Genomic DNA, 143,064 nt, shown 5'->3' with positions numbered 1-143,064 from the left:
TACACTTCTGCCATTTCACTGTGCTCAACAGATGAGTATTTCCTCCTTGAGTAAGAAGTGAAGGGGGTTAGACCCACCTCTCTGCTAAGTGGCTAACTCCCAGCCTCAGAGGCAAATCACCAGTATCTCTCTGGCCACACACCCTTCGAACCCAACCTTGGGCCCCTCCTGCGACACACACACACACAGAAGAGTCTGAGGGCAGCCTTCTGGGTCTCCGGAATGGGAATCAACAGCCATTTTGGGATAAGGACCCAACCTTTCCAAAGATTGCATGTACACAGGTGCACAATAAACGTTTCTTGTGCACCTGTGGATATAGAAGAAGAAAGCTTCAGGACCCTGTCCTTAAAACCTGGTAATGTGACAGTGATCAAAGTTAACTCAACAAAACCAAGATGGGGGAAATGGTTCAAATGGGGGGGGGGGTGCCAATCCAAGTGAGCCTTCCAGCTCACTCCTGGAAGGACCGTGATGTCACAGTGTAGACTTCCTGCGACTTTGCTCCTCGTGTTCTGCAGAGCAGAGTTCAAGCACTTGTCTCTAAAGATGGAGAAAAAACCAACAGCTGTGCAGAAACGAACACATTATGTCCTGATAGGATAACGTGTTTAATTAAGTGCCTGCCATGTGCCAGGTACCCTTCTAATCCCTTTACACGCCTATGTGATCATCATGGCCACAGTGACTTAGAACAGACTGTGTACTGGGCATGCTTTCAATTGCTTTACAAATACAAATTCATTTAATCCTCTAAGCACTCATTTAACAGATGAGTAAACTGAGGCACAGAAAGGCTAAGTAATTTGCCCAGGGACACACAGAAGGAAAGATTGGATTCCAGTGATTGGAATTGAGGTGGTCTCACCATCCTCTGAACCATGGGGAAGCATGTCTGCTTTGGTGGGTACCTGTCTCCAATTGCCTGTGGGGACAGGTGAACTGCAAGTAGTGGAAAAAGGGAAAGTAAGTTTAGGGGCACCTCAGTTGGTTAAGCATCCGACTTTGGCTCAGGTCATGATCTCATGGTTTGTGGGTTCAAGCCCCTCATCAGGCTCCATGCTGACAGCTCAGAGCCTGGAGGCTGCTTCGGATTCTGTGTCTCCCTCTCTCTCTGTCCCTCTCTTGCTTATACTCTGTCTATCTCTCAAAAATAAGTAAACATTAATTTTTTTTTAAAGGAAAAGTGAGTTTATACCGGATGCATGTGAAGTCTCAACTTCACAACTGACCAGCTGCTCTGAGCCTCAGTTTTCCTCATCTGCAAAATAAACATAACAATGTCTGCCTCCTAGGGGTGTTGTGGGCATTCAGCGATGCACAAAAACTGTCCACACAGTGTCTAGATGTAGTTGGTGAGCAGGAGTTGCTCATCACTTCTCCTGGCCTGGGTCCCTCCTTCAGGAATGAGGGTTCCCTGTGGGTCAGGACTAAAGTGATCCTGGTGAGTGGGCGGAGCCTGCGGAGACACTGCTTTGGGTTCTGGTGAAGACACAAGCACCCAGGCCATCCAGACAACAGCAATGTGCCCAGTGATGCCGGAGGTCCCTTCCAGTCAAAACCGTTCTGTTCCAGGCATTAAGATTATCCTCCTTGCTTGCTGATGAAAGTACATTTGTACTGGGAACTTAAAAGTATCTTTGGGCAAACTTATTTGGCCTCACAGAGAATATAATAGCTAGAAACTCACATATGGTGTGTCCTGTGTATGTGTTTAAGTACAAATCAATTATTCCTCAATTCTAATGCGTTCTGAAATAACAAGTCTGGGAAAAAGTTACAGGGATACCGGAGGAAAAAGGAAACTCCTCTCTGTTTAGTTGAAATCTTCATAAATTTAAAGTGAAAATCAGATACATTTTCTGATTGTCCGAATGGAGTATGTTTTCCTTTTGAAACAGCAAATTGGAGAATGACTCTCCATGAGTTGCTCATGTCCACGTTGTGACAAATGGCATCAACTGATAGTAACAAGCATCTACTTATCATTAGATGCATACTGCTTTGATAGTCGATATAGAGGATTACATAAGTGAGATGTTTGGGAGGGGGGGATAAAGAATGAGAAGGGAAAGGGGATATATTTTTCTAATCTGATTTTACAATGGCTCAATTACTCTCTTTTACACTTCATTTACTCTGTGCTTCTAAATGTATATGTCTCATGAATGGGTTCCCCACCCCCTGGAAGGTTGTCTATCAGGCTCTGTATCTTAAAATCCGCCATCTCTGGCAGAGTTCCCTAATCCTCTTTAATGATTGGGCTGATTGATCTCATTAATTGGCAAAAGCTATTTATTTCTCCTCTAATAAATACTTCTTAATTCAATTAATCTCCTTCCTAGAGCATATGCTAAATTTAGAGATAGCGCTTCAAGTGCAGAGGTACCATGATGCAGGAAGATTGCTATAATAGCAAATTCATTCTTTCCAGAACATTAGCCCAGAATTTTTAATAACCTCACAGGAGCAATCAGGTTTGCACAGCAGCACAATGGCTAAGTCTCTGGCCCAATTTATTCTCTTACTCAGATACCCAGTCTAATTCGCGAGCTTGAAATGTATCAGTTTTAAATTGGGAATTTAGAGGTCTTCTTGATAGAAAGCACTAAAGTAGTACGCTCCAATTCCAGGCATGTCTAATGGAAATCTTATTCCTAACTGTTATTAAATTACTTGGATATTGTATTCTTGGTTGCTGTGGCCCATTACATACAGTAGCATCTTTATTTAAATGGCATCTTGGGCCATCTTTTCAACAACCTATTTAAAAAATAACCAAGTTATCTCTAATAAAGGAACGCATTTATTAACAGTGGTAAATTGAATAAGCTCTTCATCTTTCAGAATCAACAAATATTCCCGAAGCAGCATGGAGGCAGGAGGAATGTTGTATGCCCAGGATGGACTTGGCCATTGAAAAAAGAACTTTACACCTCTTATGCCTTTTCCGTGTCATTTCTTTACACAGCCAGATCCTTGTTCTTGTGTTTTCTAAGTATCCCTAATACTCATCTTGCAAATGCAATTCCTGGAGATTGCAGGGAAAAAGAAAACATACCAAATTTGCAGATAAGGGACTTCCACGTAGAAGAATCATGCATTTGGTTAGCAGAGGGGGTCGAAGAAGTTTCGGTAAAGTGAAGACTCCAGTCCACGGCTATGGAGAAAAAGGCGGACAGAGTTCTTTGTAATCGGTCAAGATCACAGAACATGACTCAGCTTTGCAGCCAGGATCACCCCTACCTCATTCAGTGACTCACTCCTTTCCCCTCGCCCCCGCCCCTTGCCTTCTCTCTTCCTTCTTCTCCAGTCTCCTGGCCACCAAATCTTTTACTTTGGAGGAGTTCAAAATCATGGGTGTGTTTGTTTTTTAAACAAAGACAGTTCCTTTCCTTAAAAAAAAAAAAAGTAACCATTAAGATCCTCTTTAGATTTCGTCACATGTGAAAAACCAAAAATTAAAAAACCAAATGCTTAAATTTACATCTGTAGGGAAATTAGTAAGTTGAAATCATTTATCCATAGTATAGAATATTATGTCTTTCTAAAAAGAATGAAATAGAATATGCTGGACCCTTTGGCACTGAAAAATCGTTCACAACATTTTCAGTTCTTCTTAACAGTGTTGAGTAGATACGATAGTATAAATATACATGAAGTATAAGAAATAACCATCCACAGCCATGACCTCACTTAGCATTTTAGGAAAACCAATAATTACCATTATTTTGAGATCTTCTTCCTAAACTTGCCTCCTGTCCCTGCTCAGAATAAATCACTATCTGGGATTTTTAGTTTTATTTCCATACATTCTTTAGAAATTTATTCTCATTTTCCATCATCCATCAATAATATATTATTTGTTTTTTATCTCTTTGGACTCCACAGGTATAGAAATATACTTTTTTAAAAGTAAACTCTACACCCAACGTGAGGCTCGAACTCATGACCCCAAGATCAAGAGTTGCATGGTTTTCTGACTGACTGAGCTGGCTGGGCGCCCCCAGGAGTCTACTTTTTATAATTTTTCTGATTTGCTTTTTCCACTCAAAAATCAGCTCTTGACATCTGTCCATATTCACTTGTAATGTATAGTTGGGTCATTTTAAGTGCTGTGCAGTATGCCATTACAACCATATGTCACAGTTTCTAAAAATATTCACTTACCCGTGGACCTTCTGGTTTCTTACAATCTTTCTTATTACAAAAAGTGCCACTGTTCTTTACATTTTTGATTATTTTAATTTCCCCCAATCTGGTGACATGATAATATGGTTTCAGTTTGCATCTACCTGATTACTTCAGAAGCTGAACATCTTTTCACATGTTCATAAGTCATTCTGTTCAGAAGCTGAACATCTTTTCACATGTTCATAAGTCATTATGTTCTCTTTTGTAAGTGCCAACTCCAGCCTCCCGCTGTTTCCCTGTTGTTTTATTAAGGACTTAAAAAGTCTGACTTGTAGGAATTCTTTATAAATTCTACAAATGACTGTAATATGTATTCGTGAAAGAATCTCTCAGTTTGGAGCTTACCTTTACACTTTCTTTACAGAAATTTCTAATATTTTTCTATTTTCTATTTTTATTATGTTTAAGTCTTTACTTTTTTAGATGGGTTTTAGCTTTACTACAAAATGATGAAGGAGGTACAGATATTTTCCATATACCATCTGCCCCCACATGTGCATATCTTTCCCCATCATCGTATCATTCTCCAGAAATGTCTTTTTTTTTTTTTTTTTTTTAATCAAAGATGAACCTACAGTGACACATCATAACCACCCTCAAAATCCACACTTTACCTCTGGGTTCACTCCTGGTGATATATACTCTATGGGTTTGGGCAAATGTATAATGAAATACATTATTATAGCATACAGACTATTTTCACTGCCCTAAAAATCCTCTGTGCCCCCACTGAATCTTTTTTTTTTTAAATATGCTTTTTGTGTCAAAATTTTTCTGACCTTGAGATCATGAAGAGAGTTTTCTGCATTTTCTTCAAAAGCAAAAGTTTACTCCTTCACAATCTGGTTTTCAATGATTTGATTTTAGAGGAATGGTTTGCAGAAAGGGGTAGTTTTTATTTGTTTTTCTTTTTTGGATAACAAATTATTCTTCAACTACAGCTTACTAAAAAACCTCTCCTTTTCCATTATTTGCAGTTTTACCTTTATTATAGATTAAGTACATGTATGTATGAATCTGAATCCAGGCTCTCTATTCTGGTCCCTTGATCAACCTATCAAATTCTCCACCAACACTAGACTGTCTAGTCCCTATGTTATTCATAATTCTTGCTAGCTGATGAAGCATATGGTCCAATATTTTGGCTCAGGATTTTCTTAGCTATTCTAAAATTTTGAATCTCTTTTCACATAATTGTCAGGATCATATTTTTGAGTTATTTTAAAAAATATAGAGTTTGATTAGAATTGAATTCCTCAATCAATCTGGACAATTGACATCTCTAAACTATTGTGTTATTCAATCCATGAACATGGTATATCTCCCTATTTAGTTAAGATTATGAAGATAGATTTATTTATTTTCCCTGTTAATATTGCATGTGCATTCCTTTTATGTTATGAGGCTATTTATTAGTTTACAAGTTTAACATTATTAACTTTTTCTGACACTGGTGTGGTAGTCCTCTTGTTCTTTCATAATCGCCTTATGTTAGAGTCTCTTTTGTTTGGTAGGAATATAGTTGCACCTGTTTGTTTGTTTTCATGTATATTTGGCCACTATAGCCTTTCCCACAGTTCTGTTTTCAATCCTTCTGAAACCTGTGCTACATGTCCCTTATAAAAAGCATATCATTTGGGTTATTTTTAAAATCTACTCTAAAGATCCAGCTCAATCCCAACTAGAGAATTTAGTCTATTAAAATTTATTTTAGGTAATGATGTATTCTGATTTATTTCTATCATTTTGCATTTTGTTTGTTCTGCTTTTAATTTTTTTACTATCTTCTTTTCTCCTTTTGAATTCAGTATTCAGAATTTACTGAATACTGAATTCAGTAAATTCTCCTTTTAAGTAGTATTTTGAAAATTAATATGCACACTTTAATGCATAACATTAAATATTTTTTTTTATCTTGATCCAGATCACATTAGGATCTGAGAACACCTCAAGCCCAGGCCTCGTCCTTCTGACTTCCATGCTTTTGCTGTAGCTGCAGCCCACCAAAGAGTGCGGCCGATGCCTTAGAGTTCATCTGGGCAGTATTCTTCCTGAAGCTGAAGTTCGTTTCCAATATTTTCCTCAGTCCCACTGCTGTTCTTTTAGGACCTCTGTGACCAGCTTTGAATGGAATCCAAGAGTTAATCCATAGGCTTTTGTGAAACCAGGGAAAGTGATAGGAGGAAACTGCTTCACCTGGATGCATCAAATCCAGGATGAACATGACCAGAGAATATTCTCCTCGCACCTCACTTGCCCCTGGCTAAATCAAATCCACAGGAACTCAGAGTGTAGCAATCAGAAGTTGTGTCTTACTGGCATCTTCTGGGTTTGGGGGCTCTATCTGGTTGTAAGAATATTCTAAAGTCCTGTTCAGAGAAGAGAACTCTGAGGCTGTAAGAGAGGAAGTGACTGAGGTCACCAGGGAGTCAGTTGGCAGAACCAGAAATAGACTTCATATCTCACTCTCAGTTCAGACAAGGCAGCATGTTCTGCTTCGAGAGACAGAGACAGAGACACAGAGAGTTCCATCGGCATATTCTTCTCTCCTTCCACCCAAGCCTGCCCAAAAATCCTCTGCTAAATGCCTTTAGGATAAGAATATTCCAGCCAGAAGAAACCCTGAATGGCAAGAACTGCAGCCACTCTTCCCCCAGCTGCAGACCACGTCTTGTGATTTCCGCAGTGCTCAGACTGTGCCTCTTGGTTTCTCCTTGCCCTGTGTGCTGAGTGTGGGAAAATTCTGCCTTGGGGAGTTCTTTCTTCAACACTTTGGGAGTTTGCCACAGCAGACATTTTCCTCCTGAAGATACCAGCATGTGTCTACATCTGCAGGAGGAACTGCTCTAAAATTGTGTCAAGTTTTGGAAACCACAGTGAGAAGGCATACTGTTGACTTGCCTCTCACCTAACTCTGATATCCCAAGATTAGGGCCTCAAAGAACAGAGAAATTGTGGAGCAGTCTACTCCATGAGCCTTTCTGGAGAAGAGATTCATCTTTCCTTGGTTTCTTCAGTTTGCAAATCTTGTTTTCCCAGTGGGGCAGCTTGGGGCCCTGCACACAGTGCCTCTAAATGAGATCAATCTTACTCAGTGTGATAGGAGAGAAATGAGTACAAGTTGAAGCAGTCCCTCCTGATTGTCTCTCTTTCCCAGAAATAAGAGGTTACAGAGAAAACACAAATGGAATCTAAATCTGGTAAGATTTGCAGAACCTCCAGGTTTCGCTGGGTCAGGAACAGTGTAAAAATAGACTCTCAGGATGAATCCTGGCCAGGAAAAGAGAGACAAGTCAAGGGCAGGAAAATGCATTGTAAAATTTCACTTTTTCCAACTTCCTATTTGGTTTCACTGGTTTTCTCTGAATCATTCGCTTCTTCTGCCATCTTTAAGGCATCACCAACAAGCCTAATGGAAACCCAGAATCCAGGGGATTGAAGAGCAGGGAATTTTCAAAGGTCTGCTTATAAAATCTGTGGCAAAAATCGTGAAAACGGACCACATGCCCACAGAGCCACTCAGACAAGTTCCCGTAGTGCAGGACCCCGTCCCCCAACACAAAGCACGGCCATGGGACCCAGAGCACAGACTCGAGGGGCTCAAAGAGGAGGGACAACCCAAGGTGGCTTTGTCATCTGAACGCTTCCAGCTATCCCAGACTAGCAACTGGCTATCTTATTTCTGAAAATCTCCAGGATGGGGACATTCCTGCTTCCCCTGGCAGTTAGTTCCTCTCTTTGAGAACACTTATGCTTATTTCCCTCGGGGCGACCCAGCCTGTTTTCATTCAGTTCCTCATTCTCTCCAGATGCTCCCATTATAGTCTAGGGTCACAGAACCAAGCAAATGGACACCAAGATTCTATTTATCTGCCATTAGGGTCAGAATAATATCTTTTTTTTTTAAAAGGACTGTCACAAAACAATTCAACTGTCTAAGGTCAGCTATGGTGAGAGTAACTCACACTGGTAAAAAATTCTCTTAGGACAATTAGTCAAGTTCCTCGGGTTGCAAGTAACAGACTCTTACTCAAGCTGCCTCAAGTGAAAATTTGTTTTCATTTTCTCTTCTTTCTTTGTTTCTTTCCTAATAAGGAATACAGGATGCCTTGTGGCACCCAAGGGCAGAGAGGTAGCCCAGGGCTTGTCAGAAATTGGAACAAGAAACAGGAAAGTCCAAGCTGAACCCAGCCAGGGACCTAGGTTCCTCTCTCATCTCCACCAGGTCTTACAGGGTCTTATCTCTTCCTCCTTGGCTGTCTCTCATTCCTGTAACACTGCAAAATGCATTTCCCTGTTGAGACACACAGATTACAAAATAGAACTACCCTAACTTCGGCCTCACTGCCTTTCTTAGATATCAACCAGCATGTTAGGTAACAACTCCAAATTCCTGGGGGTGAAAATCAAACTGGCCCAATTTGGGTTGGGAGACAAAACTTAGTCCGATGCACTGTACTCAGAAGAAGAGGTTTGAAGTAGGGTTGAAATAACAATGGATACCCACCTTGTGTGGGTGAGATCTATGTGGGCTCCCAAGACTTATCTACTATAGAGACAAGTGACTAGCTAATGACCTTCACAGACTTAGAGTAATTAATAAGCCTTGTCCATGCCTCTATGTATACGGAAAAGGTAGCTCTGGAACCTTGGGGGAGAGAGATGCGCCTGCATTCTTCCTTGGCATTCTTTACTTTAGTTAGTATTACACCTCAGTGGGTAAGAAAATATTGACTGTGCCTGAGTCCTCTCTGGACTCAGTGGTAGTCCATATCTATCAGCTGGGCAGATTGGTGTGGTAGGAGATCATGAGTTAGGTCACTGATAAGTCAGTCAGTGAGTAGCATGGTACTTTGGCACAAGCATACTACCAGTACTACACCCATACCCAAAGTGTGCTGGTGATCACAAGAATGTGTATGCAAGGCAGTGAGGACAGCCAACCCCTATCTGCCACTTGGAAGAAAACCGAAAAGCTCAAATGCTCTGTATCATCTTTGGTTGAAATTAAAAACTACACTATTACATGGATGATGGCAGACATGGAGAATAACAAGCCATAATGATGTCCAGATTTCAATGATGTCTGAATTTATTGCATGCATTGTCTTAGTCCCTTCAGGCTTCCAAAACAAAATATCATAGACCTGGTAGCTGCTAAATAACAGAAATCCATTTCTCCCAGTACTGGGGGCTGGAAGTCTGAGATCAGGAGCCAGCATGGTTGAATGAGGGCCTCCCTCCCAGCTATAGACTTCTCACTGCCCTCACGTGGTAGGAGGAGCTAGGACTCTCCCTGGAGCCTCATTAATAAGGCACTAATCCCAAACATGAGCACTCTACCCTCCTGGCTTAATTACCTCCCAAAGGCCTCACTTCCTATACCATCACATTGGGCATTAAGATTTCATACATGAGGGTGCCTGCTTGGCTCAGCCGGTGAGCATCTAACTCTTGATTTTGTCTCAGGTCATGATCTCACAGTCATGGGATCAAGCCTCGCATCAGGCTCCACTGAGCATGGAGCCTGTTTAAGATTCTTTCTCTCCCCCTTCTAGACCTCCCCCCACCTCTGTTTCCTCGCTTTCTCTCTTTCTCAAGAATTTTAAAAAATGTCTTCATATATGAAAATTTTAGAGAACACAAACATTCAGACCATAGCACACATTCATGCAGAAGCCTCTGATATCCTCAGGGCTTTCCCTATATTCATCTCCTCCTCTACATAGTATCTATCATCCTAAATGGCATTGGCTTTTATGTTTGTCTTCCTCACTAAACACCGGAGTTCTTGAGCGTGGATGTCATATCTCAGCATGTTGTAGCCTTAAGGCCATTTCCTGCCATATAGCAATGAACAGTTGAAAATAGATGAATGAAGAGTGATAAACGGAGAAACAATTTAAGAATTGGAGGTTGGAAAGAAAGGATGGGACTAAAAGGAAATTCAAGGAGGAGGCAACACCCATAGCAAACATAACCCTAGAGTAAGTACTGGTGGCACAGTTCCTGTGGTTCAGCTCTGCGAGTAGGTGTGTGCAACCCCCTAGACCAGGCAAGACATCAACACACAGGTGCTATTTGGCTTCACCCAAGAAGCTCATGAGCTTGACCCAAGGCTAAAAGTTCCAAGTGCCATGTTGGTTTGGGGACTACTCTGCACCCCTCCTCCGCTCAGGCATAACACCTCCAATGGCATTGCCTCCAAGTCAGACCAGGAAGACATTGCTGGTGGTTTTCTGCTTTTGTGAGGGACTACACTTTAGTGTGACTGCGTTTCATCAGCTTAAGCCAGTGGTTTTTGACCTTCTGGGGAGGAACAGTTGGCTGGATACATCCCAGGCCTGCCCTGGCATCCTGAAGAAAGCTCAGTAAAAGACACAAATTCAGACATTGCTGGAGGCAGTTTCTGGGCTCATAGCCCTGAGATCTCTGATCAAAGGCTACTGGACTCTCTTATTTTGTTCAGTAATTTTTTTAAATTTTAAACTTCTGCTCTCTGGGTTCCTGGAGGGCTCAGTTGGTTACGCATCTGACTTCGGCTCAGGTCATGATCTCAGGGTTTGTGAGTTCAAGCCCCACTTTGGGCTCTGCGCTGACAGCTCAGAGCCTGGAGCCTGCTTCAGATTCTGTGTCTCCCTCACTCCCTGCCCCTCCCCTGCTCATGCTCTGTCTCTGTCTCTCTCCCTTTCAAAAATAAATAAACATTAAAAATTTTTTAAATACAATAAATTTCTGCCCTCTAACTGGAGAAGTACCCTACTTAAAGGATTATCAATAACTTAGAGAATAATCAGTAGCTAGGTAAGGAGAAAGATACCTCTTTGTTCAGAAGCAGATCACAAATGGAAAGGAAGCCTTGTTAGTCCTCTGGGTAATTGGGAGAAGATAAGGTAGCAAGGTGATGTAGGTGCACTTCTCCAATCATCTTGGTTCCCACTGATCCTACACACACACACACACACACACACGCACACGCACACCGGCCATTGATGGAAGTGCCAAAACTTTATTGCTCTGGGGAGCAGCCCTCCATCAATGATTGATGTGAGTCAATGGCTTAACTTCCTAGCCTCCTTCCGGTGGAACATAAGTGTGTTGTATACTATATCATCCCCAACCCCCACCTCAGATCCCCCTGGGGTTCAACTTCAGTTGCCCACAGGGGATACCTGCTCATGAACACACCACTGTTGGCTTCCCTCCCTTCCCTGACCCACCTCCCAATTCCACCACCAGGGCTTCTTGGGGTCATCTCCAGAGAAACCACCTGCACATAAATCCTTGTTTCAAGGTCACCTTGGGGGCGAACCCAACCTAACACAGGTGATGATCAGAACTCTGAATGATCAAGTAAAATACCAAAAGGACTTTATAAAGATGTCCAACAGAGGTGATATCTCACCACTGTGTTCAGTATCTGGCCTCTGGGAAGGATGGTCAGAAGAAACGTTGGGATGTGGTTATGCCTGCAATGTTAGGAGGAGCTGTGGATTTGAGAGGCCACCTCAGTGCCCATGCTGCTATGGCCCTGATAGAAAATGAGACGCATCTTTGCTCAGGCTGTCTTAACAGAATGCCACAGACTGGAGGGCTTAAACAACAGCCATTTATTTCTCACAGTTCTGGAGGCTGGAAGTTTAAAGTCAAGGTGTTAGCAGATTTAATTCTTGGTGAGGACTGGCTTCCTGACTTCGTAAACAGCTGCCTTCTCTCTCTCTCTCTTTTTTTTTTTTTAATTTACTTCTAGGAAAGAGAGAGAGACAGCATGAGCAGGGGAGGGTCAGAGAGAGAGGGAGACACAGACTCTGAAATAGGCTCCAGGCTCTGAGCTGGCAGTCAGCACAGAGCCCGACGCGGGGCTCGAACCCACGAACCGCGAAATCGTGACCTAAGCGAAAGTCGGACGCTTAACCGACTAAGCCACCCAGGCGCCCCAGCTGCCTTCTCATTGTGTCCTCACACAGAGGTAAGAGAGCTGCTCTTCCCCTTCCCTTAAGGGTGCCAATCTTGTCATGAGGGCCACACCCATGTCCTCATGGAAACCTTCCCACTTCCCAAAGGCTCCACCTCCAAATATCACCACAGCAGGGAGGTTAGGGCTTCAACATATGAATGGGAGTGGAGGAGCCCATGAACATTCAGACCATAACAAGGTGCATAGTTGGAAAATTTTACATTCTTTCACTGGGCCCTTAACCGTGGGTTTCAGAAGGTGCTGCTATCTGGTTTGTTGTTGTTGTTGGAAGTAGTCGTACTCTCTGGATATGTAATCTGGTGAGTTCATTTTCCAGGAGGGCTTGACTACTCTACTCATGTGTGTTGAGGAAAGGCAGGTCCCAGTCTGCATTGGTCCCAAGAGTTTAAAGGGAGGAGGGAGAGCCCAGAGCAACAGCACTAAATCTCCATTTTCAGATACTCCAGGAGACCTTTCCAGTTAAGGTTTTGTCTGTGTACCCATGGCAGGTGGTTCTCCAAGGACATCAGTGTCAGCAGCACCTGGGAACTTGTTAGACATGCAAATACTGCCCTAGACCTCCGGTAGCAGAAATTCTAGAGTTGGCACCAACAGTCTGAGGTGTAACAAACCTTCTGGGTATGGTGGATACATGCTCAAATCTGAGGACCCCTCCCAAAGACTGTAGACTGGCAGCCTTGTGGGAATAATGTTCTAGTTTTGGGGGTTCAGAATCAGAGGAGTAGAAAGTTGAGTACCTAAGAGTAACTGGTCATCCCAGAAATCCATCTGTTTCCTTCCACATCTCACGCCAGTCAGCCTTTTCTCTGTCCTGATCTCACTGAACAGATACTGGCAACAGTGGTCTGGACCCTTATGCAGTAAAGAAAAGAAGCAGAAAGCAGAAACTACCTTGTGGGCAGAAGGCAAAAGGAAAAGTCAAAAATCCATCTGCCAATCTCTCATCCTGCTGCAATTCCTGGTCCTCCTCTTCACCAAGTCTCAGCCACTCATTTTCCCTTACACACAAGTTTAGGAAAGCCCATAGTCTCCTGAAGGGATTCTCATGTTTTTGTTAGATTCCTGTAGTTTCATCAGGTTTAATTTGAGGGTGGGGACCCAAAACACCATTTTGTCACCTACTCTGGGAATTCCAGTTCAACCTAGTTTTCCAGAATAACCCTCCTGTGGAATTCTACAGACCTACCACTTGTATGCCTCTTTATAGATTTTATTTTTTGAGGGCACTTTTCGGTTAGCAGAGAAATCAGTTAGCAGGTACAGGGATTTTTCTTAAACTCCATACATGCACAATCTCCTCCACTATTAACTTCCCCCACCAAAGTGGGACATGCTTTACAATCCACGAACTTACATTGATACGTTGTCATCACCCAAAGTCCTTAGTCTAAGGTTCACTCTTGGTATTGTATGTTCTATGGATTTTGACAAATGTATAATAACATGTATCCACCATTATCATACAGAGTATGATAGAGAGTATGACGCAGAGTAGTTTCACTGCCCTAAAATTCCCTAAATTCTGCCTATTCATTCTTCTGCCCTCAACATTTCACAAGCTGCTTGGTTTACTGTCTCCATATTCTTGCCTTTTCCAGAAGGTCATGTTGTTGGAAGCATTCAGTATATTAGTCTTTTCAAACTGGCTTCTTTCCCTCAGGAGTATGATTTTGGTTTCTTCCATGTCTTTTCATAGCTCTTTGTTTTTAGTGCTATGTGATATTCCATTGTCTGTGTGGGCCACAGCTTATTTAAACACTCACCTATTGAAAGACATTTTGGTTGCTTCCCAGTTTTGGAAAGTATGAATAAAGCTTCTACACATACCCACGTACAGGTGTTTGTGGGCACCTAAGTTTTCAACTTATTTGGATAAATTTCAAGGATCGTGATTGTTGAATTGTATGGTAAGTATGTTTAGTTTTGCAGGAAATTTCCCAACTGTCTTCAAGAGCAGCTGCACCATTTTGCGTTCCCACCAGTGGTGAGTGAGAGTCCCTGTTGCCCCACATCTTCACCAGCACTGAGTGTTGTCAGTGTTTGGGATTTTGGTCATTCAAATGGGTGTGTAAGGGTATCTCATTGTTATTTTAATTTACAATTCCTTAATAACATGGGGTGTTGAGTATCTTTTCACATCTTTTCATATTATTTCCATCCTTTTTATCCTACTTCTAAAGAGGTTTCTGATATTTATTTTTATTTATTATTTATTAATAATAACATTATTAGATAATTATTGCACTGCTCCTTTGTCAGTTTTTATTTGGGGTCAACTTTCTCCAAAAGTAAAATTGCATCCCCATTTTATAAAACTTAAAACAAAATGAACTCAAGTGTTTGACTTCTTATTAGTAATACAGCTCGTTACTATTCTTCTAGCTCAAGAATTGATATTATTAAGCACATTATCATTTTTAGAATCATCCTGAATCATGGGGTGCCTGGGAGGCTCAGACAGTTAAGCATCTGACTCTTGGTTTCAGCTCAGGTCATGATCTCACAATTTGTGAGTTCAAGCCCCACATTGGTCTCTGCACTAACAGCATGGAGCCTGCTTGTGATTCTCTCTCTCCCTCACTCTCTCTGCCCCTCCTCTGCTCTCATTGTCTCTCAAAATAAATAAACTTTAAAAAAATCATCCTGAATCCATTTTAAAAATTGGAGACTATGTTTTTATTTCTTTTCCTCAATGAAAAAGTAATGATTCAGCATGTAAGCTCTTCTAATTCCTTGAATATCAGAGAGTAGAAACCATTGGATCTAACTGCACTCAATAAAATCATCTTCCACTTTCAAAAGTACTTTTTAATGCTTTCTTTCCAATTCTAGCCTACGTTTCATCTTCCCAACATAGAAAACTTTTTTTAAGAAAACAAATAAAACCTATGAAAATGTCCCAACTTCTTAATTTTACACTAAATTTTTGTTTTCACCAAATGGATAAAGAGCATGCATTTTAAAACTTTTTAATGTTTATTTATTTTTGAGAGACAGAGAGAGTCAAAGCACAAACAGGGAAAGGGCAGAGAGAGAAGGAGACACAGAATCCGAAGCAGGCTCCAGGCTCTGAGCTGTCAACACAGAGCCTGACATGGGGCTCAAACCTACGAACTGTGAGGGACGCCTGGGTGGCTTAGTCAGTTAAGCGTCCGACTTTTGCTTAGGTCATGATCTCGTGGTTTGTGGGTTCGAGCCCCGCGTCGGGCTCTGTGCTGACTGCCAGCTCAGAGCCTGGAGCCTGTTTCAGTCTGTGACTCCCTCTCTCTCTGACCCTCCCCTGCTCACGTTGTCTCTCTCTCTCTCTCTCTCCTAGAAATAAATAAAACATTAAAAAAAATTAAAAAAAAAAAAAAACCTACGAACTGTGAGATCATGACCTGAACTGAAGTTGGATGCTCAACTGACTGAGCCACCCAGGAACCCTGAGCATGGATTTTTAAAAACAATATTTTAATATGAGATTGTTTGGGGGAAATAAAATATATTGGATAGTTAATTATGGATTATAAAGTATTCCTTTTTTGGATAAATTTGGATATCTCAAAATGCCATGAAGATGACATTAAGATACAACACCAAAAGCACAACCAGCAAAGGAAGAAATAGGTAAGTCTTATTTCATCAAAATTAAAATCTTTGTGCATCAAGAATACTACCCAGAGAGTGAAAAGACAACCATGGAATGTGCCAAAATATTTGCAAACCACGCATCTGATATAACTCTGGAATACTGGATCCTGGAATACATTAAGTCTAGTGTATAACCAAAATATAGAAAGTATCCAGAATATATAAAGAACATTTACCACTCAACAACAAAAAGACACATAGCCCAATTGAAAAATAAGTAAATGACTTGAATTGACCTTACTCCAAAGAAGACATCCAAATGACCAAAAATCATACGAAAAGATGTTCAACATCATTTGTCATCAGGGAAATGCAAATTAAAAACACAATGAGATGTCACCTTACAACCCCTAGCCTAGCTAACTATAAGCCAAAAAATGGCAGATAATGAGTATCGATGAGGATGTGGAGCCATTGGAACTTTCCCACATTGCTGGTGGGAGTTTAAAATGGCGTAGATGCTATGGAAAATGTTTCCCAGTTAGACAAAAAAATTACCATATAACACAGCAATTCCACACCTAGAATTTACCCAAAAGAATTCAAAACAGGTTTTCAAGTGAAAGCTTGTACACAAACATAGAGTTACACATACTATCTCTATTCACATTAGCCAAAAGTAGACGCAACCCAAATATTCATCAACAGATGAATGGGTAAACAAAACATCCGTATGGTAGAATGTTGTTTATTTAAAAAAGCCATGAAAACTGATACATACTATAACATGAATGACTATTATATGCTCAAAAATATTGTGCTAAGTGAAAGAAACCAGGCACAAAATGTCTGATTCCCTTTATAGGAAACATCTATAAAGCGAGCTGAGAGAGGGGTAAATGGGAGCCTCTGCTGAATGGGTGTGAAGTAGCCATTGGGATGATGACAAAGGTCTGGAAATAGTGGTGATGGTTACACAACATTGTGAATGCACTTAATGCCACTAATTTGTACGTTTTGAACTGGTTACATTGTCAATGTCACATGTCCTTTGCAACAATAAAAAAGACAAATGCTTTGAAAGCGTAATTTAAATTTGTTTCACTGGTCAATTATAATTCAGACACTAGCACTTCCGTTGTTTGAAAATAGAACTGCTCTGTGTTTTAAGCTTCTTTATGGGAGCAGGGGGTTGTGATATTTCTCAACTTCATCTCACGTTCTAGAAAAATATTTTGCTAGAGTGGTTGGAAAATACATCTACTTGGTTCTTCAGTTAGTTTGGCCTCCATATGTGTGTGTTAAATCCTGGGGCTCAAGATGTGTGATAGATTGATAGATTCTTCATAAAAGCTTTTGGAGACATATTCACATGCCTTGCTAAACTCTGTAGCTCTGGGTTTTATTTTTTTATTTTTGGGTAAGAAATTTGCATTTATTTGAACAATTTTTTATTCGTATCACCAATATGTAATATCAGAATGTTTCTGGGGCGTCTGGGTGGCTCAGTCAGTTAAGTGTCCAACTTCAGCTCAGGTCATGATCTCACGGTTTGTGGGATCGAGCCCCACGTCTGGCTCTGTGCTGACTGCCAGCTCAGAGCTGGGAGCCTGTTTCAGATTTTATGTCTCCCTCTCTCTCTGACCCTCCCCTGCTCACGCTGTCTCTCTCTCTCAGAAATAAATAAAACATTAAAAAAAATAGAATATTTCTGGCATGTGACTGTGGATTTTATTTATTTACCAGTGTGCAATAAATCTAGTCTTTCCCAATAAAGTTAATAAGTAGGCTATTTACCAGTGTGCAATAAATCTAGTCTTACTTTCCCAATAAAGTTAATAATTAGGCTATCAAAATAGCTGCTTTGAACACTCTTGGATTCATTTCTCTGTTACATTTAAATAAATTTCCAAAACAGTCTTTGCTTATGATATATTTTCTTTCCCCCTTCATAGATACCTGTTAAGTGTTTAAAACTATCCTGCAACTTGAATTTTCACTCAACTGTGCATGGCTGATACCTTTTCATCTCAGAAAATAGACATTCATCATTGATTTGTAGAACCCTCAAATACTTCTATGAACACGCCTAATATTGTTTTATCTTGTGATGAACATTTAGTTTGATTTTTTATTTTTTAATTAATTTATTTATTTTGAGATAGAGAGAGCATGGGGGAGGGAGAGAGTGAAAAGAGAGGGAGGGGGAGAGAGAGAGAGAGAGATAGAGAGAGAGAGAGAGAGAGAGAGAATCCCAAGTAGGCTCCTTGGTGTCAGTGCAGAGCCCAGTGCAGGATTTGAAATCATGAACTGCAAGACTGTGACATGAGCCGAAATCAAGAGTTGGATGCTCAACGGACTGAGCCACCCAGGTGCCCCCACATTTAATTTGATTTTAATTTTTGTTTCTGAAGACCTTATTCTAATGAACAACATTCATACACACACATACACATATGGACATGTGCACATGCACCTATTTCTTGAGCATGCATTCCTTGAAATCACATGGGAGAAGTTGCACGTTGATTTATATGGCTATATAATGCTTAACCAGCCTCCGAACTGCCCTGTGAATGCCACCAGCAAGCCTCAATTTCTCCACCCTCCTCGTGACAATCTCTGAGGTGGAATAAATAGAAAGTCCTATCTCACAATTTATTTTAATTTTCGGTTTGGGAACCATTACTGAAGTTAAATACTTTTCTCGCATTCAATGGCCTCTTGTATTTCTTTTGTAGATTGTATAATGGAGTCCTTTGCTCATTGCCAGTTACTGAGTTATTTCTTTGTATTTTTAAATAAATTTGTAAAGCTCTTTGTATGTGAGCAAATGTAGCTCTTCCTTCATAGCCACTGCAAATATTACCTCAAAATATCATTGATATTTAAATCACAGTCTTCATTTTCTTTCTGTCTTAAAAAATACAATCACAGATATTTTCAAATATATATGAAAGCAGAGATAACCATATTTTGAATCCCCATAGAGCTGCCACCCAGCGTCGATAATTATCTAGGATATTGTTAACCTGCTTCCATTTTTCAACTGGTCTTTTTATTTATATTATTGTTTTTGTTGTTTGGCTGGAGTATTTTATAGTTTTTTTTTTATTATTTTTTTTTATTTCTAGGAGAGAGAGAGACAGCGTGAACAGGGGAGGGTCAGAGAGAGAGGGAGTCACAGACTCTGAAACAGACTCCAGGCTCCGAGCTGGCAGTCAGCACAGAGCCCGATGCGGGGCCCGAACCCACGAACCGCGAGATCATGACCTAAGCAAAAGTCGGACGCTTAACCGACTAAGCCACCCAGGCGCCCCATTGGCTGGAGTATTTTAAAGCCAAGTTCATTTTACCCATAAATACATCTGGGTGCATTTTTATTACGAAGGGCATTTTGATACAGAGCTACATGCTATTTTCCTATATTAGCCACATTTAATACTAAGAAAATGTCACCTTCCATGTAAAATCCTTTTAAAGAATATGTATCCATTTCAAAATATACCCCTCCCAGGTCATTTTCCTTAGACCTTTGTCCCTATTTAACCATAAGTAATTTCATCATTTACTTTGCATAGCTTCTTGACCACAATCCTACAATTCTTTTTTTTATGTTAAATAAACAAATTATAAATATATTATATAAATTTGTTAAATAAACAAATAAATAATTATTTCTGAGCAAGTAAGCTCCAGCAAGTATGCACATGAGGGAAGGACGGCGGGGGGGGGGGGGGGGGGGGGGGGGGGGGGGGGAGAGGGAACAGAGGATCCGAAGTGGATTCTGAGCTGTCAGCACAGAGCCCAATGAAGGGCTCAGACTCACAAACCATGAGATCATGACCTGAGCCAAAATCAAGAGTCAGACGCTTAACCAACTGAGCCACCGAGGTGCCCCACATTTGTATAATTCTTATCAGATTCTCTTTTCGTACAGATTTTTGCTTCACTCAGCTGTTCCTTATGCATTTTTCATGTTCTCTTTTCTAAGCGTCAGATGGTTGTGGGCCTTTGACCTCATGGAGCCTATGATTCTAATTTTCATTGCCTGCCCTCAGTAGCAACTCCATATTTCCAGTGTAAGTGACAGTATGAGCTGAGATCTTGAGGTCTTCCTGCTAATTTTCCATGCTGTAGGTATTTACATAGGTATTTGGAGAAGTCATGGGTTTTCCCCCAAAGCAGTTCCCACTTACCACAACCATCTAACTCACAGTGGAGTTCAGGATTTCCCCCATATCAATACACTTATTTTAGTCTATATGAACTCATCTTCCTTAATTCTCCTTTGCTCGGGAAGCTATGAGCCTTTCCCAAGAGTCCTGCTCTTCACCAGGCATCCCTGTTCTTTTGTTCAGGAGGCCTCTTCCAGGACATTCCAGCCACTGGCAACAAACAGGAAATTTCTCTGGGAAGGCATCACACAGACCAGTCAGGCAGGTCTTTGTCTCCAGCGTGCATCTGTTGTAGTTTTGCTCCAGGTTAGGCAAATCCCTAACTTCTTTACTCCTGTTCACATAGTCCTGAAGTCAAACCATTCAGGTTTGGCCGAAGGGGGTAAGTCACTATGGGTTAGTAGGTGATGGACTTAGTGGTTGTGTTTGTGGCTGTTTGAGGCCATAATAGCTTGTGACCACCTTCAACAGAGCTAGCCTTCAGTGCTCGGGACCTTCTGGGAGGGCATGGCACTGAAACACAGAGGTAGGGTCTACTTAGAGACAATGGGTCAGTAGCCAACAAAGCCTTTCCCCAAGGCTGTTCCTGGTTCCCTGCCAGCCCACAGAGACACACTGCCAAAGCCAAAGTCAAGTCATGGGATATCAGTTAGGAGAGATCATAGAGATCATCTCATCAACAATTCTCATCTCATGAATAAAGATGCCAAAACTTAGGAAGGTGGACTGATGGACTTGTCCAAGCCTGGGGAGAGATGCAGGACTCAATCCAGGTCTCATGACTCATACTACTGACACCTTTCATCTACCCAACCAAACCAAGCCAAACCGTCTCTGGGTAGTGATGCTCTGCATCTACCCAATCTCCACCACAGCTCAGAAGGCCAGTGATGCCTCTCTGAAGCACTTTGTGCCACGGCAGAGCCAAAAATCACTTTGGTAGGGTTGACTGCCAAGATCAAACTACTTCCAAGGGACTTGGACTATAACTTGCTCAGTCTGAGGTCTCATCAATTGCCATTCTAGAATTTCTCATCATGAACACCAGGAAGATGGAATTAGATGTGGCCCCGTTGGGTGAGCTACAGTCTATGGAAACAAAAGAGAATAGTACGCATATAATGAAGATGAAAAACCTACTTCAAGAAACAAAAGATTGCCAAAGCTGGTGTCCTCAGGAGGCCCCAATCCAAAGCCTCAATCCCGTCCAACTCTTGACCCACCTTGGTCCTTAAAGGACTTGGTCTTTTGTCTGTGAAAAGACAACAGGATTGGGTCTTTAAGAGAAGAAATAAATAGTAAGTAGTTCTCCAGGTTTTCTGCAGCTATGTCTCATATTTGACAACCTTACACTCACCAATTTGACAGTCTGCTTTCACTAATCCATATGCATATAAGGTGTATATTACCCCCACGTCTACGAGATTCTCACTTAGCCAACGACATCTGTCTTTGAACTGTCATGAAATGCTGGAATGATTCTTTTTCTTTTGTGGTGTCAATTCCTCTCTCTGTCATTATTAACCTTGTTAAATACCCTCTTCCCTCCCCTTCTTAAAGGCATGAACTGAGTGCTAAGTTTGAAACATACCCCCTTAACACATCCAGATGGGGTGGGGGAAAAAGCATAGCTAACTATCTACTTAATCAAACACTACTTTTACTCCATCAACGGGGAGTAGACCCTTTTGTACATTTAACAAATTCAGGCAATTTAGCAAGTGGGTAAAAGTCTATGTAAAGGTACTTCAACAACATGGGAAATACAGACACTGGTCTTCTGTCTCAGAATTGGTTAATGGAAGACGTGAAATCTCAAAACGCGCACAACAGTGGGTTCTTACAAAGCTTCTAATGCACTGCTGGGAAAACCTTGAAAGATTTTCCATCACGGTGGGGGAGGGGGGCAGGTGGGTTGACAGTTTTTGCCTTTGCTGTCAGTGCCACTGTGGGAGGCTCCTAAATTTATTATACCTAGGAAATGATTCTAGTGCAAACCCATCCTGGAAGAAGCCAGGAAGTGAGGCATGCTCACACTCATCAGCCTGCGCTGTGGGGTATGACTACGAGGCTACTGAAGCCAAGTCTTGGCCACCCCATTGGGCAGTGACTGTGGGCATATCTCTGACTTGATCAAGAGGGCGTCTGAGCAAGAACCTGGTCCTGTTCGCCTTTCTATGTCAATCAGCTGAACAAGCATTTCTTGTAAGAAAAAAAAATTATTCCGAGTGTAGAATAGAATCCTCACAGTGATGTGGCAGTGTTTTCCACTGGTGTGAGTGTCTCCATAAAAGGACGTTTTTGTTGAGTCATTGAAAATGCCGAATGGCAACCGGTAGAAGGCCAGATGTCAAGTATCACTTTGGGATCATCAGCAAGTAACTTTATTTCTTTTTTTCCCCCAATCTCCTCACTTTGGGAAGCTCTTTTACCTCAGTTTTCCTTGCCCACAAAAGAAGAACAATAACGTGGTCCAACTTCCTAGAGAGGAGAAGATTGATGAGCACTTTTTGCTGATTAGCTCAAAAGCCACGCAAATATAAATCAGTGAGTACTCCGTGGGTCACTGCCCTGCTGCCCTGGGCGCCTAGAGCTCTCACTGAATTCAACAGAAGCTCCAGGAAGGTACAAGAAATATGTGCTGGGAGAGATAGGTCCGGGGTATCTTGGTGATGATTACTTAAGCACTGTTGTAGTGGAGTGGCAACTTCTAAGTGTATGATTATTGATTGCTGCATTTGGATCTGCTCTGAGAAACTCTGCTACATCAGGTAGTCCGGCTCAAACGGCATCAATCATGTGGTGTAACACTGTCTTATGGGCTTAATGGCATCGGAATCCAAAGGGCCAGAAGCTGCCCTTGAAGGCCAACAGGGGCTCTTCAAGGCTGGAGGAGTAAGAGCAGACGAAACTGATGTTTGCTTCGCCAATTAAAATCTAATACTGAGGTAATTAAACTAGCTTACAGGTTCTTCTGTGACATTGATCTGCAACGTTGATCTATAAGAACATATCTGCACCCTACCGCTTAGCCGGTGAAGTTGTCCCTTGGTTCTGTGCCCCAGGGTAGTTCCTTGTTATCCTTTGATGGCCATAGTAGGTGTCCCCAACTGTAGTCACCTGCCTCAAAAACAGACACCAACCCACTGTCTCGACTTGTACCAAAGGATGGGGTCTTCATTCTGCATGTCCTCTTTCTGACAGTAGGTTTGGCTATCATCTATACATTAGGACAACAAGATCCCTTCTCCCAAAATGCAGGATCATTGGCTCCAACATATCAGGAACATGCCGCTTGGCAGAAAATGTTTATGAGATATCATCATAGAAAATGAAGGGATATTATAATGAAAAGGCAACCCTTTGGTTTAATTGCAGCTGTTTAAGCTAAAGGAAATTGTGTATTTGAGCTCTGAAGTGGAAACAAAGTTGCCAGTTCCTGAGACCCATATTACAGAAAAATGAGTTCTTTTTCTCCATTAGAAAAACATATCTGCAAGTAATAAGAATATTATGAGTAAATATTAAAAGAATACATAGCCATTAGGCTGTGAGTAGTTACAGAATACATTATATCTTTAAAGAATTTCCAAATCATCCACTTAGGGGGAAAAAAATAAAACGATTCCTGGCCTGACTAAATTACAATCTGAGTTCCTATCCTACAGAAGTAAAGTATCAACTCTCTCTGGAGAACTGCCCCACACGACCGGAACAGGATGAAGGAAACTTCATTATGAATCTGAAGTGTTATAGATTTAAATTATTACTTGCTTCCTTCTGAGAAATAACTGGAAAGTCCACAGTAGAGTGTGTGCATGAGGATGGAGTGAACTCCATCCAAGGAAGACCAAGGAAGGAATGAGATGCAGGACATTCGGTGCTGAATCGTCACTGCTAAGGGAACGTTCTGTAGGTAACGAAAAAGATAGAATGACAGAACGGGAAGGTACCTCTTTCCAGCTGTACGACTAGGAAAACAGTTCCTATGCAGATCGGAAAAACAATGGAACAACTCCATGTTGTATAATTTTTTAAAATGTATTTATTTACTTTGAGAGAGATCGAGAACATGTGGGGGAGGGGCAGAGAGAGGGAGAGAGAGAATCCCAAGCAAGCTCAGCGCTGTCAGCATGGAGCCCCATGCAGGGCTCGAACTCACAAACTGTGAGATCATGCCCTGAGCCGAAATCTAGAGTGAGACATTTGATTGGCTGAGCCACGCAGGCTTTCCTGTCATATAATGTAAACAAAATTGTTTTGCCTAATTTAGAAAACAGATGAACCCTTCAAACGTAGTACTAATAAGTGGGAATATCCATTGAATGTTCTGGCTCTGGGCACTGAGGAAACAAAACACACCAAAAAACAAAAACAAAAAAACCCTCTGTCTTCACAGAGAGTAACCAAATAAATGTTAACTTCACAGCATGTTGAAAGATAAGCGCTGTGTAAAAATTGTAAAGAAGGGGCACTTGGGTGGCTCAGTCTGTCAAGCTTCCAACTTCGGCTCAGGTCATGATCTCAGTTTGTGGGCTCGAGCCCCACATCTGTTATCTTTGTGCTGTTAACACAGAGTCCGGAACTGCTTCAGATTCTGTGTCTTCCTCTCTCTCTGCCCCTCCCTTGCTCTTGCTCTGTCTCTCTCTCTCCCTCAAAAATAAACAAAAAAATTTTTTTTCTAATGTAAAGAAGAGGGAAGATTAGAGGATGCTTGGGTGAGGGTATGGCTGTTACACTTTTATGGAGGGTAGGCGGTGACTGTCCCAGAGCTGAGATGACATTTGAGCAAAGACCTGAAGCAGGGAAGAGGGTAGGTGGGCAGGTATCCAGAGAACGGCAAGTCAGTGAGCCATGCTCAGTGCTAGAGGAATAGCAAAGCCAAGCCAAGCGGATGGAGACCAGTGAGCAAAGGACACAGTAAATGGTTGGACCTGAGTTCAGCAAAGAAGCACACAATCTGATGAGCTTTTCATCAGGCCCTCCCAGCGTGCTCCAAGGGGCAAGGACAGGAATAGAGAGTCTATTCAGAGTCTGCAGGTGAAAGGTGACAGAATTTGGACCTGCATGGCTACAGTGGAGGTGGGAGGAGGTTGGGTTAAGGACATCTTTTGGAGGCAGAGTCAGTAGGGGGTCCTGATCAAGGGATTGGAGGAGGAAGGGAGCCTCCAAAGTCCTGACTCAGCAATTTCCTGTCGCTATCTGATCCGACGCAGTGATACAGATTTGAGGGGAAAGATTAGGGATTCGGGGTGGGGGCATGGTAAATATAAGATGCTAACTATAAATGTCCAGGTACAGGTATCAAGGAGGCTGTAAGATGCACGAGTCTTGATTTCAGGGGAAGGACAGAACCGTAGATGTCAGTCCAGAGATCACATCAAAGATGATATCCAGGGAGCTCCTGTGTTTTCGGAGTCCCCACAGTTTTAGGAAGGAGGCTGAGAGGCCAATGACGCAGGGCAAACCCAGACAAACGCGGCCCACTGAATACCCACCTCATCGATAATCACCAAGATCAAATGAAATGTTTGCGGAAGTTTCTGGAAACTTGAAAGCGGTAGACAGACACTCGCTTAGGCTCCTGGAGCCAGTCAGGCTTGGCACCAAACACTCTGAGCAGATAAACAATCTATTTGCAACCAGGTCAAGTTCTGTCCCAGCTGTGAATGTGGGACCGTCCCTCAGGTGATGCGCCTTTGTGTCACCTGCTTTCTGCTGGGTGTCGCTCTAAGAACCTTCATGGAAATGCAGGCGGGGGACTTGAACGCTGACTACCAGGTCCTACGACAAAAGAGCTACATCCATGCCCTTGTGTCAACCTCATGTCGGCTCCTTGCGGCGGGATTTATTTTCCCTGAACGCGCTGCTCAGAGAACTGGGGTGACTCAGCTAAGTTCCTACAGTGACCCTGTGTGCCAGAGGGAGAGTCACCGAGTGTTTTAGGACACTTCCCACCCCGGGGTCCTCCATCTCAACCCCCTCTCCAAAACTACCCCACTTCCTTTCAAGACTGGACAGGGAAGATTTGTGATTTATTAACACCCAAAAAAGAAAGCTGCTAGATCAATAGAGAAATAACTAGACTCCGTGTCTGTGAACTTTACAGATTGGGAAGCCAGTACATCGACCTTAGTCTTTCCCTGGAAGTGCTGGTCTGGTCCCTTTATCAAGATGGATGCTGTCAGTACAGGTGATCCAGCCTTATGGGAAATAAAAAATTGAAAGGGGACAAGAAGGAAACACTTTCCTCCAATTGGAAAAGGGTGTCTGAAAGGAATCAGTCCTTGGAGGGATAGGGCACAGGGTGTAGCTAAAAATTCTGACCAAGATTTCTATCCCAGGCTAACCACTTAGAAATTAAGTACATTGGGGGCCCCTGGGTGGCTCAGTCAGTTGAGCGTCTGATTCTCTATTTTCACTCAGGACATGATCTCACAGTTTGTGGGTTCGAGCCCTGAGTTGGGCTCTGCACTGACAGCGTGGAGCCTGCTTGGGATTCTCTCTCTCTCTCTCTCTCTCTCTCTCTCTCTCTCTCTGTCCCTACCCTGGCTTGCACTCTCTCAAAAATAAATAAATAAATGTTAAAAAGAAAAAAATAAAAGAAACTGGGTACATCAAAATATCAACTACTTGTCTGGTGCTTACACTGTATCAGGGACCCATCTAAGGATGCTTACTGCACACAGACTCCTTCAGACCATGAACTTTTCTGAGGAAGGTATATTTTTTATGTTTATAAAAGGAAAATGAGGTACAGGGAGGCCTAGTGACTTCACAAGCTACCAAACTCAAATGGTTTGTCTACAGTGTGTCACTTAACCTTGACCACCATCGCTGACTTTTGTGTCCTTATGGGGGACTGGGGTGACAATGCTGGCCCTGCTGTATTGTCAGGTTGGAAATAGTGTCTAGAAATGTCCTTCACAGAGCTGGCTCTGTGCTTATTAGAGCACAGAGTGCTCTAAGTAGGGGTGCTTCTTAGAATATTAGCCCTGGACGTTGGTTAATTCCCTTTCGAGAAGAATCTTTTAAGTGACCCACCATGTGGGGGAGACCAGCATTGCCTCACACCTCCTCTATGTTTTCCCCCTCTTCCCTCCATGATGCATCCACAAAGCCCTTCCCAAATCTAGCAACAAATGGGGCGCCTGGGAGGCTCAGTCAGTTAAACATCCAACTCTTGGTTTGGGCTCGGGTCATGATCTCACGATTTGTGGGTTCAAGCCCTGCATCAAGCTCTGGGCTGACAGCATGGAGCCTGCTTGGGATTCTCTCTCCCCACCTCTCTCTGCCCCTTCCCTGCTTGCTCTCTATTTCTCTCTCTCTCAAAATAAATAAACAAACATTAAAAAAAGATCTAGCAACCCCTTAGTGCCCTCGCCCTTTTGTGTGTGCACGGGCTTCGTGCTAGAATTGACCATGATGCATTTTGGATGGAAACTCAATGGTTTCTGCTTTACTGGGCTGCAGCCCCTTCAGGATAAGATCACGCATTGTGCCTTTATTGGGACTTTCTGCCTCTCAAGTACCACCTGCAATGGTAAGGCTGTCAGGGAATACATGCTCATTGAATAAGTGAATGAAGACATGCCAGCAGAAGCTTCGAAACTCCGCAATCCTGTTCTAATCTTGCTCCTATAATACAGTGTCTTTATTTGTCTTTATTCCGATCTGTTCAGGCCAGATCAAGATCTGCTTTTCCTTTACTCCGCCAAATCATTTTCAAAAACTTTTCACCAGAAAGCTTTCTGGGTATATCTGTCTTCTCCAAGTCATTGTATCTGACCTGGTTTGCTTTATAATCTCTTCCAACCAAATGGTATTGACAAAAAAAAAAAAAAAAAAAAAGTCACCCGTTTTGAGAATCTAAGTGTAGTCTGACAAATTCCGCGGGGAATGAAGCAAAAAGAATTGTCATCAAGTGGGAAGAATTCGGTTGTCAGCGGAGGCACATCCCCGATTCAGATCTCTAAAGGCGGAAGTGTGAATGATGAGAGCTGTTGGATTTCTGTGGGTTTCAAAATCAGGAGCAATGGAGTCTCCAGAGAGGGCCTTGTAAATGTCGCCTCTCTCACCCGGCCCGCTAGCGGGGCAGTCCTGCTCTGTGGGAGCCCCTGCGCCCCTCCCCTGTGTCAGAAGGAATGGGAGCCACCAGCCTGTGCTTAGAAAAAGCCGAACCCAAGACAGTGAGCCTCAGGAAAAAAGGTCAAGAACCTTGCCCCAGCAACTGTCAGCAAAAACAGAAGCTGGGAGGTGGTCATGAAAATTAGGGACAAGAAACCAAAGCAGAGTCCTTGTTACGAAAATTTCATCCACGTCTTGGTCTTTTCCCTCATGTTCCCGTTCCTTTTCAGATGAGACTGCGTGAGTTCTGTATTGTAGAAAGACAATGGAATTTCTTTTCTTTACAAAAAACTTTTCCTGTGACTTTAAGATTATGCCTGATGTTTCCCAGCTGCTGGAGGAAAAAGAGATGCTCCTCCTTGGCCGTTTAACAGATATTTTAAAGTGGAAGAAAAATACGATTATGATCACAGTAAACTGCATACACCATCAGCTCATTTAATTGCACCTAATTCTATCGACACCGTTGTGAAGTTGGTATGCTCTGCAGGTGACAGACGTGAAGCTCAGAGAGGTTAGGTGACTTGCCATGGCTCACACAGTTACTAAGAAATGAAACTTTGAATCTTATCCTATCCCCTCAACCACCCTTTTTCTCTATAAGCTCATTCTCCTTGAAAATCTTCTAGAACGAAAGTGCAGGTAGCTGATTCCTTTATTACAGTAAGCTCTGCGTAAGTAGTCTGTGATTCATTCTGTAGGGGCTCTTTGTCATTTCGATAATATCTCAAAAGAAGAAAAATTGCTAATTTGACAGTTATTATCTGAATAAACTAGCTGCCCTTCATTAACCACTGCAACATTATTATGTATCTATTCTAAAGAAACAAAATGACTTTAGAGCTATACTTTTTTGAAAAGTATCACCTGTTTCCATTTCCCCTGCTCGATTTTCCCCTCCAGTGTGCTTTTATTGTTGATTTAAGCAGCCTCTCCAAGGCCTTGGGGTCTGCCCACAGAGCCCAGGTTATGCATGACCCCTCAGCTCCACCTGTTCCGGAGTGATGGGCGAGGGGACCGTGAAGCCTGGTTCTTCTCAGCTGGCTCTCCAACTCAATAGGACACTGGTAGTTAGCAGGGTTCATGACGAATCCTAGCTACCACTCACAGAGTCCTCCTCTCTGCTATGGGCAGAAGGCACGAGCTTTCATATGTGAACTACACAATCCACAAACAATCCTGTGAGGTGGTTTACATTATTACCACCAATCTGTACATGGGGAAATTGAGGCTCAGAAAAGCTCAGGAACTGGGTCAAGACCATATAGAATCAAGTATCTGGGTCCTTCACCTCATAGTGTTCTTCCCTAGGAGGAAATGCCTTGGGCTGAGTACTTGATTCCCACTCCTGGGGACCATGACAGACATTTAAAGAGACACATCTGGGGGCTAAAGGTGTTGTATGCATCTAAGAACCCCTCCATCACATTTTGACCTCCTTGGGCCTTGAAACTTATGTTTATTGCCTCATTTAATCCTGACAAAGACTCCCAGTGAAGGGTGGCATTGACTTCCTTTCCAGATAAGGACAATGAGGCTCAGAGAGGTTCAGTGACTTGCCTAAGGTCATATAGGTAAGGCGTGGGCTAGGGATTAAGTAGTGAATCTTTTACCAGTCCCACCTCCTCGGGGCTCCAAGCAGGGGGAGTTAACTGGCTCAAGGCTCAGAATCTCGGAGTTTCTCTCAGCACTAATTGAGGGGTAGGTGTTGCCGAAATGGTCCGGGAAGAATTTGTCCCGATGCTGTCTGGGGTTCATGGAGGGTGGAGGACACTTCTCCCAGGGCTGGCACGGGGCAAAGCCAGTCCACGACTCCCTGGGCCCCGCCACCAGCAGCCTCCTCACCCAGGCCACAGCCTTCCCCAGGGGTCGCCATTCCCTGCCACATTCAACTGCCCAAAGCGACACTTTCCACCTGTCACCTTAGCGCTGTTCGCTCCACCCGGAAAGCTGCACATCCCAGGCCCCTCGGGGCCAAGGGCGCTTTTCCTCACTCTCCCGCAGAAAGTCTTTCTTCTGCCCTCTCCGGGATCTGCACCTGAATTCCTCTCTCCCGGGCAGGGGTACCTTTCCGGATGCGCCCCTGCAAATCCTGAAGGGCAGGGCCAACGGCTCGCTCATCTCTGTCCCTCCCTTAACGCCCAAGAGGGATGGGGACAAATCGGCTGAATTCACGATTCTCCCGCTTCTGCTCAAATGGCACACTCTCGCCTGGCTCGGCTCGGGTGGGGCCCGGCTAATGAGAATGATGGGCGTCAAGAGGTGCGCGGTTAGAGCCCGCATTCCTCTCCCAACCGAGACACACGCAGCGCCTTCCGCGCGCGCTTCGGGTCTCGGAGAAGGGGTTTGTGAGGTGCAAAGAGCCGTGGAGCGGGGCTGCCGGACTGCCTTCGGCGTCACCTCCTCCCGCGGCCGCCCTGCCTGCCACACCTGGGTGTGCACGCAGACCAAGATGGAAGGCGCGATCCTAACTTCTGCCTGAGCAGGTGGGAGGGAAGAGAGACGAGAGGTATTCCATTGGTTGTCTGGGAAAATGAATCGCACCTTCCCTCACTCGAGGAGCATCAACTTTTCCCACCCCCTCGGGTGGGCACTCATCGCCCGGGGTCGCAGCCAGAAGCCGGGAGCCCAGTGGCCCCAGTTCCAGGGAAGCGGAGCCAGGCGGGCAGTGGACGCCCCACCCCCAGACACTCGGGGAAAGTGCCTCACGACGATGTCCCGGGTCCCCAGAGTCCCCGCGGCGGGGCGAGCGGACCGGCCCTGCCCTCCCGCCCCCGGCCGCCCCGCGCGCGTCGCCCGCGCCGGGCCCCCAAGGGTTAAGCGCGGGTCCCGCGGCGCCGCGGCCGAAGCAGCCACCGGGTCCGGGGCGCGGAGAACCGGCCGCCACCTGCCGCGCGGGGCCGCGGCGCGATGCGGCGCTGGAATGAGGAAGCGCGGCGGCGAGGGGAGGGCCCGGGCGCGCTGCGCGCGGGGGTGGCGGCGGCGCGCCGAGCGGGCCCGGCGCGGGCGAGCGGGCTGCAGCCGGCGGCGGCGCCAGCAGGTACGGCCCGCGCCCGCCGCCGCCCCGGGCGGCCCCGAGGGCAGGGGTGGGAGGTGGGGGGTGGCGAGGGGGCCGGGACCCAGCCTCGCGCCCCGGCAAAGTTTGAGCGCGCGGTCGCGGAGTTGCGGTCGGACGGCACCGCGGGAGCCGGCGACCCGGCGGCGGGGGCGGCGCGCCCCGCTGCGCGCCCGCATTCGCGTCCAGCGGCGCACCCGCCTCTGCGTCCCGCTCCTATGCCCCCCCAGCTCCCGCCCGTGCGCCCCGCGCGCCGCGCTCGGGTCCCGCTCCGCGTGCCGGGGCAGCCGCCGGGGCGAGGGCAGGGCCGAGCGCGCGGGGCGGGGCGGCTGCGGGGCGGCGGGGCCGTGGGCCGGAGGTGCGCGCCGCCCCGAAGTTTGCGGAGCGCCGATCCGGGCGGCCGCAGGTGGCGGGGCGCAGGGGCGCGGGGCGCGGAGTGGCCCAGGTACGCGGCCCGTGGGCGGCGCTGTGCGCGCTGGGCGGCCGGCCGGGCCGCGAGCGCCGAAGCCGGGTCGGAGCCGGCGGGGGGCGGGAGGGGGTGGGGTGGGGAGGGTGGCGGAGAAATGGGGAACCAGGCGAGTGAGCAACTTCAGGAAGTCATTGTGAAAGAAAGCTGGGAAGAGCTCGGCGGCCAAGTTAGCAGGGCGCTCTAACAAGTGCATGCGCGGCCCGCGCCTGGGGCGGCGACTGCGGCGACGGTGCCTGGGTCCCCGCGCAGCGCCGACCTGCCCGGGCGGGACCTCGGAGGTGGCGAGGCGGCCGGCCCCGGGCGAGCCCGGCAGGGCACGGGGAGCCCCGACCCCGAGGTTGCTCTTCGCGCCGAAGGATCGGTCTCGGCCCCCAAAGTGCGACGCGCAAGTCCACGTGAGTGTTTTCCAATTGAATTTCAGTAGGAAAACTCAGAGTAGCTCGTGGCTTCAAAAAGAGAGAATGAAAAGACAAGGTGGTGAGAGCTGTGACCCCCTCTTTCGCTCAGGTCCGCCTCTCCTTTCTGGGGACAGTGAGAGCGCTGACTTTTGTCAAAGCCTCCGCCGCCAACTTGTGCGGCGACCGCAGGCGCAGGGCCAGGCGGGCAGTGAGCCGCCCGCTGTCACCGTGGGGAGGAGGTCCAGCTCCAGTTGTATTTAAATTGACATGTACCTATAGGAAGCCAGGCTTTAGAAAGTCACCAAGGGAGAGCTTTCTCTGATCTTGGAGGGGAGAGCGTTTCGCCTCTCCTGAAAAACCATTAGATCGCGTCTGAACTTGCTTTCTGCAAAATGAAGAATGATGCCGGTTTGAAAAGTTAGTGGTACCTTTGCTCACTGTCATTTTGGCGGTCCGGTTTCGAAACTCGCTGGCAAGGAGGCATTAGGTTGCTTGCGAGTGCATTTGAAAATGTACTTAAAAAAAAAAAGCCCAGGATCCTTGGTGATTCCTGGGGAACCTCGTGAGCGTGAGATTGGTTTTTCTTCCAGTTGTAGAAAGCGCATAGCGTTTGGACGGGCACAGCTTGCTAGCCCAGTTTTCCTTCTGCGCCCTGGGCTGTAGCCGGCCCAGAGCGAATTCAAGGCAGCTGCTTTGCTCAGCCAGCACGTTGCTTATGCCCACACCCCCTGCCCTCCGAACCGTGTATCTCCTCCCAGACACCTTGTTTCTGAACTTGGAGACTCAAACTTCTCCTCAAGAAAATACCTACTTGCTACCCAAACCCACTTCTGTTAAAGGAGAAGAAAAATTATGGAAGTAGAAAATAGGTGATATGGACAATGTTTAAACTTTCATGGAAATGGAAATGGTTACAAGGATGGGTTCACTTGGTTTGGGGTTGAGAGGAGAGAGAAACGAGCAGGAAACGGGTTGGAGCCTCTTGCATTTTTTTTCTTTCTTTTGTTTGAAAATGTCTGATCGGGTTCCTGGGACTCATCTTTTAGATGGAATTTTAAAGGTACTGATTTCAGGATGTTTTGGTATTCAGTGCGTCAGAACTGTTTCAGGGACAAATCAGATTATTTGGTAACGTGGCTAAAATGGTGAATGGTGACAAATGTCCGTGACAGGAAGATCACCTGCTTACATCATAGAAGATGCAGAACGTGTTAAAACAGAACTCGTATGCACAGATGTAAATAATGATGCCACCGGTTAAAATCCTATACAATTCTGGTTTGATATAATGTTTCTGATCTCAAAACTTTCCAGGAACGTATGTGTTTATACCTTTTTTACGTGGCCAGAAATGTGCTTGTGCTTCCCGGTCTTAAAGCCCACCCTTGCTGATGTGAAAACATGTTATTGAGTTAAATGGCCATGTTTTCTTCTCCTTTTGTTTCATGGTGGTAGTTGAAGGCAGGGGCTCTGAAAACTCTCGCATGCTAGTTTGTTTAATTCACCAGCGTCTTTAGTGAAATGCTGCACCTTGAGGAATTAATTATACAGTCTCGGAATTCAGAAGCGCGGTAGCAATAATAGCCCACCAACAGCGCGGCCTCGCGGGACGAGTTTGCGGGTCTGGAAGTAAAAGTGTGCGTGTGTGAGGGTTGGCTCTTTGGAGAAGTTGGTCCGCAGCCTCGTGAGGGAAGGTAAACCGTGGCTGTCCTGGGTCCCAGTTCCTTTGCTGGGACATTAAGAGCTTAGTGAATTTCCTGGCCCAGAGGTCTGAAGCCCCGCCGAGACTTGGCCAGAGACTTAAGCGTTCGAGGGTGATGGTTATTTTGGGGGAATTTTTCCCCCTTGATTTGGATTTGCGTGTTTCGTGTTTAGACAACGCAGCTGCATGTTGTCAGCATACATGTCAAACTTTGGAATTTTGAGGGAACATGGTGGAGCCCATGTGATGAAATGCCCCTACCCCCACACGAACATGGGTCCCGTGTGTACTTCAGAATTAGGTGTGTGTGAACAGATTCAGGAAATAAAGAGATCTGAGTCTCTGCACACACACACACACACACACACAGAGCTGGCGTGCAGAGGGAGGCATGGGGGCAGGTCATCTTCACATCACACAGACCTGACGTGGGTAATGAAGCCCCTCCTTTTCGGTTCTGTTTGTTGGGTTGGCTTTTGCCTTTTACTAAAGCGAGATGGATTTTCCTCCTTATTCTGTTGAGTTAAGAGGTAAACGATGTGAGTGCTTTGGGTGTCTGCCCAAGACTGTGTGTGCAGGCGATGGACTTGCCGTGAACCCAGAATCATCAAGGATTTCACTGTTCCATGGCGCGTGTGCATTTTCCCTTTCCTGTAAGCTTTGTGATTCTGAAATCATTTCGCTACGAAATAAGGTTTGGTTTTCGTTGCCTAATTCTAATGGAGATTCCCTTGGTGGCTCTGGTTCACAAAGAGCAAAGCAAGCCCCTTGCTGGTTCTCTGGCAACACTTGTGATGTGTGAGGGTCACAGGCCTTCCCAGGGATTGTGACTCGGGCTTCTGGCCATGAGCTGCTGTTTCTCTCCGGCCCTGGCCCTTAAGGTTACTCCCTGTCCAGCGTCAGTCCATTGGTATTTTTAAAAAAAATTTTAAGCTTTATTTGTGAGAGACAGAGTGTGAGCAGGGGAGGAACAGAGAGACAGGGAGACAGAATCGCAAGCAGGCTCTAGGCTCCGGGCTGTCAGCACAGAGCCCCACATGGGGCTCGAACCCACGAACCGTGAGATGGTGACCTGAGCTGCAGTCGGACGCTTAACAAACTAGCCACCCAGGCGCCTCCCGGTCTGTTGGTATTTTTGGAGCCCTCGGGCAGGTGTGTGTTGCGTGTGTGTGATCGTGCCATTTCCGTTTTACGGGAGAAAACACGAGATGTAGAAACGATCAGTGAGCCACCCTCTCCGGCTTCAGGAGGAAACCTACTGGTATTGTCTACACCGTGAGGCAGATCATTGTGTCTGCTCACAACAGGCACATGTGAGTGTGTGATCTAGATGCAGGGAGGCTGAGTTTCGGAGTATCGGTGTTGCATGCACATGTGCACACACACACACACACGCAAGACAGGTTTAAAGGTCAGATAGGGTGGGTCATAGCAGTGGGGCCCGTCGGGCACTGGCGACCCCAGACCCAGCTCCAGCCACTGCGACACGGCTGTTCCCCGTGGAGACCAGAGCTGGGGGTGGTGTCCTGTGCAGTGTGAGAAACACCCCTGCCCCCGTCATCTCTCTGCGGCTCCTGCGACACCCTCCCTCCTGAGCCGCCCTTGGCATAGCCCTCCTCCGACTCGGTTTCTCAACGTTGCGCACTGCTCTGACAAATGTCTTTAAGATGTGACGACACGTGAGGCATGAGGCGCCGCTTGGGGACAAGGACCAGTGAAAAGGCCGCCAAACCAGGCAGAAGTTCCTACGGGGGGGGGGCGGGGGGGCAGGGCCACCCGGCTTCTGTGCCTGTGTCTCTGGCCGGTCTCCCCTGAGAAGGGCCTTCGCCTACAGGCCGCAGCCTACAGGCTTCCGTTGGCTTTTTGTCCCTGTCTGATTGTACGGTGATAAACGGGCCGCGGCTGCCGCAGGCGCCCCCGGTGACCCGCCCTGCAATGTGCTGTTAGACGTGGCGAAAGCACAGAGGGCCAGGCCTAGGGGCCTCTGTGTTGCCCGGCTCGGGTCCGGCCCTGTTTCCCTTCTCCCGCGTGGCCCTGATGGCCTTGGGGGAGCCCGCGGTGCCTGTTGACTGAGGAAGAGAGCTCCCGCTGTCTCCCCCCACAACTGGGCCGTCCTCATAATCTCTGAACCCACTTTGGTCAGGACAGGAAGCGCAGGCTCCCTTCCTGCCCGTGTTTTCCTGAGAGAAAACTATCTTCCCTCCTTTTTTGCATATTTGGCGAATGGTTCCACCTTTCTCTCCGCCCCAGTGGAGTGTGAAGGCGGTGGTGGAGGACACAGGCCCGCCACCCCGGGGACAGCAGGGTCCCTCCCAGGCGGCGGAGCTAAGGGGCCTCCACGCGGCCCAGGGTCCGAAGACCCCAGTCCTCGGAAGGCAGCGCCCCAGGTCTCCCTGAGGCCCAGGCTCACTGGTGAGTGCCCCGCGCTTTCTCTGCACAGATGGGGCGGGGAGAGCCCAGCCCGCGCCCAGCCCCTTGCCCTGCACCCCTCTGCCGCCTGTCCAGGGTGATGGAGAGCATCATTATGCACCATTTGCACGCACCCCTTTCGGGTTTTCCTGTGCTCCACCTCTTGACGGCTCATGGTACAGGGGCCACCGCTTAACGGATTGCCCTGAATGGGCCCTAATTAGTGGAAAAGCGCCTTCTTCATATTTTCTCACTCAAGTGTGCAATGATTCATTTTTTTTCTCCAGCAATCAGCTCCCTGCTAAAGGAAACCTGACTCTCTTCCTGCCGTTTTCGCGCCAAAAGTGCGCAGTAATGGACGTGGTGCCGAGCTGTGGGGCCCCGAGGGGCTTGGGGGGCCGTGGGATGTGAGGGGCGTACCCAGGATCCTTCCCTGCCCTCCTCCCTCCCTCTCTCTCCTTCTTTCTTCTTTCTGGGTGGGGGGGAGCTGGTTTGCAGAGTCTATACAAACAACTGAGAAAGAGCTGCGTATTTTTTTAAATGTTTTATTTATTTTTGAGAGAGAGAGAGAGAGAGAGAGAGAGAGGAAGACAGCATGAACAGGGGAGGGGCAGAGAGAGAGGGAGACACAGAATTCCAAGCAGGCTCCAGGCTCCGAGCTATCAGCACAGAGCCCGACGCGGGGCTCAAACGCACAAACTGTGAGATCATGACCTGAGCTGAAGCCGGACGCTCAACCGGCTGAGCCACCCAGGTGCCCCTGCGTAAAGTGTTTTTAAGTGCTCTTTTCCATACTGAGATGGGGGCTTTAAGCTCCACTTTGGAGATCATACCGATATCACCACTCCAAGGTGTTTTCTGTTAGCTTGAAAGGACTTGAAATTGAGCCAGGTTGGTCTGAGTCCTTTCTAAAGCTAAGAGTTCCGCCATGGACATCGATTCGTCAGTTTTGGGGTGCGTTTTTGTCCTTGAGTCGGATTTTCACTGGCCAAGCAGGAACAGGTGAAATAGCGCATAAGATACCACCTCCTTAGCCCTAAGGTTGGGAGTGTTGGGGGGGGGGGGATGTTTACTTTAGAATCTTCAGGAGAAATGAAAATGAGCCATTGATCTTTTGTAAGCTTGCTTCTCAGACACTCTGAAATGTCCTCCAGGGCTTTTAATGGAAAGGAGAGAGAGGCAGCGACCCCCTGGTGTGAGCCCCACTTTTAGCCTGAAAAAGTGACCTTTTCCTCCTCCTTCGAGCCTGAGTTTTTGTGTAGGGCGGAAAATTAAAGTGATAGGCAAAGAGATCCACGGCGAAACCGTATTGATAAATTGTGTATCCCACTTCATTAAACTGAAATCAGACCGCTAATTATGGGAGGTTGTTAGCGATAAGGCAATTAATTCCCTATTAAAACTGGGTTGGAAATTTCGAGGGCTTTTTACACGCGTCTTCCTGCTGCTGCCTGGGATTGTCTGTTGTTTCCCCTGGATTTCGAGAACCTCCAGCTTCAGTGAGAGCAGGGGAGGCTTTTTGTGAAAGAAAGGAAACAAGATACTTAAAAACGAAGCATTGACAGTAATTTACACTTACCTAAGGGCGGCGGAAAAATCCGCGTGTACTGTTCAAACTGAGCCCTCATGTATTTCGCCGCCTGATGGACAGGAGCATTTTCTGCCAAATTATAAATAAAGGCATGCCGGTTTTTGTGACCCTGCAAATGCGGAAGTTGTAAGCTTCTGTGAGGTTCTACGGGTAACACCCACACCCGGGTTTGCATGAGGACCTTGGAGGCTAACGGTTGTGCACTGCGGAACGGGGTCCAAGCGGTGCTCGTTGGGCCCTATACCCACCAGGAGTGTGTGTTCGTATGGCCCTTGTCATTTGTGCTGGGGTGTTGGGCACACAGCGCACGTCTGGGTTACGGCCCCGCTGGGACCGAGCTCTCTGTCTCTCCCAGCCTGAAATGGACATCTAGACCTTTCCTTGCGAAGCTGATCCAACGGAACAGGCCACCGACAGCATCCCGCGGTCTTCTTCTCTGTAATTATTCGGTTTACTGCTATACGAGTCGTTCTCCCAAAGTAACGGATACACTGATTCCGCCTTCTGCTCGTCTCAGAAACAGCCTGACTTGACCTCACCGGGTGGGCCGCGTGAGGTTGGGGGAGCAAGGTGAATTCCAGAGGCCTGCAGGCACCTTTCTGTGTGGTGGGAACACAGTGGGAAAACGTGCACCTGGGTGACTTTTAATGGTCCTCGCCAAGTGACCTCGTTTTAAGTGATTTTACTCGGTGATTTGTGGCTGTTGCCAGAAAGAACGGAGGAGCTCAGAATCGTGTGTCTTCCTGCAGAGAGCGTTTCCCTTTGGCCCGGAAGCTCTGTGGCTTTAGGGGAGGGAGTCAGTCAGCAAGGCCGCTCCGTTCTCCTCCCTGGAGCCAGGAGGAAACTGCCCCTCTTTCTCCACCAAGCAGCCTTCTTCCATTGCCAAGAACAAGGGGTGAATGGGAGTCTGGGTGACGTGTTTGCTCCAGGACACACTTTCTCCCCGTGGTTCTCTCTCGGTGTGTGGATCTTGACTCACTCCCAACCAGACAGCCAGAGACTAACCGGAAGTGAGGAGACCGACGAGAATGTTCTCAGCGGGCAAATCAGCAGTGGGTCTCAGTTATTGGAAACAAGCATATTTGGAGGGATTTGTACACAACCGGCCACGCCTGTGGGGATTTGGAGACATTTCCTTCTTTGGATCTCAGTTAAATGTATCTTTTGTCAAGGCCACTCACACAACCCCTTCATTAAAAAAAAAAAAAAAAAAAAAGGCCAGCGGCCCTGTAGTACTACCATTTGGGGGAATGTTTTGGGTGTACAAGTGGATTTGCATGTTCAGTTTTAATTTTAAGTTTCCACGTGTGCCCCTGAAATGATCTACTAACACCTTAAACAAAGCCACTGCTAAGCCATCCAGAAAAGATACTGTTTTCTCTGTGAGGACAGCGCGTTTCCTTGCTGAGTTAAAACACTGAGCGAGCACTCTAACTTTGTATCGATCCTTTCTTTTTTAAGTGAAAAAAACACCTTGGGGGGGAGAGAAAAAATAGGAACACAAAATTGTCCCTGGGCTCCTCTGTCTCATCACTTTGTAATAAGAAATGACAAAACATCAGCACTCTTGGGAATGTCGGTGCACATCATTATTTGGGGGCAGTTTTTATGTTTTTTTTAAAGGTGTAAATCTCATTTTTGCTGCACAGTCGCTGGCCATGCATGAAGGTCTTCTGAAATCGGGAAGAGGGTAGAAGAGAATGATTCTAAACTTAGATTTCTTTTTTTCTTTTTACTTAAGTGATGAAGTGAAGTGTAAAAAGCCATTTATATTTGAGGAAGCTGCTTAGGAAGTAGCCGCTGGTGACAGAATCAGGAAAAGTCCTATAAAAGCGTATGTAAATTGGAGGATGAAGGTCCCCACTCTGGTGGCTGTAGAAGCAGTAGTTACTGGGAGTAGTTTGAGAGCCTGTGGACTAGCGCCGGGACTTTCTTCACTTGTCTTTTTCCTAGAGCCTCTACATAAGTCTCTTCTCTGCATAGGGGAGTCCCATGATGCCAGAACCTTCTGGGGGCCCCTGTAAATCCTGCTCTGGACCTGCTTTTGAGAGCAAATGTGTGAGCACGGGGAGCCAACTCTGCCTTCTCTAGTTAAAAAAACAACCCAAAATTCGAATGCCATATCTCTCATCTTTTTTTTTTTTTTTTAACCTCACTTGGAGACAGGTGGTTGTGTGATGGCATTTAACAGCATCCTTGTGTTCTTCTCCTTCTGCATTCGGTATCTCTTTGCCGAGAATGTTTCCAAACAGCACGCTTTTTAGCTGTATTCTGAAAAGGCTTCTTCGGTCCCCCTCCCCTCCACCTTCCTCTTTTGCATATCAGTTCCTGCCCCAAAAGGGGGAAAAAATGTGAGGACAGAATTGCACATCTGAGCGAATTTGCCCTCCAAAAGCAAGTTCAAGGCAGAACCACTGGAAGGGTTTTCTGTGGCTCCGTTACATAAGGGGGAGGGGAGGCCCCCGCGAAAGCCAAATTGGATTTCCTGCTGTCCTGTTGAAACCTTGTTTTTCATTGTTATTTGCGCCAGCCATCCTCCGTGGAGTAATCATGAAAATGTGTAGATTGGCAGCTAATTTTTGAAAAATGAAAAGAATCAGAAATGAAATAAGAGTGCCCAGAAGTTTTTATGTTCTCCCGGCCTGTTTTGTCAAGTTGTTAGGAAAACCTATAAGGTCCCCCTGACCAGACACAAAGACCTCGCAGATTGCTTTAGCTTTCTCTTGGAACATTCCTTTTTTTAAGGTACAGTGTAATTCACGGTGATATGATAGATTTGCAAAAATAAAATCTACCAATCTGAAAATGAAAGGGCTGTCTCTGGGCAGGAATAATGGGTTTTATTAAAGAGGTCTGTGACCCAAGGCATTTTAAATAGACTATAGGCTTGGCCCGTTTCCCCCACTACCTGCCCCTTTCAAAACAAGCCTCATTGATAAGGAAATAACCCCCAAATGTAAGTGTAATGCAATCCCACTCTTCCGGAGGAAAAAAAAGAATCAGTAGCATCCATTTCATCCAATAAGCAGAATTTAACTTCACTGTAGAAGTTTCCTGATGAAGTCTGCCTTTATCTGCAGAGTATTACCAAGGACACCCTTCTTTTCTGTTAGGATTCAGGGACCATCCACTATTTGTCCATTGTCCATTGGAAATTTGGGACCACAAGCCTGGGCTACGGGGTTCGGATGGGCAGGAGTGAGAATCGCGTCTCCCTTGAGCGTTTGTGGGTTCAGGTCAGCTCCGTGGATGTGTAAACGGGTGTCCTTGTGCAGGCTGCTGCATCGTCAGCCTCAGTCTTCTCATCTGTAGAATGGAAATAATATGCAGATCGTGCATGATAATTACAGTTGTGTCATCTAATTGTGAAGGTTAGAGACACAGGTTTAGCAAATAAGCATGATATACTAGCTCAGTGTTAGACACCGTGCCAGGCACTCACATAAAACGATGGACAAGGTGGACCAGGTGCCCAGGCTCGTTTGCCCGTTAAATGCCATAGTCAGTTGCTTAAATAAAGCCAGCAGATACCAGTATCCATTCCTTCACTCCCTTTTCCTGGCACATATGAAGTACTTGCGAAATGTCGTGAAAGAGCCCTGGACAGGAAACCACCTCTGTGTATCAGGAGAGGGGAAAGGCATGGTTTTTATGCATTGATGTATTTTTAATTGAGGCCTAATTGAGACGTGGCATCACATCAGCTTCAGACGGACAACATCATGATTCAATATTTGTGTACATCGCAAAGTGATCACCACGATAAGCAGAGTTAACATCCGTTGCCACACCAATTTCCAAAAAAATCCGTTTTGCACCACGAGGGCTTTTAAGATTTGCTCCGTTGGCAACTCGCAGACACGCAGGGCAGTCTTATTAACAGCCTCGTGCTGCGCAAACATGGCATTTTCTTTCGTTTGTGTCCACTGGTTAAACCACAGAGAACTGAGGTTTTTTTTTTGTTTTTTTGTTTTTTTTTTTTTAAAGCTTGCAGAGGAGCTGTGTGCTCCCAGGGAATGGGTTCGTGCTGAGTGACCACCAGGGTTCATCGTGGACACTTGGGCACGCTGTGCACTTAGCCGTGCTAGGGCAGCCATGGCTCTGGGCCGCTCGAAAAGGGATCAAGTTGTGGTTCTTGACGGGCAGCTGGCTTTTCATTTTGACTTCATTAATTCAGATTCGCCGTTTCAGAATTACCGGCGAGCGTGGAGATTTCAGAGCAAGTGATGTGAAGAGAGGGGTTCATCTTTGGGAAGGGAAGGGACAGATGGTCCAGAGGCTGAGGAGGGCCTGGGGACCGCAGCCAGCCCTGCGCACGTGCCAGTGGCCCTTGAGGCTCCCTGTGGCTCTGGGGACTGTTCTTGGGGCTGCCTGCTCGCTCTCAGGTGGAAGTGAGGACATACTGGAGACTTGCCCAGCTCCTGGCTCAGGAGTCACGACTGCCCAGGGCGGTTGGATGCGTCTTTCCAGGGGATAGCCAGGTCCCCAGTCTGTCGTGGGTGTGGAAGAAGGAAAGAAGGACAGGGACAGGTGGCGGAGGGGTGTTTCCAAAGTCTCCCCATCCCCAAGGCTCCTCCACGGGGTGGGCACCAGCAGGAAGTACATGTCTCCCCAGGCCTGGCTGCGGGGGAGGGAGAAGTGTGCTGGGCCACCGTGCTGGGCCGCCATTGCTCCCGTCTCTCAGTTCTTTTGCTTGATCTCTGCACCTGCTGTGTCCCAGAGTCGCTGATAGGCCAACTCCATCAAACTGAAACCAGCAAAGTCCTATGTGAGCAGAAGGACCGGGGAGAGACAGAGACACAGACACAGAGAAGGAGGGAGGAAGGATGGAGAGACAGCAAGAGATGTTAGGCTCGGTGACTACCAGCCAGATGACGGTGGGCAGTGGCTTCTGACCGCGGGCTCTGCTCCCCTGGAGGGATGGCCGGCCCCCGACAGCCGCTGTCACGCCGGCTTCCACTTATCTCTGCATCTGTTTCTCCTTGTGCAAGTTTCAGAACCGCGGGCTCCAAGGAAACAATAAAAGCATTCAGGGCCGTAGGAACTGCCCAGGCGACGGGTGTCTGTCGCTGCCGTCGGTCGGTTCAGGTGCTCAGGTGTCTGGGTGTCCCAGGTGGAGTGGAAAATCACAGTTGACTTCTGTGAAGTCACCCTTCCCCCTGGCATTTCGCTCTATAGACCTGTGATCCTGGCTTGCGTTTAGGTGCCGGTTTCTGAAAACAAGTTGCTAATCCACTTTTGTGATGAACCCCTCTTTCTGATCGTGAGCTCCTTCATGGGCAGAGACCCCGTCCCGGCCAAGCTCTCTGCTTTCCCGTTGACGCCGGACACAGACCGCTTCCACGTGGGAGAGGAGGGCTCAGGAGGCTGTCTGAAAATGAGCACAGAGCCTGGGGTGTGCATGTGGCAGTGGGGATGGGGTGGAGCCCTGCCCCCCCTTCCACGACCCCCCGCAAAGCTGCCCCTCTGTCATCTCGGGTCTTGGACGGGATGGAATTTCCTCACCCTCATATCAGTTTCCCATTGCCAAATCATCTGTCTGATCTTTGCTTCAAAGCAGTCACTTTTACAAAAAAACTCAACGATGGTTCCATCCCAAGACATGCAAATTTGGACTTGGGGGAAGTTTGAGGGACCTAGTCAAGTCCCCCCCTTCGCCCCCCTTGCCATGTGATGGCAAGCAAGCCTAGTTACAGAACTCATGGTGCGTGTGGCCCCTGTCCCCGAATTATCAAGAAGGTCAAAGCCGTGGTAACAAGCAGGCAATAGCCCCGAGCAAGGGGGCTGGCTGAGCACGGCCACACGCCCACGTGGAGTAGGGTTCCTTCAGAGTGTGTCTGAAAACCTAAGTGGTGCTGATTACCCAGCGGAGTCCCACGTGGTGGGGGTGGGGTGTGGGTGTGGACACTTAGTGAGAATAGAAACAGGTGTGTTGACACAAATTCACCGTCCTCTGTTCAATCCCTGGCCCCCAGCACACCGCCCTGAGTGTATAGACGGCTGCTGAGACAGGGCCGCTTCCTGGAGGGGACACACAGGGCGCACAGGCGAGGTGACTCCCCAGGGCAGACCTTTCCCACCCAGCAGAGCCTGATCTGGGTCTCAGACCCTCTGTTTTCTGCTTTGTGTCACCTGTCACATCTCCCGCCTGAACCACCATGACAGGGTACCTGATGTGAATGGATTCTGCCCCTTGCCTCAAACCCGGAGGGTCCCCCCTCTCTGCCACCACCATGAGGGAGGACACCTCCCTGAGAGCCAAGGTGGGCAGCCATCTGTGAGGCTTTAGGAGACAGTCTGTGCTTGGAAATAGCTGGAATCTACAATGGGATGCTGGATAGATCTCTCCCTGCACTGAGCTGTGCGTAGCCATTAAAATGAGGACGTCGATGTAGATTGGCAAAATACAAAAACAGGTGCAGAATGGAATGAAAAAACATTTCACCACAGTATATTTGGAATGGATTTAGCATGCTCTTTTTGTCCAAAGCTCTGTGTGTGTACACAAACACGCATACACAGACACACAAAATTGAGTGGTCTTAAGTGGTAGGAGTTATGGGCATTTTCTTGCCTTGAAAAAAAAAAGTTGAAAAAATGTATCACTTGCATAGCAAGAAGATTCTAGGTCAACATTCTACAAATTTTGTGTTAGACTAGTTTTTGCTGTAACAAGATTTGTTTAGACTAGTATTTTATTTAGACCAGTGTTCATTTATTTATTTTAATGTTTACTTCTGACGGGAGGAGAGTGAGGGAGGCACAGAGAGAGAGGGAGACACAGAATCCGAAGCAGGCTCCAGGCTCCGAGCTGTCAGCACAGAGCCCGACACGGGGCTCGAACCCATGAAATGTGAGATCATGACCTGAGCTGAAGTTGGACAGTTAATCGACTGAGCCACCCAGGCGCCCCATACTTTTATTCTTTTAATCAGGAACCTGTCTCCCAGCCCCTAGACTAGTGTTTATTTAGAAGAGTTTTTGTAACAACAAGTTGTCTCCCACTCAACCCAGGGACATTTCAAGATGGGTCTGTGCGATTCCGCGGTAAAACACTGTACTCACCTTCCGAAAACCAGACCTTGCGTTAACACTGCACGGAGATTCCAGAGTTTCCTCATCCGGCTGTGTCATTGTTTTGGCGGTTTCCAAAGAATCGTAGAGTTTTACCTGTTTTACATAGAAGGACTGGTGCCTTGGACGCTCAGACACATGCCAGTGTCGGGTTTGCTTCTGGGGCTGGTGTGTTTGGCTCCCGCCTGTCACGGACCCTCTGTCCCAGGGCTGAAATACATGTGGGCTCTGAGCCCCTTTCCGTCCTGTGGTCAGCGGCCGTCACCTTGCACCACACACTCCGGCCTGGAAAATTCCTGCCCCAATTCAGACCCATGCAGCGGCTTTAGAAAGAGTTGAAAACCCCTCCCCGTCCAGAAAAACAGTGATAGTCATCTGTGTCTCCTCTGTGACTGGTCCCATACGACAGATATGGAAGATACGGATTCTGCGCACCGTGTAGGCATGTGTCATTAGACATATGCATAAATTTGCTCCTGCCTGTGTAGTCTCAGCCGAATGGGAGAGGGAAAGGGCCCCTGAATTCTCCACCAGTGTCAGAGTGGGGTGAAAACTGGCCTCGCGGGGCTCAGATCCACCCACCTAAACCCAAGAGACAGAGATGGGGTCCCCCCCAGACCCACAGGTGGCCTGATTTAGGCTGGTCATATAGACCCAGTTTGCTGCTTTAGAGGAGGCTCTGTCCCGAGGTTGTCCAGCAGAGCATGAATGAGCAGATTTTGTTGAGGTCCCGGACCTTCTGCCGGCCAGAGCTTTCTGACCCACAGGACTTCCAGATGTCATTTCCTAGGGCTCCCCCAACCTCCGAGGTCAGGCCAGGGCCAATGAGCACTGACCTCTGCCTGGTATGTGGGGCAGAGTTCTCGCTGTCACCCTCCAGGGCTGTCCTTCCCACTTGGTTTTCTGTCCCTGCACTAGCGTGAGGGGCCAGCCATGTGTCAGCAAACAGGAAGGTTTGGGCGCTGCCCCGGCCCTGTTCTCCGGCCGTCGTGAGCTTCACTTCCTGTGTGAGCGCGCTGGCGACGTCTGAGGCAGGGTCCCTGAAAGAGCGGGGACAAAGACGGAAGCGGCCGCGGTGCCCATCTGCCAGGCTGGAGGTGTATTCATTATTGATGGAGAGAGTGCGAGAGCTGCTCAGATATGCAGCCCTGCCTGGGTAAATGAGACATTCTTCAGCAAATTGCTTCGTTTTTTGATTGCTGAGTGTATGCGTGTCACCAAGCTGACTCAAGGTTCATCGATGCATGCTCAGTAAATTAGAAAGAACATAACTATGGACCAGCCAAGAGAATGAATTCTGTGCCTACAATGACCCAGGGCCATTTAATTTTCTGCTTAATTTTGTTGCAGTCAGTTTGCATTTTGGGTTATTATGCAGTAGGAAATTAACAATAAATAACAAATTTGGTCCTCCTGTGTGCGTAATGATATTTTTATAAATCTTTGTAATGCTGTCTTTAAAAGGATCAGGGTCTGTGCCAGGCTGATACTCCAGCAAGTATGTGAGGAGGAAAATGCATTATTCTTGGTAGATAACCTTGTTGTTAAATGCATAGAGCTTCGCTCTCTCTTTCTTGCTCTCTTCATATCTTATTAGTCATTTTCTTGAAACTAAAATCCCTTCCTCTTTTTTTCTCAGATAACCTGAGGACAATGGACGCTGATGAGGGTCAAGACATGTCCCGAGTTTCAGGTGAGACTCTCACGGGGGACCTCTATGGGGGGCCCGTGAGGAAGCCTCCGCCGGGTGCCAGGGGCCTGGGTGCTCGCTGAGTTCCCGAGGGAGGAAGACAGGTTTTCCTGCCAGAGGAAAGACCAACGTGGAATTGGTGTCCATGTTTTCTGTCAACTCTTTGAGTTCATCTCAGTTTGAGAACCTGAACAGAAACATTTCCCAGATGAAATTAGCTTTCCTGTGAGATCCAAGGGCAGCCTGGAAAGGGTTCAATATAGGCTGATACTTGGGGGTGGGGGGGAGGAGAGGTGAGGAAATAACTGATCGATCTGCTCTGGACCCCAGACACATACCAACGGTGGTGTTTCAGAGGGAGAAAGAAACCCGAAAAACACAATTTAAAGTATCTGTTAGACATTGCTCCCCTTTGCCGAACATTTTTTCAAGCCATATTGGACGTGGCTCTTCTCATCATGGGGGACCCTGGACATGGAGGTGATGGGGGGGTGAGGCCCAAGTGTCCCCCTTGCTGGTGCTGGGCAGGAGGACCCACCAGCCCATCCCGCAAAGCCTGCATGGTTCCCGGGTTCCTAGGCATGGGAAGCCCACCCTCTGTCGGGTCCTGCGTCTGGGCTTGGAGCTTTCAGTATTTTACCTTTTAGAGCCTCCCAGGCTCATGGCCAGTCCCAGGTTGGCCTCTTTGGGAGAATGGCCTGTCATGATCGGCCTGACCGACCTGTTCCCACTCATTGCCAAGTTCTCATTGAATTCTGTGTCTTGGTCTAAGTCTGTCCTCATGGCGGAGATGGAGATCTTAGGTGTGGCTGCTGCCCCACTTGGTGGGTGTTTGCTCACTGGAGAATGTGCAGGAGAGAAGGTTCAAGTTCATGCCACAATCCCAAACGTCTCCCGCCTCCGCTGGCCCAGCTCGTCTCATCACTCAGCAAGTATGGACTTAAACTCCCAGGCTACAGAGAACGAGGCCAAGGCTAGCCTGTTGGCCCAGCCATGTCAGTGAGTCACGTACCTCGGCGGAAGTGAAAACTGGCTGGCAGTTTGGCGTTCCCCTGCATGACCTTTGCTGTATTAAAGGAGTTCCTTCTAGATTTGCACCCACAAGTGCACAGGGCATTGAGGCAGACGCTCCCAGCGGCATTGACGCTAATGTCTGAGAACTTGGGCACATCGACCCATGATTCAGACCGCTCTTACGAACAAGGATGGTGTGAAAACCTTCATCCTGCAACAGGTCCAAGGCAGATGCCGAAGTGAAAGCGGCGTTCAGGATGGTATGCAAGGCGTGATCCATTCTGTGAAAGGGAAATAAATCATACATGTGCACGCACATGCATGCACACAAACTCAGTCTACATGCTTGCTTGTTGAAGAAGATTCTGCAAGGGTAGGTAGCGATCTAGACTTCCCCTCAGGAGCTTGGTGATGAGAACGAGGTCAGGCTGTGGAGGAAGAAAAGGGGAGGCTTTATGTCCTTACAGGATTTATGTCTTTAAGTTTTATTTGCATTTATTTCTCTCAGACACATTCTTTGATTCTGAAACAGGAGTATAACGACAGCAACAACAAAATACTATTTCAGTGGGACAGTGGAGGGATAGATTGGCTCTTGGAAGCCTCCTGTTGACCTGGGCTGGGGGGCTGGCGGCTGCCAGTGGACATGCATGCCTGGAGGAGGTGTGTGCCCTCCCTGGGGAAGCGGGTCCCACCCCAGGATTGCCAGAAGCCTCATGGAGAGGGGTTTAGCATGTCAAAAAATGGGGGATGTTAAAATCTTCCAAAGGCAAAGAGACCGTTTCGTTGTTTCTGCTCTCTCTCAGGTAGCTTCTTTTTTTTTTTTTTTTTTTTTTTTTTTTTTTTTTTTTTTTTTTTTTTTTTTTTCTGAGAGAAAGAGAGACAGCATGAGCAGAGGAGGGTCAGAGAGAAAGGGAGATTCAGAATCTGAAACAGCCTCCAGGCTCTGAGCTGTCAGCACAGAGCCCGACGCGGGGCTTGAACCCATGAACCGTGAGATCATGACCTGAGCCGAAGTCGGAGGCTTAACGACTGAGCCACCCAGGCGCCCCTTGGGTAGCTTCTAAGGTGACATTTGAATGAAACCTCTGTCCTCTGAGGTCCCAAAGCCAGAGCTGACAGCCCTGACCTGAGCGGACATCTCCAGACTGTTTGGTCTCATATCTCATTAACAACAATAACAAAGGCCTCATTTTCCTCTCATTTTCCTGCCCTTTACCATTATGCAAAATGCTCCATTTATTCTAGATGTTGGCTTTTGAAAGTGGGGGACAGGTGTAAGAATGCATGGAGTCCCACGGCCCAGGACTTCCTGAAAAAGGAAACGCCTCTGTGGTCAAGAAGATTCTAGATCTGGTCTGAAATGCAGTTTGTTGACACTCAGCAAAGGAAATGCTCCTTCCAGAACGTGAACGGCACTTCTGGTCGATGTAACCTAGCATTGAGCAGAGCATCTGAAGGGCTGTGCCATGTTCCCGAAAGAGGGAAGGATACTTCTGCTTCTTGCTGATTCTCCAATTCACATCCAGACACATCGCTGCTTCTCTTCCATTTCTGAAATCGAGGGCAGTGACAGTTCGTTGTGGAATAAGGGTGTTCATTTAGTCAAACAGGAGTTGACATTCTCAATATGCTGAGAAATGTGTCACGGAATCACCCTCTTTTCCCATAAAATTCTTCAGTGTCAGGTTCTGTCCCCAGGGAAGAAAAAACACAGACTTTCCGAGTTGAACCCCGTGAACTCTGTGCCAGTTTGCTGGGTTCAAAAATGCTCCATCGTTGGCAATGCCATGGCCAGTCAGCCTTGTACCTGTGACACAGTCACTTGGAAAACAAAGAAAGAGTCAATATCTGAGTTTTTCAAGCCACTGGTTCTTTCTTCCTGGGGGTTTATCCTAAATGTGGACTGAGCCCTGGTCAGTTGGGTCTTGAGGGTAGATACCCAGCAAGTGTTTACTGACTCATACCCACGACTTGAGACCAGCTTACTGAACAGATTTGGTGGACGGTCGGCACAGAGCAGGCTCTTCCTCACTTATTTAAAAAAAATTTTTTTTTGTAGTTTATTTTATTTTTGAGACAGAGAGAGACAGAGCATGAGTGGGAGAAGGGCAGAGACAGAGGGAGACTCAAAATCCAGCAGGCTCCAGGCTCCCAGCTATCAGCACAGAGCCCGACGCAGAGCTCAAACCCACGAACCGCGAGATGATGACCTGAGCTGAAGTTGGATGCTTAAGGCTGAGCCACCCAGGCACTCCCAGCCTCTCCCTAACTTTGGGGCACAAGTCACTCATTCTTTGGGTAAAGTTTGTTAGTTTTCATTTTGTTTTTGTTTTTGTTTGGCAACCTTTCCAGAATATTTTCATGGCTATGCATTATTTTTTGTTTTCGTTTCCAAAGGAAGAGACAGCCTGTATGAGAATAGGGATGGTGAGGCCCATATCCATATCTCATCTCTGTCCCCAGCTAGGGGACCTGAGGTGGGTCTCCTGCCTCTTGGACCACCGTAGCGTCCTCTGCAAAATGAGGGATGTGAACCAGTTGACACTGAATGGTCCTCGGGCTCCTATGACCCTAAAGCTACGTTGGAGGTCTTCTTAATAGTCTTTATGATGTTTGTTGGTTCGTGGAAAGGAGAGGTATGCTCCGTAGGTAACAGAGACTGCTCAGGGAAACAAGGCTTATCTGTACTGAAGGGTGAGTGGACCCAGCTCCCAGGTACCATTTTCAATTTGCAGAGTGAGATTCGAGAATTTCGGTGAGTGACCAGAAGTCCCACAGGGAACCAGACAGGGCACTGGGTTGCAAGCTTTCCCACTATTCCAGAGTTGGGAATCTATACTCTGAGTTTTATTTACTCCCAGAAATTATGTTCTCCTGGGTCATCGTATATAAAAACCACTCTTGGGGCACCTGGGTGGCTCAGTTGGTTAAGCGTCTGACTTGCGCTCAAGTCATGATCTCATGGTTCATGGGTTCAAGCCCACATTGGGCTCTGTGCGGATAGCTCAGAGCCTGGAGCCTGCTTCCAATTCTGTGTCTCCCTCTCTCCCTCTCTCTCCCCCTCCGCTACTCACACTCTGTCTCTCGCTCTCTCAAAAATAAATAAACATTTAAATAAAATTGAAAAAAACCCCACTCTTGCATTTGTGAGATGGGGAATCACAGACCTTTGTTGCATGAATTATAACCTACTTGGAAAATTAACTGAACTTGCTTCTGATAAGCAAATTATACAATTTTCTCATCTAATTTGCCCAAAATACTTCTCACAGATTACCTGTGCTTTATTTGAAGCCGAGGCGGTAGGAAGATTAAATACAAATTGGTAGGAAGTTTCTCTAATTTTTCTAGCTAAGTGAAATCATACTTCACCTCCTAAATTATTCCATGAAAATAATGACCGTCCGCTGGACAGTGTGATGTGATGTGTTTCATACAGGCACCTGGTGTGACACAGACCTTGTGTTTCTGTGGCTCGCTGCCGTTAACAGAACAGTTCCGTAAGCTCCTTCCACAGATTAGCATTTGCAAATTATTGTGAGTTATTGCTCCAAACAGGACTGTGAGATTGGCCAAAATCGTGCTTGTTAGCCTCATTCTACTGTCTTAATAGTTGACTTATTCCATGTTTCTGTTTGACCGATATCCTGGGTCAGGTGACTTCCAGTCGCACTGTCTTCGTGTTCAGGATGTGTTGACCTAATGACCCTCCATGTGTATCTTTTATAGTGCTTCCCGTGGTTTTGCATTTTTTAAAGGGTTAACCGAGCACATCTGTTTAAGAGTGACACACACACATTTTCACCTAACAAGAAGGTTTTCACCAAGGGGTAAGTGTTCATCATAGAAATCTCCCACAGGGAGAGCCTCCATGGACCACGGGGCATGAGGGCTCGTGTGAGTGATTCATGTCTTAGTGGCCGCCCAAACTTTGGGGGACTTTTAGGCAAATTGGACCACCTCTTTAAAACTCTCAGTAACTGGAAGTGAGGTCAGGCTGTGTGACAGCAGAGCCCTCGGAGGGAAGGTGAATATATATCCCTCTGCTCTCTACCAGGTCTGATTTTCTATTAACACCACTGTATGCATCAGGGATGAGTGTTTACTGTCCCTTCTCCCCGGGGTGTGTGCCCCGCTCCTGTTGACCAGTCTGACCCATGGTATCTTGGGATCATCATCGCTACCGCCCTCTTGGTGGCATTTTCTCCCCCATGCTGGAAGCAGTGGGAGGGCTGAGACACAGGATGACGGGCCCTGGAGAGCTGGCATTTCACGCAGTGCTGGAGCCTGACCAGACCCACAGGACTCTTAGGATGCCCATCTCTTACATGAGCATCGTCCATAATGTGTGGTTGATCTTGTTGCCTAATAAACAGAGCAGTTAAACGGCCAGAAGAGGAATCAAGAGGTACTTGCACGTACTTTAGCATTGGAGACCATGTTCCTTCATTGGAGAAGTCCCGATTCTTCTTCTGAGAGCATCATGGAATATCTCAAAGGGAAGCAAGCATCACAGAGAAGATAAATAGGCTCGTAAAGCTTAGCTCCTCGGCCTCCCACGCCCACCCCATGATAATGACAGTTGGTTCATCATAAAAACACACGTGTGCACCACCTAACTCACTCTATACACATTTAACCTTTGGTTCAGCTGGTTCAGCCAGGGGTCTCCACCATCTGTTCTGGGGGGTTTGTCAGAAGGTCTTTGAGAAGGCAGATGGCCTTCAGCCTCCCCACCATGCCGTGTCCCTACTTTACACAGAAGACTGGTTTTCTGTATTGAACTTCTGTGTAAGATCCATCTTACCGAAAGAAGGAGGAGAAGGTAAAGGAAGAGGCGGAAGAGGAGGAGGCGAAGAATCATCTTCTGACCACGCCCTGATGTTCTCTTGGCCATTGCTCTCGACAGTCATAAGGAAAAACCAGTTATCAGATGGTCCATTTTCCTCCCACATTCTCCTGCCCAGGTTTTCCCCATTTACAAGACAGAGAAAGGATAACACTGCAACATTTAGCTTCTGTTTGTCCTCGCCATAGAGCACCTGAAATGTGACTGACGCTGTGCACGTTTAGAAAGGCTCTCACATCACTCACTTGCCCTCAGTTACTCTTTGGCTTTCCTTATTTTCTTGAGAAACCCTTACAATCCTGCCCCATCGTTAACGATCCGTCTTGTACTGGCTACCTGGGTATCCCCAATAATGCTCTGTCTGAAAACATGCCAATTGTAGTGATCACAGCCCAGCTAGAGTGTTTTCTAGCTGTGTTTTCTGGGTCCTGATGGTTTGTGCACTCTCCCAAATGTCTGCGCTCATCTGTGCGTGGATGTCCTTTGCCTGTGAAGCCAGGTAGCCAGCCCAGCTGGTAAACATTTAACTCCACCTTCCACTTTTCTGTTAACCTCCTGGAGGGTCTTTGTCTCCCCTGGTCTGCCGTGGCCCTGATGGGTTATTTGGGTCAGCTTTGGGCCTCACCAAGTGTTTCTTGCATGTGGTTTGTGTTGCCTAACCCAATTTTAAGTTATGTCTAGAAGGTTAGAAGATACAGGTGTTTCAATTTCAAGGGAAAAGAAGAGTTTTCTACCAGTAATAGCTTCCCAGCGTTGGATTTCTGGGAGTCGGAGGGGAGAGTGGGCTCCTCATTGGGGGAGCCTCCAGTTAAACGTGATTCTAACACAGTCAGAAAAGATCTAGCAATCCTGTAAGACCCTATTGCATTTGCTAAATCTCGCTTTGCAAAGGAAAAGTGACTTTTTAATTGTGTGGATCCTTTCATTGTATTTCAAAGTGAGAATTTCACAGAGAGAATCGTGGTCTCAGGAGGCATTGGATTCCCTGTTCCTTCTCTTTCCGAGCTTGCTCTCCCTGCCAGGTGGAATTGAATCAGGCCACTGGCAGAATATTCCCTAGCTCTCGAAAAGGTGATGAGCAGCCCCAGCATGTGTAGCTCTGAGCAAATGATCAGTCAGCTGACCTTAAACACAAATGAATAGGAAGGTGGGAAGAAGCCTGATTGCAGGAGGGTAGGTTGGAACCACCTTATAGGAAAGAACGTGGGATACTGTGTGGCTAGTCTCAAAAATGTAGATGCCTGAGCACCTGGGTGGCTCAGGCGGTTGAGCTTCCAACTCATGGCATGATCCCAGGGTTGTGGGATTGAGTCCCACATCGGGCTCTGCACCGAGCATAGAACCTGTTTGGGATTCTCTCTCTCTCTCTCTCTCTCTCTCTCTCTCTCTCTCTCCCTCTCCCTCTCTCTCTCTCTCTCTCAATTCTGTAACTCCCCCCATAATAAAAGTAAATACAGAAATAAATAAAATTTGAAAAAAGTAGGTGCCTTTTGACCTCTGCACAAACCCTCTGGGGGTTTAGACTGTGAGGATTATTAACAGCATGTGCAAACATTGGCTACTGGGATATTCATGGTGTCGTTTAAGAGGAAGAAAGATGGAAAGCAATATAAATTCAAAAAGAGAGAGGCATCTGGGGGGGCTCAGTTGGTTAAGTGCCCGACTGTGGCTCAGGTCATGAACTCACAATTCATGGGTTCAAGCCTCGTGTCAGGCTGTGCTGACAGCTCAAAGCCTGGAGCCTGCTTCGGATTCTGTGTTTCCCTCTCTCTCTGCTCCTTCCCTGTTTGTGCTCTCTCTCTCTCTCTCTCTCTCAAAAATAAATAAACATTAAAAAATTTTAAAAGATAAATAAGTTCAAAAAGAGAAAAAGGACTTAAATAAATGCTAGTGTGGCCACGGGAGGGGGTGTCACACAGACATCATAAATGAGGCTGTGGAAGTTGGGTCACTGGCACCCAACAACGATGGTGAGAATGTCTGAAAAGTACCATTGGTTTTGATGAGCTAGGCCACCTCATATTCTCCATCATACGGAAATCCGTATAAATCACTGCCCTCGGCAGCGACCGCGGCCCCGGAAACTCAAGCTGCTACTTGTCTCCCCAGGGAAGGAAAGCCCCCCCGTGAGTGACACTCCGGATGATGGGGATGAACCCATGCCCGTCCCCGAAGACCTTTCCACCACGTCTGGGGGACAGCAGAGCTCCAAGTCCGAGAGAGGAGTGGGTGAGTTGGCCGACTAGGCGTCCTGTTGGCGGGCTGGGGCACACTCTGTTCTCCTAGCACCTGGGTCCCTTCGTCTCCTTTCACAGTCATCGGTCAAGCAGTGGGATCATCTTACCTGCCATTCCCCCCTAAACCACTGTGTTAGGAAGGTGCGGGGTGAAGGTCACCAGGATGGGGCCCTCGTGTGTGCCGGAGGACGGACAGGTCACCATGGCTGTGACACCCACATGCACGGGCCAGACAGCACAGTGGCAGAGCACCCCGAGTTGGGGCACGTCCCTAGCGCTTCCTCCTGTCCTCAGGGTGCCACAGGAATACCCAATTTGAGGGACTCTAGGTAGTGAAAATTATACATTTTATGCGTTAATGCAATAGGGTGAGTTAGCCTGAGCTCCAGGTTAGAAGAAACCGAGTCTGCCCATTTTATGTCGACCCTCTCTGCTGCATGTCTTAAATGCCAAACTTAACTCAAAATAGGAAATGTTAAATGTTAAAAAAAAAAAAAAAGCCTTTTTTCACATACCTTTTCCATAAAGAGGTATGGAAGTTTCCACAGTCCCTGCCGTGGTTAACTTACACGGTACAGTTCATGTTTGGAAAGCCTGGTCTCCCCTCTTTATTATATAGAACGGAGTTCCCAAGAAGTTCAGTGAAATAACTGAGGTCAGATACAGAGTCAGAATTAGACTCAATTTCTAACTCAAAGACTAGTTTTCACACTTTGTACCATGTTCTCATGAGATAATGAGTCAACGGTTCCTTAGAATACCTATTTTCTCTTTCTTTTTCTGAAGTAAAAAAAAAAAACAAAAAACTGTGATATTGAGAGCCACGCATTTGCGCAAAAGAATATCAAGACGGGCACGCAGGTGGAGACGATGTGGCATGGGTCCCCTGTGGAGCGGCTGTTTAAGTCCCACCACCAAGGAGGGTGGTGTGTGTGATGGTGTCAGGGTCCTGGAAGCCAGCACAGCTATCTTTCTATAGGACATCTTGATGTAGTAACGAAGAAATGCATTTTGTATTATTTCCATGTGTCTTAGAAACCAAGAGCATTCTGGGGATAAGTGCTCTTTTACAAAAAAAAAAAAAAAAAAAAGCTACACAATTCATTGTACACACAGACGAGGATAGTGGCTAAAGCCATTTGTTGTAGTTGAACCAGGGAAACAAGTACACTTATGACTTACATGTCCTATTAGACGGTGGCTGCTAGGCGTGGGTGCGGGGAGGGGAAGAGAAACATTTCTGGATTTTCCACATCATTTCTGGGGTTCCCAAAGTTGGGACACAGAAGAGCATGCCGCTTTGTCATTGATCCATTTATTTTTAAGATCATCTTCCTGTTTGTGGCAAGCCAGAATGGTGTATCATATACGAGCTGCAGTAGTTCCTTTGAAAACACATTGATGTAGATCAGAAAGCCAAATTTCAAACCAGCGAGAGCACACGTGTATGATGAAGATTTGCAAAGATGGCGCCCAAATAGCTAATGTTGGGGAGACGACGCAGGGCCGTTTTGAAGCAGCCAGTAAGGGGGGTATTGTTTCTTGCACTTTGGACCATGGCTAGCGCATGCTCTTGACCTACATGGGACACAGAGGAAAATGGGTGGCTATGTCACCACTCACGTTCCAGTGAACCAGAGCCCAGACATCAGTGTCAGGACTCTGGGGTCATTGTGGGGTAACCAGCGAGCGCCCCCTGGTTTCCCTGCCGCTACCCCCATAGTCAGCTGATTCCCAGAGAGCAGAGGACAGCACACAGTGCACTTGGCGTAGGTCAATACATGCTCCTTACAGGTGCTTTCACAATATTCTAGATACACCGCCCCTTGTCAGCATCCATTTGCTGGGGACCTTTCCCTAGTATGAGGCCATCAGGCTGCCAGCACTTCTGACTGCTTCCCAGGCTGGTTCTCTTGGCCGAGGCTTGAGCTCTAAATGCCAGTTTGCCCTGGGAAGGTGGGGCGTGGAGCTGGGCCCAGTCCGTGGTTCCCCGTGGTTTCCCACCAGTGTTCCTTTGCCACATGTGACAGGATTTTTATCCTGCTTCCCCTAGTGGGATGAAGTTTGTGACAGATCAATTCCAGAATTGTAAAATTTAAGACAGCTGAAAAACCTCTCTGGCTTGTAAAGAGGGGTTGCTGTAGCTGTAATAGGGCCAGACAGGGAGAGCCATTTGAAGGGGGTGCTGAGACACTGTTTCCGAGAGCCGGGGCTCCCCTGGGGGCGGCTAGAGGCCAAAGAGAGGGATGGATCACTGCCAGGAAGCCAAGAAATGCAAAAGCATGGAAGACACTCAAGTGCGCAAGAGGGGAGGGGCTTGAGGAGCGGTTAGTGAGAGCCAGAGTCCCGGAAGACCCAGTCCAGGGAGGCATCAAGGCAATTGGTTACTCTCCGTGGCATCTAAGCGTTAGAAACCATGCTTTAGGATTTTTGTTGGAAACGCAGCTGGTATTAGTAGGTGCTACTATGTTGTGTCTGGAAGCAACTCGTTATATGTGGCGTTAAACAAATTAAGTATGCAAATTGCAATAGGAGATGATGGAAAAAGGCGCAGGGGGAGGGGGGTGTAAATGGGAGGATGGGGGAGGTGCGTTTGAAGCCCTGTGTCATTAGCTCCACGGGAAGAAGCCAGAAGAGCAGAGGGGTGTCTGAGGGCAGACAACAGGAAGTGAGAAGCGGCCCCTCCCTGCACAGAAGGAGGGAAGTTTCTTTGTTGAGCGCTGGTCCTATAGAAGGAGTGGCAGGGGGTGGCGAGGGGTGGCGAGGGCTGGTGGTGCAGAGGGGGAGCCTGCAGAGTCAGAGAAGATGCATCTCACATCCAAGTCCAAGCCCTTCTCATGGCTGGCCGTTGTACCTCTGGCCAGACCTTTAGCACCGTGGAGCCTATTTCCCCATTTTCAAGAGGCAACGGCAGTGAAACTCTGAAAATCTCATTTCCAGGGCTTCCAGGGTTACATGAGAAAATAGAAACCTACTTTGCTGAAGACGGAATAGCAAAGGCATAACGTAAGAAGGGTCGTAAAAAAGCATAAAAAGGAAGCAATTTGTGCACAAGCAGGTCTTTTGAAGATTGATAAGACAGGAAGGCCACCTGTGGCTGGTCTGCTGGAGGGAAGGGAAAGAGAAAACAGGTAACGTTTGGGGCACTGAGGACGGAAGCACAGTTTATTAATAATAAAAAATTTATTAATAAAAAAAATTGATCCGACGAATAGGCAGACTGAAAACAGAACCCGAAGAGAGGAATTAGAAGAGGGAGCTGGGGGCGCTGGCCACTGCCTGACCTAAGTGGACAGACAAATGGCCAGATGCCCCAAAACTGCAAACTTGGGGCAATAATGGCCCCGACGTGTCTGCTTTACAGAGAGACCAGGTGTGCTTTCCCAAAGCCGTCACTACCAGTAATGTTGCCCTTCTGGTGTAGACATGTGGAATCTCAACCCTAGTCGTGGACAAATTGGTGGGGAGTGGTAGAAATCAACCCCCAGTGATGGGTGGTGGTCAGTCATTCCCAGGTGGAGGAGAGTGGCAGTCCTTATTTAAAAAACAAAATTCTTTTTCAAGTTTATTTATTTTGAGGGAGGCAGAGAGAATCCCAAGCAGGCTCTACACTGTCAGGGTTAGAGCCTGCTATGGGGCTTGAACTCACAAACCATGAGGTCATGAATGGAGCCAAAACCAAGAGTCCGATGCTTAACCGACTGACCCGCCATGTGCCCAGCAGTGGTGGTTCTACATTTCATTCCTTCATCCGGTGTTAGAGGAACCCTGGAGGACCATGTAGAAATATGGTCTCCTGGATTAAAGAGAGAGAGAGAGAGAGAGAGATGGCGACGAGATGTCAGAGGAGTATGGCTACAGCTCTTACTTGGCCTCCATTTTGGTCTGGGCCTGAGTCAGAGGAAACAGAGATTTGAAATGTAACTTGGAGAGTTTAAGCTTGACGCAGAGGAGAGCTTCCAGGTGGGGAGAGAGTTGAAGCTTCTGACGTGGTCTCTTAAAAAATGAGAGGAATCTCACCTCTCTGAAGTGGTCGTATATGAAACTGCTCAATGCAGAGCATGTGCTCAGTGACCGCTTCGGGCAACCCCACATGTACCCACTTCACTGTGACAGCCAGGCGTGAGACCTGGAAAAATGGGGCTCAATATTTCTCCTCGAGATTTCTTCTGGGGCCTCTGAAGGAGTCTCATGTAGGAATGAAGTCAGAGAATGGGCGTCCAGCAGGGCAGCTAGCCTTGCGTGGGAGGAAACTACAAGCTTCCCTATTTTCTGCCTTTATTCAGTGACCCCTCATCTTTTCCTTCTTTGCTGCCTCACCTTCTCCTTGCGTGAACAGGGTCCCATGTCCTGACGTTAAGCAAGGGTCCTCCTCAAGCCCTAGGGTGCTGTGGGGAAGTGTGCAGGCCCAGAGGGGCGCCTTGGCCTGGGGTCCGAGGTGGGCTCCTTACTGGGCAGGTGGGCGGCACGGAGGAGGCGCCTCCCCTGTGAATGGAGAGGGCTGGCGGGGAAGGAAGCCTGGGGTCTGGAGCAGAGAAGGAAAGGAGGAACCAGAGTCAGAGAACAAAGATGAGAAGAGAGGTGGCTGTCCCTGAGGAAGACAGCCAGCAAATGTATAGCAGTTGACTCAGGGGAAGGCCAAAGACTGGAGACTGATGGGGGGTGGGGGGGGAGGGCTTGTCCCAGATGCCTTGGCCACATGAGCAGATCCTGGGGTTCAGACACAGTATTTACCGCAGGTACCAGTCGCTGCATAGTTAATAGGTACCGATCAGTTACTCTGGGCCTGAATGTGGGGCTGGAGCATGCACTGATGCATGCCCCATTTCCTTCTGGAAGGTGTTTCTCTAGCAGCTGCTCACTCGTGCGACCTGCCCCACCCCAGGATCGCTGCTTTGCTTCAGGACTTCACTCCAGTAGGCAGCGCATCACCTCACAATGTGGTGTTCTGAGCCCAGCTCTGCACTCCCCGGGGTGGCCTTCTCGAAGCTACCTTGGCTTTCCGTCGAATCCTTTTGCCCAGGGTTTGCTTCTTTCCTTTTAGAAAGAAAGAAAAAAAAAAAAAGGAGAAAAAATTCTAGATTTTTTTTCTTTCCCTTGTATCCAGGAAAATGTTTAAGGATGTGAGGACATATTTTTTTTTCTCTGATGTATTCAAAGTAAAAATCCCTTCACCGCGCCGTGAGTTCAAGAACAGATTGGGAAGAAGAGTAACATAATGTTAACTGGTCCATTTGGGCAGCAGATCTCCCCCTTCATTTTCAAGATTTCGCAGAATCTCAAGGCAGCGCCAAGAGGTGGATGCGTGGCTGGGCTGGAAGGCTTCTCGGCAGCCTGGGGTCGGGGAGGCGGGGGGACACGGTGCAGAGAGTTTTTCCCGATGGAAAGAGAAAGCAGTGGCTTTGGTCTAATTGGAGATTGGACAGCCAGTTTCTGAGGACGGATGTGAAGCTTCCTTATCTAATCAGCAGTTAGAGGAAGTTGTTTTTATCTGTGAAATGCATCTCCTCTGAACCGATAAACCCCAGTTTGGCGAGGGAGGAAAATTATCTCACAGCATCTGAGCGCTGGCTGCAGCGAGCTCAGGCGCCTTCGGCTGGGATGCGCCCTTGCGGAAGCAGTCGCAGGGCCAGAAGCTTGCAGGACTCCAGGGGGCTGGCTGGCTGGGTTGGGGGTGTGGGGGGTATTGTCCTTTGAGGAAAAACTAACAGCCCCTCACATGGATTCTCACTCACCTCGCTGTGCGTGCCTTGCTTCATACTCAAGTGTGCTCCAGTGGGTCCAATGTAAGATTCTGCATGACTCACCTGAGGCTCACTGTCCGCATCTTGGAACGCCTCCCAGAGAGGGATGTGTTGTCCCCAGGAGCTTTCCAAGCCAAGAGGATAGAGGTTGGAAGACCCCCATTTTCCTGAATCTCCCCAAACATGAGACGTGGCCTCACAAAAGTGAGTTTGCCGACCCCCCTTCTCCCCGCCCCCCCGAAGACTTTCAGGTTTTGGAAAGAGGGGCTGTTGTAGAACACGATCATTACTTCTCATCAAAATGTGTTTTTGTCACCCCCGCTTTGGTGGCCAGGACAGAGCACGTGGGAGTGGTGCTCTCCGCAGGACGGTGGCATGGTGGCGCCCCAGGGGAGAGTGAGGGATTGTGTGCGAAGCCAGTGTGTCTTTTATGAGGTTTCCTGCAGACGGGTGGGACCGGACCACACACGTTTGAGAACGTTCCCTGGAAAAAAACTGAAACTGAGTGTGTGTGTGTGTGTGTGTGTGTGTGTGTGTGTGTGTGGTGTTTACACATGTGTTCTGTGTATACTGTGTGTAGTACATGCCTGTGGGGTGTGTGTGTGTGCATGTGTGTGTGTGTGTGGTGTGTCTGTGTACAGTGTATGCGATGTAGGTGTCTATGTACATTATGTGGTGTGTGTTTATGAATGTGGTGTGTGCATATTGTGTGCAGTGTGTGTCTGGTGTGCGAATGTGTGGTATGTGATTGTGTACTGTGTGTGGTGTTTGTTAATGGGTATGGTGTCTGGGTGGTGTGTGATTGTGTGTGGTGTGGTTTACACATGTGAGGTGTGGATGTGTGGTATGTGAGTGTGAGATGTGGATGTGATGTGTGTGTGGTGTGTGTTCATGCCTGTGGTGTGTATGTGAATGTGATTGTATGGTGTGTAGGTGTGTATTTTGTGTGGTGTGTGTCTATGCACGTGGTGTGTCTCTGTGGTGTATGATTGTGTGGTATGTGTATGTGTGTGGTGTGTGTTTATGCATGTGGTGTGTGTGTGTCCTGTGTGGTATTTGACAAGAGCTCACAGCTATTCCTTGGAATAACGTCTCTGGGCCAGAACTCTGTCCCCGGCTCTGCTGTTCCCTTCCGTGCTGGCCATGGCAGGTGACTCCACACCACTTCTGTCCCCGGGAGCGGACAGGACTCACCCTGCCCACACCCTGTTGTTGTGTGGAAAGCACTGGCCAAGTGGCTTGCACGTGGACAGCCATCCACAGAGGCCACTGCAGGGCAATCACTAGCTTTCCCATCCACTGAGCTTGCCGTGAGATGTTCCACGGGACGTGGGACATGTGCCAGTGACACCTCACGGCAGGTGACTTCGGAGAGAAGCCCTGATACACATGACCTCCTGAAAAGCCCAGCATCCGTAAGAAATGAGGCAAAGAGAGCAGGACATGGTCAGTCTAGCAAGGCCCTCAGAGTCCCAGACAGAGAGCAGGGGAAACGGAAGAGTCCAGCCTGGACTGGACAGTGCAGGAGCGTTACACCACCTCCATGAAGGTGCACCTATCAGGAGCGTGGGGGGCGGGGGCCGGGGAGGAGATGGGCTGGTGTGCTGCTCTGTTCAGTTTGTCCTGCCCCGAGAGGGGCAGCATGCCTGCATGTGCACAGAGATTAATGCCCACAACGTCCTAGAGTTTCTCAAGATATGATCCAAAGCAGGTGACCGTGTGAGGCTTCCCCTGCTGAGCTGACTTTTGGATTTTTGCAGATACCATTGATGTTAGCTTAGTTGTTTGTTCAGACCTCAGCTTCTCTGACTCTTAGGACATCCCATTCAAGAACACTCATGTCAATAGAGCCCTTGGTTGTGCCGGGATGATGATGTGACCCCAAATGCACCAGGGGTCATGGCCAAATGCACACGAGTGACACACAAAAATGTAGAGAAGGAAGACTTGCTCCTCACTGAGCTGGGCGGAGGGGAGAGGAGGGTTTGGGAGGACTCCTCAAGTAGAAGGTGGAGCAGGTAGGAGAACTCATCCCCGTTGAGCTTGAGGAACAGTGGTGGCTGGGTGGAAAGGAAGAGCATGGGTGAAGAGGCTTGCTGCTGGGAGTGAGGCATGGTGCTCAGACGGGACCCCTCGCAGAGTAACAGTCTGGGGGATGCCTGTGCCGGATCTGTGTGCTGGAGAGAGCCTTGGGGACAGTCGGCAGGAGACACGATTTGTGCCAGAGCGTGCAGCGGGAGGAGACAGGGCAGTGGCTGCCATATTTGTGCACTCACTTGATGTGGGAACATTCGGGAGGTGGCTACAGCCTCCGCCTTGGGGACTGGAAGGCGATGACTCCACTGAGCAGAATAGGAATACGTGGGGTGTTGGGTTGATTAGACAACTGTTGGCAGTTGGTAGCCAAGGAGCCTTCTGGAAGGCAGAGTGGGTATAAAGGATGCATATTTCTGTCCAGGAGAGAAGGCAAAGAAGGAGGCAGAGAATGAACTGTTTGATTTAGATGAGATTTCTAGAAAGAAACATGGTGTAGAAGCCACTATGCAAAGAGATGATATTGGGGGTGAGAAGGGTGAGTGGCGCTGGAGAACAGGGGTCTTGGGGGATCAGTGGCGGATCCCCAGAAATAACTCAGCAGGAGTGGAGGCCCGAGTCCCAATGTCAGGGAGCACCACTGAGGGGGCACAGAGTAGAAACGCCACTGCCTTCAGGCTGATCTGTAGGAGGGGAATATGAAAGTCCATTTGGGAGGAGGGAACAGGTGGGGAGGAAGGATTAAACTGGAACAGCCCAAATGGAGGCCCAGGGGAGGTAGGCTGGGCCATCGAGGGGCTGGGCTCCACCTCAGCCACGTCCGGGCCTGCAGCATGGCCTTCTCCCTCACTGCCCTCAGTTTCCATCCAGAAGCGCCTTCCTTGAGCCCACCCTGTATGGCACCGCCAGCCCTTACCTCCTTACCCTGCTATTGTTTCCAGTCCCGCCTGCCGCCACTCAGATAAAGCACTCCTCTGGGATTTGCTCAGTCTGCACCCCCAGCGCCTGGACCTTCCATGCACCAAGTAGGTGTGAGGGGCGTGTACCAAATGAGTGCATGGAACCAGGGGCTTTGCTCTCTCAGGTAGGACCCCAGAGAGAGGAAGTGAAGGGGAAGGAATTAAAAGCTTTGTCTGAATTCAAAGTTCACCCTGTGGATGATTTTAGGTTGCTGTTTCTCAGTGGAAATAGTTGGTATTAGGGGCAGAGACGCCTTCCTTGGCTGAGACTGTCCCTCCCCCTGGTGTCACACCTCACAATAAATGTCTCCACACAGTTCCCAGGTGAGCCCCTGGATTCAAGCCCTGCCCTTGAGCCGGAACACGTCATCTGCACACAACTGGGCACATTCACAGGGGCATCTTGGGGCCGATTATTTAGTCACTAGTGTTCTGGAGCCTGTCTGTGGATTTCTTTTACAAAAGGAGCTCGTGTACAAAAACCGGGCCACAGAAGGTTGAGGGATCCTGCCCCTGGCATTTCCAACCATGCTTTGTGTCTCCAAAGGTGCATGTTCACTTTGAAAAGTTGTTGGGGCGCCTGGATGGCTCAGTCAGTTAAGCGTCTGACTTTGGCTCAGGTTGTGATCTTAACGGTCTGTGAGTTCAAGCCCCACGTCGGGCTCTGTGCTGACAGCTCAGAGCTTGGAACCTGCTTCCGATTCTGTGTCTCCCTCTCTCTCTGCCCCTCCCCCGCTCGTGCATGTCTCTCTCTTTCTCAAAAATAAATAAACGCTAAAGAATTTTAAAAACAAACAACAAAAAGTTGTTTCTTTTTTACAAACAGAAATCAGTGTTTATTTTCATTTTATTCTGACAAATTCAGGATCACATCATATCCAATCGATTTACCCAAGGCAATAGATTCCTAGGCACTGGGGTAGATAGATCGGCAGCATTTCCTGTCCTAGGTGGTCAGGTCCCAATTCCATTTCCCGCTCCTTTCCATCTGTGTCGAAAGAATACTGATCTCTGGTTCTAGAACAACCAACCGACATTTCGTTAACTTTCCTCCTCGATGGGGTTTCAGAAAGAAATGGAAAAAAAAAAGGGTTTTGAGTTGTGGTTACCACTCGCCACCTGTCCTTCTATCTGGTTAGGACATTTTCTGATTTGGGAAGTGTAAATATAACCCAGAAGAAAAAAAAAAACTTCCCCTCCTTTTATGCAAAAAGTAGAAAGGTTTGCGCAGAGCAGAGCCCTAACCATTGCCCTGCAAAGTTTCCACAGAACCAGTTCAATTAGATGAAAAGGCTCAGTGAGGCTGGCGGCCCCAGGAAGCTGTCTTGATACTTCCACAGCTCAACAGTGGTTGAGGCCGGGCTACTGTACCCACCAGATAAGCCCAGCATTCTTCAAAGTCTTAGCAGAAATTACAGTGCACGCATTACCGCAGATCTGCTCAAACTCTTAGCCTGTTAGGATTTGGGGGTAGGCGGGCTTGGAGTGGGGGAGCGGTCGACAGACTTGCAGGGAACTTAGAAAGTATGTTCAAGTCCGCGGTGTGCTGCAGCCAGCGGGAATGTGCCGACTGTTAGAGGCTCAGAGGAGCTGCCGGGCTCGGGTTCAACTGCTGGTAGCTTGAAGCCCACTGCGGTTGGGAGGATTTCCACCACGGAAATCGGCAAATGCTACAAATTAGAGCTTTTTTTATTCTTTTCCCCCTTTTCTTTTTTGAGAACTGGTTTACCTGCGCGCCACTGGCTTACATTCTATTTTAATGTCATCCCAGCTGCAGCGACGTTTGAAAACAGGAGACTCTTTGGTGGAGAGCTGTGTGGACGGGGGCCCGTGTTTGTGGGACAGGTTATGGAAGACGGGGGCCTGTCGGCAAGACCGAGGCGGTGAGGGAAAAACGCAAGTGCGTCCGACCAAAGGGTTTATTCTAGGTGACTCTGCCGTGGAGGTCGCAGCCTGGAAACGTCACGCAAAGCTGGCCTCTCTGTGTTAATAAATAGAATGCTCCCCTAGCATGCGTGTTTTGTTCCTGGGAGCATGATTAGAAAAGCATTTCTGGGGGACTCAGTCGGTGAAGCATCTGACTTCGGCTCAGGTCATTATCTCACGGTTCCTGGGTTCGAGCCCTGCGTCAGGCTCTGCATTGACAGCTTGGAGCCTGGAGCCTGTTTCAGATTCTGTGTGTGTCTCTCTCTCTCTGCCCCTCCCCTGCTCTCTCTTTCTCTCTGTAAAAAAAAAAAAAAAAAAAAAAAAATTAAAAAGAAAAAGCATTTCTGTGTCTTACCAATGAGATATGTCCTGTGTCTTAACCGCTGTTATTTTGGCTGGAAGGGCTTTCAAATGCAAAGTGAGATTTGTCCACGTTACAGGAAGAGGGGACTGAATCACAATGATTTTTTTCCAGGAAAGCGTCTAGCCTCGCCATATCCTTCAAAACGTGGGACTGGGCTTGGTCACCTGAAAGGAAGTCTCTGTTACTGAGTTTCTTGGATTGAATACAACCTGGAGATGCCTGTCCAGACATCTTGGGGTTGACCCCTTCCATCATCCTTGGCCGTGTGGTGGCTTCCTCAGGGATACATTCTCAGCAAGGGCTTGGCCGTGTGTGAGCAGCTGGGGGCGTCACCAGAGGCAAACCCGAGTGTCCCAGGCGCCGTGGACGCCCTTTCTGAGTTCCTGCCTCAGAGCACCTGCTGGTTGCTGCAATTCCATTAGCCACAGAGCCCTTCTGTGCCCTACTTTGGGGAGGGCTGCGGGCACCTTGGAGCAGCGGGTCTTGGGCGTGTCCCTGCAAGCCTGCCTGCCAGCAGAGTATTTCCCCCACAGGGGATGTGGCTTCAGGCTGTCGATTTCCACTGAAATCACCCGGGCAGGATTCCGGTGAAGCTCTGAACATCCGGTATCTTTCCCCACCGGGCGGGTGTGACTGATGGATGGAAGGCCCCCAGCCGGCTCCTTGCTGCAGAGCTCGTGGCCAACGGGGCCGTTCTCTTTTTCAGGATGAACTCCTGCAGAAATGAGAAAAAAAAAACTGCTTTAGGGTGGCCCTGCAGGCGGCTCTCCGATTATTTCTATTCTTCTTGGAACCCAGCAGAATGTTCCTGCTTTCACGACAGCCACGCCACTGGGCGAGCAATCTAGGATTCCGCCAGGGCCGCCCAGCGCACGCGGACGGCCCGGGCTCACGCGATTGTGTTCAGTAATGACCGTGAACGATTCTCTGGTGTGGCCGCCTCGTATTTCGTCCCGGTGTCACTGTGGAATCTGTCTTCGGTGACATTTGTGTGCTCTGTAGAGAAGGCTGTGGTTTTGAGTGAAGTGGTTTTAACCCTGAGAAGATAACCGAGTTATTTTGTCATTATAAACACTACATATACTCACAATTGCAAAGCGATGCTATTATTGTTAATATGCACTCCCCACACTGAACTTTGGAGCTGCAAGTGTTAAAACATTCTGTGTTTGTCTTCCTGTTTCAGTAGGTGTTTGTACAATTTTTTTTTAAGTAGGCTCCATTCTCGAACTCACGATCCTGAGATCAAGAGCCACATGTTTCTGACTGAGCCAGCCAGAACCCTCACTGGCTTTTATTGTTATTATTATTAATATTATTATTATTACCGACAGGGTGTGTCCTAAAAACTTATCCTTAAGATCGGGCTACCCTGGGCACACACAGCACACACAGCACTCTCTCTAGAGATGTCCCATGTGGGTCATTCCAGTTGAATTCTGGGCAGGCAGTGGGGTTCTGTGCCTCCTTCTGAGACGTGGCAGCTCCCAGTCCTTGACTGGAAACAGAGGTATCCTAGATAAGTTAGAACCCACGTCCCTGGAATGTATGTGTGAAATGTAGGAATCAAAGGTTCTACGGAGCCCTGTCTGATGAAAATAGCAAGAGACCCTCAGCCGTAATTCTCAACTTCCCAGTAGACTCATTCAAAGAGACAAATGGCACAGGCGAGATTAATTTTAATCGACTTTACTGAATGGGGCATACCCCAGATATTCTTATTTGAACATGCACTCAATGTAAGCCATCATTAATGAGTTTTGGTCGTAGTCTTTGAACCCCAGTATGTGTTATACATACAACCCACATTTCAAGCGCTCAGAAGCCACCTTGGCCAGGGGCCACCTGCTGGCTGGGGCAGATCCGAGTTCTGGAAAGGGCTGTCCTACCTGGCACAGAAAACCTTTTCAGATTGATCCACGCTGAAATTTTGCCAACAGATGGTCATTTATTTATCACTTCTCCAAAGTAGTGTTTAAATCAGTTTTCTCTTCAAAAACGTTTTCTCAATTGTCCTCACCAATGAAGGTGAAAAGTTGCCTTTTTTGGGGCTCTTCTGTTTTGGGCCGCATTTGATTTGGAGAAAATCTAGGTCCAGTCCAATCCTTATGTCAATCAGTTTTATTTTATGTAACTCTGCCTTAACTAGATGTTACTGGTCGGCCTTTCATGAAGTGCTATAAGATAATGAGAACAAGGCAACATGCAAAAATCAGTTCGTTTCCCAAAGCAGAGTGGCTGAGTCCAGTGCAGACAGAAATACAGTCCTTTTCATTTTGAGGGTTCTTTTAAAATAAAAAAATTTTTTTTAACACTTTAATTTTATTTTTGAGAGACAGAGCTTGAATGGGAGAAGGGCAGAGAGACAGAGGGAAACACAGAATCCGAAGCAGGCTCCAGGCTCTGAGCTGTCTGCACAGAGCCCAACGCGGGGCTCAAACCCACGAGCAGTGTGATCGTGACCTGAGCTGAAGTCTGACGCTTAACTGGGTGAGCCACCCAGGCGCCCCTTGAGGTTGTTTGTTTGTTTGTTTGTTTTGTTTTGTTTTGAAACAAGGCCATGGCTTTATAGACTTCTAGCACATTCCACGAGCATGCCATTTGAGGACAGGCACTAACCCGTCAAAGACAGACACCATCACATCTGTGAAATTGTTTGCAAAAATTGGGGACAATGAAGCTTCTCGATAACTTCCTGAAAGATACGCTGCAACCTAATGAAGCAATAGAGCAGAGGTAGTAAAGGAAAACCCTTTTTTTTTTTAATAAGAGGAAGGGAAGCAGCAATCTGCCTGTAAGGAGGCCTGATGTCCCCCCTCAGCACCCCTGTCCCGAGAGCCTGGCCCCGCCTCGCCGTGGGCAGCCCGGCCCCCAGCCTTCCTGTACGAGGCCTCCGCGTGCTTGCTGACTGCTGTCCTTCCTGTATCTCAGGAGACAGCGTGTCCTTGTGTGGCCGCTGTGTTTCCTGAGCACGCCGGGATCCACAGAGCCACAGAGTCACCTTGTGGCTCTGATTGTCGTCTTCCCGTCTGTTGATCCTTCTCTACTTTCTTTTCTGCCTTTCTTCCCTTCTGTTTTACCTTACTTCTTTCTTTGTTCCCCCCTTCCTTCTTTCCTCCTCATGTCTTGCCTTTCTTGCCTCTTCCTCTTCTTCCCTCTCTCTCTTCCTTCCCTCTTCTCCCTTTCTGACCCTCCTGCCTTCCTTTCTTTCAACATTGATCTTGATACAGTTTCATCAGAATTCGATTACGTGGGTCCAGGGACCAGTGACTGAAACCTTCTGCCTAGGAATTGACCGTTTCAGGAGGTTAGAAGCAAGGCCACCCCAGGAACCCTCTGGTCCCGTGCACCTGTGTGGTAGGTAACTGAGAGAGCCACGTGAGTCTCCAGGTCACTGGCTCTTGCTTTTTGCTGCTTGCTAAGTGAATTCAACAGGGGTTACCTGGCATCAGTTAGGGTGTGCCTGGGTGGCGTCTGACTCTTGATTTTGGATCAGGTCATGATCTCTCAGTTCATGAGATCAAGCCCCCCATCTGGCTCTGCACTGACAGCCTGGAGCCTGGCTTAGGATTCTCTGTCTCTCATTCTTTCTCTCTCTCTGCCCCTCCCCTGCTCATGCTTTCTCTCTCTCAAAAAAAAAAAAAAAAAAAAAAACAAACACAAAAAAACAAGGTTTGATTATAAACAGTGAGCATTGTTTTTAGGGCTGCCATAAACATTCACCTTTCACCTCTGGAAGATGAGGAAGATGAGTCTGTCTTGTCGTAGAGGGTTTGGAAGTAGAAGGTCTGGGTTGACTCTTGTTTCAGCCTCACTGCAGCTGTGACATGGGGGGACCACCGCCTTCATGTACAGAATACACTGAATGGGCCTCATAGTTCTCCTAAACACAGAGCATGGGAAGTGCTGTTTTAGAAGTCTGTTACCTACCTGCCTGGGTTGGAAGGGATGAAAATTTGCCATGTGTTTACTGTATGCATTTCCTCACGTATAGACGGATGGACGAATAGACAGTCCACGTCCTTTGCCAACCTCCATGTTCATGTCTGTGTCCCTCCCAGTGGATCTTGATGAAGTCTTTGGGCCACATTTAGAAACTCCTTCTCTTTGTTTTTTTTAAATTTTTAATGTTTTTTTATTTCACTTCTGAGAGAGACAGAGACAACGTGAGCAGGAGAGGGTCAGAGAGAGAGGGAGACACAGAATCCGAAGACAGGGTCCAGGCTCTGAGCTAGCTGTCAGCACAGAGCCCCACTCGGGGCTTGAACCCACCAACTGGTGAGATCATGACCTGAGCCAAAGTCGGATGCTTAACCAACTGAGCTACCCAGGCACCCCAGAAGCTCCTTCTCTTTACACACGGCCAACCCATACATTCACATTCTTTGCCCTCCAGGAAAAGTATGTTAGGACTTCCAAACTATTTACCTAATTTCCTCTAAGCGCACCTAGAATTCTTCCACTTTTTTTTGGCACAAGAGACACAGAAAAAGCAACAATGCGTGTGATGCCATGCCTAGCATCTGGTGTAAGCTGCCCCCGGTGGGGGTGGGGCTACGGTGCACCTGCTGATGGCATTTAGCTGGACTGTGGGAGCCTCACAGGCAAGCAGGGTTTCCCCTTCGGTTTCTTCCCCATCATAGAACACAGCATAGGGGAAAGCAGAAACATAACGAACATCCCAGCTTATAGAAACACCAAATTCGGCATATGGTGGAAATCCTCTTTATGGTGTCTTTTCTTGAGACTGGCTGTAGAAACAGAAAGTCATCTAGCTGCACACTGTTGAAAGAGTCAGCAGTATAGCCATCAAGTGAAAACAGGTAATACAGACGGAAGGGAGCCCTGCTTCATAGTGGAGAGAGAAATAGGATGTGTTGTCTAAAAATTAAAGTCGGGGCATCTGGGTGGCTGAGTCAGTTAGCATCGGCTTCCACTCAGGTCATGATCTCACAGTCCGTGGGTTTGAGCCCCGCATCAGGCTCTGTGCTGACACCTTGGAGCCTAGAGCCTTCTTCGGATTCTGTGTCTCCCTCTCTCGCTGTCCCTCCCACACTCACACTCTGTCTCTCTCAAAAATAAGATAAAAATTTAAGTCAAATGTAGATGGGAAAAGGTGGAAACGAGTATTTTCAGTTTTGCTGTGTGACTAGGGTGTGCCTTGTGGTAGAGTCTGTGAAGAGTCTGTGAAGATCACCCCTGCTGTCCACCCTTAAGGGGACAGATAATTCCAATTAACAGCATCCTGCAATCTCAGAAGTAATTACTGGGTCCTATACTGAATTACCATCTTATCCCGATGTTCATATGTGTATGCTATGAATTTATTCTATCCTATCCAGCCTTAAAAACTGAAAAGAGATCTGAGCGCTTACTGACACATTCTTCAACACTATATTGTCTTCACCGTATGATCACTGAACCCATTACGGGCTGTGCAACTAGATGTTATGGGGCATCAGGCTGCATGAGAACTGGCTTCTGCAACGAGTTCAATAAACCGTCTACACCTGCAGGGAGCCAGGGCGCCACAAGGGATGATAGGTTTGAAGCAAAGTGAGTAGTACAGGTGTCGAGTGGCATCAGCATCCCAGAATGCAGGGGAAGGTGCGGGAGGTGGGATTGAGTGGCTCCAAGGACCAGTTAATAAGATAAATGCTTCCCAAGTACTCACTTTGTCCCCAGACAGCCTGTCAAGCACAGGGGTGACCAAGACAGATAAAATCTACGGACTCTGAGAGTTTATCGTCCATGGCAAAGAGGAAGACACAGTTGAGCAGAGAGAGAAAAAAAACAACAACAGTAAAATGGTAAAAAATTATACAGGGGCGCCTGGGTAGCTCAGCTAGTTAAGCATCCAACTTCGGCTCAGGTCATGATCTCGTGGTTCCTGAGTTCGAGCCCCACATTGGGCTCTGTGCTGACAGCTTGGAGCCTGGAGCCTGCTTCGGATTCTATGTCTCCCTCCCTCTCTACCCCTTTTCCACTCACGTTCTGTCTCTCAAAAAAAGAAGTAAAATCTAGAATAAACTATCTTCTTGTCCCGTAGACAGTTCTGCCTGGTTTTGAACACCTGTTAAAATAGTTAGCTAATGCCTTGAAGTTCCTGGCTGCCTTTATCAGGTCCACTGACTGCTAGGTCGCTGTACGCCAAGTGGAAAGGTGATTCAGAGCCTCTGCATGTGAAGGAAAGAAGGAAAATTTAGGAAAGCTTCTGACGCCTTCCTCTGTCCCCCAACCCCCATCCACTGAGCCAGCCACACACCGTGTGTTTGATCACTGCCAGGCTGCTCTGCAGTGGGGCCCTTCCTATAGAGCATTCCAGAAGGGAGTCCACTGCCCCAACGGGAGCCCAGCACATAAGTCCTTCAGCATAGTTGATGGGTAAAGGGCCAGCCCATTTGGACGCCCCCTGGGACAGCCTTAGGGAGACACTAATGATTAGCAAAATTGTGAATCAAATCTGCGTGCATCTAGCGCCACACTGGTAGTGAGTTGTGGGGCCCTTCGGGTCACCTAAGGCAGCCACGCTATGCCCTTGGATCATCCCCTTCCCCTGGCTGACGTTTCCTGGGTCCGTCCGAGTGGGATGAAATTAACATGATACTACAGTTGCTTCTCTTCTCCTCACTCCCCTGGACATTGACTGTGTGCCTAGGTCCTCCCCAAAACTCGGCACCCGGAGGACCCTGGCGGCCCTGGCGGGGAGCACGGATGGAACAGAAAGCCCGGTCACTGGTGAGCTCACCTTTCTCCAAACCTACGTTTGCCCTTAGGATGCAATGGAGGTTAGCAAGAAAGCTGAATGTGTAGTCCTGGGAGGCTCACTGCTGGTGGTCTATAAAAACACAGCTGTTAAACACATTTTCCATGTTTGTGAGCTTTAAGATTCTAGTTCTGGAGGGCAGAGAGCCTAGTGGGAACAGAACCTTCCTTGCACAGGGTCCATCCCCTTCAAATGCAATGCACGCACACACAGGTGGCTGTGTTCGTTTTCCTGCAGCCACAACCCTGTTAACTGTCAACTCAGAAGGCGTCTGTGAGTTTCTCATACATAACCACCGAGGCGACTCCCCCTCATCTTGTCCCAGCACCTGGGATGTTTGGATCTTAGAGTAGGATCAGGCATTCATCGCTGTCTTGTTTAGTGCGGTGTGCTTCACGTCAGTCTGGTAAGATCTGGGAATGCCAGACGTAGGTACAGTGGTGAATAAGACGTCTTCTTCCCTTAAGATGCTTCAGGAGAAACCTGGCTGAAAACGTAGCCCCCTCCCCCCTTTTTTGCCTTTTCAGCATTTAGATGATCTGATTTTTAAAATTAGGATGAAATTGGGGGCACCTGGTGGCTCAGTCGATTAACTATCTAGCTTCGGCTCAGGTCATGATCTCACAGTCCTGAGTTTGAGTCCCCCATCAGGCTCTCTGCTGTCAGTGTATAGCTTGCTTCAGATCCTATGCCCTCCTGTCTCTCTGCCTCTTCCCACTCTCTCAAAAATAAATAAATCATTTTTTAAAAAAAGATGAAATTGGCATAGTTGGGCCGCTAAGGGCTCCACTACTCCGATCTCTGACTCCTTTGGGACCCCTGGCCTCACCATCAGCACAGCGAGGCCAAAACCATACTTTTTATTTATTTTTTAATTAAAATTTTTTTTAAATATTTATTTATTTTTGAGAGGGACAGACAGAGTGTAAGCCGGGGAGAGGCAGAGGGAGAGGGAGACACAGAATCTGAAACAGGCTCCAGGCTCCCAGCTGTCAGCACAGAGCCCGACGCGGGACTCGAACCCACGAGCTGCGAGATCACGACCTGAGCTGAAGTCAGACACCTAACGGACTGAGCCCCCAGGTGCCCCCAAACCATACTTTTTGAACCATTGACAGCTACGTTTTTGCGAGTTCCTTAAAAGGAGCAAAATTCACACCCAGGCATCAAAGCAGAAAAATACGCCACTGTTTCCACAGGACAGTCCTGTATCACTTTGTTCCAGGCGAAGCCAGTCTTGCACATGCATATGTTCGTCCGGTTTTTAATTGAGTTCAGTTTTTACTTCTGTAAATGGAAATGTTACCATGTTACCTACAGACAAATGGGTCTGTCCCTTCCATCCAGGATTTCCATAGCTTGGTGTAAATGTCCGGTGTGGTGTCACAGTTTCGTAAATCTTTCAGGTGCAGGTGGCCCCTGCTATAGATGGGGAAAGATTTCTTAGAAAGTTTAAGCAAAAGGGAAATCAGACAGAGAGTGTGCTCTACAACGACAGAGACGTGGCTGGCTCTCCCCATGAGGGTTCGGGCAGTCCTCTGGGTTTGTGCCGGCCAACATCACACTGCTGTGGTGATTGCATTTTCCTTCCCAGGCTGCCAGCATTTTGAGTCAGGCTCACATTCCAAGCTCTAGAGAGAGATGGGAGATCAAGGGGAGGGACATTATACCACGATCAAAATACGAAGTATGCTCTTTATTTAGGAAGAGCAAAGAAAATCCCTGTGATAGATTTCCCTGTGACATGCCAGGGACACTTCCAGGAGAATTCCCACCTCAGAGAAACAAATCCGCCGATTACCTATCCGTGGGCCGCACCTTTTGCCTTGGTAAATAGGGAGAGAAATGTTTTGTGTTTAGTTTGTCAGGAAAATGAATTCTTTGAAGTCTTCACTTGCTGTTACGGGAAACGACACAGCTGACTTTTCAGAATTCGTGGAACAGCATATGAGTCCCAGCCACAAGAGAGAAAGAATTGCTGAGAAGTGATTTCATGAGATGCCCTCTAAATTGGCTGTTAGCAAAATTCTCACGCACACACACACAAAATGAGTGAGGGATATGTACACTGAGAAACAGTTATTTTTGGCACATTCTTTGAGGTAAAACACCTCTGTGAGGTGCTGCTTCTACTACACTACCCAGATCAGAAGGAGAATGTGGTGGATTTGAAACCATGGACGTCACTCATAGCAACTACAAGGCTCCGCCTGCTGGAAAACTGAGCCTGGCCGCCATTTTGTTTCTGGGCTGAGCAAATTGAACGAACTGCCATGCAGGGTATGGTGGAGAGCTGGCCGATTTTCTGAAGACAGACACGGAAAAAAGTAAATACAAACAAAATAGAACTGGAGACAGTCAGTACCAAACAATTTCAATAAGTGAATTGCTACCTGAGGCAACAATGATGCCCAGTTGTTGAACACAACACACCAGAATCATGTGTGAAAGAGGCTAACAGCTTCTGCTCTTAACTCGTACCTGATTGGAGGGAAGTAGAGCACAGTGGTGGTGGTGACATAGCTTCTCCAACTTAGTCCTCAGATTGCTTTCTCTGTTACGTAAATGAGGTAAGGCCCCCGTGCCCAGTCCAGTAAAATGGCAGTCGGCACTTGGAGCCACTGGGCCTCCATCTTGGGCTCATGGTTGGTTATAAAATTAATGAGGTCAATTAACTGATCCGCGAATCACGCAACCTGTCTGAACCTGAGTTCTCTGATTCCAAGTCTTGTATTCTTTCTACCCTCTGTTGCTACCATTTTTCTGTTTATGATCTTTGTTACCATCCAAAGAGCAGTATTAGCTGACTGATAGGATGCAAAATCCTGGAATTGTAAATAGCACTAGGAAAGTTCAGTTGTGGGATCTGCTGACCAGTCTGGACCATCCATGGAGCATTTGTTGCACACGTTGTAAGGAACAAAGAGAGTGAGCGAGGCACACCTGGGGGCCTTCCTCAGGGAGCAGGACACACAAAACACAGTGGAGGGTACAAAAACCCACAAAGAGGAAAGGAGCAAAATCAGTTTGTTTGGTTTGTGTTTTTTTTAATTGCTTTTAATGTTTGTTTATTTTTGAGAGAGAGAGACAGGGATAGAGAGCATGTGGGGCAGGAGCAGGGAGAGAGGGAGACACAGAATCCGAAGCAGGCTCCAGGCTCTGAGCTGTCAGCACAGAGCCTGACGCCCGCCTCGAACTCACAAACTGTGAGATTGTGACCTGAGCCGAAGTCAGATGTTTAACCGACTGAGCCACCCAGGCGCCCCTGATAGAATGTATGTAGGATTTTAGAAGACACGATGTATATTCTTTCTCTTCCAGCACAGGTAGAGGTTTAGAGATGGATGGGAGAAAGGAACAGGTTGTGGGGGACACAACCGAGGGCCAAGAAGGTGCTGTGGCAGCTGTGGTTTCTGAGTGGGCCTCAGAGGAGTTTCTGGGAGGAGAGCTGAGTGCCGAGAGGGCCCTCAGTGCATGTGTTCTCTAGGCAGTCCTGGTCGTGGGCATGATGAGGGATGGGGGTAGTCATGGGAATAGCATTGCCCCAAAACAAATGCCAACTTGAACCATTTCTTCTCTTGCCTTTCGTGTTTTTCTCTACCCTAAACCCAGTCATATTTAGGGCATTAATGCTTCTATTTTAAGTCCTCTTATAGAATCTGTAAGCAGTGAGTTGGTGAGCAGAGAGGGACACCCTCCATGCAAAGGCTGAGTCAAGGCTTTGGACACAAGACAATGCATTGTATTTATTTTACACGTCCGATTCAGAAAGCAGCAAGTTTGAAGATACCAAAGTTAGGTTCAGGACCCCATGTGAGAAATAAATGAAATGACCCCTGGGTCCGTTGAGGTGACTGAGCAGAGGTGTGTGAAGCAGGGGCCCTGAGGGGGTGGCCCTGGGGGGGGGGGTTGTCTGCAGTCGGGCAGGGTTTGAGTCACCATCATAACCATGTGGCCACATGCTGATGCCTTCTACTCAGAGGAGCATGATGGTAGATCCTGGGATGCACGGGGGTTTTGAGCCTTCTTGATGCAGGGCGCAGCCACCAAGGCTGGTCTGTGCTTCTCAAGAAGACAGTGGCATCTCTATCTCCTTACCGTCATCTTCTCTGTTGACTTGCACGGTGCATGTGCCATATTTAGGAATTGAGTGAATCCACCAACAATACGTGTCATGGTCCCTCTTCCCGGTTCTGAGAGAGAATTTGCTCACAGCTGATTTGACAGCTGGATAGAGAGCCCCCAGGCAGGGCTTGGAGGCAGGCAGAGGCAAGGTAAATTGGGTTATGATAGCATGTTACCCCAGTAGACTCTGACGATGGCCTTACATCACACGCAGATAACTGCCTCCCTTCTTAACCGTTAGAAATGTGTCATTCAAGTGTGAAAACATTTATGCTGTTAGATTTCCCATCATTTTCTGTTCTTTCACTGCCTCTCATTTGCATGGGTTACTCATAAATGGAGATCTTTGGTGTGATTTGTACAACCGCTGTGTGTGTCGGTCTGTGAAAAGAAATCTGTGGGCACGCGGAGTGATGGGGGCCACTGGGTCCCCGCGTGCTGGGTTTTCGGTGCTGCCGCAGTGGGTCCTTCCTGTGCCACCGGGTGTCAGCGAGCATAGGACATGGTGGGTTTCCCTGGCTTGTTGTTGAAGACCTGCTTTTAAAAATACTAGTTGTGCTTTCTAGCATAAGGGGTTGGGGTTTAAGATAATGATTCTCTTGTTTAATTCAGCTCACGTGGCACAGCTCTGAACAAAGCCAGCCAGTTCTCAAGTTTATAAGTTCCGAGGTGAGATCACTGAGATACTCACCACATCGCAATTATTCATTTCTTTCTTTCTTTCTTTTATTTCTAATTGTCTAATGATAGAAAATTCTCAAGCATCTAGCTCTTTGTAGTTTTATGATATTTTATGATACGGGAGGGGGTGGATTGCACCTTACAATAGCTGGGGTTTTTAGTTTTATTTATTTTTAAAGTGTATGTATTGGGGGGGCAGAGAGAGAGAGAGAGAGAGAGAGAGAGAACCCTAAGCAGACTCCCCACTGTCATTCCAGAGCCAGACGCAGGGCTCGAACTCCTGAAACTATGAGATCACAACCTGAGCCGAAACCAAGAGTTGACGCTTCACCGACTGAGGCACCCAAGCACCCCTTGGTTTTTTAATTTTAAAAAGTCATTTATCTTGATGAGAAATCATATGTCTTAATAACCTTGATAAACTCAGTTTTGCATGATTACACCTTAAGGTTGAAACACATTTCATTTCATCATTTCCCAGAAGGGGCAATGAATTTACCCATTTCCTGTTTTTAATCTCAGAATGTTCTGTATTTCCTCCATATCTGCTTGCCCGGCAGCAAAACCCTGGAAGCAATCGACACCAAACCCTTTTAACCTCTACCTAAGATTTATGCACTTGGCATACAGTTGCAGTGAAAATCCACAGTTTCTATGCCCAGAAATGGATAGGTGAAGAGGACTTCACTGTCCCAGTTGTATGTAAAATCGTTCAGCAAGATGGTCAGTGATCGGACCTCACTGTGGTGGATCTGGGCTTGATATCAGGTCTGACGCCCGTGCTCAGAGTTCATGTTCAAGGGCACCTCCATCAACATACTCATCTAGCATGTTGAGGGGAGGCAACGTTCCTTCATGACCACATTTTCTAAACTCCTCAAACCTACCCGTTTTATTTTCGGTGTACGTTAACCCTTTGGGATGAGGGATCTTTCTAGAATATCTTGAAAATACTTTAACCTTCTCTTCTTGGCTAGGGTTTACAATGGTGAATACTAATCTGAGTGTCATGGAGAGGTGATTCGTGTGTACACTCCTGGCGAATCATAAACCCCGTGTGCAGGAAGGACTGTGTTCTCCGTTCAGTCACTCCCTCTTTATTCATTCCTCCCTTCCTTAAACATTTCTCACACCACCAGTGCAGTGGGGTATTGACTTCCAGACATTCCATTATGGTCCAGATGGCAAAGAGGTAGTCAGTCCTCTTGCGGCGGGAGAGAAGGCTTGCATTTGTCTGGCTGTGTAGGCAGAGCCCTGACCCTCACTGTTAGAAAAAGTCAGTGCACATGTGGACCTTATCTCTGCTCCCTAAATGACCCTGGCTCTTGAGTTCTCTTATCTGTTTGGATAGTGTGTCCAGCATCTGCCTCAACTTTCTAATTTGCAGCTTCTAATCTGCTGGGTGTTAGGATAAGAAAGAACCATTTAATCATTTTCAAAAGTGTGCTTGAGGTGAGGGCACAGAAGCTCTGTGAGTATCACAGGGACCCATCCATGAGTAAACGCGAGTTTGGTTCAAAGGCTTCTGACTTCTCTTTTTGTTTGTTGCCTCAGAGGCTGGTTTTACTTTCTCATTCTCGACCCGTTATCACCGGTTGGTGTACATGGATGGATGTCCAACCTCTGAGTGAGCGTAATGTCAGCGGGATGAGGTCAGCCAGGAATGCTTCCGATTCCCCCAAGACTCTCTACTTTTTAAAGTTTATTTTGAGAGAGAGATCGTGAGCAGAAGAGGGGCAGATAGAGAGAAAATCCCAGGCCAGTTCCACACTGACAATGTGAAGCTTGATGTGAGGCTCGAACCCATGAACTGTGAAATCATGGCCTGAGCTGAGATCACAAGTCAGACAGTCAACCGACTGAGCCCCCGCCCCCCAAGCGCCCCTCGAGTCTATATTCTTTAAGTTTAGCAGCTCAGAATCAGACAAAGGGATCATATTCTCAATTTCTTTGATCTTTCTTCTGATCCTTCCAATTTAAGCTTGCTCTGTATTTCCTTCTATCACTTAAGCCCAGAACTTCAAGCCGAAATGGGAACATCTCATGATAATTCTTGATCTAATGTGCAAAAATTTGTCTTATTGTTACTTTACTAGACATTTTATTTGACTCAGCCCTCAACCACAACTGACCTTGGAGTAATTAGTGACCTAAATATGAATATTTTGTCATCGCAGGGGGCAAAACTTTCTGTGAATTCCATGTGCTATACGTTTTTCCCTCGTGTATTTTTAGAACTTTCTTAATACTCGGTGTTTTGAAAATAAATATTGCTCTTTTTTTAAGGTTGATTTATATATTTTGGGAGAGAAAGAGAAAGAGAGAGCCGGGGGAGGGGCAGAGAGAGAGAGGGAGAGAGAGGCTCCCAAGCAGGCTGTGGGCCACCAGCACAGAGCCCGATGCGGCGCTCGAACTCCTGAACCATGAGATCATGACCTGAGCTGAAACCAAGAGCCGGATGCTTAACAGACTGAGCCACCCCGGTGCCCCAAAATAAATATTGCTTCTAAAAAAGCAAGATCACAGCTTCCCACATCTCTCCTCCTTGCTTACATCTTATGGTAAGATCTCATCATAAAAGATAGAAGCTGGGAGGTCTGGAGTCTGGAGCGACCGCAGCGCCACAGGCAACGTGCTGTGTGCCTGGCGCCCATGGTCTTCCTCTCCTGTCCTGTGGGATTTGCGGTTCCACTTTTTCCAGACGTTGAGGGCACTGAAAGAAAGCCAGAGAAACCTGCTTTTCTTTCCCCTTCATCCTGTCCGCCACAGTTCCTGCCCTGATGGCCAGTCCTGGCCTCCAGCGCCCTGGGGCACCACCATGCCTCCCCAGAGCGGGCCTGATGTCCCGTCTCCTGCTCTTTCCCTGAACTCGGGGCTCTGATTCTGCAGTATTTGTGCTCAGGCTCAAAAGGGACAGGAGGGAAAGAGGCTTGCCCCCTTCCTGTATGCATCAGCCCAGCCATGACATCAGGGGCTCTCTGAAGTCACCAAATGGAGTGACTGGCCATGGGAGCCCGCCCTCAGGTGCAGACACTGAGGCCGAGGCTGGGAGCGGCCTGATTGCCGAGGGCCCAGTAGACGCAGCTTTGTCTCTGTGATCGGTCTTCCACTCTCGTTTTTATTGAAGGGCATCTCTTGTTAGTGAATCTCCAAATCTGCCAGCAAGTGTTTAAAACTTTCCTTTGCATACTTCTTCCAGCATCTCTGTTACTGGGTAGGGGGTCCCTTGGCACAGGGGCCCAGCCTATCCCAGATGCAGGATGCAGGAACTGTGTTAACACTCAATGCCAGGGTCGCCTGGGTGGCTTAGCTGGTTAAGCATCCGACTTTAGCTCGGGTCATGATCTCACGGTTCCTGAGTTTGAGCCCCGCATCGGGCTCTGTGCCGACAGCTCAGAGCCTGGAGCCTGCTTCAGATTCTGTGTCTCCCTCTCTGTCTGCCCCTCCCCTGCTCATGCTCTGTTTCTCTCTCCTTCAAAAATAGATAAACATTTAAGTAAATAAACATAAAAATTTTTTTAAAAACCCTATGCCAAAAAAACCCCAAAACAAACAAAAAGCCTCCCTGACAGAGGGCCCAGAGAAGGCAGAATCCCCCCAGAGCATCTGCGGGCACTGGTTTATGGGTCACTCGGGACTTAAAAACCCGAGGTTTGCCATTCGTGCATGCGAACTGCTTCCCGACCAGTCCTTACCCCCTTGGAAGTGCTGGATTGTTCTCTGGCCTGGTTGGGGGCAGGACTGAGCGACAGGGGAGAAGGGAAAGGGGAAGACCAGGGCAGATGTACATTGGCAACGCTGTGGGGGACTGGGCTTCCATCCCACCAGAGCCCCCCGGGGCAGAATGCAGGCAGGGACACGCCTGGCACCCCCCCGCTGGCCAAGGGCTGCCCCATGGAGGGGGGTGAGGTCCTGGGTGCTGGCTCCTGGTGCACAGCCCAGGCTTTCCCAGAGCCTCCGATGCCCTGGGCGGAAAGACAGACGTGGCACGACTGAGCAGCCGACCTGCGGTACGTGGGGCACACCTGATCACGGCAGGTCAAAGGGGCCGACAGGCTGTGGGCCGGGTGGCAGGGCCCATGTGGTGCCCAGGGGAGGCCTTGGCTACCGTGCACCATGTTTTGGGCAGGAAAAAATAAAAAAGAAAAGGAAAATAGAGCAAGGGTCAGAGATGAGAAACCAAGTTGCCACCACTGAAGGGAGAGAAAGAAGTGGGATGTTTGGAATCACAGGCGGGTAGCTCCCGGCTCCAGCTGGTGTTGGCCGTCTTCGGGATTCTCACTCGGCAGCGGTCAGCACCCATGGCTGCAGGCCCGTGGCCACGGGGTGGATGTCACATCCCTGGTGTCATGAGCGACAGCAACACAGGTGCCTGGTGAGGTTCAGGTTTACCTGCCTGGTTTTACTTGCACACCTGGGTATGCCGCAGGGTCACGTTGGGGTGGAACCATGTGTGAGGCATAGAGTGTCATCTAGAACATTCTCCCAGGAAGCCCGGAGGGTGGGTCACAGGGCCGCAGATGATGTCAGGCCCCACAGTCGGCTGCGTCGGTCTATAAGTGACCAGCCTCCTGCCGCTCAGGGCAACGGCTGAGCCCTGATGCTCTCCCTTCCATCAGATAGAAGCTCACTTCTAGGAGGAGACGTGGAAGCATCTAGAAGGTGCAAGCCATCAGCAGGCGGTGCCAAAGGGTTCAAGAGCATAAGGAGCAGTCAGGGCCCTTGGGAGGCCGGACAGCAGGACGGGAGGGGGCACAGAGGATGGTCCTACTCTGCCCACACGGCTGAACCCTGCCCACCGGCCGAAAGTGGGCACAACGTCTCCTCTGGCTTGTAACTCACGGCAACTGTGATGTGCTCGCTTGCAAAGAATGAAGGGAAACAGACCATCCCGGGAAGGCTGTATTCGCATGCAAAGCTTCAAGAGAGAATCAATTTTTCTCCAAGAACAACAATAATTTCGGGGGGGGGAGGGGGACCACTGTTTCTCTTAGAAAGCAGGGAGGTGGGGAAAGGGGGACATTCACTTTAAAACCTGTGCCTGGAGGGACCTTCCCGTGTGAATCCAGAGGCCTTGGAGGTGAGGCCCCCTCGGCTGGGCCCCCGCCCTGCGCCACACGCCTGTGAACACGGTAGATAAGGATTTTTCTCCGCAAGCCCCTCGCCCCTCCAGTGGCAATGCCTTTGACCCAGAGTCCCGCTGGTTATCTCCCGACGCAGAAAATAACCACAAACGGGTTAATTTACAACTTCTTTCTCCTTTTTCCCTAAGTTTCAGGCTTTTTCCTCTTGGCCTGTTCCCGTTTCTTGAAAGGGTATTTTCAGTCCCAAAGGGGACCTGCCTGAATGTCCTTATGCTTTCTGTTCGTTATTCTGTCGTTTCGGCCTCAGGTCCAAAATTATATTTTTGTTTACGGTGCAAGGAAAGTTGGCCCTATTTTACTCTGGCTTTTTAGGCGGAAGAGGGAAATAACAGAATGGCCCCCTGGAAGTATCAGGGAATTCCTGGATCCAGTACCAGTTAGGGCAGACGGTCAGGGGAGGTGTGGATGGCCCCTCCTCACACAGCCGGGCCGCAGACCCGACTGGTCCCTCCCCTCCGGGGCCCAGAACGCTGGCAGCCTGGTCTTTCAGAAGGCTGCTTTAGGTGCAGGAAAGGCTCGTGTGTGTGTGTGAGTGTGCATGTGAGTGGGTGACTGTGTGTGTGCATGAGAAAATGTGTGTATGTGGGTGTGAGCATGTGACCATATGTATACACGACACATAGTGTCTGTGACTGTGTGAGTGAGAGTACATGCATCTTTGTGAATGTGTGTGTGTGTACGTATGCGTCTCTGTGTGAGAAGTGTGTATCCGTATGTGTGCATATGTGTATGTGTACGCGTGAGTGCATGTGTACGTGAGTGTGTGTCTGTGTGTGAGTGTATACGTGTGTGAGTCTGTGTGTAAGAGGATGCGTGTACGTATGTATATTTGAGTGTATGCATGTCCACGTGAGAGCACTATGTGCATATGGGTGTGTGTTTGTGTCTGCATGTCTGTGAGAGAGTGTGTGTGTGTAGTGTGTATGTGCATATGTGTGCATGTGTGTGTATGTGACAATATGTGTTTGTGTCTATATGAGTGTATGTAGGTGCATCTGTGTGTGAAAGTCTGTGTCTGTTTCTGTGGGTGGCCGTGCATGTGTGCCTGTGCGTGTGTGTGTGAGCCTGTGTATATGAGTGTGTGTATATGCCTGTGTAAGTGTGTTTGAAAGTCTGTGTATGTGTGTGAGAGCATGTATCTGTATGGGAGTGTGTGTGTGTATATGTGTATGAGTGTGTGAGTCTGTGTGTCTATGAATGTGCACGTCTGTGTATATGTGTGTGTCTGAGTGTGCATGTCTGTGTGTGTATAAGCATGTGTATATATGTGTGTGTAAGTCTGTGTGTTGTGTGCGTCTGTGTCATGTGAGTCTGTGTGTACAAGTGTGTATGTGTGAACGTGTCTGTGTGTGTATAAGTATGTGCATGTTATCCATGTGTGTGTGAGTCTCCGTGTCCGTGTACAAGTGTGTGTGTGCGCGTGTGTCTGTGTGAGAGCCTGTACCCGTGCGTCTGGGCGTGTGAGTGTGCGTGTCTGTGTATGTGTGTGTATGTGTATAAGTATGTGCATGTTTGTGTATCCATGTGTGTGCGAGTCTCCATGTCCGTGTACAAGTGTGTGTGTCTGCGCGTGTGTCTGTGTGAGAGCCTGTACCCGTGCGTCTGGGCGTGTGAGTGTGCGTGTCTGTGTATGTGTGTGTATGTGTATAAGTATGTGCATGTTTGTGTATCCATGTGTGTGTGTGTCTCCGTGTCCGTGTACAAGTGTGTGTGTGCGCGTGTGTCTGTGTGAGAGCCTGTACCCGTGCGTCTGGGCGTGTGAGTGTGCGTGTCTGTGTATGTGTGTGTATGTGTATAAGTATGTGCATGTTTATCCATGTGTGTGCGAGTCTCCGTGTCCGTGTACGTGTGTGCGCGCGCGAGAGCCTGCACCCGTGCGTCTGGGCGTGTGCGTGCGTCTGTGCGCCCGCGTGCGTGCGTGCCGGGCCGAGCCGCCGAGCGCATCCCTGCCGGCTGCCCTCCCCTCGCCCCCCGCGGCTGCCGGCCTGCGGCTGCCTGCTGCCCCGCGCCGCTTCCTCTTCTCCCGCATCCCGGTATTTCATTATTCGCCCTTGTTCCTCTTCTGGGCGCTTACGGTCCAGCCAGGAGGATGTGGAGACCCTGTTACAATATGACACACGCCGCCGTGTCACAATCGCGCTCGCGGCCCGCCTCCTGGAGGCATCTGGACGGGGCGGCGGTGGGGGGGTGGGGGGGGTGGCTGGTGCGGACAGGCGGCCGGGCAGAATGCGGAACCTGGGGCTTCCGGAAACCCGAGGGCCGTGGATTGCTGGGACCGTTTTCCTCGGAAGCCTGGAGTTTCCCATGCGCGGCCCGATTCCAGCTGGGGCCTGAGGCCCGCGGGGCCCGGGGGTGCGTGCTTCTGCTTTGTGGGGGGAGGGGAGGGCACTTCCCAAGTCCAAGCCCGGGAGCCTCCTTTCCTCCAGGCCACCCCGCTGGCCCCCGGCTTCCTCCACTTGTGGGGTGTGCGGTGTGTCCTCTGCCCAGCACCCCCTTGCCGTCGGCCACCCCCCTCCTGACCCTGACCCCGTTCCCCCCAAGGGACCCCCGACCTCATCTCAGCTGCGCCATCATCCCCTTCTGCAGCCCGGGCATCGGGGAACACCACCCGTCACACACACACACACACACCGCCCCCCTGCATTCCTGCCCTCCCTGGAAACCAGACCTGTGTCCCCTCCCCCGCCACGCTGTCCCCACGGAGGACCCAGCCGTCTCCCTGAGAACGAGGACTTGCTCTCCGCCGTGCTCCCCGGGGGGCAGGGCTGGGGCTTCTCCTGGGCCTTTCTCCGCTCACCCTCACATTCCTGCAGCCGGAGACCGTGTCTTCCCCCCAGAGGGCTCTGGTGACTCGCTCAGGGCTCTGCACCCTCATGCGTGTGGTGCCTGGAGCATACACCAGTCCCCCAAGGCCACGCGGCATGGCCCCGTCCGGTGGCCTCGTGTCCTAAGCTCGTGAACTGCTGGCCAGGAGGGTTCGCCCCTCGCAGGCGTTCTGATCTCTGTCACCATGTTACATTCGACTCTCCCAGCAGATGTGCGTATAGGGCAGCCCTGGACGGACAAAGATGAGCTCTGGCAGGAGGCGCGTGGGTTCGAGGCCCCGCTTCGCCCCGTCCCAGCAGGTGGCCTCTGGCGTCTGACTTTCCTCCTTTGTAAACTGAGGTCACACTTGGCCCACGGGGCCACTTCAAGATCGGAAGCGCCTGTCATAAGGAGAGCATGTCACGTGGCCACGGGCACCTGGTAACCGCTCACGGAAGGCGTGGGGTCAGCTGTGTGGGGCCTGGCAGCCTTGACACGGACCTTGCTTTTCAATCGCTTGGATTTCATGTGGGAGATGGCACGGTCTGCCCTGGTCCTTTCCATGTGCTTCCCACTAAACAGCGTTGAATCATAAAATGACAGAAGGGAAGGGAAGGGAGGAACCCCTCTCAGTTCAAAGAAACTGGCTTAAGTGAAGGACAGGACTTTCTGAGACACTCGAATCCTAAGAAGCAGCTGACATCTACCAGGAAGGCGGCGTGATTTTCAAAGGTTCTTCCCAAGACACGTGCAGTTTTGACCGAGGTACCAGGAGGCAGGTGGCTGCTAAGCACTGAGCAAATCCCTGAGGGACATTGTGGGGCCACCGGCATCCCTGCTCCGTGGCCGCCCTGCCCTTCTGTGCCCCCCACCCTGCTGTATGGGGACAGGACGGGGCATTTGATTCCCCCAGGGAGGGGACTGAGACTTGGTGAGGCTGCCATGGTCTCTCGAGCCCCCAGAGCCTCTGGGGGCAGGGGTGGGAGAAGGAGGGGGCAGGCAGGTCCTTCCCAAACCCACCTCTGCCTCCCCTTCTGGTGTTCAGAGCCCGCGCCGTGGACCCAGGACTGATCATAATATCCCAGAGCTTCCTTGTGAGCATCGATCAAACACCGTATGCTACGCGGCTGCTAAACTTGGTGCTACAAGTTCCCAAACAATGAGGGAGGGAGATCAAGAAGGGGGCATGGAGGGGGGTGCTTTAAAGAATCCCTTAGGAGGGGCGCCTGGGTGGCTCAGTCCATTAAGCATCTGACTGCTGCTCTGGTCATGATCTCGTGGTTTGTGAGTTCAAGCCCCACGTCAGGCTCTGTGCTGACAGTTCAGAGCCCAGAGCCTGCTTCAGAGTCTGTGTCTCCCTCTCTCTCTACCCCTCCCCTGCTTGCACTCTGTCTCTCTCTCTCAAAAATAAACATTAAAAAATATCTTTTAAATAATAAAGAAAAATAATCCCTTAGGAGAAGAACTATAGCTTGCAAAGGACTTGACCTGGGCAGTAAGTTAACACCGTTTACCGAAGAGCTTAAAGTAGCCACACCGCTTGCCTGGTGCCATCTCGCCGCCGCTGCGTGGGTTTACCATCGAGATGGGGAGTCAGCCCCATCCCCCCGCCACCCCCCGCCCCCCATCCACAGGAGAGCTTTGCTCGCTGGTCAGGATAGGGAAGGAGCAGGAGCTTCGTGACCCCAAACCACTGGTGGTGGCTCGGGTCTGACTCCCGGGCATCGGTCCACAGCCTGCTCCCTGGGCCAGCACGCCGGATGTGCCCCCAAGTAACCAGGGGCTCCGGTGGTGTTGAGGGCCGTGGGGACTGCTGTCTCCCTGCCCTGTGTTGCTGTCTCTGACTGTCACCGTGGGTGACAGGCACTCTAGCTTCGAGTCTCTGAGCTGCCTGCGTAAATGTGTGTGCATGAAGAGCGACCCTTGTGCCATTTACCCGTGCCCGCACGTGCCCACGTGCATGGATGCAGTCACCCCGCCCTGCCACCTTCGGCCCCGTCTTCCTCTGCTGATGGCGAAGGTGTCTCACGCGTCCCTCTCTTTCCTGCCCCCCCCACCCCCAACCCCAGGTCACTGGCTGAGAAGTCTGCTTTGGGGGCGAGAACAGGAAGAAAGGGGAAAGGCAGGAGTGAGATTCCTCGTGGCCCCTGCAGCATGCGGGCCCGCGGGGCGCCCCAGGGATCGGCGCCCATCCGGAGACAGAGAGCTTGCTCCCGCACCTCGGGGCTCAGCGACACGGGCACCGGCGCGCGAGCCCTTCTTCCCGACCCTCCTCTGCCTTTGCTGAGTCACCTGTTGCTTGGAATTCTGGCAGGGACGCCTCAGAGCTTCTGGAAGGGAGGGCAAGCAGGGGCGCACCCTCTGGGTGTCCCGGGGAAGATTACTTTATCTGTGGCCTCCCTGAGGCAGAGCCGGGCTCCTGGAATCTTTCGGGCTTGACACGGTGCCAGGCACGGGGAAGGGAGGGAATGGCCGAGGGTTCCGCCGAGCCTGCTGGGGTGGGGGTGGGGGGCATGTGCGTCCTTGGAGGGAGGCCACAGTGCTGGTTCTGTCATCCCCAGTCCTTCTTCCCTTTGTGATCGGGAGCAGCGCCCCCTGCAGCCTCCCTGATGCATTCAGGGCCCACGCTGCGACCACGCTTGAGAACCGCCGACTGTGATGTTCCCTTTACTCTCCAATGCCTCATTTCGGTGCCATGCTCTCCCCCCTACATCCCCCTTTTCGGCAGCGAGGGTTCAGTGAGACTGTGTCCGCAGGAAAACCGCGTGTGAAACATGCGTGCGGCTAGGCCAGCTGGAGCGCAGGCCCGGACGGATGACAGGTGGCCGCCAGCGCCCACTGGCACGGCTGCGTTGTAGAATTTCCCTCCTCCCTGTTTCGGCCTGTGTGATACAGACAGCCCTCCCTGGGAGGTTCGGGACGGGACCCCACACTTGTTCATCCCCCACCCCGGCTGGTGGCCAGACACCCCTGCCTGGTCAGTGTTGCTGCAGCATCTCTCATTTCCTTCAGCCTTTATTCCAGGCCCCAAAGTGTCCCTTTCCTTTTCTCTTTTTAAGTCTGGATTACACTCTCTCACTGTGTCCTTATTATTTACTCCCCGTTTTCTCGTCTTCACGATTTCTCTAGATTTCTTATAGGGCTTGGAGGTGAATTTCAGAAAATTTCGTCTTGACACTGGGTGTACCTGCTCTCTTTAGGAGAGGCAAATCTTGGGGCACCTGGGGGTCTCAGTCGGTTGAGCTTCTGACTCCTGATTTTGGCTCAGGTCATGATCTCAGGGTCGTGAGATCAAGCCCCCCATCAGGCTCTGCGCTGACAGCATGGAGCCTGCTTGGGATTCTGTCTCTCCCTCTCCCTTCCCCTCTGTTACATGCTCTCTCTTTCTCTCTCTCTTTCTCTCTCTCGCTCCCTCTCCCACGCCCTCTCTCTCTCAAATAAATAAACATTTAAAAAAAGAATAGGCAAATCATATTTTTGCCAAAAGGTTACTTTTTCATTAAAAAAAAAAAAAAAGAAAAAGCAAGGAAGACATAACATTCAAAAGCTATCCCTCAACCTGTCCTTTAATTTGGTGGGGGTGTTTCATCCCCAGGTTGTGATGAACTGTGTCCACAGGGGTCACCGAAGCAGTGACTCTGACGGATATTCATAGTGCCCGAATGTGCCGTGTTCTTCCCTGGACCCTTCGGAAGGAAAGTCTTTGCTCGCTGTTTTCCCCTTTCTAAACTACACGTCTGGGAATCAGATCTTCGTCTCTCCTGCTTAGCTCACTGTGAGGCATTACAAGTATATTCCGAAAACATCAACCAAAATAGGAGAGGTCCCCGGCTGTGCTGTGTCCCCGGAGAGAGGGTCAGAAGCTGGTTTTTCCTTGGGCGGGTCGCTCTGTGCACTGTCCACTCTGGAAAGCAGCTATGACAACTGTCATTTGAAGTAAAGCAGAGTTGACTTTAGCCCATCTTAGGCAGGTCCCAGTGGAAGCAACCAGAATTGCCCCACAGCCTGGCAGTTCGCCTGAAGCATGGTCAGGGTACTTCCTAAGCAGACGGGGCACCCACGAGGCATATTTTAGGGACTGAAGCCTGTGTAGACTCAACATTCCAAGAGCTGTTTCCCCGAGGACATTTGTCTTTGTTGCAGCCTGTTCCACAAAGCGTCATTTCCCCTTTTGAAAAACTTGGTTCATGTCAGTGGGCTGTGGCTGATCCCCTGAGCCCTGAAGTCTTTGTTGAAGAGAGAGGTGTTTATCTTTATCTGCCAGTGCCTTTTCACTGAGAAACAAAAGCTACAGCCCACCGAGCGCCTGAATCTTCACAGAAACCTGAGAGAATAGATATATGATTATTCTTGGTGGGTGGGGAAACTGAGGCTCAGACTTGGTGGTGCTTGAGCCCTCGGTCCACAATGGCTGATGGGAGCAGAGCCTAGTGCCAGACCTGCCTCTGACCTAAAGCCAAAACCAGTCCGCACACGCTCGGTCACATCAACTGCAGGAGCGTCCAGCCTTGAACCACCATGGGCAGAGCCATCTCCCCGACTCACCAGGGGTCCCGGGAGCCTCACTCATGACCGGCGTAGGAAATAGAGTGCTTTCTGCCGCATACTTGGCACCTTCTCCCTGGACGTGCATGAACTTCTGAAAATGTCCAGATAATAAGATAGTTGTCTTCAGAAGATAGTAGTAAAGTCTGTTGACTCAGCGGTCCTGTAATGAGCACCTTGAATACTACAGGCGATGTGCAGGGGAGGGGTGTGGGGAGAAGGGAAACAAATCCTTGCAGCCTCTTAATCTGAGCACAGAAATTGGGCTCAGAGAGGCTCTTGGGTGGCTGTGTCGGTTGAGTGTCCGACTTCAGCTCAGGTCGTGATCTCACAGTTTGTGGGTTCGAGCCCCGCGTTGGGCTCTGTGCTGACAGCTCAGAGCCTGGAGCTGCTTCGGATTCTGTGTCTCCCTCTCTCTCTGCCCCTCCCCTGCTTGCGCTCTGTCTCTCAAAATAAATAAACATTAAAGAAAAAAGAAGTCACATTATAAAAAGGAAAAAAATTAAAAAAAAGAAAGTGGGCTCGGGACCACATGGAGCCCAGAAGTGGGCATGTAGCCCTAAGGATCCTGGAATGGAGACGGATTTTACTGGAAGGGATGTATTCTTATTCTGGAGGGATAACAGCAGAGAGGGGGCTGGCTTTGGGGTGGGCCCCGGAAGGATGGAATGGTGGCGCCAGCCTGGGGGGGTGAGGGGGGCTATGCGGTGCCGTGGACGGCAGGCAGGCCTTACCAGCTGAGTAGAGGCAGGAACGTGGCTCCAGAGGGGGCCACGCACATACCGTGGCTGAGGCTTCATTAGGAAATAATTACACGCACAGCTGAATGAAGTGTCTGCAAATGAGGCGGGTTTGGTTTTTCCATCAGGTTCGTGCATTGGGTATCTGAATAGGGTTACCCGCTGGGAGAGTCACCGTCACTACTGACCAGTCCTGGAGGGACCTTGACCCAGGACTTGGGATTTTGGCCTCACAGTAGCAGCGCAGACCAGCGGAAGTTTGGGGAGCAGACGTGAGTGGAGGAAGGCAGCCACTAATTAGCATGACCGTCTCAGGGCAGAGGGCAAGGTGGACCGGAAGGGGGTCCCGAGAGCAAGGACCACAGGATGCACAGACACCACCGTGCCAGGCAGTGGCAGGAAGAGCTGGCAGGATGTGGCACAGCCTGAGGCACCTTGGCTGGGTGGCGGTGCTGGAAAGGGACGTGACTGGAAAGCAGGAAGAGGCAAGCCTACAGAAGCTCGGGAGAAGTGGGCTCGAAGGTCAGGGTGAAGGTGAGACCCCCCTCCCATATGCATTAGCACTTGGGGAATCCGGATCGGAGCGCCGTGGGCACGGGAGGGGTGGAGAACTGCTAGCTGGCTCTGGAGAAAGACCTTGAGTTTGGATTTGGGTAGCTGGGTGGTGACGAAGCCCCAGGTGAGTTCACAGCCGGGAGGGCCTGGCGCATGTCTGCTGCCTTCGTTTATATACATTTTGTGTGCCTGTTGGTGCGTGGCATTCGGCTGGGGCCGTGCAGGGCACAGGGCTGAGTGAGACACCGGCGCCTGAGCCCCAGCGCCCTCGAAGCCTGGCAAGAAGGTGGTCTGACCTCCCACCAGCGCCCCCTGGCTCTCCGTTTGTGGGTCAGACTTGAAGCTTTGTAGTTCAGCCCCCTTTTCTGTGAGGCCGCGCAGTCAGCTCGCGCTCTCTCCTCCCCTGGTAGAAGCCGGAGGGCTAAGAACAAACGTGTAGGTATGGAAGAATTTCAAGAGAACCCGGATTTGGTACCTATTCGGGTTAACTAGTTCTCTAGTTAGCACAGCCGCGGTGTTTCAGCTCCGGCAAGGGTCACCTGGTCCTGCGCTTTGCCTCTCTTTACCATCCTGATGGGGGACCCTTGGCTGGTGCAGGGACAGGAAACGCTAGATACATAAGCCTTGCAAAGGTCACCGCGAACCACACTTACACAAGTTCATAGGACACCTATGACCTGACCGTGCCCAACAGGCTAATAGGATTTGAAGAATACGTATCAAAGTCAGACTCCCTGGTGTTTCTAAATTCTCCTAAATACAAATTGAAACATGTTTGCTGTCCCCAGAAGAAAACCGTCAGTGTCCTTTGACTTAAAAGGGGAACAGACTTCCTCCTTCTGTTTTGAAGATATCTCAGGTCTGTTTTAATGTCTCCCCGAGGTGACGGCATCCTGAGAGGCTTACATGCGCGACCCCACGCAAACCGAAAAGTGTGGTTTGTGGGCATTCAATCTGTTTTTCCAGAATGTTCGCTGATTTGGCAATCTGAACAGAATTCAGAATCTGAGGCACCCACAGCGTTTTCTTTGAAGATATTGGGTGGCAGTTTGGCCAATTAAAAATTCCTAACCAAATGAACTACGTTGGTTCTTGATATGAACTTTGTGACACATGAACTTGTGACATTCAGAAAACTTAAGATACATTGAATCTTTTTTTTTTTAAATCTGTATCCTTTTGTAAAACAACAAAGTTTGGGGTGGAATTTACCAAGAACCTGAAGACAGGCCCAAAAGCCCACCAGGGAATAATTGCTTCCCTGCTCCCACGGGGATGGCTTCTGGCACCAGCGAGAGGGTCCACTTTGCCACGAGCATGAGGCTTACGAGCATGATTCAGATAAGGGATAGGACGGGTCTGCACCCCTGTGAGGCATCGGCCCACGTGAGTGAGAAGAAGGTTTTTGTGGCCCCTCTGAGCAGCCACCAGAAACATGAGCACCATCAGATTGCGTGACCCCCGGACCAGCCTGCTCAGGGAGGGAGGGGGACCGGTGAGAGACTGTGATGGGGCCCCGGATGAGCTGGGGTGGGAACAGCCACACACGGAGGGCAGGGCAGGGTGGGGGTGGTGGTGCACTTTCCAATTCGCTGGTGGTTAAGTCATTTCATCTTGCAGGGGACTATTGGTAAATGCACTGTGAGTGTGTGTGTGCATGCGTGCACACCCAGGTGTGTATGTGTGTGTGCAGCTGCAGTAACACCCTTCCTGATACCTCTCAAGTACCTTGGAAGAGAAAACACAGCTTCCCAAAGACCCTTCCTGCACAGGGAGAATGTGTTTGGAATACCAACTGTAATGTGTTAATTAGATACAGTCTCAGATTTGCACATTTACACTCTAGCCACCAAGAGGACAGATTCCAGAACTTCCTTGGAGCCCCAGTCTCCTCTCTAGTAAACTGGTAGTAGTTCTGCCTCATAGGACCATGGAGAAGATATTTAATTTTTTATTTCTTTCTGAGAGAGAGAGAGAGACAGCGTGAGCAGGGGAGGGTCAGAGAGAGAGGGAGACACAGAATCCAAAACAGGCTCCAGGCTCGGAGCTGGCCGTTAGCACAGAGCCCGACGTGGGGCGCGAACCCACGAACCGGGAGATCATGCCGAAGTCGGATGCTTAACTGACTGAGCACCTCAGGTGCCCCAGGACCGTGGGGAAGATTAACGGCAGTTTATGGAAGTTCTTTGCAAGTACCTGCCATTTACAAACCCCCCAGTGAATGCCTTCCAGGAGACTAGACTGAAATAGAACAGAGTAGGACCAGAGAGGATGGAACCGGACTGGGCCAGGCAGAACCAGTCAGGACTGGACCAGGCAGGGCAGGATACGACCCAGTGGGGGTGCCATTCTCCTCTTGTGCATACTTAACGATGTCGAGAGTGCCATGTTTTTCTGAACGGAGAAGTCGGTCGTGCACGAACGCGTGTGGCACGTGAGCAAGAGCGAACTCCTATCAGCTCAGCTTTCCTTGGGGGAGGTAGAATAACTCTCTAGCTGCAGCTATGCTTTGTTTCTTAAACTTGGGGTTCATTTCAGGGAATCAGATATGAAGGACAAGCAGTAAAAAGGGTCTGAATTGCAGTCAGCAAGGAACGGACTCTCTTGAAAATGACGCCCCGTTAATGTCTAAAGATGAGTGGTACTGGTGTGTGTAGTAACTGGAAATGAGTGCGATGAGAAGCATTCTTTTTTTTTTTGAAAGTTTTATTTATTTTTGAGAGAGAGAACATGAGCAGGGGAGGGTCAGAGAGAGAGGGAGACACAGAATCTGAAGCAGCTCCAGGCTCTGAGCTGTTGGCACAGAGCCCGACAGGGGGGCTTGAACACAGACCGTAGATCATGACCTGAGCTGAAGTCGACGCCCAATCGACTGAGCCCCCAGGAGTCCCAATGATGCAAAGTATTTTAAAACAAACTTTTGTATCTCAGAGCTGACATGTGGATTTCCAAGCCCTGTGCGTGTCTCCACGTTCTGCACCCACATAGTTGTAGATAAATCATGTTCCACTCAGATCCCTTTGCTGCCTTGCTTTTCAGTTACCAGTGACCATGAACACCTCCCGCTGCCGTGTTCGTCACGGTGCGCACAAGCTGTGTCCTAAAAGTACACCCAGGGAAACTGACCTCCCCGTGATGTTAGTCTTTAAATACCCATTATCTGGGGTGGTTGCACCCCAGGGCACAGAGAGACAGAGGTTGGAAGAGTTTGACCCAAAGAGTTGAGGGTCTGTAGTCAGATGTGTTGGGAAGCTTAAACAGGTCCCGGCAAGGTTCAATAGGTCTATTTCCTGGGGGACACCATCGCCTTGCCTCTGCTCATTCAGCAGCTGATCCAACAAGTTTAATTTAGTAGCTAGGCTGTGCTCACCACGCTGATAGAGTTGGGATGCGCCCCTCAGAGAGAGAACTCCCTGTGCGCACACATGCGCATGCACGTGTCTCCACCCATGCCTCCCTGTGTGTGCGTGGGTGATATCTCCTCAGCCGGCAGACACGGGCACACGGCGGGACGCTCTGACCTATAAACACAGAACAAGAACTGAAGATTTGAGGCGCTGATAACATTTATGAGAGCTGCTGATAAGGAATACCCGCAGAAATTGATAGCTCGTTTTGAGGTAGGGGAAAACACTAACTTTTCCCCACTCGCTGTGTTGTGTGAACATATTTCTAATTTTCTATGAACACTTTCTAAGAAAATGTTGAAAGCTGATGAGGACCATTTGGCATGTATTCAGCCCGTTAAGAGACACATGTTACGGCCCGCGGGCTGGTTAGCGCAGCAGAGGTGGTGTGCAAACGTGCCTTGCACGGCGGTCCTGCTTCTGAACATCGCTATGTTACCATGGGCTGAAATGAGCAGATCAGTAGCGAACTATTGGTTTTGAGCAAGAATACTTTCTTTAAAAAAAAAAAAATAACCTTTTTCTTTTAAACGCTGTATCTTGTGAACACTGTCAAAAGCCAGCTTTCTTTTCTCCTTCTTTATTGCAGTTACATATGGGGCCGATGGCTTTAGGGATTTTCATGCACTAATTCCCAAATCTTTCTCTCGTAAGTATATGCTTCGCTTCTAGAAAACAAACACGTATTCATCTCCTACTCCGGTTCCATAACATGACTATTGTGAATGCATGTTTCTCCATCCCCTTCCTTCATACCTGAACAAATGAGATCAATATTGACCATCGTGTTCATTAAACATCTACCCCCTGGGGCATCACTGATACAATGAAGTGCATGTGTAACATTTTAGGCTATTGGAAGATATGCTACGCAACTTTCTTTTGTTGTGGCAGTGGAGTAATAGTAAGGGTAGATGTAACAATAGCAGTGATTGAATTGTTACTCTAGCAATGCTAGAAAACAGTCTGGCCATTCATGTGATGACTGTCTCTTTTCTATTGAGTGTGATGATAAAATGGCCAGACTTCCTGTGATCATTCACCGTGTGTAGAACTTGTACACATTTGTAGGGCGGGACAAAGATGCCTGCTCTCCTTCTGTGGCTCTGAGGTATTCATTTCAGAACCGAGAGGAGAACACAGCCAGGGCCTCGAGGCCGTTAGTCTGCGGTGCCTCGCTGCCTGAGCAGACGCAGGAATCCGTGCCTGCGGGACCGTCCCGATCTGAGCTGGTAAACCAAAAGCAGATCTTAATTTCATTTTTAGCTACTGGGAGTCGGTAAACGGCAGATAGACTAGGGCAGCATCCCTGAAGGAGTATTTTAAGGAATGGAGGGTGCTTTTTAAAAAGGCACAGATAGCCGAATATTGAAAGCAGCACAGACGGGTTGCCCTCCTTAGATCCTGTGTTAGTAAATTCTCTCCTATTTTAAAGCAACATCAGAAAATAGTCCATACTTGTTAATAGTGCAACAATTACTGATCCGGGCTCAATCCGAAAGGTGTCAGTAATCTTAAAAGTAAGCTTCTGACACCCTGGTAATCAAAGCTCTTTGACATCCAAAGAGTTTAGCACTTTGCCTATAAGCATGGCCTGTTCTCACAACCCGGATTGAAAACTGACTGCTTTTCCAGTATGGGAAAGTGATAGCCTTCTTTCTCTTATTAATAATCTCCCTGTGATTCAACTTTAAAACAATAGCTTGAGAGAAGTACTTCTGTGAGCTCTATATGTATGTAACTGTGTTGATAGGCATGTGTATGTATATGTGTGTGTTCACAGGATTACATAAAACATGAAGGTGCTAGCACAGAGAAGTCATGTTACTTTTAAGATCAGAACCATCACACTGCTGAACTGTTGAGAAGTCACATGCACTTCAGAGTAAGAAAATACATTCTGAGACATGTGTTCATGAAATCTGAGGCAGGTTTAGGGGCCAGCACCTTGTAGGGTTGAAGCACTTCAGTGAGTAAAAACTGGCTCATTTAATAAAGCCTCTGCTACTTGGAGATTTTAGAAGGTAGATGTTATGTGTTTTGTTATATGCCTGGCTCTCTATTTATGCAAATGGATTCACAAGGTATCCTGTCTCTTTCTTCCTCACCCTCTCCCCATGTACGTACCCAAAGTGTAAATATTCGCCTCCTCCTCACAGATGGCTGTTGACCTTGGGGACGGCCCCACCCAAGCAGCAACCCAGCTGCTCTGGGCCGACACCACCACCTGGTGGGCAGTGTAGACATTGCCCTCCTCACTCCACGTCCCCTCTTTCTTTTCCTTCTTGAAAATTAAAAATACAACCTGGTGGACCTCCTCTACCTTCTCTATGGCAACTTGTGTTCCTAGTCACCTGAGGAGGATGTAAATCTCCTTGCAAATCATGCTTTATTTCAGACTCTTCCTCTTTTCTCTCTCCCTGACTTCATTTCATTTAAAGACCTAAAGTATCAAATAAGGATCACAATATGTCTCAGCATGCATCTTGACAAGAAAAAACCCTTATGTTTTAAATGACAAAAGTTATAATAAGTGGCTTTATTAGCTGAAGAATGCTCAAAAGTTTTCATAAATCTCTTTTTATGAGGCAGCACAGAATCATCTATATATTTCCTCTTCATCTCAAATTTTATGGATTCATTTATTTATTCATTTTTATTTAAATGTGTGTATATTTATTGAAACAAAGAGAAAGAGACAGAGGGAGAGAGAAAATCCCAAGCAGGCTCCGTGCTGTCAGCACAGAGCCCAAGGCAGGACTTGAACCCACGAACCCCAAGATCATGGCCTGAGCAGAAACCAAGAGTCAGACACTTAACCACTGAGCCACCCAGATGCCCCTCAAATTTTCATAGCATTGTACTCATTCCAGATCTGTTGTGAATATTTTTATTCCATTTGATTTTGGCTTGCTAGTCACTGGTTTCAGGTCTATTTCTGTCTCCCCTTTTTTTTTTTTCTCATTTAAAATATCGAGCGCTTCCTGCTTATGCAGCCTAAACTCATACCATAGGAATGATTTCAGGATGTCTTTTCAATGGACAGGCACACTCTGAGTTCCAAACATTTACCTTACTGGTAAACACAAAGGCACTTTCTAAAAGGGAAAAGAAAACGAAGAGGAAACAGAACTCATTTGTCAGGTGGGGACCGCCAGGGCACATCATATCTATGCATTAAAATGCTTTAATCATTCATGAGTACGAGCAGTGCTTGGCAGTGGGTGGAGGCCTCTCGGCTCTGCTGACCCTGAATTGCCCAGCTTCTCCAAATTCTTCGGGGCCAAACTTGTCCATAAGCTGAAGTCCACCTTCCTTTAGGGGTCTGGGGTCTCTCTTGGGACTGCTGTGTCACGAATAACATATGAGACCTCTAGAATATAGAACTGTAATTTTTTTAATGTTTTATTTACTTCTGAGAGAGAGAGACAGCATGAGCAGGGGAGGGTCAGAGAGAGGGAGACACAGAATCTGAAGCAGGCTCCAGGCTCTGAGATGTCAGCACAGGGCCCGACGCGGGGCTTGAACCCACGAACCACGAGATCATGGCCTGAGCCAAAGCTGGATGCCTAACCGACTGAGTCACCCAGGTGCCCCAGAACTGTAGTATTTTAAGTTTTCCTAATTTAGAACAGTATCTGAGAAGGTAACTGTTGACTCGAGATCTGAAGACATCCGCTCTTGATATATAAGCCACGTTTATTAAATAATAAGATTGGGCCCCTGTCCATGCGTTCTCCATGGTCCGCAGAAGAGCTGCAGGGTTAGGCCAGAGCCAGAGCATTTGGGGGTAAAGGAGCGCGCGAGCCTCCATTTCTTCTTCTTCTATTTTTTTTTTAATATTTTTATTTATTTCTAGGAGAGAGAGAGAGACAGCGTGAGCAGGGGAGGGTCAGAGAGAGAGGAAGACACAGACTCTGAAACAGGCTCCAGGCTCTGAGCTGGCAGTCAGCACAGAGCCCGACGCGGGGCTCGAACCCACGAACCGCGAGATCATGACCCAAGCGAAAGTCTGACACTTAACCGACTAAGCCACCCAGGCGCCCCATTCGTGTTCTATTTTTAATCAGGCCAGTTCAGTACCTTACTGAGTTCGACATTTTTCTAAGTGATGGGGGGATGAAGTTGCAAAATATTTATAAGTATAATCCCTACATTGAGGGAGAGTGTAGCGTTTCGTAGACACAATGAATGGCATGTATGACCAATTCCAGCTCCAAGAAAATGGAGCAGATGGAAGTGTTTAGGAATTCAGGGGAGGGACAGCCAGTCAGCAGGAGCCTTGGTGAGCTTAGAGACAACATCTGTGCAGTGGACCAAAGTACAAGAAGTACAGACCAGGGGAAGACCCACTATTTCATAGAATTGATTCAGAGGGTCAACCTGTGCCCTTCAAGGAGGTCATGAAGAAAATAAACCCATCCTTTTCCATTTGACTTTTCTCAAGGGAAGGGAGTAGGAATCTTACATACCCCCTTGGGTGGGCTCCAGGCCGGAGATGGAGCAGCTTAAATAAAGACCAGGCATCTGTCCTGAACGGGTCATTAAGGGAAACAATTACTGGTGCCATGACTTCCACAGGGTTGTGGAATTCAAAATGGCGGGGTCACAAACCCAACACTCACCCAAACGTTCCAAGTCTTCCCGCACACACGCGCATGGAAGTCCTCCACACGGGTGCCCCCACCATCCCACCTGTGGAGGGGACCTGTCCCCAGGGGACCCTCCCCCCAGGCTATATGGTGCCAGGGCCACCCACGCTCCCTGCTCTCCACCCAGCCTCAGCCCCCCAGCCCTCCACCCAGCCTCAGCCCCCCAGCCCTACATGTTTTTTCTCCAAGCCAAGCCTGTCCAGCCCTGTGGACGCCCCACGTGTGCTCAGCCCCCAGTGACTTCCTTCCTTTGGACCACGGCAGACCATGCCTGCCCTTTTTAGCAGAGACATACGACATGGCCAAGGCAGGGGACTCCAGATTTCACCCAGTGCGGGACCCCAAGGTGGCATCTTCTGTTTTTTCCTTCCTCTGACCACATCACTAATTGAGCCAAAACACCAAAACCCCTTTGTCACACTTAGATAAGTGAAGCCGACGCCCCCATCCTGAGTTTGTGTTTTTTTAAAGGTCAGTTTTAAGTGGACTTCACATTTATGTCGAGTAGATCACAATTTTGAGATCGGTGTGTTTGCGACTTGTCAAGATAGGTTCTTGCCCTGAACCCTTGAGCATGATAAGCATATTGCCTGTGTTCTCCTCCCAGCCAGAAGGGAGACCCTGTTTCATGGACACCAAGGGTGAGCAGGAGCCCGTCCGTCACTTTTGTGCAGCCAGCACACAGTTTGCGTCTGTCCAGAAAGACAGGAATGCTTTTCGCCCAGATTTAGGGAACATTCACCTGAGCGTGACGCTGACTTGCCCGTGGCCGACGGTGTTGCCCACCTGGGCACCGTGTTCTCACCTGTGCCCCTGGCCCCTCCCCCATCAGGGTCCTTACAGATTTTTCTCACCCTAGTGCAGCCTAGAACGTGTCCCCAGAGTTCCAGCAAGCTTCCAGCCCTAAAACACTGCATCTTCCACTCGACTCCTACTCTGAAATGCGTGTGGCATCTGCTTAATGGAACCCTGTCGAGTTCCCGTCCCTTATGGCTGCTCACCACCAGGGGTCAGGGGGATGGTCCCCGATCTTTTCTCCAGCCAGCCTGCAGCATCACAGGATCCTGAATTCTAGTCTCTGAGCTGCCCAGAGCTACTGAACCAGGGGTCCACAGAATCTCAGGGTGGTTTATAACAGGCTCTCATGCCATTTGAGCCTCCTGGCTTTTTGGCTCTGTTACATTTCTTGGGGGAAATGTCACATGGCTTAACAGTAATGAGAAAGTCAGATTAGTGCCTGGTATCCACTCTGGCTCGAGGGCCTCCATGGCATTTAAGGTGACATCCACACTGTGCTCCTCCTCCCCCCACCCCTCCATCCTTATCTTCTTCCTTCCTGGTACAGCTTTGCCTCTGCTGCAAGTGGCCTGCTGGGGCAGATGTCACCCTGAAGGTCACCCTGAGGCTTTCCCGTTCTCTTGTTCCTCACCAGGAAGGGCCCACCCCGTCCCCGACAGCACAAGCCACATAACACACCCAAGGGTCACAGAAGTACCTGCCTGCCCTAACAACATACAAGTGGTGGTTTCTGGTGAGCGTGCTTTCGGGAAAACGAGGGTCATTTCTCTCTAACAGGCTGCCTCCAACTGTGTGAAACGGAGCCGAGCGCTAAGGGGATTATCCCCTACGCTTCTCCGTCTTGTGGTTTCCTCCTTCCAGCCACGGGTGCCCATACCGCCACCCTGTGTGTCAGGGCCACTGGCTGGAGAACTTGCTGTGCCAACAATAATTTGCACTCAGGTTAGGGGCTCGGTTAAGCATCTGACTCTTGGTTTCGGCTCAGGTCGTGAACTCATGGTGTCGCCAGTTCGAGTCCCGCATCAGGCTCTACACTGAGCATGGAGCCTCCTTGGGATTCTCTCTCTCTCTCTGCTTTCTCTTCCCCTTCCTCACTCATGCTGTCTCTGTCTCTCTCAAGAAAATAAACTTAAAAAAAAAAAATCATCCCAGGTTAAGGAGTTCAGAAGTCTTTGAAACTTGGCTGTCCTATTTCCAGAGCATTCTAGCAGATAATGGGACCCTAGAGAATTAGCTTCCACCTGAAAGGATTCAAGGCACTTACCTACGAATACAGATTCTAGAGAGTTCAGAGGCCAAGGCCTGATGGTACTCCCACTTCTTTGCTTGCCTTGTACAGGTGTTAGTAGGAGTTGGCCCCTTTCTCTGGCAGCTGGGAGAGGTCAGCAGGGGGCCTCTGAGGTGCCGATCTTTGGAATCTTGTGGGGAAACACACGTGGGGGCGTCCTCTGACTGGATGTAATGCCAGGATTTGATCAGAGGAGATACTCCCTCAGTCCTGGGGTCTCCAAGCCCACAGTGAGGGCCTCGGGCCTATGTCCCAACTAATTTGTTCCATGTATTCATTTGTCTCCCCAGAGAGCTAATGGGAAAACCTTGGCGGTCTAGCAGCTTAGGAATGTGGGCGTTGGAGCCAGGCTGCCTGAAGCACCTTCCAGGTCTCCCACTTACCAGCTGTGTGACCTTCCCAAGCTGTGCACCCTTTCTGTGCCTGAACTTCTTCAACTGTGAAATAGGATAGTAGCATTACCTCCCTTACCGGGTCACTGTGAGGGCCAAATACCCCAGAGCACGTGAAGTGCTGTGTGCCTGGCACCGTGTAAGTGTCTCAGATGTTACTGGGGTGAGCCCTCCAGGGACAGCTCGGTGGAAAACGTGCTTCCCACTTGGCACACCCTGTCCCCATCCGAAGCCGACTGCTCATGGGCTTACCACTGAGAAGAGTCCTCACAGCGCCCCCGCGGGCCAGTGCCGATCGTTCTGGCTTTGACAGATGAAGAAACCAAGGCACAGAGAAGGTGTGTGACTTGGCCAAGGTGTCCGTGCTCCCGGCGAGTGGAGTGGAGCTGACATTCCCAGCCAGGAATGTTGACTTCAGAGTCTGGGCTCTTGATTTAGTCGCATCGAGGCACTGAATAAAATGAACTTGGAGTGTCATTAATTAGGTTGATTATTGAAAACCGTGGTCTCAGACTTGGCTACATTGGAATCCCCTGGAGGGCTCATGAGAACACAGAGCGCAGGGTCCACCCTTAGAGTTTCTAGCTCTGTGCATTTGAGGCGGACCAGAGAATTTGCTCTTCTGACAAGTTCTCGGGCAATGCTGCTGCTGCTGGTCCAAGGACCAGGCCTGGAGCAGTGATTCTAAACGTCGATCAAAGGTCTTATAGTCCTGATTGCTATCTACGTCATTGTTTCCTGTACTTGACCAAATTCACCTACCTGCTCCCATTAACCTACAGCGACCATGACAGAGATGATAGCTTTCAGGGTAGCCATGATTTCTCCTTCTTACTACAGTGATGGACTTACCAATTTGTCACCAGGCTGTGTTTCACAAGATTACAAATGAGATGCCTCTGATTTTCTTTACCAAGAAAAACATGTGAAGGACCGAAATCACCACCCTAAATGTGACTTACAGGAGGCACTACTACAGAGTAAATAGGGGTCAGTGCCTTGGTGAACAGTAGCCCTTCACCCTCATGCAGGGGTCTGTCCATCTGAAAGGCTAATGTGATCTGCCACTTTTACAAAGACGCCACTTGACCCTTCAGCCATTTGGGGACACGTGCCACACGGTGGCTGTACTCGAGGGCGCAGGTTTTATGATCATGAACTAAAAGGAGTTAGAACGACCACGTGCCAAAGAAACAAAACCCGTTGAGAAATCCTTCGGGCATCCGTGGCCAGAAATATGAGTGTAGGTTTACTGAGCTTTGTCCCAGACACAGGGAAAGGTCACATCGCTAAGCAAGATGAGGTTTTCAGGCTTGATTATCACTTAGTAGGGACTGTGCCCAGCCTAGGAGGCATATCATGTGACCAGTCCCCCCTCGCCCCAGCACGGGAGGCATATCACTGTGGCCCCGTCCGCCCTGGCTAGGGCCCGCACATCAAATGACCAGTTCTTTCCCGCCCACCCAGCACTAGAGGCATATCACGTGGCCAATCTGCCCCCCCGCCCCCCGCCGAGCCCCCTCCCCCCACAGAAGGTACATCATGTAACTGGTTCTCTGCCCACCCCCAGTGGGTGGCATACCACATGACCAGCTCTTTCCCCCTCCCCAGCCCAGGAGACGCATGTGACCACTTTGCCCCGCCCCTCCACCCCGGCCTGCCCAACATGGGACATGCATTGTGTCACCATGACTGGTTCTCCCCTCCAGCCCCCTACCCCCAGCCCCCGGGCCCCAGGTGGGCGGGACATGACCACAGCCCCAGACTGCCCTCCCGTGGCCCAGGCTGCTGAGAACCTTCGAGAACCTTCTCCGCGTGGAAGTGGTGTCCTTTTGCTGCTGTGTTGTTTTTGTCTTGTTTTGTTTTTGCGATGACACTGAGTGGCCCCTGTATTGTGTCTTTCAGCCGGTAATGTTAAAGTAGAGGCTCAGAGTGATGAAGAGAATGGGCGGGCCTGTGAAGTGAATGGGGAAGAATGTGCGGAGGATTTACGAGTGCTTGATGCCGCGGGAGAGAAAATGAATGGCTCCCACAGTGGCCAAGGCAGCAGAGCTCTGTCAGGAGCTGGAGGCATTCGACTTCCTAACGGCAAACTAAAGTGTGATGTCTGTGGGATAATTTGCATCGGCCCCAATGTGCTCATGGTCCACAAAAGAAGCCACACTGGTAAGGCCTGGCGTAGTCCCCCCTTCGGTGACCCGGAAAGGTCCTCGGGGTGTGGCAGGAGGAAACTGCCCTGTCTCGGCTGAGTGTTCGGAGCCCGTCTCCCAAGCGTAGTGTTTTTCTGCAGCCACCCAGACACCTGCACCCATTCCTTCCTGTACGGGAGGGAAGCATTCCGGGCCATGAACGCTCTGTCTGGGGCCCGGGGTCCCGCCGCTAAGCTAAGTAGCGAGGGCTGTGCTCTTAGGGGTCTCCTTCCAGATGGGCCCACCCTTGACACAAGACGGAATAAAGCCCAAAAGAGATCGACCCACTGAAATGTATTCCTCGAAGGTTCCCCACCCCACCCCACCCCCACCTCCGGAGAAACCAAGAGTAAACTTTGCGTTATTTTTTTAACAAAGATGCCTCCTAAACCACTGTTATTTGTTTACTAAAGTTTATTTATTTTGAGAGAGCATGAGAAAAGGGGAGGGGCAGAGAGAGAGAGAGAGAGAGAGAGAGAGAGAATCCCAAGCAGGCTCCACGCTGTCAACACAAATCGCGATGTGAGGCTTGAACTCACAAACCGTGCGATCATGACCTGAGCTGAAATCAGGAGCCAGTTCAGCCACCCGAGTGCCCCAAAATGTGCATGTCTTAAATCCAAACTCACAGAGCTTGGATTTTTAGAAACGTGAGGGAGGGACACAGAAGCTGCAGAAGACAATCTTTTACAGAGTTCAGATCATTTCTTGGACGACCCAGTGGGTGAGCCCGAGGACAAGGTGGTTCGTTGTGCCTCCTTTCCACCAGCAGTTGGTAACGAATTTCCTATCGAAGCTTCTGTCTGCTGGAGGCTTTGGAGGCGTCTGGCTTTATAAGACAGCTTAGGGAAGTAGGAAGAAGACTTGCAAATCACAGCCTTGTGTGAGTCTCACACGGGGCCAAAGAAATATGTGATTATCAGAAATTAAGCGGGCGTTCAGAAAAACAGCTGAGCAAATTAGTGGGCTTGGGAGGAAGTGCAGACCTCTGTGGAGTTGTAATTTTTACATCGGAATCAGGGTAGGCTCCAAAATGATGTCTTCCATTTGTAATACCCCTCCCCGCCCCCACTCCAGAAAGCCAGAGAAAAGAGGTTTATTTTCGCTGAGCATTCCTCTTTGGTAGAAAATTTGACTTCTGAAATTAAGCAAACTTTGCTTTTCCTAATGCATCCCTTAATTTTCAAATTATCCAGTGAAATAGACCCCTCCCATCAAGCCCTAAGCGGGGCTTGCGGGAGAGTAGTCAGGCTCTCCCCTTTGGTAATGAGGCAGAAATTAAAGCAAAGGTAGGTTACTCTGTGATAGACGCTTAACAGAATACGCCTGGACCGTGTTAATACATTCCTGATGGAGGAAGAGGGCTCACAAATGAATTACTTTCCTGCTAATTCATGTAAAGCCTGAATGTACAGTGAGAATTCTCTTAAATAAATATTTGATAAGTGAATCAAATTCTGGCATACTAAATTGCCAAAATATAATGACTGCCTGCCCTGATAAAAAGAATAATTGCATTTAATGAATCAACCTGCCAAGTATGGATACGCAGAGGGGCCCTGGCCGTTTGCTCTCCCACAAATAACGGCTGAGTGCCAGGGTACATACCAACCGCACTTCCCTTACAGAACAAGGAAGTTCCAGAAGTAGGGACACAGGCACCATCAACTGTATGGGTCCCGGCGTGGCTTTTATTAAACAGACAACCAGACTGAGACAGGAAGCCCTTGGACTGTTTTCACGATGCATCCCCACTCCTGTAAATGTGAGGTCAAGGTCACAGGTACTTCCAGAAACATACTGGCCAAACTAGGCTCATATACATAGACGTGCTAGGGAGCTTCCCATTTTTCTGGGATCCCAGCAGAGTAATGGCAGCCCTCAGGCCCACCCTGAACTCTCCACACTTCGAGCTTCGAGGGCAATGCTTCGCAAACTGCAAGGCCGTATAATCACCAGAAGATCACATGAGCGTGCAAGACGCTAGGGCGGGCCGCAGAGGATGTGCCAGATGCTGGAGCCCAGACCCAGAGCATTCGTGTACGGCAGGACATGTGGCCACTTTGGATGGCTGTTCACATGGGAGCCAGGGCACAGCCTACTCCTGTCCCCCCAGGAAGTCAGGACCTGCCCCTGCCCATTGCCAAGCGAGCCTGGCACACCAGGGTCCCCTTCCCCCTTCCCTTCCCGTCCCTGCGCCCCATATCGCCACCTCGGTGAGGTGCTGTTTGTGCCATTGTCTGAACTGTTTGCTGACCCCACCACTTCCTTCGCTAGTGTTGCTGCTCGGTTTCTATATTTTAACTGCAACGTAATAGCACTGCCTTCTCCGCCAACACCTTAGGGCGAATGTGAGAATCACAGGGGAGAGTGCTATGAAAGAGGCGTGCAGGGCAGGGGGAAACCCCTCCATGCAAACATGCAGCGTTCTTATTCTAAACCATGGGACCTTTAACAATAAAGAAAAACATCTGAATTATGATTATCGATACAGTCTCGGGCCTACTCTGTTCCCATCTGTAAAGGCGAAAGGCCCGGCACGTCAACAGCAGCAAATTATGATCTGGTCTGAGGTGCAGTCAGCACAAGTTCATTCTTGCATCTGGGGTGTGTATTTTTTAGTCTACCTACTTTTTTTTAATGTTTATTTTTGAGATAGAGACACAGTGAGCAAGTGCAGGGAGGAGCAGAGAGAGAGAGGGAGTCACTGAATCTGAAGCAGGCTCCAGGCTCTGAGCTGTCAGCACAGAGCCGGATGCGGGGCTCTAACTCAGGAACTGCGAGATCATGACCTGAGCTGAAGTCAGACGCTTAACTGACTGAGCCCCCCAGGCACCCCTAATCTACCTTCTTCTGATAGACCCTCTTAAATTTTGTTGGAAGCATCCATAAAGACTTTGTTTTTTACCCATTAAGTTGTACAAAGGGGCTCAAAGATTCTTTTTTTAAAACATTTAAATGTTTCAATGTTTATTTAGTTCTTTTGAGAGAGCGAGAGAGACGAGCGGGAGAGGGGCAAAAGGAGAGGAAGAATCCCAAGTAGGTTCCAGGCTCTGAGCACAGAGCCCGACATGGGGCTCAATTGCACGAACCCCTGAGATCATGACCTGAACCGAAATCAAGAGACACTTAACCAGCTGAGCCACCCAGGCGCCCTGGGGCTCAAACATTCTTACAGAGAGTCCCTAAAGTGGCACCTCTGTACAGTCACTGAGATAAACTTAATTTTGAGTTAAGGATGATAAAGCCTTCATCCCACTGCGTAAAAGAAATCCAGCCCCAGAGCCCTTGAGCTCCCTTAGCTAAGACACGCGAGCGGAGGACCCACACGAGGCAAGCAGCTGACAGTGGCAAACAGAGAAACACAGATAATATGGGCTGCGTTCTGCCGCCCAGCAATGGGGCGGTGCCCCCCCTTCCTGTTTCCAAAGGGAAACTGCCTCGAGTTGAACACTGTGTTGTCACTTTGGAGAACGCTCCCTTCTAGAGTCTCCATGTCCCACGTTGAATATTCATGCCGGCCCAGGCAATCAGAAACAAATAGATTTCCAGGAAAGCTGGCCAGCAGGATTAAGACGCCAGGCACAGCAAGAGACGTGAGAACCACTGACTCAAATTAGAAGACAGATTTCACTCTTGAAGAGAGGGCCGCCTTTCTTTCCTTCCCGCCCTCTTCTGTGGAAGGTGGGGGGCTGGGGAGTGTGGCTTTAATGATCTGCCCCTCCTATGTCCGCTGCAGGGCCCCCCAGCCTCAGCAGCGGGGAGGGGGTACCCCAGCTAGCTAGCTGGCTAGCTCTAGGTCATGCCACAACACATCCTTGTTACTGGAAAGGGTCCTCCATGGTTTTTATAAGCTTTTTTGTGGCGTGAGCGTTCCTTACTGACTGCCCTTCTGGAACGCCCAGCTGAAGGTTCACCCTGACATAATCCGCTCCACCCTGCGGGGTCTCTCGCACCCAGGGACTGCTTACTCCTCTTTTCCCTTCCACCTGCTCGCAGTTCAGAGATCCACGTTCATGCACGTGGATGACAAAGGCCCAGAAATGTTTCTGATAGATTATTAGATGCTACTGGATGCTTCTCAGGGCCACCTGGCCACCAGCTCTTGCAATCTCCTCCTGATACACATGGGCTTGTAACTCAGGGACTGCATTCTTGCTAGTCAGCTTTGCTGCCAGCCTCTTACTGGCTTGACTTTCAACCCTTTCTTTGCCCAGCCAAGTGCAACCCAGATACAGATTTGGGGAAATAGCGAATACACCCTGTTTGGTAGCAGCCTCCCTCCCACCCTGCCTGCAGTGAAACATCACACGTTAGTGCCAATTTTTGGAGTAGCACATCCGCCCTCCCTGCTCGAAAACTAAAGCGGTCACCATCATGTTGTCCAGGTGCCAGTGTGAACTCTTACCTTGAAGCTGGTGTAGATTTTCATAGGACCAGACACGCTTCTACTTTGGTCAGAGTTCCGTCTCATTCACCCAAACCACATTAATCAATTGGGAACAAAGTTAAAGACGCATTTTCATTTTCACACATTCTTTTTTCCTAAGGGAAAAAAAAAACCACGTTGCCAGGAAGTGTTTTTTCATGGTATCTCAACACCAGATACTGTGGTCACATAGAGCTCTTCTAAAAAACAAAAGAAAGAAAGCAGTCGTTTCCAAAAGAGCTTTAATGTGTCCTTCAGCCTGACAAGTATATTCTTTTTTAATTTTTTTTTTAATGTTTACTTACTTTTGAGAGAGAGACAGACAGAGTGTGAGCAGGGGAAGGGGCAGAGAGAGAGACACACAGACTCTGAAGCAGGCTCCAGGCTCCGAGCTGTCAGCACAGAGCCGGATGCAGGGCTCAAACTCACGGACTGCAAGATCATGACCTGAGCCGAAGTCCGACGCTTAACCGACTGAGCCCCCCAGACACCCCAGGTGTATTCTTTTTCTTTTTTCTTTTTTCTAATATTTTTATTTATTTCTAGGAGAGAGAGAGACAGCGTGAGCAGGGGAGGGTCAGAGAGAGAGGGAGACACAGACTCTGAAACAGGCTCCAGGCTCTGAGCTGGCAGTCAGCACAGAGCCCGACGCGGGGCTCGAACCCACGAACCGCGAGATCATGACCTGAGCGAAAGTCAGACGCTTAACCGACTAAGCCTCCCAGGCGCCCCTGTATTCTTTTTCTTACATGAGGGCTAAGTGAAATGGTCACTGGCTTGAAGTGGGAGGGAGTCCGAGCCCCAGGACCAATCTGTAGCATATTTCTTTCCCACAGATGCCTGTGTGTCCCTCTGTGGGACCCCAGCATATAGTCAGGCACTGCCACACCCAGCAGAGGCTCCCACACTTTCTTGGCCACCCTTCAGCTGCAACCCCCCCCCCCCAGAATTCCTAATAGCAACTCATGTGCATCTCTTAGAATATTTGTGCTGAAAATACAACTTATCTTCTGCGCATAGAGGCCAGCAAGAGCTTAGAGGATTCAGGACTTGGGAAGGAAAGCAAAAAAAAAAAAAAAAAAAAAGCCAGAAACCTCCCTGTGGCTCTGGCTTGGATACCCCACCATGGGGGTGGGGGTGGAGATTCGGGACTTGTCTTTGGACTTCTCTTTCTTAACTTCTTATTTTATTCAATCTCTCTCTTTCTCTCTCTCTCTCTCTCTCTCAGCCTCACACTCTCTCTGTCTGTCTCCTTCCTGATTTGCCCACGTAGGGACAGACAGGTAATGGAGAAGAAATTGAAAGGGAAAATACAGGAGAAATGTAAATGAAAAGAACTTATTATAACAGTTATAATGAAGTGCCTTTCATTTAAATATAAGAATGTAACGCTGAAATGAACTTGTGATCCTGAAATGCATTTTTAATGACTTTCCTTTTTATTTTGCTTGCTTCAGTGGCATATTTTAAAGACCCTTTGAAAAAAAGCCACATTAAAAACCCCACCAAATGCCACAACACGCAAAATTGGATATTGGTTTATTCCAAAACTGCTGATCAGGAAGAGTGGCTCTTCATCACAAAATGTTGCCGTCGCTTTATTTAAATGAGTTTGAATTTGCATTGTGATGTGCCATTCTGATTTAGGGAAAAAAAATTAGATTTTCAGATCAAATTGACCCAACCAGCGAAGCGTTAAAGAGCTGGCAGGTTTAGTCTGAAAGCCTCGTGTTCTATCAAACCTGCAGCGGCTGGAAGTCACCGGGGCCCCCGTGGGAAACAACTTCCTCGCGGGCCCTGCACCTGTGCCTGTGTGCGTGCAGAGTGTTGATCTCACCGGTTCCCCGCTCCTCTTCCCAGGCGAGCGGCCCTTCCAGTGCAACCAGTGCGGGGCCTCCTTCACGCAAAAGGGCAACCTGCTCCGGCACATCAAGCTGCACTCTGGGGAGAAGCCCTTCAAGTGTCATCTCTGCAACTACGCGTGCCGCCGGCGGGACGCCCTCACCGGCCACCTGAGGACGCACTCCGGTAGGTCCTCTGGGGCGCCGGCCCCCCCGGAGCGCGCCCCCTGCAGGCCTTCCCGCCCCGGGGAGCCCCCCCCCAGGCCCCGCCCATGTCCTGCACGGTGCCCCATCCCCAGTTCTGACCCCCTGGGACCCAGATGATGTGGGTGGGACACCACACACGTATGCGGAAGTCTCAGTTTATAGAGAGTGTTTCAACAGGTAAGTGGGGCTCCTCTAAGCGACTTTGCCAGCCTTGTGCTCCCCACGGGGTGCGCGGGTACTGTCCCCAAAGTTCCCAAGGACCTTTCTTCATCTTAATTGTTAAGCCCCTCGTATTACTGCTCAACGCAGAGTTCTCGGGAGCGGCGGTCACGGGCATAGTTTCTTTGCAAAGCTGAGAGGTGAGGTGAGAAGGGCCCTCGGCTATCTGTCCTGGTTGGGGACACGCCTGTCAGCCCGCCCACCAGGGGGACCCCGCCCTGAGTGGCTCCTACTGTGTAACTCTCATGCCAGGAGGCAGTCGCTCCTCTGCTGAGAGGCCACTCGGAGGCTCTTACCAGATGTTAGTAAACGTATCTGGAATAACCCGCAGTCGCCAAGAATCTTATTTATCATGAATGCTGGACCCTTTCCCAAAAGCTCCCAACCTGGGAAGCACACATCCACCTGGGACTAGGTTGGATCTTCTGCCTCCTGAGGAATCTTCCTTGCTAGTCTGTGAAGGGGCCCCACAGTCCTCTAAGTCAGAGAAGCAAAGTGAGGGGCACTCCATTCGGCAGGGATGCCGTACCCCCTCTGGGAGCCCATCATCCAGACCATCAGGGGGTCAGCGGCTTCTCCGGAGCAGGATGCCGTGGGGCAGGGAGAGGCTTCAGACCAGCTCCACATCGCCAGGGCCACGCTGTCCCCGCAGGCAGGGATGCCTCACCTCGGGGAATGGGCTGTCACCTGTCTCCTTCCCAGATGTGAGGAGCGTAGTTCATGGTGAGGTTTTAGTGGCCTCTCCTTGTGCCCTGTTCCGTGGCCACTGAGCATTTACTGAGCGACCCACATTTATTGTCTGTGGAGGAGGCAGCTGGGCGGTCGCAAAGCACCAACGTGTTACAGGTGTGGTGACAGCAGCCTCTGAGGGGACAGTGGGAGTGCAGGGAGGGGACAGCCAGTCTCCAGGGCGGGGCAGGAAGCTTCAGGAGAGAGACTTCAATAAAAGCAGGGGCTTGAGTCCACAGTGGAAGGTGAGTTTCTAAGGTTTACTTTCAGACACATTCCCCATGAATGCGTAAATCTGGAAGTGGCCCTAGACGGGGGCGCGGGACGCATTTTAGCCAGTGTTTCTTGTCTTTCTCCTGGAGGGGTGCCTGCCGGAGCTCATGAGGAGGCAAGGTGGGTGGTCGTGGGGGCCTGGGACTGCCAGTTCCCTTTTGGGGTCCAGCTCCTCCCCATGCTCCTCCCCTTCCTGGTAGCCCACCTGTGGGAGGCTCCCCAAATGCTCTTTAATTAGAAAACTTAAAATCTTCCAAGAGAGGAGCTGTACGAAGCTAAGGTCCACAGGGGTGACAGTGAGGCCGGTGCCACCCCTTCCCCCCAGTGGGGCGTGGCACCTGCTGGGGGCTGGGGAAAGGCTGTGCTGCTGGGGTCAGGGAGAACAGATGGCCCACCCCAAATGGCAGGATGGGAGGGGGACCGTGAGTGTTCTTCAGTGTTTGCGTGTGTCAGTAACTCAGAGCGCGTGTGCTGCCCCCCCACCCCAGAGGTGAAGGTGCGCAGGGAGATGACAAGGCTTCAGATGTGACCATCCGACCGCCTGGGTGGTCTAGGACAAAGGAACTTCACGTCTGTCATCTGTGCAGGTCAAGTGGATATCAGCACGGTCGCCAACAGTACCCCCACTGAGGCAGTAGGAACCAATAGGTGGAAAACACCAAGACTCATCCTTAGGTGCCACCAGCCATGCCACCAAATTCCCCAGTTCCTCTCATTGGTGACCAAGATCTCTCCTGCATAGTCACCCTTAACCCTTGAAGTGATGCTTCTCTCTTTTCTTTCCTTCTGATCGTGAAGTTTGGAACATCCAATGCAGTACTTTAGACCACTCTGGCTCCATGCCCATGGATTTCCTTCAAGGCGTGATGGTACCGTGTTCTAAGCATGGCCAATGACTTGAGTAATTATGCATGAGAGTGGTAGGCTTCGGACAGCTTGTTTCTATTACGGATGTGCTGATGACCAAGTAGATAGTACTATACCATTGACCCAGGGCTCCCGCTGACTCCACCAACCTGAGAGAGCCATACAGCTCTTGGAAAAGACACTGAGGGAGGCTCTGTTAGACGATTTCACTAGAATACAATGAAGACTTCAGTCTTGTCTGCAAACCCAAAGGGGGTCACATTCTGTGCCATTGTGTCCGTGGCCCATTGCCACTCTCCCAACTCCACTAAAACCATGTTCAGTCTCACAGCTTTTCCTGGCGACTGGTGGTGGCCTGAGGCTTCAAAGGCCAACAACACATTAGTGGTGATAGGTAACTATAGCTTTGTCCCAGACTGGTGCAGGGTGGGGTGGTCTGGCAGGGTGGGAAGACCCTTCCTTCCTCGCCACTTTCTTTGGAAGGAGCAACCTGAGCAAGAGACTTTCTTTCCTTCAGAATCTTGGGCTATGCTTCAAGGTGTGTTTTAGGCAGCACTGTACATTTCAAGGTTACTTCCCCAATTTTAGGGATATGATGCTTTCTTCAGATAAAGATGTACATTTCAAGGTTACTTCCCCAATTTTAGGGATACGATGCTTTCTTCAGATAAAGATGTACATTTCAAGGTTACTTCCCCAATTTTAGGGATACGATGCTTTCTTCAGATAAAGATGTACATTTCAAGGTTACTTCCCCAATTTTAGGGATACGATGCTTTCTTCAGATAAAGATGTACATTTCAAGTTTACTTCCCCAATTTAAGGATACAATGCTTTCTACAGATAAAGATCAATCCCTCTCTTCCTCTGTTAAATGCTCCAAAAATCACTTTTTGGGTTTTGTCTTCGTCTTCTCAAACCATTGCTTCTGTTCACCTAAGGAGAAGATCCAACCAGTAGAAGCTTTGGTTAAGCCATTTTACCAAGCATTCCAATTTGGATGGTATTGATTTTTTACATAATACATTCAAATACGTGAAGTCTAACAACATGAGAAGGAAGTAGGAGAAGATTCTAGTCTTAGGATGGAAATTTATATTCCTTATATGAATAAAGATACTTTACTGATTTCATCTCTTAAAATGCTATGAAAGTCTTTAAGCTTGGGCACAGTATGAATTTCTTGGTGTGAGTCTTCTGTCCCTAAAATACTGCTCCATAAAGTTTGGGAAGAACTAACCTCTTTATATAAGCTGCACTGCTTAAAGCAGTGGCCACTAGCCATATGTGGCGTTGAATCAATTAAACTTAAATAAAATCAAAATTTCAGCCCTTGATGACTCTAGCCAGACTTTGCACACTCAGTAGTCACAGGTGGCTGGTGGCCACCATATTGAACAGCACAACGGCTATCACATTGGACAGCGTGGATGAAGAACGCACCCGTCGTCATAGTAAGTTTTTTTGGACAGGGCTGATCCAGAGACCACACCATCCTTAAGCTTTTGGGGAGAACACAGAGCTTTTCAAAGCCAGAACAAGAGAATATATTGGGGAAACAAATGCTCATTGTCATTAATGCACATCTGTCCACCATGGTTTCTTCAAGACCTCAAATGATCCAGCTTAGCATTCTGGAACTGAATCCATTTTGGCTGCATTTAGATCTGTTGCCAGTGTCGTGCCAGACCTGGCCTCCAGCATAGACATGGATGACTCTGACTTTAGAGGGGAATCTGTGTATCATCCAGCCAACTGGGGACATCCTTCACGTTTCTGCCCGTGTGGCACCCATGTGAGCACACCGCAGTGGCCCATTTCCTCCAGCGAAAGAACAGTGATTTCAGTGGAAGAGAATTTGAGAGTTAGGATAGTGGGCAAATGAAGATGAAACCAGTCACATGAGGTCTTGGTACATTCAACGAAAACCCAGGGCATTACTATTTTTAAACTTAGCAATTTTGACAGAGGAGTCCACTTTAGCTCTCAAGACAGAAGGGTTTTGGGTTTTGTTTTTTTTTTGCCTTTTTTTGGTATTGATTGTATTGCATGCATTCCCATTACACCTAAGGCCAGTATTTAATTGGGGTCTTGAACTCCATTGTGTTTTCTGCAGTTGGTAAACCTCACAAATGTGGATATTGTGGCCGAAGCTATAAACAGCGAAGCTCTTTAGAGGAACATAAAGAGCGTTGCCACAACTACTTGCAAAGCATGGGCCTTCCAGGCACGCTGTACCCAGGTAAGCGCTGGCTCACCCTCCCCAGCAAGCGGTGAAGAAAGACCCCGGGCCCACAGCGCCGGGTGCACAACTCAGGCATGCGAGCCACCACCGCCCCGACAGAAGGATGCTTTTGGCCGGAGAACTCTGTGCTTCCCAACTTTTGAAGCCCTCATCTCACCAGAGACAGCCTGACCTTGAACCCCCCACTCTTGAAAGCTGGGGAAGCGTCTAAGAGAATAGTGACCCCAGAAACTTTGTGGGGGAGGGGGAAACGTTTCTTGGTTTTTGGTAATTTTTTTAATTCAACCAGGAGTATCAGTTGACTCTTTGTGCTTAGTCATCAAAATATGTGAAATCTTGTCTTAAAAACTCTTTTTTTCATGAAGTTGATCAAATAGAAGCTTTCAGGCTGGGTTTTCATTCATTCATTTCCATGCCTGGAATGAGTGAGCTCTTTGGAAAACCCTGACAGTCAAGAGGATTGTGGCTGTCACAGGATTCGAGGAAGGGCTGTTTTTTTCTTATGAGCCTTGATGCCTGTGACATCACATCACTGGGTAGCACTTGACTCTGATCTTAGATAATGTAAAGTGAAGGAGGCACACACTGGTGTCAAAGGAGGCTGAATTTACTCCAAGGGACAGCGCTGTTAAAAAAGGCACCTTTCTAACTTCTTAAGACATAAGAAATTTACGAATAGATCAACAGAAACTGACCTCCATACTAATGCTGTTTCTTTGACGCCACCACTGGTAAAATCATCATGGGACCCGGGAGCAGAAGTGAAATTAAGCGCTGAAAGTTTATTAAACCTCACTCAGTGTTCTGGCTTTAGTGAATGGCTTATAAAGGAAACTGGCCAGGGAATGCTCAGACCGCTTTTATAATTTAAAAGTTTAGGTGATCACTTACTGTATTTTTACTCTGGTTAAATCCACATAACATACAACTTACTCTCTTAATCATGGTAAGTGGATAGTTGAGCGGCATGAAATATGGTCGAGAGAATCAGATTAAAGACAGGTGAGAACAGGAGAGATGAACAGTCAGAATGGAATTCTGGGGCGCCTGCGTGGCTCAGTTGGTTAAGCATCTGATTCTTTATTTCAGCTCAGGTCATGATTCCAGGGTCGTGGGATCGAGCCCCACATCGGGCTCTGTGCTGACAGTGAGGAGCCCACTTGGGTCTCTCTCTCTCTCCTTCTCTCTGCCCCTCCCCTGCTCTCTCCCTCTCTCAAAATAAATGCATAAACTTAAAAAAAAGAAATTAAAAAAAAATGGAGGTCCAAAAATTGGATACTTTTGGCATCAAGGGGCAACATTTTACACAGCAACCCCTCTGTGATTCTACTGCTGCCTGCCTCACCGATTAGCTGTGGGTCTGGGAGCTGACTGTTGACCTCTCTGGGTGAGCCTTACCCTTGTTGCCTGTAAAATGGGGAGATCCCACCGAATGATCATTTAGCTTTCTTTAAAGTGTGAGGTCTGTTTCTAGAATGGAAAGGTGTGGAGGGTTACTAGAAGAGGGGACGCCAGATATTAAAATCCTAAGAGTCATGTACTAGTTATCAATTTGTGGCCAAACCCCAAGGTGGTGTCTATAGGTTCAGAGGATGATGGTGCTCCTTTAGAATAAAATTTAAGCTTTATGTAGGCATTGTATTTTCCTGCCAAAAATAAATGAATGGAACCTTGGACATAGTGCCCCTGTGCCCTGCTTTGCTGAGAAGGAGGGACACGTGAGGAAGCATCTTAGCTCCAGAGCTCAAACATGAGACCAGTGACAGTGGGTTTTATGGATTTTGTATGTATCCTTTATGTAAATCAAGATGTGAGCCCTTATGGTTGCCCATTTAATGAAAAACACCATTTCTGATGTAAAAAAAATTGCACATCCCAGGCATAATAACCAATTTCAACCATATGTTTCCAAAATGGACTAACCCATGTTAAAATAAGCCATCGACCCCACGGATATTTGCCGCAATTTATCATCTACTGTACTGAGCCCTATTTGAATAGAGTGACCTGAATTTCACTTTAGAACCATACCCATGGAGTCGAGAAGACAGAATGAACAAGAGACACAGACAGGGCACACTGATTTTCTCCGCCATTTTATTACTGAAGAAACAGGCTAGGAGGTCACAGCAGGCTCATTCTGGTGGTTCCTGAGACCTGGGTTCAAGTTGCATCTCTGCGCCCATTTTTGAATGCAACCCCGTGCTCTTAAGTAGGAACGATAATTCCTGCCTGGCCGACCAGGTAGAAACGAGGGCAGAGAGTACAGACACATATCACCCACTCATCTGAACACATGTTTCAGTCACCAAAGTATGGACACCTGACAGTTCTCCCCTGCTGGCTGGCCATGTCAGTGAGCGTATGGCAGCAATATATACATTACCCCATGGTCAGAATCAACTTGGTCCTGAAATGCTAATTGATTCCCTTCAGTGATCAGATTATTTGGCATATGGTATGGCAGTGAGGGGTCCTTGTGTTTTTGTGTTCGGGAGGCAAGAAGGCTTCGGGCATGTGGTGAAAGCTGCGGGGGGGTGGAGGGAATCCATAAAAACACTTCAGTCAAAGTCCTGCAAGACAAGATCTGGGATTTTGTGGGTGAAGTGGACTGCTGAGGTGTGGGCAGGGGGTGTCTTGGTCACTTAGCTTTGCTGTGCCAGGGCTGGTCGATCCCGTGCCTTCTGTGTGTGTCTCATGCCCCATCCTCCCTATGGAGCTGGAGACCAGCCCCCTCGGTGCTCACAGGGACACCCAGATAGCCTCTTCCCTCCCCAATCCCCTTGAGTTGGGGCCATTCTTTGGGGTTGGGGAAAAACAAAGCCTAGCCTAGCAAGGATGTAGGGGAGCTTAATTGTTCTGAATATAACTTTATTTAGCTAAAGGCTTCTTGGTCATCTGTCACAATTTACCTTAGGGACAAAGTTAAGTTTCTCTTGAGCACTTGGAAGGTGATCATTCAGGTACACAAATCGTGTTATAAGCTCTTGCAGGAAAATGCATCAGAGACAGAGTAGCCGCTGACCTGGGAGTCTGAGACTCCTTTGTCCCACACCGTGATGACCCTGAGAGTCTCAGGAGGCCTTGTGGCCTTGGGCAGGGAGAACACCCCGCAGTGCCCCGTTTGGCTGAGAAAGACAGACATGTGGGCAAAGCATGTGAGATCCGTAGGTCACATGTGCACGCCACTGGACTTGGGTTCCATGGATTCTGTTTGTATCCTTCATATCAATCAGGGTGTGGGCTATTATGTCTGCTCACTGAACAGGAAACACGCATTTCCGATGTTAAAAAATAACATATACCGGCGATAATAACCAATTTGAAATATAGGTTTCCAAAACGGCCTTCATAATAGCAATGAAGACATAAAATAGTTAGAAATCATCTTAGCAAGTAATGTGCAGGGCATAATGAAGAAGGCTACCACGCGGTGCTGAGGCAAGAAACATGAGGGGGAGGGTCAGACACTGCGGGCACGAGTCTTCCCGAATCAAGGCATGGCCGCAACACAAAATTTGGAATATGGCGAAGTGTATCGGGAAACATAGATGAGACAGTAGGCATTTTTAAAAAGGAAGAGTAATGCCTAGTGCTGGATTAAAATGCAGCCCCAGTATGGAGCTCTTTGGAGAAAAGACAGAAATCAAGAATAGAAATGGAAGACCCCATAGATCCCATGATGAATCAGCACGTCATATCTGCAGAAGGAAGAGGGGGAAAAATGGGGCAGCAGGATTTAAGCGGACCATTCAGAAATGGTGCCGGAAGGATTGATTAGCTGTTTGAAATGTAATTAATTGACATTTTTCGCTCCTCATATGTGAGGATAAACTGCAGGGGCATGAAAGGGTTCTATCTCCAAAAACCCAACCATAAATACTAAAATATAGACAGATTCTGCAGAAGACCAAATTGTCGATGGAAATAATGGAGGTCGGCTGGAAATTCTCCCTCTGGCAACATTTACCCCCACAGGGTCTAGCAGTTTGCAGGTGTTACTTGATTTCCCAGAGTTCGCTTGTGTTCAGGGATCCAGGGCTCTGGGTTCTCTCCCTGTGTCGCCCATCTCGGGTTGCCATGTTTCTTCTGCTCATCCCTTCGAGGTGCCCGTCGATGGCATAGGACCCTCAGGTCATTTCTAGCTCTGACAGTTAGCTCTTTGATCCTCAACAGGCTGGTGTCAGGACTGACCGAGGTAGTGGATTTGGGAGCACTGGAAAAGTTAAGAGGACTCATCAGAGAGACAGTTACTTAATCCCATCTATCTTCTCGTGACGGGGATGGTGTTTGTTCCTTTGGTCCCGGGAGATAACATGTGGCCGGCAGATGTCATTAGCAGGTGGCCGTCGGCAGCTTCTGTCCCAGCTGAAAGGGCTGCCGGGGAGATTAGCAATAATCTTCCTGAAGGGCCTGGCACTTATAGGCGCTTGACAAATGTCAGATTTAACGCTGGACGCGACCGAATCCTTTCACTGTAAGCTTTTCTAAACTGGCCTCTCTCACTGTCTTTGACTTTAGTCATTAAAGAAGAAGCTAATCACAGTGAGATGGCAGAAGATCTGTGCAAGATAGGATCAGAGAGATCCCTCGTGCTGGACAGACTAGCAAGTAACGTCGCCAAACGTAAGAGCTCTATGCCTCAGAAATTTGTTGGTAAGAGTCAAACGTTTGCTGTCTCTTAACAAACAACTATGCGGGTGGTGTAGATGCAGGTGCTAATTAGTTGAGAGTAGAATGAAGAAAAAGTATCTCAGTTTTTAAAAAACAAACATAGGTAGGTTTCTCATTTCTTAAATATTTTGGAGGTTTTTCTTTTTTAATATTTATTTACATATTTTGAGGGGGAGGGGAAGGGCAGAGAGAGACGGAGAGAGAGAATCCCAAGCAGGCTCTGTGCTATTAGCTCAGAGCCCAACATGGGGCTCGAACTCACAAACTGTGAGATCATGACCTGAGCTGAAACCAAGAGTTGGACACTTAACTTAGTCACCACGGTGCCCTTGGAGTTTTTTCTAGTCAACTTCTTAAAAATGAATTCATTACCTGGCAGTTTTTCCTAGACATGGTCTTGCAGCATCCTGGGCACCCAAGAGATCTGCTTGTAGAAGGGGTCGGTGGACCAGTGTTCTTGGGACTGAGACGTGGGCCCAGCGCAGCCAGGGACTCCTCACAAGCCCAATCACCCGCTGCCCGAGCAGCCCCTCTGAGCTTTGGATGCTCATTTTTCACACAGAGTTCATAATACCCCCTGGGTGGGCTACCCTGAATCACATAGCAACTTGGCCCATGAGACGTGACCGGGGAGGGGGGAACAGCCACAATTGCAGTTCTCTCCATTGAATCTCTACCTGTGCCGGGTGCTTTGAGGGATAAAAGGACGATCAGAGTGTCCCTTTCCTGTAGGACTTTGCTGTCCAGCGCAGATGGTAGACAAATGCACCAGTGACCATCATCGGGCCACATGCTGCTTGTGCAGGAAGAATGAGAGCTAGTTAGGCTGATGTAAGCGTGGAAATGCACTAGGCTGGGGGCCCGACCTGGGGGTGTCTGCGCACAGCCGCGTGTCAACGCTGTCAGCTATGTCATATTACTTGACCTTTCCAAGCCTTGGTTCCATTCTTTAGGTACCGCACAGGGTTTTGTGAACATAAATGAACATCAAGGGCATGAGAACATTTATGAAGTCTCAATGTGAAGGTCGACTACTGTCATGAGGATAATTGAGAAGGAGAATGCTGGGGGAAGGGTCATGTCCAGGAAGGAGGATCGGGGTGGGGAGGGTCATGTCCAGGAAGGAGGATCATGGGGGAAGGGTCATGGCCAGGAAAGGAGATGACTAATAAAAGCTTCATGAAGCTGATAGTGACCTTAATGGGGGAGTAGGATTTCAGCACACTATCCGTGTGAAGAAGGGGAGAGGATTCTGAACAGACAGATAAAAGCATAGGGAAATAGTCATGCTGGTGGCTGGGGGGGACCGGGGACATATGGGGCTGACTGAGGAGCAGGACACGTGCTGGGCTAATTCACATACCCTCAGGGAAGCTCTCCCAGAGAGCTCTGGCCTTTGGATGCCGAGGTGAGAAATGCATCCTCAGCTCAGTAGGCGGGAAAAGCTTTGATCTATTTTTCATGGGCGCCACGCCTTGGAAAATAGAGACCGCACATGCAAAGGTTGACTGCCCCAGAAGGTTGGGGCAGTGGTGGCATGGGAGGGAGGGGACAGAGCAGAGAGTCTTGGTGACAGGGGCATGGGGGCTGGGGCAGGGGGGCTGGGGAGTGGAGGCCGTGGTGTGGAGGCCACAAGGGAGCCTATGTAAAGTGTGCGTTGGGAGAGAATGGGTCTCCAATGGGGTTAATAGGTGATGAGGCCCAGGCTTCCAGAGGACAGATGACAGCAGGGGAAGCGGGGAGGACAAAGGAGAGGCCACGTTTTTATGGCTTTGATGGGGTTTTAGAGGCTTGTCATAGGTGGGGGAAAGAAGGATTGTGCTTAAAAAACTTTTGCAAACCACTGGCCAAAGACGCCATGTGGGGGTCACCTGCATGCATGTGAGCTCTTACTCGGGGAGAATGACAGAGACTCTGCCTTTCCTGAGCAGAAGGGCACTGAGGTCCTTGTGCACAGGATAGGCCGCTGTGGTGGTCGCACTGGGCTAGGTGAGAACAGGGTCCTCACAGGCGGTGGGCAGTGTGCAGTGGGTGGTATGCAGTGGATGGTATGCAGTGCGCAGTGAGCAGTATGCAGGGGACAGTGGGTAGTGGGCAGGGGTGGTGTGCGACATGTGGTGTGCTGTGGGCGCTGTGCAGTGGGCAGTGGAGAGTTGAAGGTGCGCAGCGGGCAAGGCAGAGGACAGTTGCTGGGTCACCAGGAGGGGAGATGGAGCAAAGAAAGACCTAGTAACAAGCGTTCCTGAGGATTGTTAGCGGTCACTGATCAGCCGGGTCTGCCTTCTCCAGGTCGGGAAACTGGAGACGTCAGGCTCAGGACTTTAATGAACATTTGCAGACTGATTTAGCTTTTGGAGGCTTCAGACTATATCAGACTAATTGTGAGCCTCTCCTGCGGCAACCTGGGAGGAGGCCACAACTTAGCTGTTGTCCTGAGATTTAGATGCTTCCATGTTTAAAAAAAAAAAAAAAAAAACCCAAAAACAAAACAACAACAAAAGAAAAAACCCAGCTCTGATCAAGCCAAGCAAATGTTAGAAGTCCCCTGAGGGGAGGGCGCACAGAAGTGTGAGGACAGCAGCATGGAGGTTCGAAGGGAGGGTTTGGGAGCAGCTGTGTAAGCAGTTGTGGGTTTTCCCAAGAAAACCAAGAAAATTGCTAATTCAACCAACTCAGCATATATAAAGTAACGCCTCTTTTTGCCCCCAAATGCCTACCTTGTCCTCACTTCAATTCAATGGGATTTCAGTCAACAGCTATTAACTTGTCACAGCTTCTCCATCTCTAAAATTTAAAAAAAAACAAAAAACAAAAAAGGATCATCAGATCCCTTAATCTTTTGATCAAAACTTCTGAAAGCACCTTAAATATGTAAGATGACATGATTTTCACAGGGACATTGCTCAGAATGACCTATAAATTTGCTTACTGAATACATGATCTATGGTTAAAACTTTGTAATTGAACTTTGGCATGAGTGTAAGTTTCTACTCTGCCGGGAACATTGCTCACTGTTGTGTCATCAAAGATCTCATCCCCCGGAATAATCAGATAGAGGTCAACAGGATTGACAAAGCCCATCAGAAAGGGGATGGTCATGTTACACAGCAAGGCTGTGTTCCTCATCTGTTCGGTGATTGTAGGAGGGAAGTTTTTTAAATACAGGAGAGGAAATAGAGGAACATAACAATAATTAACATTCTTGCTACGCATTATAACTATCTTGGTATATTTTCTTTTTCGGGGAAGAAAAAAACAACCCTGTTGCATTATGAAAATGACACATAGTTAATATAAAGAATTTTAATGCAAGGATGAATGTTTTCAAATCACCCAAAAAAACCCAACATCCAGAAATCACCAATATTAAGAGTAGTTGGGCATTAGTCTAAAAATATTTTTATCCATATGTATGTATGTAAGGGGCTAAGGTGATGAACAGGTGGATTGATAGACAGGTGTGAAATAAATACTGATGTAAAGATTCTATCATATTACAGATGCTATTTCAAAATGCAAATATCATTTGTATAGATATCTTAAATTTAAGAGGTGAACAAGAACCCAGTAAAACTGGAGGCATAGCCGATCTTCAAATAAACATTTCCTCACAGAAAGATATTTTTTAGAGGATTTTTCTAAGATTAAAAAGATACACTGCATTGTGAAAAACATGAAGACCTTCAAATCAGTTTTTTAATCCATTTGTTTCCATTTACACAGTATCTGCTGACTCGCAGCTTTGGGAAATAAGGACATGATTTTACTCCCCAGTGTTCAGTTGTATTATTTGTACATCCTCCTGCTTCCTAATACTCACATTCTATTCCCAGAATCCTAATTCACAGGAGTTTAGCTACTTTTTGTTAACACTCTATTTAAATAGATTCAAGGCTCAGACTCAGTCCTTTTATGGCTCTTTCTGTTTATTGTGATTAATCTCTTGACTGACTGGACGTTTGAGCAACTTTTTTTTTTTCAAGAAGATTCTATAGATGCTCTCTTTCCACAGTTGCCACGTGTTTGAGGATGTCTACCTATTGCGTTTCTGTCTTGACGGTGTGCGGTGCCATGATGGCGTTGCTTTGTTGAATGCTGCTGAGATGTCTAAGGCCAGTCTGAGATTTTGTTTTTCCTAAAGGTGATTTCCATTTTCTTCCTGAACACCTGAATAGTTCTTTAAGTTAAATAGTCTTAAAGGTAAATAGCCTCACTAGGATGTGTCTTGGTATTTTGCATTCTGAATAAAAAAAAAGTTCCGGCCATTTTAATCTGGGAAATCCCTTGTTTTCTCTCTATTTCTGAGAAATAATCTTCCTTGCAGAGACATCTTTTGTTTTATCTGTTGTGATCTGTGCCAGGGATACCAGTTGTCCTTATGTTGGGTAATTTGTCTTCCATATCTGTTAGCATTTCCTTAAGTTTCTTTTTTGTCTTTTTTTTATTTTACATTTATTCACATTTATTATCTTCTGTTTTTCCTCTGTGTCAATCATTCCATTTTTAGTAGCTTATATTCTGTTAGTCACTGCTTCTAGTCCATGGACTCATTCTGTAAAAAAATGGACCTCATTTTGTTTCTTGAGATCTGAAACCTTTTTTCACTTCTCTTCTGTTGTTTTAGCATGCTGTCTTTCAGTGCTTTTTTTACGGAGTTCATGTCACAAAGTAATTATGAGACATTTCCCTTCCTTCTTAAGTTAAGCTTTTTTCTTACGATGGGTTTATTGGTCTGTTTTACTTCCTTTCCTCCTTTGAATTGCTAGAAAGTATTTTCATGGTGATCTCGACATTTCTTGTAATCTTGCTTATTCTCCTTGGGCTGATAGAGTTTGATTGCTGTTTGGACATTCTTCCCACTGTATGGGAGGCATTTTTTTTTCCCTGTGAGAGCTGTCGACTTTTCTAAATGCTGAAAGAATGCCAAGGATAGAGGGGAAGAAGGAGTTCAGGTGAGGCAAAGTGCAATCTTTGTTATAAGACTTTCTGTTCTCTCTCTCTCTCTCTTCCCCCCCCTCCTTCTCCCTCATATTATGAGATTTGGTTAAATGTCCTAAACCAGCTACTACTGTACCTGGTTGGAGAGTGATTCCCAGCCCCACAGGAGGACACTAGGGGCTTAGGACCATTTCCCCTCAGCTACCGTCTAGAGGACCTCACTCATATTGAGAAAGCCAACCTCACACTCATCTGCTTCTTGCCAGCTGAGGTTTCCACTGCTTTGGGGTCAGAAATGGAAGAGGATGTTTATTTAAATTGGCTCCCTACAGAAAAGAGGATATTAGGGAGAATGCTGAGAACTTTGTTGACTCACACTTGAGGTTTTTGGAAGTGAGATCAGTGGCCACCCTTTACTGTATGTCTCATGTCAGAAATTTCTTTCTTTGGTCCTTGATTTTTTTTTGAACTATGTGTTTCATTAGAATGTGTTCTTTTATTTAGCTCATTGCCAAAGTGAACTGAGTGGGTTTTTCTTTTTCTCACTTTGTGGAGTATTAGGGAAGAGAAATTCTGTGGGTAGTTTCAATATGCCACAGGAATCTGAAATCTGTGAGTTCTTTTCCTACATCCATTTGTTATTGAGACCAAGTTTTAAAAGTAACGGATTTTAGTGATTGCTTGGGAAATTAAAGAGCCACACTTTAGGGAGAAACAGGATGATTAGGCAGGAAGACACCATTTTTTATGAGGCTCTAAGCACTTCGATATATATCTGAATTGGCCTCAAAATTTGTGCCCCATCTTGTCCCTACCAGGGTTTGGTAGAGGGATAGATGGGGCGCATAAGTCAGGACAGATCCATTCTGTTCTAGAATTAGAGCAACAAGGTATTTAGCACCTCAACGCAAAGGCAAAACAAAAACAAAAACAAAACAAAACAAAACAAAAAAAACCTTGTATGGTTTCAGCAATGCTATCCAATTATTTCTTCTAACTTTTGATGGGCAGAAACACCATGTCTGTGTTCCCTACCATCTGCCATGTGGAGAGATTCCATCCATTCTATTCACTTTCTGCAGAGGGTGTGGCCAGCAAAGTTTCCTTCTGTAATCTGAAGATCACACTTCACCACTATCAGGCCATGTGCCTCTCCTGACGGCCAGTAGATTAGAATGAAGGCAGGCAGGCTGTTTTATGATAAATCTCTTTTGCAAGCAAGAAATGAGAGACGCAAGATACTCTACAGTGTGACGGGGCATTTCCCTGGACAATCTTCAGTGGTCAGAAAAATTTGATGAGAAGGATTACTTAATAAGTTTTTGAACCACTAGGTGGTTTATTGTCCTGTTGCTAAGAATGAGCAGGAGACCTCGATGTTTGGTGTCTGTGGGAGGTGTGGGATTCTCCCCTGCCACCGGCCAGCCATTCCCTGGACTCTTAGGAGAGTCTCTGAGTCCACTTACCTTTGCCCCTTCTGACTTGTACTTTCTGCTCATTACTAAGAAGGGTGCTTCCTTCACACCCTTCAAGAGCTTCTCATTTTCCTCCAGACAAAGCCTCTGCTTGGTAGATACCACCCCCGCCCTGCCCTGTGCCCAGGCTCTGGCCCCACCACCTTCGCCCTATCTCTCCAAAGCTCCAGGCTCCTCCTCCCCTCAGAATCCCTCGCTGCCTGCAGTGTGACACGAGCCCCACTCACCTGGCCGACTCTAGGTCAGAAGCCCGTGTTACCCACGCCGTCTGTTTGCTTCCTAGAGCTTCTCTGCCTGGGATGCACTGTTTTGGTAGCCATGTTTTAATGTCTGTGTCCCCTGTCAGCTGTGTGCTGCTGAGCATGGGACCCTTTTTACTAGCTCACCTGCCTGCCCCTCCTGTCTGGTCCAGTAGACACTCAATGCTCAACATAGACATGCTGGAGGAAGAAAAGAAACAGAGTGAGTGGTAAAATGTAAACAGTTCAGGTATGCCTCAGGTGCTTTGATGTATTCATAAACCAGCATGCCAGCGGAAAGCACATCAGTAGCCCTGACCATCAGAGTGCAGACAGTTGGTGAGTTCGCTCATTACGCCATGTTTCATACCTATAACCAATGTTTCATACCTATAACCATGAACCTGTAACCAGTGTTTCAAGAAGGTACATCTTCAGGGCAATTCATTTTACTTCTTTATGAAAACGTTTGCTCGAAAGCCAGAGCTGGTCTCGGGGTTCACCTTTCCTGGGGAGCTTGCTCACTCTCAGACTGGATGTTTCTTGAGGGGTCGCTGGTGCACGGAGAGTCCTCCATAGTGGTTCCTTGTGCACCATTCATGCTCAGGAATTTTTGGCAAGAACAGACGAATGACACGCCCCCTCCTCTTAGATTCCCTGCTTTGTGCCCAGCTTCCCCACACACACACCTGTGTGGCACATGCCTCTGGTCCTGCCAGTGATGAATAGGCAAGTGGAACCAGAATCGGGAAGGATGTCGACACAGGACTCTGAGCATGTTTCCTCTCCAAGCCAAAAATCCACTTTCTATAGCTCTTACCAGAAATCTTATCTTTTGATAAAATTTTATTCTGAGTATTGAAGTTATGAATTTAAAACCCCGTCCTGCAATACTGTTATAGGTGAGCATATCGCACATGCTTGTGAATAATGATGTACTCATGTATGGTAATTACATAAATTTATGAGAAATTAACCAGCTATTGCAACTCAACTTAGAACGCTGTATTGAAAGTACATCATTTAAATATTCATCTTAAAGTGAATATAACAACATTCATAGTAAAAGACACAAGGAGTGGTTTAGTATTTAGTTGGAAGGTTTCTGCTGTTTCTGTTGACCTGCGTTGACTTGGGGTTGACTTGGGTTCACTGGTTCATTTGTCGGGTGAGGGGAGTTTAAGGGCTGACTCTGGGCAGGTCCCGGAGCTGGAGACCACAGGCAGAAACACTTCCACCCTCCCCATCCTGGAGGTGTCTGCATTGTGTGTCCCCCTGAGCTCTAAGACACCCCGATGTGAAAGGGGGGCCAACCCCTGGTGTAGATCTCAGCCGCCGCCCCCCCCCCCCCGTGGCGCTGCAGCCTCACTGACTGTCGCCTGCCTCCCACAGGGGACAAGTGTCTGTCGGACATGCCCTACGACAGCAGTGCCAGCTACGAGAAGGAAAACGAGATGATGCAGACCCACGTGATGGACCAAGCCATCAACAACGCCATCAGCTACCTGGGGGCCGAGTCCCTGCGCCCGCTGGTGCAGACGCCCCCGGGTGGCTCGGAGGTGGTCCCGGTCATCAGCCCCATGTACCAGCTGCACAAGCCGCACGCGGAGGGCCCCCCGCGGTCCAACCACTCGGCCCAGGACAGCGCCGTGGAGAATCTGTTGCTGCTCTCCAAGGCCAAGTCCGTGTCCTCCGAGAGGGAGGCGTCCCCGAGCAACAGCTGCCAAGACTCGACAGACACCGAGAGCAATACGGAGGAGCAGCGGGGTGGCCTCATCTACCTGACCAACCACATCAACCCCCACGCCCGCAATGGCCTGTCCATCAAGGAGGAGCACGCGGCCTACGACGTGCTGCGGGCGGCCTCCGACGGCTCCCAGGACGCCTTCCGCGTGATCGGCACGGGCGGGGAGCCCATGAAGGTGTATAAGTGCGAACACTGCAGGGTGCTCTTCCTGGACCACGTCATGTACACCATCCACATGGGCTGTCACGGCTTTCGTGACCCTTTTGAGTGCAACATGTGCGGCTATCACAGCCAGGACCGCTACGAGTTCTCGTCTCACATCACCCGGGGCGAGCACCGTTTCCACATGAGCTAAGCCCCCCGTCGGCCACCGGAGAAGAGCGCCCGGAGGGGGCTTGGGGGGCCAGGCCCTCCCCTCCTGCCCGCAGAGCGGACTGAACCCGAACCTTGTGCTTCGGATTTCTCGGTGGTTTCCTTGTTTAGTTTCGTTTTGTATTTTCCAGTCGGTTGGGGTTTGTTTGATTTGCTTTGGAACGCGAGGGTGATTTTTTTATGGTTAGATGCAGGGTTACGTTTGGAGTCCCCCCAAACTGCTCTCTCCCTAGATGTTTGCCATGGACTGCTAGCTGATGTCCCCTCGACCTGTGGCTTCCTGGAAGACCCACCCCCCCAACTCTGTAGGACTCATCACTTTCAGAGAAAGTTTGATGAAAACAGGTCAGAGCCCGGGAAGGAATGAGCCTGGGAGCGGACCCCCAAGCGCCCCCAGCACAGCAGGGTCTAGAAACGCAAGCCCCAGCCTCTGACCGCACGCATCTAGGGCTGCAGTTTCTAAAGGAAGATGCTGTTATAAGTCACAGCCTGCACAAAAGATAAAATGTTGGAGGAAAGTGGGACTTCCCGGACAAAGGGGGGCAGCAGAGAGCATGTTGGTCTCTCCTTGATTTCCAAACCTCTGTAGTGCGGCTCAGCCTTCTAAGGCTTGGGGGGGAGCACAGCGGTCTGAACTCCATATTCCTAGAGGAGGTCTGGAGTCGCCACCCTCTGCCTCCTCCCGTCGTGCCTTTCATGGCCCAGAGTCCATCACTACGTTTCTAACATCCGTCCTGAAACGTGGACCTTAGTTCCTCTGAACCTCTCACATGGTCAGATTCCGGCGAAACCAAGGCTGTATTTTAAATTCTACACTCATTCCTTCCCTGGCTGCTTCCACCGACAGCCAGAAGCCTGGTTTTCCTTGAGAGGCCCAACCTAGACCCCATTTCAACTATGTTGTTGTTCTTGTTGGTGGGTAAAATTCCTTTCCCTGCCCTCATTCTGCATTATTCAGGTTTTAAGACCCATAAAAGCAGTATTCAGAGTGATTATTAATTTTCAGAGTAAGGGAATCTGGCAGGCAAGGCCCAGGTGATGTTGCTCACACACAGGACATACGTGTTTGAAACTAAACTTTGAGACAGTGTGAGACTCGCCCGTAAGGACAAAGCAGTCCTGTGTGCTTGCACGTGGACAAGAGGCGTGGCCCCGCATCCTTTCTCCCTGGGAAAGGAATGGTTGGGAGCGATCGCGAAACCGGCCAGTGGGGTCTGACAGGAAAGAGACAGATGGTGCTGGAGTTAGAACCGTCCCCAGCCATGCTGTCGGGAGCCTAGCTGAGGTGTCTGGTGATTCGGATCCGATCCCAGAGGCATAGACCTCAAGGTTCATCCTGTCGTTATGGATCATAATCCCAACCACCTAGGCAAGTAAGAGCACACAATTTCACATGTTTAGGTGTCTTCGCCAAAACTGAACCATGGTGAACATGGGGAAAAAGGACAACAGAGGAAAGATTGTCCATCAGACCCTCTGCATTTAGTCTAAATCGAGGTTTCTTAGTCACGGTGCCCTTGACATTTGGGGCTGGGCAATTCTTTGTGGTGGGGGGTTCTCCTGCAGGATTCTAAAATACTTACTACAGTACTTCACATACGTAGAGTCCTTCAAGGTCACTACCCAACAGGTACCAGTAGTACCCCCCTTCGACAACCCAAAATCTCTCCAGATGTTGCCATATATCCCCTGGAGAGCAAATCACCCCTCATTGAGAAACACTGCTCTTGTTCTAAACTAGTCAGAGGTCTGGGAAAGCCTTCCAAGGAGAAGCGTGCTGGAAGAATTTCCCCTCCGCACCATAGCCCCTGACCCGCGCTTGTCTGTATTCATTGAAAATTCTGTAAATGAGTCTATCCCTTCAGTCCTCAGAAACAAACCTTCCCATGTGCGTTTCGGTTATGCTGAAAGGCTGGCGTCCACAGGTACCATCCCTGAGTCTCACATTTCTTGGCTTACAGGACAGGGATGGTATTTTGAAAGTGGAAAGGAACTTAATTGCATTGATTGAGACAGGGTTGTGCAAAGGCCCTGGGTAGAGTGCCATAGAGACAGATAGGGGGCGCTGGCGGTTCCATACGCAGTCACAGAGAAAGTCTTTCTGAGTATATTCAAGGTGAGTGGGAGAGGTGTCACACGTTTTCAGTTTGCTGGGGCCACTCAGACCTGCCCTGTTCCCTTCCGTGGTCCCACAGAGCCAGTTGGTTGAAAAGAGTTAACTCCCCTGCCTCCCACCCCCACTGTCCCCCAACCCCCGTGGCTTCAAACAAAGCGTAACCCAGAACTGTAAATAGAGGCTACAAATGTTCTTTGCTAAAATGCTTCCCCTCTACTCACTGTCTTTTCTAGCCAACATAACCCTCTATTTACAGGCCTTTCCTTGTGGTGGTTTGTTACAACAGCATTTTTCTTTGAGATTGTTGTGTTGCAGGTAAAGGTCTCATATAACGTCAACCGGTAATTAAATTATGTTAGGAGGGTGTTCACATCCTGTACCAAAAGCCGTTCACGTGTTTCTTCTAGCTGGCATTGTAGGATTTTGCATGACCTCACGCCTTTTCTCTTCTGTGATCTGTTCTGCTGCTGGATGGTGTGACTGTGTGTCCTGAGAACCCATATGATCTGAAGCGTGCCTAGGTTTCATGCCCCCGTATTTTAAAATAAACATCAGAGGCAAGAGGGTCACTATTGCAGGGTGACCGGCGGATTACAATAAGAAATCGCTGCCCCTCTGTCTCTGAGCTCCTGTGGCCCGAAAGCCTGAATACCTGCTCCTTATCAGGTCCCTTCTGTGACGTGTACCTTAGAGCACACGCTGCCCCATCCAAAGAGTCACTAAAAGAGAATTGCATCATCTCCACTCCATCACCAAGGGGTGGTGCCTGTGCCTGTCACTTCAGACACTAGCATGGTTCCACTTTCAATTTAGAATCCACCACATGAAGAAATCTTAGTCTTCACTGCGAAAGAAAGCTACTGTTACAGGCATCCGAGTTTGTTCTTTTGGGGGGGGTGGGTGGGGGGTTGCTTTCTCTTTTTGTGGGGATTTTTTTCTTGTTTGTTCTGATTCCTGTGTAACCCTGATAAGTGTCACGCTCTTGCCAAAATGAAAGCGAGATCAAATAGACTTACATGGATCGGAAAGCAAACGTATGGCTCTCTCCTGCACTTCCTACATTTCAGCAATAACAAAGGGTCGGCTCTACCCAGAATCCAGACAGCTGTCATATTCAGTTCAGAGTGTGTGTGTGTGTGTGTGTGTATGTGTGTGTGTGTGTGTGTGTGTGTGTGTGTGTGTGTGTTTCACTTTAAAAAATGAACCAAATGCGATTTATTTAAGATGTTCAGTCTTGGGGAAACAAGCACGTCCACAGTTGGTGTGGTCTTGGTGTGTAGTGAGCAGATGTAACCAGGAATTAATATGCAATATTGTTCCACATACTTTCCAGTATACTTTTCTATGATGTTGTGTGTGTAGCCAGTGCCGCTTGGGGTCTTCATCCACCATTCTGGAACATATATGTGTACGGGACTGTAAATGAGAAAAAAAAAATGCAGTTGTATTTCCCATCCGCCTCCCTGGTGATGTTAAATTATTTCTGTTTAGCTGTGAACAAGGGGTGTGCCCCCGGCGAGATAGAGGGTCCTTTTGTACACATTTTGAAATGCTTTTTTCTGTAGTGGTAGAACAATAAATGCAACAAACACTTTGTCTGTCCTAACCCGTGGAGTCTAGGGTCCTGCGGGACGACCATGAACTATGCACTCCTCCCCCCAGCGCAGGCAGGCGGCTGCAGCCCCAGCTGGGAACCGTGGGATCATGGGCATCTGAGGTGTTTGCAGCCCAGCCGAGCAGCTCAGCATGCTGCCTGCCGCCTGTCCGCAGCTACGCTCGGTCTAGGATGCCCGGTTTCCGTCCTTGGCTTCACAATGTGGATTTGAGGCTGGGTAGAAATAGTGGGCAATAATTAGTTCCCCACCCCCCACCCCCAGCTCTTCACAGCCCACTGCATAATGCCTAGGGGGCGGGCCCATGGCTACGGAGGCACGACGGGACAGTGACTGACCACCGGTGGCCACCTGTCATGGTCCTGACCCTTAGGCCAGGGCCCGGCAGTGCCGGAAGGCTTGTGTGAGCTTTGCGGCAGAACCGAGGTACGGCAGACGCTCAGGGAAGAAATCCTCTGTCCCTTTCAGAGAGAGAGCCCGAGATCAGATGGGCTCAGACCTAGCAAACACGATGAGGTAACTCACTAGGTCTACATGGTCTGCACAACCCACTAGGCCTACATGGTCTACACAGTAGAACGCGTGATGCAAACAAGGTGAAACTTTAGTGAAGTAGGTTGATTGTACTCTTTCCGTCAGGCCCTGCATCAGTCCCCCAAGGAGACCTTCAAAAGTAGCACTTGACATGGTAGAATCTTGAGGAAGCCTCCTTGGGTGAGCTCACCACAAGAGCGTGAACCAATCGGTTCCACCATCTTATGGCTGTGCCTTGTTAGTTCTCAGTGATCACAGATGCAGGGAATGAAGAATATCTACATCTACTTAGAGATAAGCTGAGCTCAGCCTAAGGGGAAAAACACTGTCAACAGGGTGGGTCGGATGGTTCAAGTGAGGAACGGGTTTGCATGCATCTGTGCAGCCCTCGTCCTTAGGAAGCTTAATGAACACAATTTGAAGGAATCCAGAGGAAAGGTGTCCATGGCACTAATGCATCCCGGGCCTCCCCAGCCCTCAGGTGCACACCTTGCAGGCTCATCCTGGAGTCCCAGATGTGGCTACAGGGTGAGGGTGAGGTTTCAAATCTTGATGTGAAGAGCCACCAGCAAAGTGATTGATTGTCTCCATCTCTTGGTTTTCATGATGCTTTATTCTGAGCATCATAAGAATGATTATTCTCAGCACATCCTTTTGACACTGAAACATGAGTGTCCATGTGCCTTCCCCTGGTCCCTGCCACTGCCAGTGGGTGGTACATCCACTCGATGGGCCCAAATGATGAGGTCCCCCCCTCTGGAGAGGCTGGCCCAGAGAGGATGTCCCTTCGTGGGGTCTGCCTGGTAAACACCAGATTCCAGGTGGGATGCAGCAAGCTGTGAAGAGCAGGCAGCAGGTGCGGAGAGTCCAGAAGAAGCTGAGTGGAAGTGATGCTTGGATGCAATGCTAATTGCATCCTGCCCTTGTCCCCAACATACCTGGGGCAGCCCCTGAGCACCCCCACCCTCTATGTCTTCGTGGGGAGCCCCAGGGTGGCATTTTATCATTTCCACTGGAGACTGCTGCTTTTGCACACTTCACTTGTGTTCCGATGAGTGCTGCAAATGTAAAAATTGCACTGTTTTTTTTAATTGTAGAGTGAGGAGGGGAAGGGCAAAGAGAGAGAGAGAGAGAGAGAGAGAATCCCAAGCAGGATCCATGCTCAGTGCAGAGCCCGACATGGGACTTGATCTCATGACCCTGGGATCATGACCCGAGCTGAAATCAAGAGTCAGACATTCAGGGTACCTGGCTGGCTCAGCTGGTTGAGCATCTGATTTTGGCTTAGGTCCTGATCTCTTGGTTCATGGGTTTGAGCCCCACATCGGGCTTCCTACCCTCAGCCTATCAGCACAGAGCCTGCTTCTCATCCTTTGTCCCCCTCTCTCTGCCCCTCCCCTGCTTATACTTTCCCCAAAATAAATAAATATTATTAAAAAGTACATTCAACCGACTAAGCCCCCAGGTGCTCCTATGTTTGAAATGTGTGAAATTGAAGGAGCCGATGTTCAGGACGGGGGGCTCAGAGATCAAAGATCCCCAGCCCCATTGCTAAATAGTCATATTTTCTGTCAAAATCAAATGTCTTGAAGACTTTGTGACTCCTCAGTGGCAGCATGCCTTCTCATCAAAAGCATGTGGATTCTCAAGGAACAGAATCCCTTCAGCTTTCCATAAGTCATGGGGGTTTTTTGCACGGCTTCCGGGCAAGGCACGAAAGGAAACTCAAGGAACTGAGCAATCAGTGCAAGATGGGTGAGCAGGGCTCTGGGGCCACCCACGAGGGAGCCCCGTGTTCCTCCACAGGCCAGGGCAGCGCTCTGATGCCTTCGGGCTTTCTCGGCACCAGGACCAGGAGCATCAGGTCGAGAGCCAATGTGATGTCACCTGCTTGATGGCATTTACCAGCCTTTCCCCAAGCAGCCTGCCCTCAAGCCGTCTAACAGGAGGAAATGGAGCCCGTTGGCTCTGAGAAGAGCAATTCCACCCCACAGCCAAGCACCTGCAGTCCTGTTGTTCTCGCCTACCTTAACCCGAATTCCTACCTTAACCCGAATTCCCGATCCCCAGCGGCCTCAAGGCTTCCTTGCCCACCTGCACGTCTGCACCTTCCCCCCTGCAGCGGTGTTTCCAAAGATTCCCCCATGACCTTGCTTCCCAAATGCAGCTCAGAGTCACCTGGGGCGTTGTTAAAAATGTAGTTTCCACAGACCCACCCGTGATCATCCTGGGGCTGGAGGGCTGCGTGGAGTCTCTCCCCCCAACCAGACTAAGTTGGTTCCCTTCCTGTTTCTCCCTAAGGGAGTTACAGCTTAACCCTCTCCCTCAGCCCAAACCTGTTTTGGGGGTGGTTGTTTGTTTGTTTGAGGAAGGAAGGACAGTGAATGTCTGTCTCTTCCCTTCTTGAGTTTGAAACAACTCCGAGATAAGAATCAGAGAGTAGAACACCAAAATAAACTGCTGCCTTCCCCATGAAAGCTAGATTAGAGGACACAGCGTCAGCACGTGACCACGGCCGTCTGGCCAACCCCCTCGCCCTGAATTAGACCAACTGGCCCCCTAGATGCAGGCAGCAGTTAAGTTCAGGCACCCCCGGGAGGACAGAGTCCCTGCCTTGTGGGACACGGCACAGGGGACCCCAGCAGAGCAAAAGGAAGTGCGCTCATTTCCTGCGCCCGGAAGAGTGTGGGGAAGAGTGTGGAGAGGTGACCAAGCAGGTTGTAGGGGCCGCTGGAGGCACTGAGGGGCTCCCCTGAGGACGGGAGGACCTAGGTGGTCACCGGGCAGGGGTCAAGGTGCCAACACTGGACAGAAGTCCAGATAAGAGGAAAGCAAAGAGGGAAGGGCTTGGATTCTTGGCACTAGAACTAGGGAGGTTGGGATTTTTTTTTTAATTTTTTAAGTTTATTTTTTATTTTTTTAAATGTTTATTTATTTTTGAGAGAGAGAGAGAGTGTGTGAATGCGGAGGGCAGAGAGAGGGAGACAAAATCTGAAGCAGGCTCCAGGCTCCCAGCTGTCAGCACAGAGCCCCATGCGGGGCTCAAACCCACAAACTGTGAGACCGTGACCTGAGTTGAAGTCGGCTGCTTAACTGACTGAGCCACCCAGGGACTCCAAGTTTATTTATTTCTGCGAGAGAGAGATTGACAGCCACAGCACTGGGGAAGGGGCAGAGAGGGAGAGGGAGAGAGAGAATCCCAACACGGGGCTCGAACTCATGAAACCATGAGGTCATGACCTGAGCTGAAACGAAGACACTTAACCAACTGAGGACCTCCAGGAGCCCCTGGGGTTGTTTGTTCATTTACTAAGTGCCGCATCCTCAGCGTCAGCAAGATCACCCAGAATATCACAGGGGCCTGCTGTGGGCTCAATGTTGGAGCCTCCTCAAGTCCGGGGGCTGAAACCCCAGCCTCCAAGATGGCGGTGTGAGGAGGCGGGGCCTCTGGGAGGTGTTAGAGTAATAACCTTCAGGAACGGGATTCGTGCCCCAGAGAGATTCCTGTCTGCAGGCGGGGACACAGCGCCAAGTCTTGACCCAAGAGAGGGCTCTCAGTCCCACCCTGGTCTCCAACTCGCAGCTTCCATAACTGCGGGAAGTAGTTTCTGTTGTTTCTAAAGCCTCCCAGTCTGTGGCATCTGGTTAGGGCCGCCCCGTGGATGGAGACGGTGCTCAGTGAACATTGGTCACGCCATCCTCTATCTGGGATGATTTAATCCATCGCTCATGGAAGGGATAACGAGAAGTCCACCCCAAAGTCTCAGATCCTCTAGGAAAGAGGAGAGAGCAGAGGGCTTGAAAGGGGCAGGGTGGTTTCCTCTTATCTAAGTGTCTGGATGAGGAGAACAGGTCAGCTGCAAGGACAGGTCCCCGACCTGAGAGTCCCCAGCACATGGGTGACTGTAAGGAAAGTGACAGATGGCCACGAGCCTGAGGAGGGAGTCGGGAGGCTGGGCAGTGGCTTTGAAGTGCTGAGGAAAGGAAAGCCAGCTGATGTGCAGCGCCCCAGATTTTCTCTGTGCACAAAGAGAGGCCCCCAACTAGGTCCGGTGAAGGCAGAGGAAATGAGGAGGGGCGGGGAGGCGGCTGGTGAGGGTCCAGGACCCTGGCAAGGACATCAGCGAGCACCGCCGAGGGGAGGGGAGGAACCGGTGCACCTTGGGCCTCAACTTGGACCAGATGCTTTAACCATGCCAGATTCCGGGCAGCATTTTCCTGGGGAGGAAGGTACAGACCACATGGTGACGCCCCCTGCTTTTTCCACTCTTTGGGAAGGCCAAGGACAGGAACGAGGCCCACACCCCTGAGCCCCAGGTCCCCTTTCTCTCCAGCGTCCCCTCCCTGCTCAAGGAGCCTTCCCGAGGGTCCCTCCTCCCGGCAGCTGGGCGCTGGCGGCCCAGCAGCTGGGCTGTGGCTACCCGGTGAATCGGCCACCAAGGTCCCCTCTGCACGACTGGGAACCAGCCGGTTGGGGAGGAAATTTGCATAACAAGGATAATTTGGTACCAAAACTGTCCCCTCAAGTGAACTGCATGGATCTGGGTACAGCTAACAAATCTCACTTCTTCTTTCCCATGTTTTGTCAAACCAGCTCGATGTGACATCGAGTGTGTGAATCGTCAGGAGATGTTCTGTCTGTCCGTTGGTGGGTGGGCCCCAGGCCTCCTCCTCTGCACACCACCCTTCCCCGGGGCCTCACGCGCGGGGGTCCCCTCCCTGGGTGTTCCCTGGGCACAGGCGCCCACGCCCAGCAGGGTGGGCCGGGCTCCACTGAGGCCGCCCACCCGGGGCCCCTGCCCTGGGGCGGCATCACCTCCGGGGCAGCTCGGCCCTCCGGCACCTGGGGTAGCTTCCTCAACACATTTCCCTCCCGCTTCCTGTGGGCGAGGGCGGGCCGGGCCCCACAGCAAGGAGGGTCTGTGGTTTTTGGGGCCTTCATCCGATTCCCCTTTCAGGGCCTCCTCCCCTCTGGGCCTTGCCCCTCCCGAGGCCCTCGGTGGCCCCCCTGCCCACACCCAGGTCCTATCCGTGAACGCATCAGGATGGATGCCTTTTCAAAATTGCCGGTGTGCCACCCAGCGGGAAACTGGTGGCATGTTTACATCCAGCGTGGGTTCAGGGAGGGTCTGCCGCCAGCGTGGGGGGGGCGGGGAGGGAGGTTGGGCTCAGGGTCAAGTCCAGGCTCTCCGGAAGGGCGTCCAGCCCCACCACCGCCATGCTGAAGGAGGCATGTGACAAGGCTGAGCCCGTTGTACTGCGCTGATTTTTGGAGCTATCTCAAGACCAGGTCTCGGTGTTCCTGGGATCCTTGTTCGGTCCGTGCTGGGGGCTCTCTTGGTGCTGAGTGTTAAGTACCCACCTCTTCCCTCTGACTGTGAGCTGCTGGAGGACACAGCCCCAAACCCCCAACTGCAAGTGGAGTCAGGCGCTTGCAGCTCCGGGAATGCTGTGCTGTGCGTGGAACACACCTTCAGATCTGCTCCCCAGCTTCCTGAGGTCTTATCTTGCCCTCGATGATGATCTGGGACCCCCAGCCCATGACCCCTCCTTCTGAAGCCCCCTCTTGTCTTTCCACCTGCTTCAGGGCCAGTGTCACTCTCCCCGGAGAAAGGCAGGAGGCAGTGGGACCCCGGCTCCAGGCTTCCCGGATCCCTGAGGCTCTCCAGGAGGATCATGTCCGTTTCCTGGCATTGGTCTCCTGCGTCCAGAGGACTGGCTGAGCGTTCCTGAGGGGAAGCAGCTGGTGTGGAGTGAGAGGGGCTGAGGTGCCCTGGACCAGGTGCATCTCAGTCAAGTGTTGAGAGACTGAGGTAAAGAGAAGCAGAATCATGCAAAATATCTAGTTAAAGAAAGAGAAGGCAGAAAGAGAAGACAAAAAGGAAAAAGAAAGACAGAGAAACAAAAAAAAAAAAAAAAAGAAAGAAAGAGGAAAGAGAGAAAGAAAAAAAGAAGAAAGAAGGAAGCCAAAACATTAGCAAACAGTGAGAATGTGGAAGACAGTGAGCCAACGGTACCAAGACTTTAAGTGCCACTGATCCAATTAAAGCTCTTATCAGAGTGGATCCATGAACAAGCCCCCCGCTACATGCTGTCTATGAAAAAGCCTCTTTAACATTTTTTTTTCATTTTTAATGTTTAGTTTTGAGAAACAGAGCACAAGCAGGGGAGGGGTAGAGAGAGAGGAAGACACAGAATCCAAAGCAGGCTCCAGGCTCTGAGCTATCAGCACAGAGCCCGATGTGGGGCTCGAACCCATGAACTGTGAGCTCATGACCTAAGCCAAAGTCTGGATGCTTAACCAACTGAGCCACCCAGGTGCCCCAAAAAGCCTCTTTTAATATAAGGATATGTGAGGTGCCTGGGTGGCTCAGTCAGTTGAGCATCCAGCTCAATTTCTGTGCAGATCATGATATCAGTGTCATGGGATCCAGCCCTGAGTCAGGCTCTGTGCCGACAGTGTGGAACTTGCTAAAAATTTCTCTCTCTCTATGCCTCTGCCCCCCACAATTGCAGTGTCTCCTTCTCTATATATAAAATAATAGATGATATGATATAGATAATAGATATAGATACAGACATAGGCATAGATGATATAGATATAGACATTAAAGCTACAAAGAAAGATGTGGTGAGAAAGACACCACGTTAACACTAATCCAAAGAAAACAAGAGGCACTGTATTAAAATCGCAAACAGAACAAACTTCGGAGCAAGGGCAGTTATCAAGGACAAAAGGGAAGGCCTTATATAATGATAATTGAGTCAGTTCTCCAAGCAGACATAAGCATTAATGTGTATGCATGTGCTAAACAACAGAGCATCAACATAGGTGAGGCCAAATGGATAGAGATGCAAAGGGCAAGATGTGAGCCCCCACGTTCAGTCGGGGGCTCCAGAACCAGGCAGATCCAGCAGGCAGAAAGTCAGCGAGGGCCCAGGGTCACTGAAAGATGGGAGGGGTTATTAGGGTGAATCGAGGTGGCAAGAAACCTCAAGGCGAAAGGAGACCGTGATTCTGGATGCAGAAGCCAGAGTGTGAACCCAGGGCCGCTGAGTTGTCCTGGGAAGACATTCGGCCCCTGGCCATCCCCGTGCAGGGTGGAGGATGCACAGAAGCAGTGGGACTGTGTTGAGCCAGAGGAGGGTCTCCTCAGTGTCAAATCTAAGCGGGAGCTGGGAGAGGGGTGCAAAATGAGCTCTGTGCTGGTCCCGGAGCTACCAGACCTTTAACATTAAGTGACAGCTCAGGGAGGAAGGGGCAGAGATGGGCGTGAGCATTGGTTTCAGGTAGTGAAACCAAGGCCAGGGAAGCAGAGTGACTTTTCCAAGGTCACAGAGAGTCACCCTTGAGCCACACTTCCTAAAGCCCATTATGCATGGTATAAAAAGGAGAATGGGACAGAGTGGTTCCGGAAAAGCCACACGTGCCTGGTGCTCCTCAGAGAGTCATGCTGCATGGTAGCATCAGAAAGGTTCCAAGAATGCAATGTAGTTTATTTGATCTGGATTCCTGCAAATGGATTTAAGTCCCCTACATCCTCACCGCCCCCTTTTTATTGTCACCAGGAGGGCCTGGTCTCTAGGAGGACATGGCGGATCACACCCAGCTGGTCCCTGCTCTAGGACCCACCCCTCCGAGGTCATACCCCAGTGCCCAGGTCAAAACCGCTCCCCAGCAATGCTATTCCCTCAGCGCCAGGCCCCGGGCCAGGGGTGAAGACACAGGTGTGACACTCCGTGACTTGGTGTATGTTCCCAGACCAGGTAGAGGACACAGGCCTCCGGTCCCAGTGTTCCCCCAGCCCCCGTGGAACCAATGCCTTTGTCACAGAAGGATGCTCCTATGGGTTGTCTCCTGCCTTCTAGAAGCTGGTCTTTGCATGAGAGCAGAATTGTTTCCGGGACTACATGTCTTCTGCAGCCAGCAGGGGTGTAGCTGGGGCATTTCAGAGTTGACACTGGGGACGTAAGTTAAGTCTCATTCCCTTTATGGTGGAAAAAAAGAGACAGGACACTTACCGCCTCTTCCTCATGCTTCCACCCGACACTGTGTAGGACCTGGGGCGCCTGGGGGTCTCAGTTGGTTAAGCTTCTGACTCTTGATCTCTGCTCAGATCATGATCTCAAGGTTCACAAGTTCAAGCCCCGCATCGGGCTCTGCGCTTGATGAGGGAGCCTAAGGTGAGCTGAGGGCCAAGCACAAGCTAGCATACCCCCCACCCCCACCCCCGCCACCAGGTGGGATGTGTGTGATATTCTCAGGCACTCCTGGCTGCCCAAGGACAAAGGAAAGGACAGAAAACAAATGGTTAACTGGTAAGAGTCTCTATGAGTTTATAAATATCTTAGTACAATTACCAAAAAAAGGGAGATCTTATCAATAGTCCAAAGTCCAGGAGCTCCCCACTGTCTCAACATTAACACTTTGCTAGAGGGGAAAACAGCCTTAGCTTGACCACAGCCAGGCTTCCAGTAACCTGTGAGTCTTTAGAACATCGAAATCCCTTTAAGAAACCTCCTCTTGACTTTACCTCCCCCAGCTGCCTAGTATACAACCAATTGCCCCTCACAAGCCCAGTGCGGCTCTCTCTGCCCACAGGTCCTGTCTCCGTGCTCTCATAAAATCACCTTTTTGCACCAAAGACATCTTCAAGAATTCTTTCTTGGCCATCAGCTCTGGACCCCCATCACCCCAAAACCCCATCATGCTGACAACATGCAGCCTGTTTGGGATTCTCTCTCTCTCTGCCCCTCCCCTGCTCACATAATCTCTCGCTCTCAAATAAATAAATAAATATTAAAAATTTTGGGGGAAAATGGGACACCTGGGTGGCCCATCCAGTTAAGCCTCTGACTTCGGCTCAGGTCATGATCTCACAGTTCGTGGGTTTGAGCCCCACGTTGGGTTCTGTGCTGGCAGCTTGGAGCCTGGGGCTTGCTTTGGATTCTGTGTCTCCCTCTCTCTCTGCCCCTCCCCCGCTGGCACTTTGTCTCTCTCTCTCTCTCTCTCTCTCTGTCTCAAGAATAAAACATTACTTTTTTTAATTTGAAAAACAACAACAACAACAACAAGAAAGGAAATGTAGGATCTGATTAGGGCCTGGATGATTTAGAACACAGTGAGGTCCTGCATATTGGTTTGGGCGTTTGAAAAGGAGCAGCCTACCATTTCTGTATTTCTTTTTGGGTTCAGGCCTGGGTGAAAAATACCATTACGTGGACTGTAAAAACACTTGGGGATAAAAAAGATAGAAAGAAGGAAGGAAGGAAGGAAGGAAGGAAGGAAGGAAGGAAGGAAGGAAGGAAGGAAGGAAGGAAGAAAGGAAGGGAGGAAGAAAGAAAGAAAGAAAGAAAGAAAGAAAGAAAGAAAGGCGGGGTGCCTGGGTGGCTCAGTCAGTTGAGCGTCCGGCCTTGGCTCAGGTCATGATCTCACAGTTCATGGGTTCAAGCCCCGTGTGGGGCTCTGTGCTGACAGCTAACTCAGAGCCTGGAGCCTGTCTTCGGATTGTGTATCTCCCTCTCTCTTTGACCCTCCCCTGCTCACACTGTCTCTCTCTCTCTCTCTCTCAAAAAAAAAAAAAATAAAACATTTAAAAGAGAGAGAGAGAGAGAAATGCACTGAGCTGGTATTGTACCAGGCATGGGTCCCTTGTGATTCTTGCAAGATCCCATTATACCCACGGACAGATACGGAGCCCATGGCTCAGACAGGATGGGGCATTCCCCCCACGTCACACAGCATTCACAGATCCCGGATACCCAGGATAATGCAATTTACAACAACAAAATAAAAGCAATACCTCCACGCTGGGTTCATAGAACTCCTTAATAACATAATATGTTATGCTGAATGTAAGGGCAAGGAAAGAGATCAGTTACGCTAATCAATTATTCTTTGTTTTCCAAATAGTTCCCCATGACTGGGTGCCTTTAGGTAGTATTCGTGTTTCTGTTTTCCAGTACACAGACTTTTCGGTTCAGACTCATAGTTTTTATCCATGGTCATACACAGTTAACCATTTTTTTTCTCGTGATGAGAACTTTTTAAGGTCTACTCTATTTAAAAAAATTTTTTAATGTTTATTTATTTTGGGGGGGGTGGAGAGAGAGAGAAAGAGAGAATGAGTGAGGAAGGGGCAGAGACACAGGATCCAAAGCAGGCTCCGAGCTGTCAGCAGGGCCCAATGCAGAGCTCAAACTCTTGTACTTCAGTATCACGACCTGACCAAAGTCAGTCGCTTCACCTACTCTCTTGGAAACTTCCAGATACACAATACGGTGTTGATCACTATGGCCACCATCCTATGCAGGGCAGTCCTGTGGCTTATTTATTTTATAACTAAAAATTGATACCTTTCGATCCCCTTCACCCATTTCCCATTGCCCTGCGCCCCCACCTCCGGCAACCAGCCATTATGAGGAAGAACTCTCAGCATTGTTTCACTTGGGTGATGTAAATCTTGCTTACAACACTTCGTGTTCCAAGCTGGGAGGGGGTGGGCAGGCAGCCGGAACAGTTTTGGGAAAAAACATGATAGAGAAACTTGAAAATTCACATCCACAGGGCACGCCCGAATCTGAATGATGGAGTAGAGGTCTTGAGAAAGACTAATGAATGATTCAGAAAGAGAATCACAAGCAGTAGAAGGCTGAGTGGGATAAAATCTGCAAAGAACAAAAAAAGATGTAGCCCATGCACTTGATGCAAAGGAATGATTTTCAGTCTCGCTAAATATCAGGCTCTGGCTGACAGTGTGGAGCCTGCTTGGGATTCTGTCTCCCTCTCTCTGCCCCCTTCCCCCCCCCCCCCGGTTGCTTGCTCTCTCTCTCTCAAAATAAATAAAAAATAAAACTTAAAAAATAAATAGAATCTGCCAAATATCAAACA

At 48.7% G+C, this 143,064-nt stretch overlaps 1 protein-coding gene across 12 annotated transcripts; it reads left to right on the top strand.

Annotated features, from left to right (window-relative positions):
• The first annotated feature begins 31,042 nt into the window (after positions 1-31,042).
• Positions 31,043-129,343, top strand: IKZF1 (IKAROS family zinc finger 1). 12 transcript variants are annotated; one of them, XM_039235682.1, is made up of 8 exons: positions 31,043-31,090; positions 46,388-46,441; positions 54,414-54,533; positions 103,372-103,632; positions 109,945-110,112; positions 114,337-114,462; positions 118,987-119,121; positions 127,184-129,343. In XM_039235682.1, the coding sequence occupies exons 2-8, from the start codon at positions 46,402-46,404 to the stop codon at positions 127,891-127,893; spliced, it is 1,560 nt and encodes a 519-aa protein (XP_039091613.1). In that variant the 5' UTR covers positions 31,043-31,090; positions 46,388-46,401; the 3' UTR covers positions 127,894-129,343. The 12 variants fall into 12 exon arrangements, with proteins under 12 accessions (XP_039091613.1, XP_039091614.1, XP_039091612.1 ...); XM_039235683.1 differs by lacking the exon at positions 31,043-31,090 and adding an exon at positions 31,521-31,550; XM_039235681.1 differs by lacking the exon at positions 31,043-31,090 and adding an exon at positions 31,725-31,969.
• Positions 129,344-143,064: the final 13,721 nt, after the last annotated feature.

This window comes from Hyaena hyaena, unplaced genomic scaffold (genome assembly GCF_003009895.1).
Source record: "Hyaena hyaena isolate Hyena2069 unplaced genomic scaffold, ASM300989v1 scaffold_101, whole genome shotgun sequence".
Classification (NCBI taxonomy): Eukaryota; Metazoa; Chordata; class Mammalia; order Carnivora; family Hyaenidae; genus Hyaena; species Hyaena hyaena.
The sequence above is the reverse complement of the archived record's forward strand: the minus strand, read 5'-3'. Positions and strand labels throughout refer to the sequence as shown.

Bases quoted from the DNA above. Each gene is read 5' to 3' on its own strand.
- IKZF1 (XM_039235682.1), top strand. From the start codon at position 46,402: ATGGACGCTGATGAGGGTCAAGACATGTCCCGAGTTTCAG. The intron at 46,442-54,413 runs GTGAGACTCTCA...TTGTCTCCCCAG, and splicing joins AGACATGTCCCGAGTTTCAG to GGAAGGAAAGCCCCCCCGTG. The intron at 103,633-109,944 runs GTAAGGCCTGGC...TCCTCTTCCCAG, and splicing joins CCACAAAAGAAGCCACACTG to GCGAGCGGCCCTTCCAGTGC.